General features: G+C 40.7%; 1 protein-coding gene across 1 annotated transcript; it reads left to right on the forward strand.

Moving 5' to 3' along the window:
* The first annotated feature begins 4695 nt into the window (after window positions 1-4695).
* On the forward strand, window positions 4696-86408 carry lpin1a (lipin 1a). The gene is made up of 20 exons (XM_060853505.1): window positions 4696-5222; window positions 11762-11962; window positions 13765-13860; window positions 26528-26832; window positions 30817-30894; window positions 43521-43650; window positions 45592-45901; window positions 47124-47217; window positions 47320-47507; window positions 48894-48987; window positions 50174-50243; window positions 51185-51277; window positions 62223-62290; window positions 64002-64143; window positions 68712-68860; window positions 68986-69072; window positions 72105-72257; window positions 73123-73237; window positions 78073-78176; window positions 84323-86408. The coding sequence occupies exons 2-20, from the start codon at window positions 11771-11773 to the stop codon at window positions 84474-84476; spliced, it is 2622 nt and encodes an 873-aa protein (XP_060709488.1). The 5' UTR covers window positions 4696-5222; window positions 11762-11770; the 3' UTR covers window positions 84477-86408.
* Window positions 86409-144179: the final 57771 nt, after the last annotated feature.

Below are 144179 nucleotides of genomic sequence, written 5' to 3' on the forward strand. Positions count from 1 at the left end.
CCTAGATGACTGATTTTTTTGTCTGACAAAAATCGACAACGGATCAATGAAATAACTGCAGAGGCCAGCATCCATGACCAAATCATACTTTATTTACATGTGAACAGCTCTTGATCATAGTACTGCCTCGTACCACCAGAGTCCTTTGCACTCACCCTTATGTCAGTGTCAGCCAGTCCTCCCTGACTGGACCATATTAAGCTGCCCTGATCAGGAAAAGCCTATTGAAGTCCAATGGCTGACCTTGTTACAATCATTAATGGTTTTGAGAAAGGCCTACAGATGCAACATTGTCTTCACACGTCCCAAGAGCCCCTTAGTACCCTCGTTGGTCTCCCAGCTTATACAGACTGCCACATTTTTAGTGGTGGCTGTAGTTGGTTGGCTGAGGGGTATAGCAAAGGACAGATGCAGAGTATCTGGTAACGGAGCAACTTCTTCTTGTTTTTCCTTTTCTGGAAGGAAGGCACCTCTCCCATGGTGATGCCCCTGGACAATGGTGTCCATGTTTCCCAGGTTCTTAATTCCAAAGACAAGGTGTTACCAAAAATAGCCTCCAGCTTGTTTTGTTTTTTAAAAATAGCAAATGCTGTAACGTCAACAATACTTTTCTGGGATGTTGGATCATACAGTCAAGGTGAGGAGGCCACAATGGAATGGAATAAATAGAGGTACAGCAGGAAAGGCAAAACAAAAGTGAGAACCCGGAATAGAGGATTATAACTCCCTAAGTCACTACCAGAGAAGGCACCTACAGTCACCTAAGTACCCCTCTTCAAACTTAAAACACCCAGTACAACCCATTGGTTTTGTCAATGTCAACTACAAAATTCCATGCAAGGACTGCCACAAACATTACATAGGACAAACAGGAAGAAAGTTAGCCACCAGGATACACAAACACACCAGCTAGCCACAAAAAGACACGACCCTCTCCCTCGTAGCCCTACGCACGGATGAAAAAAACCCTCATTTCAACTGGGACAACACGTCTAGCCTGGGACAAATTAAGCAAAGACATGCCAGAGAATTCCTAGAGGCCTGGCACTCCAACCACAACGCCATAAACAAGCACATAGATCTAGATACCATCTATCAACCCCTCAGAAAATGACCTCTCACAACCCCAGGAACCCCATCCAGGAGAAAGATATAAATGAAAGCAGGAGACAACTGCTTCACTTCACTTGGTCGCCTCTGATGATCTTACCTAGCCAGGTAATGAAACATCTGGATATCAAACCTACAGCTCAGTGAGCAAACCTACACCCTAAACCTCAACCTGAGCTACAAACCTTGCAAAAACCCTTCTTCATCCCCCACCACACTCCAGCCCCACCAAAACAATACTATTCTTCCTCCACCACAACGATGCTTGGCCTTAAAGTGTTGCTCAATGATGCAGTTTTTTTTTTCAAAAGATATTGAGTACTTATTCATCAATTACACTTGTCTTCTCCTTTTTTGGTATGAGACAGCACACCTTTTGCATGTCAAATCAAGTCCTCTACACCCTCTGTAAAATGATCCCATCAGCATTTTCAGTTGAAATGCAAACTCTCAAATTCATCCACAGATGTGTTAATGTTAAACATTGAATTTAATGAAAGGACTCAAGTGATTTCCACTTGAATATTAACAACATTTGAGTCAGTCATTATTGTATTGTTTTCTCATTGAAAATGTCAGGAATGTAAAAGGAATTTTGTTAAAATATGCTGAAATGTTATCTGTCCAATGTAGTAATTGGTTCCATGTTATGCTCTGCCTGAGTGTATCTGGAAGGGAAGTATGCAGTGTCCACCTTCCATAACCACTGCATGTCACAGGCTGAACTGTGTAGTATCAACACCAGCATATTACCAGCTTTTAATAAGCCTCCTCTGAAATTTAATTGTTGTTACAATAACATGGAAGTACCTCTTTGGGGGTTGTTCATTTGTTTTGTTACACTTCATAAATAAGAAAAGTTTGAGATTACCCTTACTGAGACTGGTGGTAGTCAGAGTTGGGAATAGTCATTCATGTTTTGTTAATGAATAAATTTCAATGAATTGAAGTATAAAAAACAGGAACTGTAGTACGTCAATCAGCCACGTTTCCTGCTTTCCCATCGATCTCTTTTGCTCGAAGACCTACATTAACGCCTTAAAGTCAATATTTTGGCCTCGACCACACTCTGGCAAAAAAAAAATCTATTTGACTCGCCACTCAGTGAAGAAATTTCTCTTCGTTTCTGACATAGAGCTGTGCAGCACAGGAAAAGACTCTTCAGTACAATTCGTCCATGCCGACTAAATATCCTAAACGAATAGTCCCACTGGCCAGCATTTGGCCCATTTTTTCTCTAAACCATTCCCAATCTTATACCCATCCAGATACCTTTTTTAAAATATTGTAATTGCACCACTTGCTCTGGCAGCTCATTCCATGCACTAACCTGTGTATGAAAAGGTTGCCCCTTGGTTGCCTTTTTACATTTTTTTTTCTCTCCTCTCACCTATGCCCTCTGGTTTTGGATTCCCTCCCCCCCCCCCCCCCCCCCCCCCCAATCCTTGGAAAAACCAACATTGACATCCAAAGGATCATTAACTGCTATTTCCATCACCTTCAGCAGGATGCTGCCACCAGACACCTAATGTCCTCCCTTGTCAGCAAGAACCATTCTCTCTGGGCATTCCTTGTCTGTTAGTTCTTCCCTCCCATCACCTGCCCACATTTCCAGGGAACCTTTTTTACATGCAGTCACAGAATGTGTAACACCTACTTGTTTGTTTCTTCCTCACCATCCCCACATTCATTTTTCCAAGTGAAACAACAGTGATCTACTTGCATTTCACTCAATATTTCACTCCCCATTCTGTTTATCCTATCCATACCCCTCTGATTTTATAAACCTTTTTAAGGTCATCCCTCTGCCTTCAACGTTCTGGGAAAAACTGGTCCAGTCTACTCAGCATCTCCCTATAGCTCAAATCCTCCAACCCTCCTAAATCTCTTCTGAACCCTTTCAAGTTTCACAACATCCTTTTTTAGGAGGGAGACCAGAATTGCACATAATATTCCCAAAGTGGCCTAAAATGTCACATCATGACCTCCCAACTGCTATACTCAATGCACTGATCAACAAAGGCAGGCAGCATTTGGTCTGCTTTCACTATCCTGTCTAGCTGGGACTCTATTTTCAAGGAACTATGAATCTGCACTCCAAGATCTCTGTTCAGCAACACTCCCAGGACCTTGCCATTGTCTTAGTCCTGGTCTGATTTGTTTAACCAAAATGCTAAAATTACACAACACTAAGGTATAGTCCTGACTAAGGCACAGTCCTCTGAAAGCTAGTGCTTCCAAATAAACCTGTTGGACAATAACCTGGTGTTGTGATTTTTTTTAAATTTAAAAACTGACTGCCTCAGTCCAACACGAGTACCTCCACATTAGTTTTCAAAATACAGCACCTCTCATTTATCTAAATTAAACTTTATATCTGCCACCCCTCAGTCCATTGGCCCATCTGATCACAATCCCATTGTACTTGAGGTTACTTTTTTGTGCTGAATACTACACTTTCTATTTTGGTGTCATCTGCAAAATTCCTAACTGAACCTCCTATGTTCACATCCAAATCATTTAAATGATGAAAAGTAGTGGACCCAGCACTGATCCTTGGAGCACACTGCTCACAGGCTGCAATCTGAAAAGCAGCCCTCTGCTAATCCCTCCAGTCATAAATGGCTATCTGCATATCCTTGGGCAATCACCCCAATTATGGACATTGCCTTCACCCTGGGACCATCCTTCCTGCATTTACCCTCCTCAGGACAGAACAGGAGGTATACTGCTAAGTGACCATCTAGTTTGTGGTTCATCTCCAATGATCTTCAGCACAAGCTGGAAGAATAGCATCTATCTTCTGCTTGGGGGCCCTACAGCCTTCAGGACTCGATAACCAGTTTAACAAACCTTGGGGTCTGAATACCACCTTTTTATTTTAATGCCCCCCTTTTCAACTGTTCCCCCATTTGTTTTTCCCAACCTAATGGTTTGGCTGTGCTGAAATCACTTTCACCTGTTTTCATCTCTTTTTTCCCCCCCCCCCCTCTCTCTCTCTCTTCCCGTCTGCTCACACTTTCTCCCCCACCTATCAACATAAATATTGCAGTCGCCTCGCTCGCATCAGTTTGAAGAGGTCATTGAACTCTCGGTTAACTCTGCTTTGTCTCTCAGATGTTGTCAGATCTGAGTTTCTCCAGCAATTTATGGGGGTTTTAAAAAGACAAACCAATATGTTTTGGTTCCCCACTTTCACTTCCTCTTTCTGACGGTAAATGACCTACACTTGTCTTTACTGAGTTATAACAATCCGCTTACAAGTTTCCTGCAAACTTCCCCTATTCTATCTCCTCTCCCCAATCCCTTTGTCTGAAATCTAAACTACTCCCAATCAAGCCTGTTGCTTTTGTCTTGCCAAATCGTATAGCCCCTTCTTTGAGCAAAAATAGGAAACCATTGTCAACCACTCAAAACGTTCACGTTAATATTGTCTACCAGGCAATAACGTGTTAAACACGTCGCTTACGCCCGCTCTCAGCTGATTTCAGCTTAAAAACAAACAATTGGCTGGCAAACCAATTGGGAGCTTCCTTGAAATGACTAGTAATGTCGCCTGTACGCAAATAAAACCAGCCAAAGATCGCAAGAGCGGTGTTCGTGTGTCAGATCTTGCTCTATTGGTCGAGTCAATCACCTCACGCCGTTTCTATCGCCTGACACATGAAGTGAGCCGCCTGCGGTGACTATACACACCCTGCAGTGCCCCTGCGTTTATGTGTGAGGAAGAATTTCCAAAGAAATACAAAACCCAGCCAACACTTCCTGCAATAGCAGTTGATCTGCAGCTTTTAAATCGAAGGGTTTGGTGTTTCCAACCATTACAAATGGCTAAACACTAAAAGGTGCTGCTATTTAATTCTGTGCTGCTTTTTAAACTGTACCGTTTTGAAGGAGTTCCCCAACCCCCCATTGCCTGAGATCACTTTTTTTAAAACCAACCCCTGCGATGATTAGTCAGGGGGTTTAGACCGCGGTGAGTTTGTCAGAGGAGGGATATTGTTCCATCCTGATGTCAGCAGCAGACTTCACTTTAGAGTCACAAGTACATGTCCAGCCTCCAACGCCACATCAGTGACTAGACTGTCCTGTTAACACCGACTCTCCCAGAGGTAAGACCTGGTCAATCACCTTCGTTTAACGGATTGAGATGAGTAAAGGTAGATTTGTCTTCAATTCAAGCGATTTTTTTAAAGAAGCGTTGCCGTTTTTGAAGACTTGTAGTTCCGAGCTGGGCTATGATAGATATCTGAAGCACTGCAGATATAATCTGTACTCATTGATTGTAATCTCACTTGGTAATGTGACTGGTTTGTAACACGGGTGCTTACTCGGCGAGCTTTTTTTTAAAGGAATATTTTTGGTGTGGGGGAGGAATTAACTTCTGGATTTTGAGTTTACCCAGGTTGGTTTGGGGGACGAAGCACTTTTTTTTCTTGTCTAAAGCATCTTAAATTTTTCAGTAACTTGCAAATACTCGACAGTTTTTTTTCTTTTTTCTTCTTAAGGCTAAGCCCTGATTTGAGATTTAACTTTTTAATCCTGTCCTTTCCTTCTCCTCCCTCTTCTTCTCTTTCCCCCCCCCATATTCTGGGGTCCCTGTAAAGACTGTCAGGTGCGATGTAAGTGTGTTCAACTCCGAGGGATTGCAACACAAAGGGGATGAATTGATTCACTCTCTCTTTCCTGTCCTGACAAATTTTAAACACACATACGTTTACCACTTTGGCTGGGTTTCCTCCAGAACACTTTTTTTTTAATGTTCTCTTTCCATTTTAAAAAATTCTGCTTTTGCCAGTAGTTTTGTCTTGAAGTCAGTCGAATCTGCTGGTCCCTTTTATAAATTCCATGCGGCAAAAAAAATGGTTTCGTTGTATGTTTTACGTGATGACTTGCGTGAGAACGGAAGTCCTGGTAGGAGTTACCAAGGACTCGATCCGCATCCTCCTCCTCCCCTGGTACAGTATTCCGCATAAAGCAGTTTTGTGGCAAAATTTGTTACAAATCCGGCCAGTGCTGAATTCCAGGACATTGTCACACTGCTACAGTAACACAATAACTAAATTAATGTAATAAGACAAAAATAAAATGCTGGGGTTTACAACAATGTTGCTGGAAAAGCACAGCAGGTCAGACAGCATCCGAGGGCAAAAGCCCTTCATCAGGAATGCACCCTTTCCTGATGAAGGGCTTTTGCCCGAAACGTCGACTTTCCGCTCCTCGGATGCTGCCTGATCTGTGCTTTTCTAGCAACACTAATATAAACTCTGGTTTCCAGCATCTGCAGTCCTCACTTTGCCTTAAAAATAAAATGTTGCTGGAAATCTGAAGCAAAATCCTGGAAGTGTTGAAATGCCCTGTCTCTTGGGAAAAATAAATGTCAGTTTCCTTCCCTTCCCCTTTTTTTAATAAAGGATGCAATTGTAAAATTCAGCACCATTAATCTGCTAATAGTGGGAATGGAATTAGTAAATTGTTAGTGCAGACCAGGCAGCATCCAAGGAGCAAGAGAATCGACGTTTTTGAGCAAAGCCCTTCTCATTCCTGAAGAAGGGCTTACGCCCAAAATGTCGATTCTCCTGCTCCTCTGATGCTGCCTGGCCTGCTGTGTTTTTCCAGCACTGCATTTTTAACTCTGGTATTCCAGCATCTGCAGTCCTCACTTTCTCCAACTTAGTGCACCCTGATTTTAGGCAGTCAGGTGGAACAGTAACAACATCAAAAGTAGTCTGACTTTGACCAATTCTTTGACTACTTTCCAATTTGGTGAAGATTTGAATATATATTTTGCATATTTTAATTCTATTATGGTGCAGATTAAATTTTTGTTTGTTGAGGGCGGCTCAGTGGTTAGCACTGCTGTCTCACAGCACCTGGGACCCAGGGTCGGTCTGTCTGTCCTCCCTGTGTCTGCGTGGGTTTCCTCCCACAATCCAAAGATGTGCAGGTCGGGTGAATTGGCCATGCTAAATTGTCCATAGTGTTAGGTGCATTAGTCAGAGGGAAATGGGTTTGGGTGGGTTACTCTTCAGAGGGTTGGTATGGACTTGGACTGAAGGGCTTGTTTCCACACTGTAGGGAATCTAATCAATAACTTTGGCAAATGTTACATGCAATTTCTAGGTTGGTTATGGTCAGATCAGACTAGTCAAATTAATTCAAACTCCCAACGTTTGAGTGTCATGCAGCATTTGGCTTTCTGTTGCTACTATTAATATTCTTCCTGAGTGTCAGTTTTAATTTGCATACATTTCCAGATTTTATTTTTCCCCCTCTCCCTGGCCAGATGTATTCCAACCTATTGTTAGCTTAGAACCCATGACTCCTGTAACCCAAGGTCTGAAGGCATTATACTATTTCACTATGACCTTGCATGTGAGCTTTGTTCTTGGACAGGAATTTGCTCTGTCATATTAATTGACATTCCAAATTTCGTGTTGTGGTCGACTATTAAACAACTTGTCTGTCCTGTTCCATGGCAATAATGTAATTACCATGACCTTGTTATTAACGACCTGCCTGACTGCTCTTTAACAAGCAGCCTTGTTATTGTCTGGGCTTCATGATGTGGAGGTGCCAGTGTTGGACTTGGGTGAGCAAAGTCAACTAACGCATCACCAGGTTATAGTTCATCAGGTTTATTTGAAGTCACATGCTTTTGAAGCACTACTCCTTTGTCTGATGAAGTGACTAATGAGCAGCGCACTGAAAGCTTGTGACTTCAAATAAACCTGATGAACTATGACCTGGGGTTGTGACTCCTGACATGATCTGGAATTCCAAAAGTATACCTGACCCTGATTTTGAAATGTTTCCCCAAAATACCCCTTTCTGCAACATCTGTGGAATGTCAAATCCATACTGATTTGAAATGGTTATGATCAGCCTTGGTCTGTTTTATATAATTTTTTTCAAATGCTGAACTTCAGTGCAGAAATGTCAGCACTGATTTTGCCTAACCATTAATCCCAAAAGCAGCCATTTCCCAATTAGTGCACATTACGTAATCACCAGGGACTGTGTAGAGCTCAATGGTCCTGTTCTCAGCTGACTTCCATGAGCAGGCCTGAGACTAAGAATCTTGCAGTGAGTAATTCACTTCCTGTCTCTCAAGCTAGCTCATGATCTGCAAGGCCCAAGTCAAGAGTGGAATGGGATACTCCCCACTTGCTGGGATGGGTGCAGTTCCAACAACACACACACACAAGCTGAACATCACCCATTAAAGCAGCCTGCTTGATTAGGGCATCCGGTCTACTACTGTCAACATTCACTTCCTTCACAACAAACACAATAGCAATATACCATCTATAATTAATAGCAAATATGCTATAATAACTACCTCACCAAGGCTCCTTCAACAGCACCTTTTTAACCCTCTGCTTTAACTAGGGAAGAGGATAAGGCAGAAGCAGATGCATGGCAATGTGACCACTTAAGTTTCCTTTCTTCAAAATCTTTTTTTCTTAACTTGGAACTGCATCACCATTCCTCTACAGTGACTGAGCTGGAATTCTGCAAGTCCCCACTAGCAACTCTGTAGGTGTACCTATGCCCTCGGGACTACAGCAGTTCGAGACCACTCTGTAACCATCTGCAGGACAACTGGGGATGAACAGCTAATGTTGCCTTAACCAGCATCCCCCACAAGCCTGCATTTATTACAAAAAGTAGTTCTGTTCTGATAAAGTAACTGAGCATAAAGCATAGCTTTGTAACACTAATAATTTTGAAGATTGTTAGTATCCATATTTCTACCATGTCTCTAGGAAATAGTGCTATTGTCTCTGCAATTTGAAAATTACCTCTTTTTCCATTTGGCATATATCATGTCTTGGACAGCTAGTCCGATTTTATTCAAAGATTGCTGAGATTTCAGTTTGTGTGATGACAGTAGGACCAGAAGTATGCAGTTTAATGTACCATCTTTCTTTTGTTATTGTCTGTGATCCTACTAGACAGCCCTTTAGACAAAAACTGTTATAGTAAAGTAGAGACTCTCAGTATGTAACTTTACCAACAGTCCAACCAAAATAAATTTATCAAAAATACTTTGATTTAATAGTTTTGTCATCGCAGATGAATGTGAAATGTCCATTTTTAATTTGAAAGACACCTTTTTTTCCTCTCAAATTGGCTTTCTGATGTAACTTAAAACCTGTTTCTACAGGCCCGAAGACATTTTGAATTGGGTATTTCTTTAGTAGAACAAGCCCACGATCATGAACAGTTCTCAAAAGCATTCCATTACTGAGAGGTAGTTGTAATCTGATAAACGGACCTTTCAGAGAAGGTAAAGTCAGTTGAAACATGATCAAATATTTCCACAGCAGATGAGGTTTCCAGGAAATGACCTGCTTTTGAATAGGCAAGCAATAGTGAAGTGTTCACTGTGGGAATGAAGTTTTTGAATCCAAGTAGGAGGGGAAAATAATAAAATGGGAGGCAGAGAAAATCCTAATAGAGAAATCAATCAAAACAAAACAAAATTGGTCTGCCTGACGAAATGAGTTTTTGAAATGTAGTGTGGAGGCAAGCAATCTTGTCCACAGGCTTGAAAGCCTTCATTTCTCCTTCTCAGGAAGGCCTAATGCACCTTCTGATGTTTGGGATTAAATGGGCTTTCCAGTTTTTCCAGGATAAAGGACTTACTCACTGAACTTTTGGTCACATCAGAGGCAAGTAGCTGGCTTTGTTTTTTTCACCACCTCCCAGTGACTCTACAGGATGTTAGTACAACACTCACCTGCAGTTACTGAGCAACCCTACACTGGAGGCATTGAGGACAAGGGAGATCATTAACTTTTTTTAGTGGTTGATCCCATTCTAACACCATCCCAATGCTGGGCCTTTCCCTTGGGTCCTGCAATCCCCACAATCTCCCTGCTCTCGCCTCAGTTGGAGACCACAAACAGCAGAAGCAAGAGTTTTTTGCTTGTTGCACTCTGCCATTGCAAACCCCAACTACTGTGAGGTTGTCAGTGAGATGAATGCTTGAGTGGGCATATTGGCCACTTAAGGCTTCAGAGTTGGGCAGTAGGGTTGTGTACCAGCATTAATTACCTAGATTAGTCAAAGCAGATGGTGGGGTGCCGCACCCAACCACCACCAAACTTCAGATGGGTAGCGTAGAAGATTTACCCACAACAAAATAGTTTCCTCCATAGTTGCTGCCTGAGTATTTCCAGCATTGTCTGTACTAAAACAAAGCAGGACAATGTTGCAGAAAAGGTCAAAGTGTCAGTTGTAGAAATCTTTGAAACAAAAAATGTAACTTTTGAAGGAGCTAATAGAATGGTTCTTCAGTAATAAAAAGTGATAATTTGCAGTGTCACGTTTTTTTATCAGGAATTTTGATAAAGGATGCCAACAGTAAGACTTTTTTTTCACTTCAATGTTTGCTGTATGTGGGACTGCAAGGATTAATACTGAAGGACTTCTTTTTTTTTATCCACTCTCACTACAGTAATGTCATAGACTTGTGGCAGACCAGCTTAGGGTGACTGAGGAGTAGACTTCTCGTCTTCCTTCATTCATCCCTGTTGGAACGTCTAATTAATGTGGCCACAGTCACAGGTTATTGTGTAGTATAAGGGGATCGCTTGTGGACCAAGAAGTAGTTTTCCTCTACTATGTTAGATTAAGCTGGCCCTTTTCTTCCCTACACACTGAGGCTGGTTACAGCAAACCATCCCCACAATGAGGTATAGACTCTGTTCAGACAAGCATAGAACAGTGGTTTGTCAGGACCTGAAGGGTGATTGTTTGGAAATATTAATAGTAAATACTGGTACAAGAGGAAGAAGATGCACTAAGGGTCCTGGATCACCATGTGGAGCAAACTATAAGGCTCTTGTTTGGACCTGTTCCTTCAGTGGTCTAAATTATCTTTGCTCACTTCATCACATTGTCTGTCTTTTTTTTTCTCTTTCTGCATCTGTAATGTTACATAGCAAATCCATTTCTTTATCAAACTTGAATGTAGTTCAATCAACATAGCGGTAATATCCAGAAATTTCCCATCTCCTCCAGAATCTCAACTTTCTAGTGTGACCAGCATTTTCTATTTTCATTTCTTGATACATCTACTTATTGGGGTTTAGAATTTGGTAAATATTGAATACTAACTGGGCCAAGTTGCTTTGTCGATGCTTAGTTTAATAATGCTAGATGCTATGAATGTTATAGCATTATCCAGAAAACTACTCAAATTTTTAAAAATAGCAATGTGTTTATTTCAATGTTCAATTTTTTTTGCTGTAAATATTTCTGTAGTTATCCTATTTCCATTTGGGGAAGGGGTGTGGCATGGGGGAAGTGTCTCCCTTTGAATCGCAGCAAGTTCAGGTCACTTTTTTTTAATCCTTCATGTAAAAGCTTTCCTTTCTTGACAATGAATCTTCCATGAGGGAAATGTACAAATCCCTGACCAGGTTTAGCTGCAATGAATTTTAGTTAAATGCAAGCTTTTGGGTATAATATCTTTTTATTGAACAATAAAATGTCCATTGTTTGTTTGGAATGGCAAATTTGCATTTTTTTTGTTTCCTTTTCGTCTTGGTTTTTCTCTAATCTGTTTGACATTATAATCTATTCAATGCTTATAACACTCTGCCCACAAAAACTGAATAAATATTACTTTCTTTTAAAGACTCAGACCATGAATTACGTTGGGCAACTGGCTGGGCAGGTGTTTGTCACAGTGAAAGAGCTTTACAAAGGATTGAATCCTGCAACTTTATCAGGGTGTATCGATATCATCGTAGTCCAACAGCCTGATGGAAGTCTCCAGTGCTCTCCATTTCATGTTCGCTTTGGAAAACTTGGTGTGCTCCGTTCCAGAGAAAAAGTGGTGAGTGGCAGCCTTTCTTAATTAGGACAAGCAATTTGCCTTGTACTTACAGGCATAGCAAACCAAGGTTGAAACTGAACTGTTGGGATATGGATGGCACAAGTAGATCATTGAACAGTCCTTTTTTAATTAGCTGTTGGAGTCTAGAACCCAAGATCCAACCCAGACCGATGGAATGATCTGCTTGTGGGACTAGATTGCTTTGCTTTGGAATATATGGTTGGCATGGACGGGTTGGACTGAAGGGTCTGTTTCTGTGCTGTGCATCTCTGATTCTAAGTCTAATTTGTTAATGTCCCAAATTAAACTAGCTTGTTCGCCATGCAAAATCTTTTGATGTTCAATGCCAAGAGGTGCTGAGTTTGTCGTGCCATACAAGAGCACAGGTTTTTTTTAAGATTATTAGATGGTGTGGAAACAGGCCCTTTGACCCAACAAGTCTACACTGACCTGCCAAAGCGCAACCCACCCAGACCCCAATCTCCTATATTTACCCATTTTTTTTTTTGTTAAAAATCCAGTGCAATGAAGGGTGCTGTTCTGAAGTTGTGGATCAGTTTGGCAAGAAGTCAAACAAGCAGTGACATCCTGCCCTTAATTTCTATTAACCCAAGGTGCTGTATTAGGATGTTAATTTGTTGGATCAACCAACACGTGTCTAATATTAAACCAAAGCCCAGCTCAAGATTTGCTAATTATGGTTTTGAAAGAATTTTTTTTTTCTGTCCTGAGAGAACACTAATAAAAAGGAAAACATTTTTACTTTCCAGGCTTGCTTGGAGAAACCTGAAATCCATTTGTCACTTGTTAATATTTACTGTGTAAATACTGTTGTATTGCTGTTTCTAGAAGCTGCAATGGAAGTTTAGTTGCAGTTGAGATGGAGTCGGGGATATGTACAGGATATGCAATTTTTTTTCTGTCTGCAGTTTGAAACAAACCTGAAGCTAAGAGGAAGCCAGTTTATTTTTCCCTTGAGTTGCTGTAAGCTGTGGCCTTTAATCATCAAGTCAGACTTGATAAGTTGTGAGCCAGTCGCACTGTTCTTCCTGGAAAAAGTGCAAGTAGCTGGTGACGAGAGATCAAAGAGCACAAGTCCTAGCAAATTAACCCATTGGCTTTACAAGTCTTTCCTTCCACCCATAATATCGGTTTTGGTTTGTCTGTCTCTACATCTGCACACTGGGTGGTTTCTTAAATGGGAGGGGTTAAGAGTTTGACAAATGAGTTACATCATCAGCTCATAGCTGTGGGTAAATGAACAAATAATTTTATTTGTAATAAAGTCACTTTTTTGTCAAGTCTAGAAATCTGGATGATGCTTTCTATTGGATCAAAAAGGCATGTAAACTGAGCACAGCAAAAACATAGCCGACTGGGAAAGCTCAGCAGGTCTGTCAGCGTCTGGAAAGAATTCTGTTAACATTTTTGGGTCTGGTGACCTTTTTTGATACAATCTTTAACTTTTTTGATGACTTGGGGAATAGTGGGACTTGACTAGTGAGGTGAGATATGTGTAATAATGGATATAAATCAAGAAAAGTATGTTGTATTCTTACAATGAATTGGCTGAGTATAACACTAACGAGGCAACTAGCAAATCTTGAACCAACAGAAATGTTTATCTTTTTAGACCTTGATTTCTATTGTTGGAATATAGCAACATGACCTGCATTTCAGCTCATTGTCATTCAGTACTTTGAAGTGCGAAACCCACAGATCTATCAATAGAGGGGCGGTTTAGTAAATTCATTGCAGTTACTTCACAATATGGATTTGACCTCTTATACAATTTTTTTTAGGTGGATATAGAAATCAATGGAGAGGCTGTGCAATTACAGATGAAACTTGGAGACAATGGGGAAGCATTTTTTGTTCAAGAAACAACAAATAAAAAGGTAAGTTGAAATTTTAGTTTAAGTATAGACCCTAATTAGACTTTGAAAATCAAGGTAAGCAGAAAGTGGTATACCAGTAACTAGCCAGCTTGCCCTTGTGCAATATTGATTTTATTTTAATCCATAGCTGCATTTTATGATCTACAGTGCAGATATGTTCTGTAATTTTACCGAAATGCTATTCATGTGCAAGAGTGCATGGCTCATTTCTTGCTTGTTTTTCCCCCCTACACCTCTCTTTCCCAAAGTCATGTCTACTTAATCCTGTACCTGCCTCAAGAACAATATTTCTTCATCGATCTCATGAAACTGATATTCTTGCATCCTTCTATACAACTGTTCCAAGGAGTGCCACGCTAGTTTCCCAATCTTACTTCCTATGTTGGATCCACTCTGTAAAATCAACTTTTGTATCCCCATGAGGCTCTTCTCATTTTTTTTTGTTTTGTTAACCAGAACTGGACACAGGACACCAGTTGTGACCTAATCAGGTCTGAGTCCTAAGTACTACTTTTGCTCATCTACTCAACTTCTGGTTGTGAAGTGCAAGATCCCATGTGCTTTGTTAGACATCACTGTTCCCTTCAAAGAGCTATGTTCGTGGACTCCAGCTCCCTCTATATTTGTGCATGTTCTGTTTGCTTTGTGGCTGTAGGTTTGGCTAGAGCAGTGGCTTGTTCCCTTTTGTGCCAAGTGTTAGCTTTCCAGTCAAAAACTCTCTCAAATGTCAGTTAAAATTTTAAGCTTATTTGTCTTCTGTATACCTTCACGATAAGGAAAGAAATTTTTTGTGCAGTTTTCTCCTCCACCAAACATTTTCTCCCCCCCCAAAAAAAAATTTCTCCTTTCTCTTCTATGGAAGACTCTGGTAAGCTTTTCATTAAATTTAGCATGGGGAAAGAGAAACCACTGGAGTCAGTGCTGGTTCTTTTTGAAAAGCTAATCCATTTGTCAGACTTTCAGAATTTTCTATTTCTTTCCCATCACTCACCACCATCTCTATCTCCATACTGAGTGACTAATGTTGAATTTGTATCCACCATCCTGTCGGGCAGTGCATTTTGAATGCTGGTCACTCGTTACATTAAAACTGCTTCCTTTTGTGGGGCTATTTATTACCCTAACTGATTTAAAATCCAATTGGTTGGAGCCTGTAATCCATGAATTAGCCACACAAGATCAAGGCGAGTCATTTGCTGGAATGTGTGAAGATAGTTCCTTCATCTTTCGCAAACCAAATGTCTTCAGTTCACTACTCTGAATCAGCATTGAAGCAACTGCAGCTATTTGTTCACTTTTCAAAAAGTATTGGATTTATTCATATTGCAATTTGTCTTAAAGTTTTGAATTTGTCAGTCATTTGGATTGTTTTTTTTCCCTTTGGTCTTTTTTGCAATTTTAATTATCTCTGCTCCAACCTTGAGCTGCCAACTTTCTGCTGTACATAATGTACTCTGGAAATAAAACAAGTTCACATTTCTTAGATGAGACAGTAAATGGCAGAATTAAATAGGCACAACTTGCGTTTGTACAGCATTTTTAAATTTAGAAATGCACCAAGGGACTTTGAGACGAGTCAAAAGCTTAAAACGGCTCTGTCTACCGGGAGAATTAAACAATTGAAAGCTTCTCTCAAAAGGGAACAAGCCTTGGGTTTTAAATATTAGGCAAAAGCCAAGAATTAAAAGGGCTTTTTGGGAATTGTCAGCCTTGTGGTCCTGAGGTACTTGAGGATTTTGCTGTCAGCAGGGAGATGAAATGGTGATACACCAGAAGACTGCTGTCACTAAAACAGTATGAAAAGGCTGCACAGCAGAAGTGCAGAGATCTGTGGTCAGTCAACAGCAAGATAGAGCTGAACAGCTCAATGAATTTTGCATTGCTTTTTGATCTGTGCTGTTCACTGATGCATATAGCACTCCACTTTCAAGTGGAAACTATTTTATAATCAAAAGGACCACCTGCTCGTACTAACTTTCTTTTTGTGTTGTCCCCATCTTGGACACTGGCTCTAAGCGACTCTCCTCTCAGTTGAGCAGAGAGCTCTGCCGATGTGTTGTGGGTGCATAATAACAAAGATAAAGGCTAGCATTATATCTGAGGTGGTAATTTCAACACTGTGTAGCTCCTTTCAGTTCAAAGGTTGTTTTTAATGCAGATATTTAAAATTTGCAAATAACTGCTTTTAATTTCCCAGTAGCCATATAAATTTTTCCTAAGTATTCCATTCCCTTTTGGAAGTTTTACAGTTAAATTTTCTTCCATTATCCTTTCCCACAGTAAATTCAAGATCTCAAATGATTCACTATCTAAGTTGTTTCTCCTTTTGTCTCTTGCCTTTTTAAATCTGTTTGTTTTGGTCGCCAATCAGTCTACCATTGGAATCTATTTACTCTTATCTAAAGCCTTAATTTTTGTCAGAAGTCTCACAACGCCAGGTTATAGTCCAATAGGTTTATTCAAAAGCTTGATTTCAAATAAACCTGTTGGACTATAACCTGGTGTTTCTAACTCTGTGCACCCAGTCCAACACCAGCCGCTCCACTTCATCATTTTGGCTGGCTACCAAACTCCTCAACATCTTAAAAAATAAAAAACAAATCCAGATTTTCTAGTCTGTGTAACCTGATGTCCTTTATCCCTGATACCATTCCAATTAATCTCCTCCTGTGCACAATAGTGTTTTGATAGCTCAGCTATAGTGGGGGGGGGTGCTGACCAGTGCCTTATAAAGGTTTAACATACCTTCCATGTTTACTCCATATAGTTTTTTAGTTTGTAAAATCAAGGATCCTGTTTGAATTTTTGAGCAGTTCTAACCTTATAAATATTTAAGTGCACACTCATTTGTTCCTGCTCTCTTCTAAAATTGTACTAATTTTAGATTTCTGTTGCGTGTATTCTTAGTAAAACCAATTACTAATGCATGTGTCTGTTTAGTTAAAAATTGCACAATACCAGGTTATAGGCCAACAGGTTTGTCTGGAAGCACTAGTTTTCAGAGCACTGCTCCTTCAGGTGGTTGTGGAGGTTTAAGATCATGCTTTCAACCTCCATACTCCATCAGGTGGCTCTCTGAAAGCTAGTGCTTCCAAATTGTCCTGTTGGACTATAACCTGGTGTGTGTGACTTTGTAAACCCCAGTCCAACACTGGCACCTCCTGTCTATTTAATTTTGAGTCTGGCTAGAGTTGAAAGTTGTGCAGTGATCCCAGTCTATGGTGGGATCTGAGTACAGCATATTTTCTTGCTTCGATACATTTGATCCTGATAAGTCAAGTGGGTCACCGTACTCGGGCTGATGGAAAAACTGCATGGATTACAATATGGCTGGCTGATCCTGAAAGAAATTGAGAGCATGAATAAGCTACTGATAATGGCATTGAGATTTAGCTCTTGAGGCAACTTAATTCTGGCAGTCGTGTCGTGGGTTTGAGCAGAAATGAACAATAGTGGTGAGGAATGTATGCAGTTTCATTGACTGACTAAAGGGTGGTGAAATAAGCAAATGAGCTGAGTATCTCTGGCTAATATACATTTTTGATCAGGTAATAAAGTTCAAGCTAGTCATGGATCCCACGATTATGGATCGTCTGAGAAAGTGAGGACTACAGATGCAGGAGGTCAGTAGTGTGTGGTGCTGGAAAGGCACAGCAGGTCAGGCAGCACATGAGGAACAGGAGAATAGACTATTCTCAGCTATGGATCATCTGAACATATCATTCTATCAGCCCTGTCCCTGTCCCTCAAACAGGAAGGAAAAAGCAGATGAATTTTTTTGAATTCCTTTCCTAGCGGTTATGAAGCTGTGGATCATTTAGCCTATCATTGAGAAGTGATTCTACTTGAATAAGATAAATGAGTCCACTTTAATGTGGAAATAGACCAGTTTAAGTTTAAGACAAAGTGAAGGAAGCAGCGTTTTGCCTTTATTACAAAAAAACCTTTGTACTTGCAGTTACCTCTCCAATCAAATAATGTAAGGTACTGTGACTCTGGGAGCAACTTGGTTAGTTTAGAAAACACCAGAATGCCTTAAGTACAAAGTGCAAACCAGGAAGCGTGGCTAGTGTGTGCAATCACCACTTCTGCAACAAAGATGAGCATGTGGAAAGGCAAGATGCTGTAATCTTTCAATTAAAGGCCTGGTTAACTGGCTCAGTGAGGATGCTTTGACACAGAGTATCTTACTGCAGCACTAAAGACTGTGAAGAAGCTCAATAACCTAGAGTGCTGGGGAAGTGGGGAGAAAATAGGCCACAGGTATTGAGATGGGGAGAGGGAATGGAATGGAGAGGCAACTGACATTGAAGTTACAATGTAACTTTCCAGGAGTAGAATGCCTGCCTGGTGCGGAAGGCTTTCCTCAATCCTTCAGAATCAATGATAACATTTGTCCATTCTGGAGCTGAGCCCAGAGTTGACCCTTCCCCACTTGGGGATGATGGGATGGTTGGATTTTGGCACCTGTTTGGCTGTCTGCATGTGCCTTCAACTGGTGGCCATTTGCAGATTGGTCCCTTTTTCTTTATTTTGCTGATGCTTGTTTAGTTTGGACAATCCTGGGTAAGAGATATCCCACATGGTGCGGATTATGCGCTTTTTTTTAGGACCTCTAACACCATTCCTCTACTCTCCACGCTTGTCATGATGAAGCTTGGAGTGAAAGGCCTGGTTGGATTATGTTGTCAGTGACCCACCCACTGCAGCTGATGGGCCACAGCCAGTGCCTCGATACTGGGGATGTACTGAGGGAGGGCACACATACTGCAGCAGCGATCATTCTAGTTGGTTTGCAGGATTGAGGCATTTCTGGTGATTGTTTCCCTTGGGAGGTGGAGAGTCTATTGTATTGTCCATGTCACCAATGCATACATGATGTGGAGGAGCTGGTGTTGGATTGAGGTGGACAGAGTTTAAAAATCTCACGACACCCAGCAATAGTCTAACCGGTTTATTTGGAAGCATCAGCTTTTGGAGTGCAGTTACCTGATGTAGGAATGGTGATGTGAAAGCTAGTGCTTCCAAATAAACAAGTTGGACTATAACCTGGTGTTGTGATTTTCAACTTTGGCCAATGTATACAGAAGGGCAGCTAATGCTGCCGTCTTATTGGGCATGAGCTTAGTACTGGACTTGATATCATTCCTCAGGTAGCCAAACACTTGCAGTAGTTTGCCAGGGAGAGGAGATTTCCAAGGTGTGAGAACTGATCTATAATAGTCCAACACCTCACTGAAACTTGGTCATCCTAATATCTGGATGTTTAGCCTGATAGAATGAGTTCGCTGAGCAAAAATATAAATTGCTGGCAGCATCTGTGGAGAGAAATCTGTTAACGTTGAGTCTAGTGACTCATCCGCAGAACTGATGGTAATTAGGAAAATGTTGTTTTAATGCAGAAGATAGTGGGGGAGGTGTTAAGGAGCAAATGATAGGGGATAGAGTCCAAGGAGAGAGAGAAACAGTTGGACAGACAAAGGAGTGGATGATAATGATCTGGTTAGGCAGGTGATTAGCTGTTTAATGGGGACTATTAATGGCTAACAATGGATTCTGTGTAATGGCAAGCTGTGATAATGTGGCCTGGTTTGTAGGGGTTGGGATAAGGCATGGGAGAGCTCAAGTCCTGAAGTTAAACTGTGTAGACCCTAGAGGGCTACAGTGTCTCCAAACAAGAGGTGGTGTTCTTCCAGCTTTGCAGTGTGCCAGTGAAGCACAGCACGTAAGCCTGAGACATGTTGGCCAGGGAACACTGGTACATTAGTAATTTGGGGCTGTTAATCTAGTCTGATTAGAGAGCCTTGCTGAAAGTGTCGCTGGAAAAGCGCAGCAGGTCAGGCAGTATCCAAGGAACAGGAAATTCGACGTTTCAGGCATAAGCCCTTCAGGAATGAGGAAAGTGTCCAGCAGGCCAAGATAAAAGGTAGGGAGGAGGGACTTGGGGGAGGGGCGATGGAGATGTGATAGGTGGAAGGAGGTCAAGGTGAGGGTGATAGGCTGGAGTGGGGTGGGGGCAGAGAGGTCAGGAAGAAGATTGCAGGTTAGGAGGGCGGTGCTGAGTTCGAGGGAATCATCTGAGACAAGGTGGGGGGAGGGGAAATGAGGAAACTGGAGAAATGAGTTCATCCCTTGTGGTTGGAGCGTTCCCAGGCGGAAGATGAGGCGGTCTTCCTCCAACCGTTGTGGTGTTATGTTCTGGCGATGGAGGAGTCCAAGAACCTGCGTGTCCTTGGTGGAGTGGGAGGGGGAGTTGAAGTGTTGAGCCACGGGGTGGTTAGGTTGGTTGGTCCGGGTGTCCCAGAGGTGTTCTTTGAAACGTTCTGCAAGTAGGCGGCCCGTCTCCCCAATATAGAGGAGGCCACCTCAGGTGCAGCGGATGCAATAGATGTGTGTGGAGGTGCAGGTGAATTTGTGGTGGATATGGAAGGATCCCTTGGGGCCTTGGAGAGAAGTAAGGGGGGAGGTGTGGGTGCAAGTTTTGCATTTCTTGCGGTTGCAGGGGAAGGTGCCGGGAGTGGAGGTTGGGTTGGTGGGGGGTGTGGACCTGACGAGGGAGTCACGGAGGGAGTGGTCTTTGCGGAACACTGGGAGGGGAGGGAAATGTATCCCTGGTGGTGGGGTCCATTTGGAGGTGGTGGAAATGACGGCGGATGATACGCTGTATACGGAGGTTGGTGAGAACCAGTGGGGTTCTGTCCTGGTGGTGGTTGGAGGGGCGGGGCTCAAGGGCGGAGGAGCGGGAAGTGGAGGAGATGCGGTGGAGGGCATCGTCGATCACGTCTGGGGGGAATCTGCGGTCCTTGAAGAAGGAAGCCATCTGGGCTGTACGGTATTGGAACTGGTCCTCCTGTGAGCAGATGCGGTGGAAGCGAAGGATTTGGGAATATGGGATGGCGTTTTTACAGGGGGCAGGGTGGGAGGTGTAGTCTAGGTAGCTGTGGGAGTCAGTCGGTTTATAGTAGATGTCTGTGTTGATTCGGTCGCCCGAGATAGAAATGGAAAGGTCTAGGAAGGGGAGGGAGGAGTCTGAGACGGTCCAGGTGAATTTGAGGTCGGGATGGAAGGTGTTGGTAAAGTGGATGAACTGTTCAACCTCCTCGTGGGAGCACGAGGCAGTGCCGATACAGTCATCGATGTAGCGGAGGAAAAGGTGGGGGGTGGTGCCAGTGTAGTTGCGGGAGATGGACTGTTCCACATATCCTACAAAGAGATAGGCATAGCTGGGGCCCATGTGGGTGCCCATGGCAACTCCTTTAGTTTGGAGGAAGTGGGAGGATTGAAAAGAGAAGTTGTTCAGGGTGAGGACCAGTTCAGTCAGTCGAAGAAGTGTGTCTGTGATTAGAGAGCCTTGGCTGACAAATGTGTCCGAGATACTGCTGCTCTGAAGATGCAGTCCTTGACTCAAGGACTATGTCTATAAATAAATAATGACTTGGTAATGGGACATTGTCCTCCCATGGAGGTATTTCAGAACAGCATTGCTATGATGACATAGCCTGGCTTAACACTACTTTTTCTCTCAATTTGTACTGTGCTCAAATCTGTTGGTAAGGATCATTTATTTGTCTACCATTGTACAACAGGCAGAGGATCGTGACCAATTTCTACAAGTGGCCAAACTTTGAGGATCAATCCTCCCACCTTGTTGAATTCTAAGGCTTTTGAAGTGGAGAGTGATAAAAGTCCATGTATAGACATTACTGTTGCTCTGTGCATTTTCCCTGGACTGTCTTGTTGTGACGATCATATCCACTGCCTCCGTGATGGACTGAATCTCCATTTGTGATTCTGGGAGGTGGTGATTTGAGGATTCTTGCAATAACTTATCTGTGACCCACCTGAGGGAGATTCCCCTGTGCCTCTTACTGCATTCAGTCTTGTTTCCTTTTATAAAGATGTTCATGATTTGGATCAAGCATGCTCTCTTCCTGTCAAGAGTGCTATTCTTCTATATTTTAGCATTTCACTGGGAAGAGTGTCTGTGTGACTCTTTTGGTTTTCACTTGTTGAATAATGTTTTCAATCTCTTGATGCTTACAGATCCCCCCCCCCCCCCCCATCAAGCTACCCACCATCTCAACTCCAACTGAATGCTCAAAGGCTACTTCCAGTGAGTGCTAACTGCATTCTTCTCCTCCGTAACAGGAGATTATATCTCTGTCCTCCCTTTTCTCCTCTCATCGATCTCCCTTGTGGGTTAGCCAAACACCTTTTTTGTAACTTTTTTTAGGCATCCTCTAACCCAGAAGCAGGACACTAATTGTTAGTGTCTATATCCCAGTCTTCACAGTACTAGCTAAGGCCAAAAAGTTCAGTTCTATCCTTGACCAGTGTTTCCTGGGTGCCTGAGGGAGATATTGATTCTCCTCTTAATGTTGGAGTAGGGAGGGGTGTATTGGAAAGGCATATTTGCCAAAGAAGGTTTTTGGAAACTAACTATCAAGAATATGGTCTGGTCAAAAGAAATATTCCTTTTGAGAGCCATATGGAAGACCTCATGGAAACCCGTTGTACCAAACATAGACTCCTGCCTACATGACTAATCATGAGATCTCCATGGTGTCAATATCACTCGGGCAATGAAAGGAGCTGATCGCTGTTGGACTGACCTCCAAATTTGCTTGTCCAGCTCAAATAACCTAGCCTAAACAACAATCGTAACCAGATCCCATGTAAGGAAATTCAACAGACCATAAACTCCTGAAGACGGACTGATTCAATGAGAGGTGCTGATTCTGGCACCACCTCAATGAACTGGTAACAGAATATCCACAGTGCATAGTCTGGCCATCGATCCATTATATGCAGCACCTACCAGGAGACTCAGCTGCTCCACTCCAAACAATTACAGCTGATTTTTGAGAGGTAACCACAATCTGTTAAGTGGAAGTACAGGGCTGTTTCTGGATCAGATGCAACACTGTAAGGAAAGAAAAGCAGGTCTGTAAGTCACTGAAGGCTGATTTCCAACTTTTAAAAATAAATCTCTAACCAATAGGTCAGATGGTGGGTGGGGGAAAACAACCACAAGAAATCCAGTAGCTATCTGACTTTACACAAGAAAATCTGCGTGGTCAAAGCAGTTAGTGTAAGGAACCTATCTGACCTGGGTGCAAGGAGGGGGAGACATTACGTACTATAAATAATATAATTTTGGAATGGAACCTATTGGCTTGCCATAATTCATTAGCAATTTTATTGCTTGGCTTACTTAGACTTTTAAACCTGATACTACACTGCAACCAATTGAGACCCAAAAACGTTCTCTCATTTTGAATCTATTTCCTGCACTTCATTATTTCAAATTGTAATTAACAAATGCACTTGGATACCAGCAGTATGGAACAATCTGCTTTTGAACTGGCAGGCCATGACGATTGATGATCTGGTTTTGTTTTTCTTGCAGTGCCTCCTGTCAGCAACCACGTGATTGTGTAAACAGAAGAAACCCAAACCCAATGTTATTTGGCATTGCCACCAGGAATTTAGTTTTCATTCTGTTCAACTTTTTAGTTTTTTTTTCAACAGTGAATAACTTTTGATCGGGCTTCTTGTACAATTTAGATCTTAACGGTATTTGTGGTGTAAGAGGATGTAAAGAACTGGTTAATGAGTAGTAACACTTTACAGCTCAGGATATCAAACCTACACCCTAAACCTCAACCTGAGCTACAAACCTTTAGTAACACCCTGGAATAATGTAAATGATGGAAACCAATGAAATTTGAAATTAGGAAAATAAACTTGCAGGTCTGAGGATTGAGTGGGACTGACTTGATTTACTCTTGGATGGACTGAATGGCCTTTTGTACTGCATATAAATCTTTGTTAGCTTTTTTTTTTAAAAAGCCAACCAGTAGTATTTGACCCCCTGCACTGAAATCTCAATCCAATGCTGAGAAAGAGGGGAGCGCGATCTAGAGACAGAGCACAAAATTATTCTTTTGGTTCTACTTTTAATTTGCATAATCTCATAAGGTAACTTTATTTTTACTGAAGCCAATTACGACTGCATTCAATGGAAATGTCAAGAAATTATTGGTTTGAAGGTTATCAGCAATTTGGTAATATCTCTGACCTTCCTTTGCTGCCTTATAAAAAATGTATATGTTCCACAGGAGTTGGAATCTTTTTATAATTGAGTAAAAGTATGTAGCCTGTTCCTGCAAAGACTCTTTGAGCTCTCTTGACCTTTTTTGTGACCTTTGACCTTTTTTCTACTAGCCATATTTTTGTACTCCAACTTTATACTGTGTTCTGGATTCTTTAATCCCAACACACTCTCTCCTGGACAAAGCAACCCATTTGATTTTTCATGTCATTTCATCCCTTTTAGGCAATCACTTCCTCTACTGCCATCCATCCAGCAATGGATCAAAAGGAAATGCATTAGTATTTTTGTTTTAAGCAGAGATGCTAATTTTATTTCTGATCACAACTTCCTCCTTAAAGCACCACCGTTTGCTACTGCGCATTTCAAACTTCAGGGGCTATTTATTGTGGACTTCGTTAGGGGCAATGACTGTAATTTCTTTGAATATTGTGTACCCTCTTTCAGCAGAACAATGAGACTTTGATCTCTGGCAATTAAACCAGAAGCCCGGTATCTGGTAAATTCCTGAACCGGTCACGCGATCATGTTCATCTCCCCTCCGTTTGACACTTTAGTCTCAGTGTAGTAACTTTGTATAAGCCAAATGCTAAAACATAGACCTCACAATTTTACCCCTTCTCGTAACCATTGTGCTATACTTTTTTAAAAACAAAACAAAACTCTACCTTTTTTTGGAATGAAGATAGGTTTGTCATGTGATGCGAATGCTGTCTCTGTAGCCTTTCATCTCAAGTCCTATTTGAAATAACTCATTGTTTGGAATTGTAATTAAGAGGTTACATAACGATTGCTGTGGAATCTCCCTGGGAATTCTTTGGTTCAGTAAAATGTTAAGAACTTTTTTTATAATTAATGTTTTGTCAAAGGCTGTAGAACAAACTTCATTGGTATGTGTTTTCTGCCTTTGGTTATGGGTTTGTCTTAATTTTTCTTTTACATTTTTGGATAGAAGTCCCTTTTTTATGTCTCCTCTCCACCCTGCCCCCCTGGGTGGCATGAGTTTTCCACTCTGACTCCTCTGGGCCTATCCTGAAGAGTATAGAAAGTATCAGACAGAAGAAAGTTAGCCCTTTTTTTTTGAATGAACTACATTATTAATCTCTCTTTCCATTTGTCTCAACCCTGTAAGCTTTTCTCCTCAAATAGATGCTCATTTCATTTCTTCTTTGCAAGTTGCTTTAATGTGATGACTCACTGTGCCACCTCCTAATGGTACGTTCCAGATCATAACCATTCGGTACGTTGCTAACTTTGACTGGAGTCCCTTTTTCCTTTAATTGTGGAGCAGTCATGATGCCCTGGAATCCCAAGTATTTGTTACCATGAATAGAATGTTTGCTTGATATAAAATTTCATAGTCCGTGTATTCACCTAGATTTAAAAATGTGTTGTGCACACTTGAGCTGCACCCCAGTCACCCTGTTTTTGAAGAAATCTGGAGAGAAAAATCACTGTTTTAAGTGCATTCAGATAATTATTCTAAACCTGGTATTGACATTGAAAGTTTTGAAGGAAGGTGGGGCAGTGCGTCTTAGGGGATGTAGTCTAACTGTTGTAAAATGAGATTGCCAGGGTATATTTGCTTTTTTCCTGAAGAAAAATAAAGCTTGTGTTTCTGGAGCATCACTTGTGACTACACAATCCTCTAGATCATTGGACAGTCAAAGAAGCTTTTTTTATTTGGTGTGCAATTGCTGCTTTTAATGTATTAGATGTGATGTGCCACTGGTTAGCACTGCTGCTTCACAGCACGAGAGATCCAGGTTCGATTCCACCTTCTGGGGACTGTGTGCAAACTCCCAAAAATACATTCTCCCTGTGTCTGTGGAGATATGCTCTTTGTTCCCGCAGTCCAAAGGTATGCAAGTTAGGTGGATTGTCAATGGTCAGGGATGTTGCAGGCTAGGTGGATTAACTGAGTGGGATACTCTTCAGAGCGTTGGTGTGGGTTTAATGGGCTGAATGGCCTGCTTCCACATTAGCAATTCAAATTTGCTCACAGCAAACTCCAACTGAAGGCAATTTGATAACGTTAAACTTTTTTTGTGATGTTGATTTGAGGGACAAATACTGACCAGGGCATTGAGTGCACTACCCCTGCTCTTTTTTTGAGAGGGGCTGACCAGGTCTTGAATGTTGCATATCTAAAGATTGCACCTCCTGATTTTCTGTTGCACACTCACCACCCTGAAGTATCTGCCTTGGTTAGTATGCTCAGTCTTTAAATGGAATCTGTGCTCAGAACATTCTGACTCAGCCATGAGTCCCTTTCTAAAATTTCATGATAATCTGGTGACTATTACTTGGATGCATTTCAGAAGAAGAAAAACACTTGATTAAACATGCCTCCGTATAAATGCTACCTTTGCAATACCTGAAATGAGGTTATGGGTATGGGATTGTGAACGTTTTTTCCTTTTGCCAAAGGATCCAGAGTCTCTCACTCAGTTGTGTATTAATGAATAACAAACACTTGAGTGCTCACTTCTGACTGCTATAGTGATTCACATTAGGTGCAATTGAAATTTAATGTTTGTTTTTTGTTTTCAGGCAAACGTTCCTTTACACTTGAACACTTCACCTATCCTTGGATCAGAAGGTGCTGTGCTAAAAGAAGGAGCAGGAAGACTGAGAGATTCTACTGGATCCATGCACACATCAGTACCAATTCATGTAACGCAGGCTACTCCAGAGAACCAACTGAGTAACAGCTCTGCAAAGAAAAGAAGGAAAAGGAGGCGCAAGTCGAGAGTGGATAGTGTAAAACGAGATAATAGTGATACTTCAGAGAATGAAGATATGTTTCCTATTGAAATCAGCTCTGAGGAAGAGATTGAATTCCCAGAAACTGTCAGGTGTGTACAAAAAAAAATCCAGAAATTTAAAAGTTAATTCCAAGGAAGCATGTTGCTTCAGTTGCTTGCAACTTTATTACTTTCAGAATTCACAAATGTCAAAATTTTGGCTCTTTGTTCAAGTCAAAGGGGTATGCAGAATCATGTTTTTTCTGCTGAATGCCAGTTTTGATAGACTAATTTTTTACCACTACTTTTTATCTAGTCATGTCATGTAATAGTTTGGAATGAGGAACCTGAAGTTGCAAAATTGGGTAACAACTGTTCGACTTAAAGCAACCTAGATAGAAATTGCTTAATGTTTCCATCTTTTTACAGGATCCTTATACCCAATGTTCATCTCTTCCGTTCTCTCTCTCAATTTTCTTCTTATCCAGCACATTGGATTGTATTCACATGGCTGAGGGGAGAAACAGTAGATACACTTTTTTTTTATTTGTCTTGCACACACTCTTGTCAGCCATTTTTCCAAATGCAGACTGGTGCTAGACATCTTCTGAAACTGAAGAATGGAATTGCTTGTCTAAATCGGTCTTTTAGTTTTCAAAAAAAAATGGCATTCTGTGAAACCTCCTGAGATTGCATGTGTCTCAATTTGGCTCCAGCTAACAGTGAGCCCATTGGCAGCTGTTCAGTTCACGAAATGAGTAAATGGGAAATTGTGGATCTCTGTGCTGCATGTATTACTTCAGGCCTCGGTGTCTGGGGGAGAAAACTTATAGTAGAATATACTTTTGTTTTAAAAAAAACTTTGCATTACGAGCAACTGGTGGAGAGAACAGAAGCTCTTGCTTATTGGGTAGCATTTGTTTTAATTTTAGATTGCGGGGGGGGGGGGAGAACTGAACTCCATTTAACTAGAAAAGTTTGCAGGGCTTAAGAATTGGCAGAATCTGTTATCGTTGTGGGTCAGTCAACCAGTTCACATCCATCTTGTGAAGAAAAATTGAATTGTTGTATGTTACTTCATTCACAAATTCACTTCACTATATAAACTAATGCAGGACTGGATACATGCCTGAAGCCTTTCGAGGATCGTGATTCTGCCAAATGAAAGAGATGGATACTTAACCGAGAGAACCTTTTTTTTTCAAAGAATGGAAAGCGTATTCTGTGTTGCTTGATGCTTAGTGTGGTTTAAGTGCCAAGTCATGGAATGCTATTAGCGTACATGTGTCATGAGATTATTCCACTTTTTAAAAAAAAATCCAATGTGGAATTAGATTTGTTGTGGAGGGACGCTTCTGAAAGTGAAGGAGTCACATCTGATCCCGTATGGAATTCTTCCAATTATGCCATAGCTAAAGTTGGGTTGCAACGGTTGCTTATAGGCCATTTTTAATTTGACTGCTTTTTACAATTTTCAATTGTACAAAGATGCACTTTTTTTTCTAGCTACCATCACTTTAATTGTAAATGGCACATTTAAGTTTTTTTTCACCTTTCAAAATGGTAGCATTCCACACTAGTAATTCCTATTTTTGAAGTTGACCTTTTTTGTTCTTGAAGGATTTTGGAGATGTCAGTGGTTGACCAGTACAGTAACCTACAGTCACAATGGTGTTTATCAACACTCTCTACTGGAATAACTCATACGTGAATGATTTGGACTTGACAGTACAAGGTCTAAGCTTTGAAATTTGACTATGATTAACTTGAAAATGGTAAGGTGAGAAAGGTAATAGCTTTTAAGGGAACGTGGTTAGGCTGATGCAATAAATTGATAACTGACAGAAGTTACCGTGCGGAAAAACATGAGGTCATGTGAGGAGAATACAAGGGATATAATGCTGGCATTTCCTTTTTTAAATATTATATTCAGATCTGGGGTGATTTTGTGTTCAAATCATTTTGAAGGTGGCATAGAATCCTGGGCTTTCTAATTTGAGACAGAACACAAAGGTCATGTTGTACTGACAAGTTCAACAACCTCTGACATATTGTCACTTTTCTAAAGTGCTGCAATTTGAAGGCTACAAAACTTATGGAGCTGTAGAAAAGGGGTCTAAAATGGTTTGTGATGAATAATTGGTGTCATGAGCTGATTGGAAGCGCTCAGTTGTTTTTTGAGCAGAGAATGAACTTAAAATCAACACAATTAAACTATTAAATGAATAAAGTTTTTAAAAATGAAATTTCCTTTTGGCTGAACATTTTAAAAAGTGAGTGGTAAAAGAATCAGTAATGTACACGAGTGAGTTCTTGCAGCCAATGGCTAGAGTTTGCACTGCATGATACGGGAGTTTGAAAGTATACATATTGTAATTTTCAGATTAATTGGATGAATACTTAAATGGATTTCGCCAATAAGTTTCAACTTGGACTAACTCTTTCGGGCAGCATACAGAATTGTTGGGCCGAATAGCCCCTTTATTTTTGAGTGCAGTACTTGTCAACAGCTGACACCTTTTTTTTTGCCCTGCTTATTCTGTGCAGGTCAGATGCTGCGCATTTGTGATGGTTTCATTCCTCCTGAGTGCCAGCCGCTAATTATAGCGCAAGCCAAGTTATATTTGTTGTTTACTTCAATCATTCATTGCCTACGCATTAAATGTACTGAAGGGCAGATAGCATTTGTCTAGTGTCGTCTTTCTCCTTCATATGTCACGTAATGCATGTTGAAACCTTAATTGTCTTTGTGATTTTCTCAGATCGCCAGCCTGAGACTTTTGAACAACCTAAAGTTTTAAATATGCTTTGCTACAAAGCATGAAACTTTTTAAATATTCACCCTTGTGTTTGTTAATGGCTGTGGTAGATTTATGAAAAAAGCAGAAATTTGCTAATTGGTTACATTTTGGAATGCATTTCTATATCAATATATTTGAGTGGTAGAGTTCTATTAGTTAATTGAGTGGACGTTCTGGACTGTTTTATAATCGTAAAATGTTAATGTTTGTTTTTATCCAGAACAGCAACAAGAAAACAAACACTTGACGACAGTGCCACTTAGTGGTAGATGCATGTTACTACATTGGAGCGCTCAATGAATTGGGATCATGCCCTCTGGATCCTAGATTCTCCCATAAGGGAAATTACTTTCCACATCTAGTCTGTCCCTTAAGGATTTTACCTTTTTTGTCATTCTTCTAAAGTCCAGTGAATATATGTCTGTCTGACCGACTTACCTTCTCCATACCTGGGATCAGCCTTGTGACCTTCACTTCCTGTATGCCTTTTCCTTCAATAACTGCTTGGTATTTTTTATTGCAGAAGGACTTTTGATTCTCTGCTGTAGCTTCCTGCAGTCTCTCTTTTTGAATAATCTTCACCTGCTTCCTTCCTCCTGACAAAGTGGAAATTTCTCACACTGTATATTTCACCTGCCAAGTTTTTATCCACAAGCTTAGCCTATCTGTATCCCTGGCAGACTGTTGCCATCATCCTTACTACTTGCTTTTCTAATTACTTTGTCATCTGCAAAGTTGACTATAGTACATTCACTTTCCTCATTGAAGTCATTTAATATATTGTAAATGATTGATCCTAGCACTGATTCCTTTGGCACTTCTCTAGTTACAGTTTATCATATTGAAAATGCCCCCTTATCCCAAATCTGATATCTATTAATTAGCCAGTCCTCTGTCCATTCAATCCAGTCCCCCTCACCCCATAGGGCCTGAGAGTAACCTTTTTATGTAACACCACCTGAAAATCCCAATCTATCTACTGCTTCCCCCTTTATCTATTCTATTTGTTATCAGCGGTTGAGTCGTACCATTTAATTTAGGACTGGGTTAAATTGAGCATTGAGACCTTTCCCCATCAGTATCCCCTTTTGTATGATTTTTTAAAAAAAATCCATTCATGGCCCAGGATTATTTCTGAGTTTAATTGTTGCTAACTTGTGCTCTAAATTGGGAAAATAATGGGGGCACCAAATGGTTGAAGTGGAATTCTAGGCCATGTCATTATTCTCACTGAACAATTGCAAATTGCTGTTGAAAGCTTCCCATTTCATGACTCTTGTTTTCCCTCCTGAAGGAACTCCACAAATACTTGCAGTGACAAGAATCTTCAGGTACATCCACTTTCTGACAGCGAATGTTCCTCCAGACCTGGGTATGTGGCCTTTTTTGAGTTTTGTGATATCGTTGACTCATTTGTGCATTAACGAATACCGCACTTGCTGTTCTATCTGCTTTCTCTTGGAGCTAGTGCTTGTTCTGCCAAGTGGCAAGCAATGCATTGAGCATAATGGAATTTAGGGTGTAAGGGGGTGGGCAAAGTTTGTTTTCTTGTATCTTGGGTCATTAATTCCTTTCTTCTGTATTGTGCAGCAATCTGCCAATAGTGTAGGATGTAAAATGGAAGCATCTACACAAATAACATTCTATTTTTATGCACTGTAGTAGGTGTGGGAAACATCGCTGAGGTGACAAGCATTCTAACAGTATTTAGATTCAGAAATTTTATTTTGGAGCCTCATGTTAGCATGTTGTGTAGTCAGAACTTAAAGTGCAAATTCTTAGCAATTTTAGTGTTTATTGCATGGTCAAAGTGTGAAGTTTTTTCTTTTTCACAAAAAAAATTTGCTCATGGGATGTGGTATCACTGGATAGGCTTACATTTCTTGTCCATCTTTTGGTTTGCTCTGGAGAAGGTGATGGTGACCAGTGCTGTCATGAAATTGTGTTCTTTTCAGTGAAGGGACACCCATAAACCAGTTAGGATCAGAGATCCAGGATTTTGCCCCAGTGACTATGGAGGAATGACAATATATTTTCCATGTCAGGATGGTGAGTGGCTTGGATGGAAATGTCCAGGTCATGCTCTCCTGTCCTTAGGTGGTAGCGGTCATAGAAGCTACTGAGGAGGCTTGGAGAATTTCTGCAATGTGTTTTGTACATGGCACATTATGTTGTTACTGTGAGGTGGTGGTAGATTGGCTCCCTATCAGGCAGGCTGCTTTGTCCTCTGATGCCAAGCTTCCCGAGTGCCTTTGCAGCTGAACTCATCTGGGCAAATGTCCCATCATGCTCCTGTCCTGGGCCTTTAAGTGGGCAGATTTAACACATAGGTGAGTAACCTCTCTCCTATTTCCTATCCTCTGACTTCTTTCACCTCACCATATGTGTATGGCTGGTCCAGTTTAGTCTGTCTCTGGTCAATGATAACTGTCAAGATGTTGGAAATGAGGAATTGAGCAATTATATTGCCATTGAATGTCAAGAAGCAATGTTTTAGATTCTTTTTCTTGAGAGGGTCATTGCCGAGCTCTTGCATGACTCTTTTATTTGTCAGCTCAAGCCTGGATGATGTGCTGTGTTCAGACAGGGACAGCTTCAGTGACTTGCTGAAAGCAAGTCATCCTGAAAAGGAAACCATTGTCACTGTACACCTGATCTTGTGGAGTGTAGACCCTTGAAGTTCTGATGTGTGGACATAAGGCACTATCCTGTGAACTCTTGGAATAATTGTCCTGGAGCTGAGATTGATTTCCACCAATTGCAACCTTTTGTTTATGCGCCAGGTGTGGTTCTGGACAGTAGAGTGCTCCTCACTGCATCCCAGTTCCCATTGTCTCTGGTTTTGTCTAGGGCAGTTGTTCTCCTCTGTACGGTTCTGCCTTTTTGTCCCTGTTTGAACAAATCTGAACTGTTTCTGATCAAACCCAAACCGCATGTCTGTTAGCAGGTTATTCCTGCTAATCCATAATCCCTTCTATCATTTTTGAGACTAGACCAATGGTCCGGTAATTGGCAGATGGAATTTATCCTGCATTTTGTGAGCTGGTCATAATCTGGTCAGTGTACCATGTTGTCAGATGGTTGGTTTGTGAACACCTGACTCCAGAGCATTAACCCAGCACTCCAGATTCTTCTGATGAGATTGCCACATCACTACTGCATTCTTAATCAGAGTGCAGCATTTGCAAAAAAAATTGTTAATGTTGCTTTAAATTCTGCAGAACTGAACAATGTCAAAGCTGTGAGCAAAACTTACTCATTAGTGTCAGGCAATTCATTGATCTGGTCCTGAAATGATCCGATTTTCTTCCACCAGACAATGGTGAGCCTCAAATTATCTGCCACAGAAAGAGGTTGAGGCCATTACCACTGACTGCCTTGAAAATGGCCCCCAAGAGCTGTTTCTAAAGAGACCAAAGAGTATGGGTTGATATAGGGAACATGGGATTGAATGGTGGAAGGATCTGGAGAAAGGGCTGACTTGGCCTACTATTTTCTGAAAATGAGGACTGCAGATGCTGGAGATCAGAGCTGAAAATGTGTTGCTGGAAAAGCGCAGCAGGTCAGGCAGCATCCAAGGAGCAGGAGAATTGACGTTTCGGGCATAAGCCCTTCTTCAGGAATGAGCTCATTCCTGAAGAAGGGCTCATGTCCGAAACTTCGATTCTCCTGCTGCGCTTCTCCAGCAACACATTTTTCAGCTACTATTTTCTATGGAAAATGTGAGGACTGCAGATATTGGAGCTCAGTATAAAGTTAGAAATATTGACATTTTGCTTTTCCCTAATCTGAATGATTTGTCTGTTAATTGGTAGCAAGCAAACTGTCGACTATTTGTGGCTGATATCAGTCATGTTTCATTAGAGCAAGAAATTCACATTATTCTGAATTGTTCACTATAATTGGCAGCTCTCTTGGCACAATTGTTTTGCTGAGTCACTAATAACAAATGTAGGGTTGCTGGTTATCTGAAATGAAATAGAAAACCTTGGAATTAATTGGGCAGTCAGCATTGTAATGTAAAAGGATTCTTAAGGCCTACCTCTTTAATTTGGATTTCCACCCGCTCTCCCCCACCCCACTCCTCACCCAAATACAACTAAAGGCATTTAAAAGGGGGTATCCTGCACTTTATTTTTTAATATACTTAATTCTCCATCTATCAATGTCTCAAATATTTTAATCAGTTAATTAGATTTGAAGGCAAAACACTGCAGATGCTGGAAATCTCATGTCAACAGAGAATGCTGAAGGAACTCAGTAGGTCTGGCAGCATCTGTAGAGTGAAACAGTTAAAACATTTGAGTTCAATCTGACTTCTGAACTGAAGAGTCCTACAAAACTGTGTTAACTGTTTCTCTCCACAGATGCTGCCAGACCCGCTGAGTGTTCTCAGCATCCTCTGTTAGATCGGACTTCTTGTTTTAAAAAAAAAACTTCTATTTTCAGACTGAAAACAATATATTGTTTGCTTAGCTCAGATGTGTCCTGGATATGTATTGTGACTTGTCATTGCAGTTAAGTGTCATGCATCAGTAATGTAACAGCCAGCTCCATTGCTGTCCTTGCCATTTTGTACTTTGTTCAGCTGTTTTGGCAAGAGCAGGTCAATCTCTCTAATTTAATTCTGCTTTCTTTGCTGCATTGCAAAAACTCCAGTCTGCCAGTAGAAAACAATGAACATACTTCACATCTTTTGGTTCCCGTTGCTGGAGGCTTGTCTAGCTCTTGTCCACAGCCATCGCCTCTTTTTCCATCTTTGCTCAGGTATCAGTCAGAATGCTGCTGCATTGTTTTGCTGCTTGTGATGCTGCTAACATATTAACCATTCTTGATGTTTGTTTTTAATCTCTTTTTAGTTAACATGAAGAAATGTTTTTATTCATATACTTGCTTTGAAATATAATCTGAATTTGTGTTTTTGTTTTCAAAGAATTGGGAATTATTGTAGCCTGTTTAAAAATGCTCCCAAGATCTGAGAGCAAGTTGGGAGATTTGACTTGTACATGCCAGAGTTTGAAAGTCTTAAATTATTGGATGCCATATTCTGTTTTAGGCTTATAAAGTCTCATATTTCGGGGTGGAATTAATTGCAATAGTTTCCTTCATGCGAGTGTTTTATTCATCGCTTTACTGTAGTTTTATCCTTAGTGCAGTCTGTTCACGCTTTTTGTTTTGAACCTTTTTTAGCTGCATTCGTCTTTTGGTCGGTTGGTCTGTCCTCTCTTTCTACACCTACAAAAACTGAATATTGTACCCAACATTCTGTTGGCAGAAGTAAAACTCGGCTCTTTTAAAATAAGTTCTGGGTAGTGTTACTGACTGGGGCATGTCTTATATAACCTTGTGACATTTAAATAAAATAGTTGCCTCAGAGCCTTTTAAACATCTGTACATTGTTTGTGGTCACTAAAATATATTTGTAATGCTGTTACAATACTACCTTAGTGACTTTTCTCTCAGACCTGCAGTAATGCAGTGTGATGGGTAGCCCTCGGTTTAGCTCCACTCATTGCTTTATGTTCCTGGATCTTGGCTAAAATTTGCCAAAACTAAGTCCTGCATGTATGCAGAGAGCTTCAAATTACCTGGAAGCCCACTCTTAAATATACTCTGCATGTAAGTGGAGGTGTTCCTGTACTTTGAACATTTTAAGGTTACTCTGCTTTAGTCTTTGAAGTATCTAGGCTGTGCAGTCACCGCCCTCATTAAAGTGACTTGTCACCCATCTAGTAGTTTTGTTTCATCTGGAAGCAAACCTTTCTGCAGTCCAATTAGTGATATTGCTCCCCAGATATATAATAAAGAAAAATATAGGTAATTGATATCACATTTGCACTTTGGAGAAACATTTATTAGCTGTTGAAGGTTATAAAATGAAATTGGAAGTTCCTGATCTTGTCTGTTTTTGTTAATTTTGAATCTTGGCAACAACTAACCATTACTCAGTTTTTTGTTTTTTTTTGTATCTCAAGGGCTTGCAGGATTAGTTGGAGTAAGTGACAGTGAATGAGGGATCATGTTGTAAGCAATGCAGAGTGGTAGAGCATGTGATTTATAGTAACAGGGAAGCAGATAGCAAGTGAGGGATTGCAGAGAAAATGGGCACTCTTGTTGATTGGAGTAGGGAAGGTAATCATCCTGCATTGTTGAGCCTTCCTCCAGATGGCTGAGACTGCACTGACCTGGGTGGCAACCTCAGCAGGTTGGCATGGTCTGGTTTAGTGCCACCATCATTGGTCATCAGGGAACAGAGGGTGCTACCTGTGCACCACTCCCTCCAGCAGGACACCCAGGTTCCTGCCATTGCCATGAGGTAAACATCAGCAACCACACAGGGCAGCTCTGGACTGACTGTGTGCTTTGGGTGCACAATGAAATTTTGAAAACTGGATGGACACAAGGGATGGTGGTATTCATGGATTTGTGGTAAGCTTGTCCTGGAAATGGCACATGGTAAGATTGGTCTGGAATTGGATGTGAGGGATGCTGATCGGGCAGGTTCGGGAGTTGAAGCAAGCTCGCTAAGATACAATGAAAGGTTTTAATAGAGGATGCAGTTATGTTTTGTACTTTGGGAGCTGCACAAGAACTTTATTCCAAACAGATGAATTGGAACCAGGGTGATACTGTATATTTTTCACCAGATATGTGAAAGCATATTAGTGAGAGCAGTATTTATTGCCCATCGCTGGTTGCTCTTTGGGATGGGAGGGCTATCTTTTGAAGCAATATTTTAATTTAGGATTGTATATGACTTGGAAAAATACATGGAGGTGATGGTTTCTGTACACTTGCTGTCCTTTTCTTTACTGGCTGATAAAGGTTGCAGATTTTGGAGGTGATAGTGAAACAGGTCTTAATGATTTGATTTGACTCAGGGAATCTATAAACCTTCAACACAACCAAAACTGATAATGGTCGGAATGGGTATGTGCACCAATGGATATCTGGCCACTTGGGTGAATGCAGTTACAGCAACATTTGAATGGAGTGTGTTCTGGCATTCTTGACTTGCATTTTGCTGCTTTTTTTTTAATTTTAAAAGCACTTATCGGGTGAGCCAATCGAACAGAGCACCTCTCCTCTGAGCTGTGCTACTGTGTGAGGTTGATCCAGTTGAGCTTCTGGTCAATGGTGTGGGGCTATTTGGTGAACATATCTTGGAAGAGTTTATTAGAGTTGGTTATTACCTGGCACTGTCATTTACTCCAGCCAGAATACAGTCTATTGGAAACACTCACGCCAGCAGGGATGAATCAATTCTTCAGGAATTTAAGGTAGAGCTGAATATGCTGCAGTTGTTCCTGAATAGCTTCCCTTTACTTTGTGAGCTTTAGTGTTGTACCTTTTTTTTTCCCAAATGCTGGCTTTCTGTCTGTTAGCATTTGCGACAACCTGTAGATTTTCCTGTGGCCATGCACCAATTTGATCACTTGTTAAAGTTTCTTGTTGAGGGGTTGGAAACAAGGGCCTAAAGACTTTATTGAATCAGCACAAGAATGAAATCAACTTTTAATGTATTGCCTGAGCAATTATTGTAATATCCTATCTGAAACTGGTCAAATTTATAGTTGGACTAAGGTGGTCACCTTTTTTCATGATGTTGTCATTTTACTAGGACATATGACAATGGTATAAAGCTATCTTTTATCTTGGCTTGCAGCATGACATGCTGAAGGAAATGAGCTGCAGTACACAAATCGTTTACCTTGTGCGCACCTCTGCTTCATGATTTGTCGTGTCTATAAATATAGACGCCAGGTGTGATTTAAAGGTTTTATTGAATTCTACAGTACTATGACCCATGTCTTGTCCTTTTGTTTACAGTTGTGGGAACTCTGAACCTTTCAAATAACAGCTTGAATTACTTTCAGTGTAATGTGCCACATTGCGTCACTGATGTGTTGGAAGATGTACTAGTACTGGAGGGGTCACCTTGGATGTTGGCTGAGGAGTCTAAATTTATGTATGGCCATTGCTTGAGTATTCTGTAGGACCCTCCGCCATGACATGAGACCAAAGCACATTGTGGAAACAGAAAATAAAAAGAACTGAGGACTCAGTCAATATAAAGTCAGAGTTTTGTATTGAAGTGATTCTAAATAATGAAGCAGGTTCTGTAGGCCACTGATCTCTGATCACTGGATGGATGTAGCATTGTCAAAATGGTGGCTGTGACTGGTCTGTCATCACAATGATCACATTAATTCCCTTACATGCTCCATTTGTCACCTTCCAATGTTATGCAGCACACTGATCATGTTCATTTGGAAAAGGTAGGATCATAGAATCCTGACAGTGTGGAAGCATTCCTTTCCAGCCTGTCCAGTCCACACCCATCCTATAGAGACCCACCCCATCCTTGCATTTCCCATGGCTAATCCACCTGTCCTGCACTTCCATGGACACTGGGCAATTTAGCATGGTCAATCCACTTACCCTACATACTTTTTGGACTGTGGGACGAAGCTCGTGCAGATGCTGGGAGCTTGTGCAAACTACAGTCACTCTAGGGTGGAATTGTATCTGGAGCTGTGAGGCAGCAGTACTAACCACTGAGCCACCATGTTGACATGAAGAGATATGCTTCAAAGCACAGCTTTGTTAAATTTAGCGTAGATTATAAATTGGAAAAGAATTCTGGGGAATCAAAGAATGCCACCATCTTAGTTACGTTGATGTCAAATAACTTTGGTCTTGTCACGGTTGAATTTCAGGCCTTAAATTTAACAGTAGTACATCAATCCAGAATCTTTTGTATGTTGGCCCTTTCTCAGTACAGAGATGTACATGAGCAGCAGATACTTTGACACATGTACACTTTAAATGAAGCAAAGAAACCAGGAAATTGACCCATTGTAATGTTTTAAAATTAAATCTGCATGCAAATTTCCTCAATGAATAAAACACCTGCACCCAAGTTAATATCTTCCAGGCAACATTGTGCCAATTCCTGGATTTATTTTTCTTGGTTTTTTAAAGTTTTAAAAGTATTTAATGAAAATGTAGCTACATTTTATGTATCACAAACTTGAGTTGATGGTAAAGTTTTTGCTTTATGGCTTTGCATTTGGAAGCTTCAAGCACAGACATGTTAATTATGCTGTAATAGTAGTAAAGTCTTGGATAGCAGGTCAATAACTTTATTTCCTCCATATTTGCAATGCATTATCTTAGATTATTTCATTGATTTATTAAATCAAAAACTAAAATCCATCTTGTTTAAGGGTACTTTGAAACATGACTTGCAACATTCATTTGTTTAGGTTCTTTGAGTTGAAGGCAGCATCTTGTATTTGTTGTTTATTCTAGCGTTCCTTTTCCTTTTGAGCTACTATCTTCAAACTGTGTTTTGTTTGCATCAATAACGATGCAGGTGTAAAAAGTCCAAACTAGCTGCCATTGGATGGCAAATTTGTTCAGTGCAGACAAAATGCATAGTGATTCATGTAATAAACATTTCAAGGAGTTGGTAATTAGATTTCTGGGGAGAGAAGTGCCCTTTGAAAATTCTAGGTTTGGGGTATGTCTGTCAAGTTTGGTTAAATGATCTCTTTCTGTAAGCCCATTGCCTCTGGGTGTAAAGAATATCTCCCCTGCCTTCTAATCATTCTATCAACTATGTCCCTTGCATATTGATATTTGATTTCTGAATGAAAAATCAATAATTCCTATTCAGTTTGTACAAAAACTCCCACACAATTTTCACCTCTGTCAGTTTCACCTCTACCTTTCTCTCTCTCCCAAAGAAAGTAACCCCAGCCAATTCCTACTTCTCGTGGAATCCTTGCAATATCCTTTTTTGTACTGTTCACCACGTAGTTCTGATCTTACCATTAGGGTTATGCACAGTCTTTCAGCTCCTGTCTATCTAATGTATTATGCAATTCTACTAAACTTAATGGCTCTTGCATCACTTACTCAGTGGTATGGGCATGGAATGCACTGACTGCAACAGTTGTGGATTCACCAACTTTACAGGCATTTAAGTGGTCATTGGCTAGGCCTATGGACCATGATGAAAATAGTGTAGCTTAGATGGAGTTCAGATTGGTTTTAACAGGGCAGCGCAACATTGAGGGCCGAAGGGCCTGTACTGCACTGTAATGTTCTGTTCTATCCTGTGTATAACCCCTTCCTTCATGGTTTTTTTTACTTACACTGACCTATCCTCCTTTTCCTTATGTCCTATTTGTCACCTTTTTTGTCAAACATTTCAATATTTTATTACATTTTATAAAGCTGCCTTTCTCCCAGTCCTTCGTTAATAGACAATAGGTGCAGGAGTAGGCCATTCTGCCCTTCGAGCCTGCACCACCATTCAATATGATCATGGCTAATCATCCTTAATCAGTATCCTGTTCCTGCCTTATCTCCATAACCCTTGATTCCACTCTCCTTGAGAGCTCTATCCAACTCTTTTTAATGAATCCAGAGACTGGGCCTCCACTGCCCTCTGGGTCAGAGCATTCCACACAACCACCACTCTCTGGGTGAAGAAGTTTCTCCTCGTCTTTGTCCTAAAATGGTCTACCCCGTCTTTTTAAGCTGTGTACTCTGGTTTGGCACTCGCCCATCAGCAGAAACATGTTTCCTGCCTCCAGAATGTCCAATCCTTTAATCTTATTTCTCAATCAGATCCCCTCTCCATCTTCTAAACTCAAGGGTATACAAGCCTAGTCGTTCCAGTCTTTCAGTGTAAGGTAGTCCCGCCATTCCAGGAATTGACCTCGTGAACCTACGCTGCACTCCCTCAATAGCCAGAATGTCTTTCCTCAAATTTGGAGACCAGAACTGCACACAGTACTCCAGGTGTGGTCTCACCAAGGCCCTGTACAGCTGCAGAAGAACCTCTTTGCTTCTATACTCAATCCCTCTTGTTATGAAGGCCAGCATGCTATTAGCCTTCTTCACTACCTGCTGTACCTGCATGCTTACCTTCATTGACTGGTGTACAAGAACACCCAGATCTCTTTGTACTGCCCCTTTACCTAAATTGATTCCATTTAGGTAGTAATCTGCCTTCCTGTTCTTGCCACCAAAGTGGATAACCATACATTTATCCACATTAAACTGCATCTGCCCACTCACCTAACTTGTCCAAGTCACCCTGTAATCTCCTAACATCCTCATCACATTTCACCCTGCCACCCAGCTTAGTATCATCAGCAAATTTGCTAATGTTATTACTAATACCATCTTCTATATCATTAACATATATTGTAAAAAGCTGCAGTCCCAGCACTGATCCCTGCGGTACTCCACTGGTCACTGCCTGCCATTCCGATATGGAGCCGTTTATCACTACACTTTGTTTCCTGTCAGCCAACCAACTTTCAATCCAAGTTAGTACTTTGCCCCCAATACCATGCACCCTAATTTTGCTCACTAACCTCCTGTGTGAGACTTTATCAAAAGCTTTCTGAAAGTCCAGGTACACTACATCTACTGGATCTCCCTCGTCCATCTTCAGAGTTACATCCTCAAAAAAATTCCAGAAGATTAGTCAAGCATGATTTCCTCTTCTTAAATCCATGCTGACTCTGATCTATCCTGTTACTACTATCCAGATGTGTTGTAATTTCATCCTTTATAATAGACTCCAGCATCTTTCCCACCGCTGAGGTCAGACTAACTGGTCTACAATTTCCTGCTTTCTCTCTCCCACCTTTCTTAAAGTGGTACAACATTAGCCACCTTCAATCCACAGGAACTGATCCCGAATCTATCGAACTCTGGAAAATAATCACCAACGCATCCATGATTTCTTGAGCCACCTCCTTCAGTACCCTGGGATGTAGACCATCAGGCCCCGGGGACTTATCAACCTTCAAGCCTAACAGTCTCTCCAACACCAATTCCTGGCACATATAAATTCCCTTAAGTTCAGGTCCTTCAGCCACTGTTACCTGAGGGAGATTGCTTGTGTCTTCCCCAGTGAACACTAATCTGAAGTACCAGTTCAATTCTTCTGCCATTTCTTTGTTCCCTGTAATATATTCCCCTGTTTCTGTCTTCAAGGGCCCAATTTTAGTCTTAACCACTTTTTGCCTTTCACATACCTAAAAAAATTTTTACTATCCTCCTTTATATTATTGGCCAGTTTACCTTCATACCTCACTTTCTCTGCATATTTCCTTCTTTAGTAATCCTCTGTTCTTTAAAAGCTTCCCAGTCCTCCGTTTTCCCACTTATCTTTGCCATGTTATACTTTTTCTGTTTCTTAACTTCCCTCGTCAGCCACGGCCACCCATACCTCCTAGGATTTTTCTCCCTTTTTGGAATGAACTGGTCCTCTTCTGCATTATACACAGAAATATCTGCCATTGTTCCTCCACTGTCATCCCTGCTAAGGTATTGCACCATTGAACTTTGGCCAGCTCCTCCTTCATAGCTCCATAGTTCCCCTTATTCAACAGAAATGTTGTCACTTCCGATTGTACCCTCTCCCCCTCAAATTGTAGATTTGAAGCTTATTGTATTATGGTCCCTACTTCCCAATGGCTCCTTCACTTCGAGGTCCCTGATCAATTCTGGTTCGTTGCACAATACCAGATCTGGAATTGCCTTCTCCCTGGTCAGTTCCAGCACCAGCTGTTCTTAAGAATCCATCTCTGAGGCATTCCACAAAGTCTCTGTCTTGAGGTCCAATACCATCCTGATTCTCCCAGTCTACCTGCATGTTGAAATCCCCCATAACAACTGTAGTAACATCTTTGCGACAGGCCAATTTCAGCTCCTGATTCAACTTGCATCCTACATCCAGGTTACTGTTTGGGGCCCTATAGATAACTCCCATTAAGGTCTTATTACCCTTATAATTTCTTAGCTCAACCCATATTGACTCTACATCCCCCTGATTCTAGGTCCTCCTGCACAAGGGACTGCATATCATCCCTTGCCATAAAGGCCACCCCACCCCCTCTGCCCATCAGTCTGTCCTTACAATCGCATGCTATCGTATCATCTATAAAACTTTTTTGTCAACTGCAATTCAAGTCATTGCTTTATTTTGATATATACAGTATATCAAATGATTGATTTCCTAGTAAATAAAAACTGAAAGATCGGAATGCTGTAAATAAGCAAACATTGCTGGAAAAGCCCAGCAGGTCTGGTAGCATTTGAGGAGAAATCAGAATTGATGTTTCTGGTCTGGTGACCCTTTTTCAGAACCTGAAGAATGTTAATTCTGACTTCTCATCACAGAAGCTGCCAAACCTGCTGAGCTTTTCCAGCAGCTCATGTTTTTGGATCTGCTCCTGTTGTCCTGTGAATCTCCACTATAATCAGCTTCTAGTCAAACATTTGTCCATCAACGCACCTTCCTGGCACTGAGCTAATTTTGTGACTACCCCTTTGTTTCCAAGGTAACCAAAAAAATAAACCTATTGCTTCCCAAATCCATAAAGAAGGTAAAAACCAAATTTATTTCATAGAATACTAATCCAAAATAAGCAGAGTTTCTGTCCATTTGATCTTTTGGAAGACTGTTAATTTTACTGAGTTCTGGCTGTTTTGAATATTTGCTGCTTTTTTTAAAAATGATTGAAAAGCCTTTTTTTTTTCCCTTGAGGGGTTATGTCTAGGAATGGTTATATTTCCTAACTCTGTAGACCATTTTGTATTTGACCTTTTTTGTGATGGCATTTTCATCTGAATATTAAGAACTAGCTTCTATTGTGCACTTAAATCAAGTGTAACTTTGTTTTTGAATGGAAGTAAAATTAGCCCATTGAACTGGTATATAATCGAGTGTTCATCTAGCCTATTAATAAAGCATAACCATTCAGTTTCTGATTGATACAAGGTGTAGAATAGTTTCGGGTGGGCTCCCTTTAAAAAAAAAATCAGATTTAAAACAAAAGTGAGAAGTTAAGTCCTCCATTCAGACCATGTGATTTGTTTTAGAATGGCTAACGGCAAACTGACCATCTTACACCTGCGATTTTTTTTTAATATATATGTCCATTGACTAATTTATTTATTTCACAGGGTTTCAAGATCCCGTCCTCCAACACCTAACAGTGATTCTGAATTGGTTAGCAAGCCATCTGAAAGAGGGATGAATAGAATAAACACAGAAATGCATTGGGCATGGGGAGAACTACCGCAAACCGGCAAGGTACCTAGACAATGCCATCCGGTTAGATAACGGAGTACCTTTTGTAAGCTTATTAATATTTCAAGGTTTTTGTATCGTGTAATGAAGAAAGGATGTTTTGATGTTTGTATATAGTTTAGTGTTGTCAGACATAAACCAATTCCCCATTGACATTTCTCCTTTGTTCCATGAGGCCTATTCCAGTAATGCTGTACGTTCGCACTGTCTATTCAACCTTTTTTTTATTTACTTGCTCATCCTCTATTTTTTTTCCCTCTTTCAAATGTTTAACTTGCTACCCTCTTCAGTTTATTCATGCTAAACTCTACTTGAAGAGACCTCCAATGATACACTCTAATAGACCCTTACAAATTCTGCCAACTGCACTCCTGCCACTGCCACCAAAAACTGGTTCCAAAACCACTATCTTGTTTTTAACAATGTTATCTTTTTCTATTAGAACGTTTTAGATTCCCTACAGTGAGGGAAAAGCCTGTTCAGCCCAACAAGTCCACACTGATCCTCCGAAAAGTAACACACCCAAACCCATTTCCCTCTGACTCACCTAACCTATGGGCAATTTAGCATGGCCAATTCACCTGGCCTGCACATCTTTGGACTGTGGGAGGAAACCGGAGCACCCGAAGGAAACCCTCGCAGATGTAGGATGAATGTGTAATCTCCACAGTTACCCGAGGTGGGCATTGAACCCGGGTCCCTGGCGTTGAGGCAACAGTACTAACCACTGAGCCACCGTGCTGACCAGTTTTCAGTTTGGAGTTGTACATATGAGGCCAGGATATGAATATGGTTAACAATAATGGTCTGCCAATTGAATTCAATTAACTTTTTTGTTATGTATTTAAATGAGAACAGTGAAAAGTTTACACGTCATCACTTAGGTCGCCATCTTGAGTACAAAGTTCCTCATTGCAGACTCTTCCAGGCAAGTTCCTAAGATGACAAACTAGAAAAATAAGGCAGTTAAAGGATTAATGTTACAGATAAGGATAAATTAGACAATAGAGAAATAGCTTAGAACAATAGCCCTTCCAAACTAATCCACGCTGGTACCTAGCTTCCAATCTGCATCAGACTTCATCTCTGGGCTGGGAGACTACATTACTCTAGAATCACCTTGAGGCTAAAAGGGCATGCCAAGTCAAAAGACTGCCACATATTATTGGGAGGCATGGTGGCTGAGTGATTAGCACTGCTGCCCCTCAGTGCCAGGAACCTGGGTTTGATTCCAGCCTCCAGTGACTCTCTAGCGTTTGCACATTACCCCAATGCCTATTTTAGCTTACTGGATGCTCTGGTTTCTTCTCACAATCCAAAAATACCAAGGTTAGGTGGATTGGCCAAACCAAACTGCCTGTTATGTCCAAGATGAGCAGACTAGGTGGATTAGTCATGGGAAATGCAGGGTGTTGGGGGTGGGGTTGGAAAGAGGTTCTGGGTGGGAAGCTCTTTGCAAGATCAGTTTCAACTTGATGGGTTGAAAGGCCTGCTTTCACATTGTGTAAGGGATTCTTTAACTTCTGATTTGAGACTGTTGTGCTGGGTCTAAGTGAGGCAGTGTCGTTCTGCACTGAGACTGAGTTCAGAACCCCACCAAGAAAATGGAAAAATGAAATATGAGTTTGTGGGGGGGAGAAAATTAAGGAAGAAATGGATGGAGTACATGAGCTCTGGCTGAAGCTGCCATCTTGGAAAAGCTGCATGATATTTCATTTTCTTTCTGGCTCTCATCTTTTTTCCTCATTCTTTCTCCTATTTATTCACTTTTTTTTTCCTTTTTGAAATCTAACCTAGCTTTGGGATTTGAGGCCTTTTTTTACTCAACATCCCTGTTCTTAAAATGACTTCTTTTCTATTGTTAATGAGACATGGAGCAAAAGCTGTAGCCTTTTTCTATGAATATGTATGTCCAACAGTTAATCACTTCTAATTTCTTTTCAGCTCATAACTCATCAGAAAACTGAAGAACCTAATCGGGTAAACATCACTCCATCTGGAAACACTCACTTCAGAGTGATCGAGAGTGCCCCCTATGTAAACACACACAACAATTCACCATCTCCCCCTCTTGTGAAACCTGAGCCCCTAGCAGTAAAAGAGATTGCTTCTCAGTCAATGGTCAATTTTACATGCAGTTCAGAAACCTTCGAGCCCTTGAGAGCTCCAGTTGTGACAGAAAATCAGGAGCCAGTCCATACTGGCAACCAAACGAAACAAGTCAACAAAACTGATTCCCCGTCGAAGAAGAAAGGTAAGAATGTCTGAAATGACACTGAAGCACTCTGCTGTACTTGCATTAAAACAGAACCTGTAGTTCTGTTATGCGTCATTAACATGTCATAAACTTCACCATTTTAAAGCAAAAATGATGGGACCCATACATATAGGTAAATGTTCTGTACTTTGTGTACAGAGGAACCTGGATTATCTGGCATTCGATTATCCGGACAAGATTACAAGGTCCCGATGTTTGGCTAAACTGTGCCATTCAGCATTCGATCATCCAAACAAAATACTCCCTGCCAGTTGTCGTTCAGATAATTTGTTCTGAAATCTTAGATTCACTAAGACCTGACTGTTGAGCAAGTGAGTTGCATTGGTTTAATGCTGGAGTGAGGAACTTTGCAAAACTAGGGATAAACTAAAGATGTGAATTCTTTGTCTGTTTTTAGTAACTCTGCATAAAGGATATCTTTGAACTTTAGTTCCAATACATTTTTGTAAGATACATTCCTTTTTGAGAGTGGGGATGTAAATCCTCCTCTGCAGTTCTCTTTTGTTCGAGGCAGGAGTTTGTCCCTCAGTCAACACGTTGGATAGTAAATGGAAGTTGCCAGAAATCTGAAATGTAGTAATACACTTGGCAACTATTCACAAGCCTACAAATGAACCGAGTCCAGAAAGTCAACAACTTGTGGTATGCTAAATATTTGGAGTGTATTTTCAGAAGGGCCTTGAAATAGGATATTGATTTGCAAGTCCGTTTCCTCAGATGTTTAAACACTGTTTCCAAAATTTTAAATTTTCTATCAAATTGACAAGCTTTTATCTTGACTTGTACAGTTCTTGTGGCCAAACATATCACCATTTCTGGACCTATTTTTTGTGTACGGCTTCCTGTGCTTACTGTTTTTAGTTTCCAAATGGGAAAACGTTCCTTTTATGTACTGTCTGTTTGATTGCACCCATGCATCTTACAGCTCCATGCACTCTGGTATCTGGTTAAACCTAAGGACTGAAAATGTTCTGATATGATTAATACCATGAGCTTTACCTGTATCTACTGGTTTCACTGCAGATGTCCACTTACAACTGGAATCCAAGTTCACTGAAAATGTTTGCTGAAACTGTATGGGATTGAATTGTGTGTACTGTTTCCAACCTTTGGTAATGATCAAATGGAAATGCTATTGGTGTTGAAGCCAAGATTTGTATCTTTAGATTTCCTCTTTTTTTTTTCCTCTTATTCTCAGATAAACGCAGTCGTCACCTGGGCACAGATGGCGTTTACCTGGATGATATCACGGAGATGAATCCTGAGATTGCAGCACTTTATTTTCCAAAATGGTAATTTCAATGAAACTGTGGATTTCTTTCCAGAGCTTAGTTAATGGTATAATCTAGAATGTGCCTGGTGTAACAGTAGTACTGCAATTATTTCTTCCACAGTGAAAATGGTGCAGCTAACAGGAATGAGTCTGAAAATGGAGTGCATTCAGAAAATCAGTCACCGCAAACTGTAGGCAGCTCTGGAATGGACAGTGGAGTTGACAGTTTCTCTGATACTACTGGGGACCTACCAACCATTGCTATTTCACTCTGTGGTGGGCTTAATGACTACAAAGAAATAACGAAAGGTAAACATTCCAGGAGGCCTAAATTGGTCAGAAAACCAGAAACCAAACCAGATTCACTCTAGTCCGGATCTTGCAAATGTGCCATGTATTATACCCATGTGTTCATCTAATTCCAATACCAGCAAATTGAATTTACACTGTCATAGACTAATTGTATTAGAAAAAATCTATGGTTGTGATTTAAGTTGTGACTTGATCAGTATTTAAAGCATCCAAGGCATCTCACTCCCATTTTAATTTGCTTTATATCTAATAGCTTAGAACATTAAGTATAATTGGACTTTTTCTATTTTTGTTTAGATACACTGCATTGCTCAAATTCATATAGCATGTTTTTTAACCATTACCTGTTCTTGTCAGTAAAATTTACAGTTGCATTAGGTATGAAGGTGACTCCATCAGGCAGCTTCGTTTTGCACCAAGCTCCTATAACTTTTTATGACTTTTATCTATGCTAAATCTTATAGTATCATAAAAATCTCCAGAAGCAAGTTTGTACAAATCTGATTTTTCAAAAATCAACTAAGTTGCCGCAAAAAGCATTGTTGTATGTTTCATTGGCCAGAGATTGTATTTTGCAATGTCATACTTAGCAACTTTCCTATTTGTGTAAAAAATCCATTTGTACGAGACCAGATTATAACTCTTGAAATACTGAGGACTGCAGATGCCATATTTTGAGTCAAGACGTGGTGCTAGAAAAGCACAGCATGCCGAGGAGCAGGAGAATCTGTTTTGCGCATAAGCTCTTCATCCGGAATGAGCTAATGAAGGGCTTATGCCCGAAACGCAACATTGACTCTTCCATCCTTGGATGCTGCCTGACCTCCCTGTGCTTTTCCAGTGTGATACACGCCCTCCACTCTTAAAAAGGGCTGGCATACCGGGTAAGGGCACCTTTTGAGAACAGCAATGGTCTGAAGAATATGATCTCTGTTTATAATCAGTGGCTGCTAAATACTCTTGATGCCAAAATGTGAGGGGGAACAGCAATGGTTTTGGTGCAGGCAACTTGGTTTGCCCAATCATTGCTCTGCCATGTGTATGTTTTGTGCAATGAAGGGATATTTTCTTGGGAACAAATCTCTAGTACTGGTTGTAGGAAGGATGGCATTCTGCCTAATCCATGAAAGACAATGGTAAGGTTCAGGGTAAAACTGAATGTGACCTGGGAATTTTAGACTTTTTGTTGTCATGGCTATGTACTGCCAAGTGAAGCCAGGAGACAAAATCTTTGGTGCTGAAGACCAACAGGAGAGACTTTGGAGACTTGATATTTTTGGATAGATGAATGAAGATGAGACAAATGGTCCTTTTTTTATTTTAAATTTTCTTGATCTTGTAACAAAAAATGATATACAATTTTCTGGGTTTTTTTTTTTGCAGAACAATTTTTGCAGCACTCTGTCACATACCAACAGTTTGCAGAGAATCCAGGAATGATTGATGATCCCAATCTGGTTGTGAAGATTGGAAACAAGTGAGTGCAATGGGATGCACATCTTGTTCTCTAAGTGGAGAATATGCACCAAGTGATTGCTCAGAATGTATTGGCCAAAATCTTCCAATCAGTGCTGGAATACCTATTCCCAGTGATGACTAGGCATACTTATCTGTTTACTTTTCGCTCTGAATTTTCTGGGCAATTATCTGATGGTGGGTCCTTCTAAACTTTGACAGCCTAAAAATCCTGGGAGGAAGTGGCCGAGAGAACCTGAAAAGCTCTTGAATGCACTAAAGCTTTTACATGAGTTGTGTCAATGTTGAGAATGAGACCAATGGGGGGTGGTGGTGAGATTGTTAGGGGGACTGTCCAAGCTCCCCTGGGTTTGAGGAAGGGGCTGAATAGTGGATTGGTGTGGGGCTTGGATGCTTCAGAATCGTAGAATGAAAGTTTTTTTTTAAGCTTAAAGTTAAGTCTGTGCATTAGAACTTGAGTTGTGGTGGAACATCTGGTCTTTGACCCATTGGGAGTAATGGGCTGCTTCCAATAATCTCTGGCCACCTCCTCCCTCCATTCTTTTGTATTAACTGCCTCCTTTTGATCTGACTATCTTTAACTTTATTCCTCATAGTTGACTAATCTATTCCTGTCGTGTGTTTATGCCTTCAACGAATATGAGCCAAGTATTCATTCTTATGCTACTAGCCATTGCCTGTATACCTTGGTACGCTTCCACTTCAAAATATCTTTTTCCATCACCGTTAACTTTCCATCGTACCTTTACCTTTTTTTTTGTTTCATTGACCCTATTGAGTTTCAGACTGAACTAAATCAGGGCTTCTCAAACTCTGGGTTAGGGTCTCATGTGGAGTCCCATGCTGAGACTGGTTTGTTTGTTTGTTTGCCAACTCCATGGTCACTGTGGGACTCCAACTGAGGTATATCAGCTGTGCTCCCTGTAATGGTCTTTGCCAAACCTGCTCTCCATGTCCTCCCCCTTTTTCTGATTTCAGGGAGAGGTAGTAACAATCTTCGAGCCTCGAATTGGAATTGTGTGGGTGGAGTGGAGAAGGGAGAAAAGTTTGCGAAGCACTGAATTACATTGTCTTCATATATGTGGGGAAATTTGTCAAGTTTCATTCTGCTACTTATGGAAGATCAATCAACCTGTTGGGATTCTATATTTTCTGATATGACTATAATCTTCTGACACAATCTCTAGGTATTATAACTGGCCAACAGCTGCTCCCATGCTTCTAGCTGTGCAAACATTCCAGAAACCATTGCCAAAGGTGAGTTAACATTTAACTGGCATAGAGACTAGTCATCCAATATGTAGACTTCTAAATTTAAAAAAAATGTTTTGTAACATTGATTTTATGCAATTGGAGACCTAGCCCTAATTCTTTCCATTAGGGGAAAACAATCTCCCAGTATCCCTCCAATCTTTTGTACGTTTGAACAAGATCACCACATTTCTTCAATGAGTATAGGCCCAGGCCCAACCTCTTGAATGTACTTTCACAAAATAGCCAATTCATTTCCCATGCAGGAGTCCAGTTAGAAGCAGTCCAGAGAAGGTGCACTCACATGTCATAGTAGTTGCCTTTATTGAACAACCAGTAGGGCAATCTAGACGAATGCATTCAGCTAGTTTGTAACCCTATGCACAAGTATTCAAGAATGGTTCTAACTAATTTTTGATGCATTGTCAAGGGTTGTGGAGACCTTAGTGAGGTGGTCTTAGGGGTGGGGAGTATAATTCACTTTAACAGGTATTATTATCTTGTAACAATATACAAACTTTAGTATATTTAAACACTGAATTCAGTAATAAATTAAATAAATGACTTGTTTTATTATGTATGCATTAAAATGTTCATGTCTGATTTAGAATTTCAATTCAATTTAATGTTAAATCTGAAGTGTTAACCTATATTTTATGTATTTCTAAACTATGTTTTTCTCTCTCCCTTTTTTCATTTTCCTTTTTGTGGTGATTTTGAATTTTTAAAAAATCATTCAAGTACTCATGTCTCAGTTACTTGCAGTCGCTGTTTAATGTTGCAACGTTTTGGTTTGCAAAGATTAGTTTTATGCCCACAGTATGTTGTTTTGTTGCTTCCTTTACTTGGGAAAACAGCATTTTTATGTTGGTTTCTTTTTGTATAGCATTTAGGTTCACCATTTTTTTTTGTTATTCCATTTGTTACTTTTGTACATTTTGTAATAGGTGACAGTGGAAAATCTGATTAAAGAAAAGATGCCTAAGAAAGGAGGCAGATGGTGGTTTTCATGGCGTGGAAGGAACACCAAAGTGAAAGTGGTAAGTTTTTTTTTAAATTTTTTTCTGTCCCCTACATAGTAATCATCCAAATAATAAACTGCTCAAATATAATGTTAGAGACCAAAAAAAAAACTGCAATTGCTGGAATCCAGAGTAGTCTGCCAGAAGGCTGGAAGAACACAGCAAGCCACACAACATCAGGAGGTGGAGAAGTCGCTGTTTCAAGTGTAATCCTTCAGAACTGAGGGTGGGTGTAGGGGGAACTGCAGATAAAGGGGGAGATAGGGCCATGGTGGTGAGGATAGGTGATGGGTCCAACCTAGTTTGGTGGTTGGGAGGAATGGAAGGGAGGTGGGATGGAGAGGAAGGTAACTTGAAATTGGAGAATTCAGTGTTGGGTTCTCCGGACTCTAGAGTGGCAGTCAGAAGTTGTGGTATTCCTCCAATAGGAGCTGTGGTTTGTTTTGGCAATGGAGGAGGCCAAGGATGGTCATGGTAGGAAGGGAGTGGTTAGGGGAATGGAAACGGGCGGTGACTGAGGTCCAGTTAGCACCTGCGGACCTGGTTGTGATGCTCGGTGAGCTGTTGCCTAAGTTTTTTTTTAACTAATTTTCCAAAGTAAAGAATATCATGTTAGCGTATGCAGTGTACAGTTTCATTGTCATGTATTATGGGATAAAATTTCATCAGTTGATTGGCAAATCATTCTTTAATGAGACCCCGGTCCAAAGAAGGAAATGTATCTGTAGTTAGCTGCTGACAAATCGGCCAGTTTGATTTCCTTGTTGAACTTATCTTGATGTGACCTCCTGAAATCAGCCATAGATGTACAGCACAGTAACAGACCCTTTTTGGTCCAACTCTTCCTATGCTGACCAGAGATCCTAAATTAATCTAGTCCCATTTGCCAGAACTTGGCCCATATGCCTCCTAAACCCTTTTTATTTAAAAGGCATCTGAATGGGTATATGAATATTGTAACTGTACCAGCTGCCTCCACTTCCTCTGGCCGCTCATTCCATACATGCACTATCCTGTGTGGAAAAGTTGCCCCTTTCAGTCCTTTTTTATATATATAATCATTCCCCTCTTCCCTTAAACCCATGTCCTCTAGTTTTGGAAACTCCTACTCTGGGGTGGGTGTAGGGGAAGACTTTTTAATGTTCTTCCTAATTTTATAAGGTGATTTCTGTCCTAGTCACTCATCTCTGGTCAACCTACAGTGCAATGGAACGAGTGATAGCTGACTGGCACTGCCCATTCAGTTTCACTGCAGAGCTGAGTCAAATTCCTGAGTGTAGACTCACAGAAACCAAAGGGCATTTCACCTCATGCCGTGATGATCATTTGACAGCATTTTGTGACAGTGGGCATTCGCAATTGTCCTCTGAATATATTGGGAAACCTCTTTCACTTTCACTTTCTCTGGGCTGGAAAGTGTTTGAGGTGAAGTCTCCCCTTTATCTTTTTGGGCAGGTTGTAGAATCCATGCGAGTTGGAAGAATCTGTGGTAAGAATTGGTTCAAATGGGTCAAATCTATTAACAGGCTCTGAAATGCAAGCCAAATACTGTGTATGACAAAATTCAAAACAGTCTCTGTTTCGAGTTGAATATGACTACATCACAAGTGCAGTTCTGAAAAAGTCCTACTGACTCTAAATATTTAAACTCCTTGTTTGTGCTCTCTCTGGAGATGCTGTCAGTTGAGTTTCTCCAACATTGTCTGCTTCAGGCCCTGTTGCTACATACTGTTTGCACTGATAAATCCAACATTAACAATGTGAAGGCCATATGAAAGCTCAGCTTGCATTGAGGTATTGAAGCACTTCTGAACATTTTGTTGACTTTACCTGCACCATCTTTACAAGACCACCCTGGTGTTAGCACCCCATGTGTGCACATACTTCCGTCATTGCTTCCTGCCATGCTGGGCAGCAGAGAACATGTTGGAGTAGGTGTTTATGCGATGGGCCAGTGGGAATGTGTGGGCTATTAGATAGGAAGTGTTACTCTTGAGGAATAAGGGAAGATGAGATTTGAGGCAGGAGTATATTTGAGGTGTTCAGTCTTGCAGCTTCATTTTCCCCCCACACTTGGTTAGTAGTTACTGTGGGGTACCATTTCTATCTCTCAAACTTTCAAGGTGTCATTAGGCAAGTATATAGAGTAGGCTCACAGATCCATGGGTGGCTGAATGGCCTACTCCTGTTCCGATCATCATTTTAGGGTTAAATTTTCTTTGTTCCACTGAGAATCTGTATGGTTCAGACATGGTGAATCAGCACTGGAAAATTCAGGCTTGGGTGGGAATTGCACTAGTCAGGGCATTGTGGGATTGACTTTCTCTTTCTCCTTGATCTTGTCCTTGTTGCGTGGGTATATGTTTAAGCTTTCCCACATGCCACTGCAGAAAGTGTATACTCCTGATGGATTTGTGCCTCTCCATCTGTTGAATGTCCTAACCTCCAAGTCATTCATTTTCACTTCTGGGTTTAGAGAATTGATCTTACTGACTTCTTTTTTTATTTGTCTGATTATTGCACTCGATCCATGTCGATGAGACTATCCGATCCCTCTAAGCATGTGTTTGGAGAACTGCCTGATGCTCCTGATCTTCCAAATGGAATGCAAAATCTATTTAGTTCCAACTTTGTTTTCTCACCAAGATCTTCAGTGCAGTTTTTGAAAACTGTGTGGCACCTGTTTTATTCTCCTGCAACCATAGCTTGAACTATTACAGCATGTTACAAAGCTCGTGTTCAGAGTTCTGGTTTCATGTTTTGTACTGATATGTTAAAATCAGAAGCAAGCCTTTTTGAGACTGCTCCACCATTTACTATGATCATGGCTGATCTGTTTGGAATTCATACACCCATCTAGCTCAAATATTTTTGATTTTCCATTCTAACAAACTGTCAACCTCTACATAATTCTGACATCAATTTTGACCATGTTTTGAGGCAGTGTTTCAAAGTTGTACATCATTTGTGAGGGGAAGAATCCTGCTCACTCTCTTTTTATATATAAAAAGAATAGTTAACCCCAACTTGTTGCTCCCTAATTCTCCCTCCCTCTGGAAGTATCCTTTCCAAGTCTACCATATGGAGACTGATCAGAACATTTTCCATTTCAATCCAGTTACCCTTTTGCTGTTCCCTTCCAGTAGAAACAAGCCCACATTGTACACATTTGGTCTCTGCGATTTGGGGTTACCAGTCCAAACAATGTCTACACTATCTCTGTTCAGGCAGCTTGATGTTTCAAGTTTGGATTGCATCCAGGCCAAGCGTTTTTTCTTCCGAACTGTATTGGGTGTCCATTAATGGGCTTGTCGTTTCTGCCTGGGAGACTACCTGAGCATCAAAACCAATTCGGGCATTCATTTTTTTTTCCCTGTTGAACTTACTCGATCAATACTGGCACCAATCCAGTTCCTGCAAATAGGCTGGATCAATTTGTTTGGAAAAATAAATCTGCATTGTACACCTATAGTTTATACAGCAGATCATTCACTTTTTTCACCCAGGAAGAAGAGAAAACATTTGCTGCTCAAGGTAAATCATTGGACATAATTTTCAGTTCAGGAATGATTCCATCTTTCAAGATGGATGTGACTACAGCTCTAATGATTGAAAGGATACTCCAGAAGTAATTCACAAAGAGATATATAGTCAATCTTTATCAAGGCAACAGAGTAGAGTGACATAAATAGCCTATAAAATTTCCCTTTCAGCTTCTCATTTGTTCAGTATTTGTTCTGTTAGCCTTTACTATGAAGCCGTTGACAGTCTGCACTGATTTTGCATATGAACGTACAAATTGAGCAGGAATTGCCACAAGGCCCCTCATGGTTGCTCCACTAGTTTAATAAAATAACAACAGACCTCATTAGTTCTCATCCCCTGCTAACCTCTAACCCCTAACCCCATTACTTATGAGGATTTTTAAAAAAACAAATGGCAGAACTGGATTGATTGACTGACTGTTCCAAGATTCTCCAACCCTTTTGAGAAAAGAAATTCCCCTCATCCCTCTTTTAGATTGGTGACTACTTTTTATTTTTTTAATAGTCAGCCCAGTACTAGCTCCTTTCCCAAGCTCCTCTTTGGGTGCTAACCCTAGTCCTGGTAACATCCAGGTAGTGGCAAATCATTTATTCATGATAATGAATGGATAAAGTCAAAGTAAAGATGAGAGTAATATGATGTTATGTGGCCTTAACCCTGGAGTCATGAAGTCTGCACTTCGTGTTTTTTTTAAAAAAGGTCTTTTGTGGTTTCTCAGAATTGGGGAAAGGCTTCAATTTGAGGAAGTTAATTTGTGTGTACCTTGGGAGCAGTCTGTGTGACACACTGCTGGCTGGGCCTCGGCGAGATTTTGTGTTGTGACCCTCTTTGCATAAGCAGCAGGTGGAAGAGTTCAGAAGTAGCTGAGACGATGTCGGTTTAGCTTCCTGCATGGAGTGCAGTTCCTTGACCGTTCAGAAATAAAACCAGCCCTACAGCTGCAGCAGACTCCATGTTAAATCTAATGTGAGAACTAGCATTCAGGATCAGACAAAGTTGGGAAAAGGAAAATTAATTGCAAGACTGACTGAGTTTGAAATTGAAAGGAAGCTTGCAGTAGTCATCTGAATAAAAGATCCTTTTATTGTAGTTGGGAGCTTTGAAATCTGAGCAGTGGGCTACTGTTAGCCAGTGTGTTTTGATGTATTAAGCCACTGCAGGTTGGGAGATCTCTGCTGGAGTTATAAATGAGTCCTGCTGGTCAATATTTTCATGGCTTAGCCAAAAGCTAATAAAAGTTGTTTGGTGAAATCTTGTCCCTTGGAGAATTGCTGGAACACCGAAGAAAAATTTGTGAATTCTAGGGAATGGTTGGTTACATCTTCTTTTGAGTTGACTCCAGAAAATGTGAATTAACCTTTTTTTTAAAAGGTATGGTAAGATGAGGGATAGCTTGGGGGTGTTGTAGGCAATAAAAGTAGAACTGTTTCATAATGCAAATATGTAAATTAGTGTTATGTTAATAGCTTACTTTGTTTAACCTAGATACATTTTTCAGTTAACTGCTACTTCTAAGCATTGACCATCCCAAAATGGATTGTAACATTTGAAGCTCAGCTTTCATTTCCAAATATAACAACAAATATTTCTGTTGATGAAAATTGAAGTACAGGTTTTCTGACATCTGTTTACTTTCCATTGAGCTTCTGCCTAAGTGTTTGGCATGATGAAATAATAGCTTTTTTTTCTTTTATTGTAATTTTCCACACTTAACCAAGACAATAAATAACATCGCAGAGATAGTAAGGTCTGCATGAAATGCATGTGAATAGACTGCCATCTCCAGGACTTTAAAAAAAGACCAAACACTATGAAGCCTATAGCTTTGAAGCCTGTAGCTTTAATGAAGGTTCTTTTGGGCGTAGGACTTGCTATTTGATGTAGCCATTATTCTTTGTAGATGTGTGGAAGTTTGTAGAATTGGAAATGATTTTTAAAACTTCCCTTCACTGAAAGGTTTCCTTTTTTTAAGGTCTTCAACAAAACTTAAGAACAAAGAAAATTTACAGCCTAAGAACAGGTCCTTCGGCCCTTCAAGCCTGAGCTGATTCAAAATCTGTCTAAACCTGTTGCCCAACTTCTAAGTATCTATATCCCTCTGCTCCCCACCTACTCATGCATCTGTCTAGACGCATCTTAAATGAATCTGCTGTGCCTGCCTCTACCACCTCTGCTGGCAAGGCGTTCCAAATGCCCACCCCCCTCTGTGAAGTACTTGCCACGTGTATCCCCCTTAAACTTTCCACCTCTCATCTTGAAAGCATGACCTCGTTACTGAATCCTCCACCCTGGGAAAAAGTTTCTCTATCCATCCTGTCTATACCCTTCATGACTTTATAAACCTCAATCAGGTCCCCCATCAATCTCCTTTTTTCTAATGAAAACAAAACTAGCCTACTCCACTTCTCTTCATATCTAGCACCTTCCATACCAGGCAACATCCTCATAAACCTTCTCTGCACCCTCTCCAAAGCATTCACATCCTTTTGGCAATGTGGTGACCAGAACTGTACACAGTATTCTAAGTGCGGCTGAACCAATGTCTTGTACAATTTTAACATGACTTGCCAGCTCTTATACTCAATACCCTGTCCAATGAAGGCAAACATACTATATGCCTCTTAACCACTCTATATCCATCTGTGCAGCAACCTTCTGGGTACAATATACCTGTGCTCCCAGATCTCTCTGCCCAGCAACTTTTCCCAAGGCTCTTCTGTTCATTGTGTAATTCGCTCTAGAATTGTCTTGCTTAAATACATCACCTCATTTATCTGGGTTGAAATCCATCTGCCACTTTTTTCCGTCCAACTCTCCAGTCTATGTATATCCTCCTGCATTCTCTGACAGTCCCTTATGCTTTCTGCTACTCCACCAATCTTTGTCATCTGCAAACTTGCTGATCAGACCAACAGTGCCCTCTTCTAGATCACTTATGTATATTAAAAACAACAGTGGCCCCAACACTGACCCCTGTGGAACACCACTGGTCACCTTTCTCCATTTTGAGAAACTCCCTTCAACTACTACTGTCTCCTGTTGCTCAACCAGTTCTTTATCGACCTAGCTAGAACACCCTGCACGCCATGTGACGTCACTTTCTCCATTAGTCTACCATGGGGGCCCTTATCAAATGCCTTACTAAAGTCCATGTATATGACATCAACAGCCCTTCCTTCATCTATCAACTTGGTCACTTCCTTGAAGAACTCTACGTTAGTAAGGCATGATCTCCCCTGCACAAATCCATGTTGCCTATCGCTGACAAGCCCATTCTTTTCTAAATAGATCCTATGCCTCAGTACCCTCTCCCAACAACTTTCCCACCACCGATGTCAGGTTCACTGTAGTTACCTGGAATATCCCGACTACCCTTGTTGTACAGGGGGACAGCATGAGCAACCTTCCAGTCCTCCAGCACCCCTCCTGTATTTAAGGATGCCACAAAGATATGTCATGGCCCCAGCTATTTCCCCTCTCCTCCCTCAGCAACCTGGGATAGATTCCATCTGGTCCTGGGGATTTGTCCACCTTTTATAACCTCTAGCCTACACAACACATCTTCCCTATTTATGCCTATGGGATCCAGACTAATCAAAATTCTTATCTCAAGATTCATCATGTTCCTCTCCTCAGTGAACACTGATGCAAAGTAATCATTTAAGAATCTCACCCATTCTCTCAGGTTCAACACACAGCCTTCCTTCATTATTCTTTAGTGGACCAATCCTTTAGTTACCCACTTCCTACTTATGTAACAATAAAATGCTTTGGGATTCTCCTTAAGTTTGCTTGCTAGAGCTATTTCATGACCCTTTTTTAGCTTGCTTGATTCCTCATTTAAGACTTGTCCTACTCTTCTGATATTCCTCCAGGGCCCATTCTGTTCTTAGCTGCCCAGACCTTATGTACGATTCCCTTTTCCTCTTGGCTAGTCATACGATTCCGTGAACAGTGGATGACAGAAGAATCTTGCTCTTCCTATCCTTTCCCTTCAACGGGACATGTCTATTCTGCACTATCCTTAACCTATCTTTTGAAAGCCTCCCACATCTCAAATGTGGACTTCCCTTCAACTAGCTGTGTCCAATCCACATTTCCGAGCTCCTATCTAATTTTGATATAATTAGCTTTGGCCCAGTTTAGCACTCTTCCCTTCGGACCACTCTGTTTATCTGAGTATTTTAAAACTTACAGAATTGTGGTTACTGTTCCCAACGAATTCCCCCACTGCAAATTCTACCACCTGGCCTGACTCATTCCCCAGTACCAGGTCCAATATGGCTCCTTCCCTCACCAGCTCCACCCGTAGTCCCTCACTACCCGTCCTCCTTTCAGCACAGCCGTGATATCGTCCCTGACTAGCAATGCAACTCCAACACCATCCACCCCCCCCCCCCCCCCCCCCCCACTTTTACATCCCTCCCTCTCCTGTCAGAAGCGTCTATATCCTGGAACATTTAGTTGCCAATCATGCCCTTCCCTCAACCAAGTCTCTGATTACAATAACGTTATACTCCCAGGCACCAATCAAAGCCCTAAGTTCATCTGCCTTGCACACTCTACTCCTTGCATTAAAGTAGATGCATTTCAGGCCACCAGTTCTATTGCACTCATTTGCTCTCTGCCTACTCTTCCCTTTTTATTAATGCTATCTTCACAATTCTTAGTCTCCAGTCTCCCTCAGTGCATACTTGTTTCCTCTTCTGGTTCCCAGTCCCCTGCCACATTAGTTTAGAACCTCCCCAACAGCAGGAGCAAAAGCTCCCCCAAGACATTTGGTTCCGGTCTGGTTCAGGTGCTGACCGTCCATTTTGTAATAGTCCCACCTTCCCCAAAATGGTCCCAATGTCCAACAAATCTGAACCCCACCCTCTTACACCATCTCTCAAGCCACATTTCATCCTGCCTATTTTTTTCATTTCTATGCTGGCTAGCATGTGGCACTGGCAGTAATCCTGAGATCATTACCTTTTGAGGTCCTCCTCTTTCAACTTCTCTCCTAACTCTCTGAATTCTTCTTTCAGGACCTCCTCTTGTTTCCTACTTATATCTTTGATGCCTATTATGCACCAAGACAGTTGGCTATTCACCCTCCCCTTTTAGAATACTCTACAGCTGATTGGTGCCATCCCTGACCAGAGCACCTGAGGGGCAACATACCATTCGGGAGTCCCGTTTTCGGCTACAGAACAGCCTATTTACTCTCCCCACAGTGAAATCCCCTATGACTGTGGCCTACAAGTCTTTTTCCTGCCTTTCTGAACAGCAGTGCCCACCACAGTGCCATGATCTTGACAACTGGTGAGCCATCTCCCCTAACAGTATCCAAAACGGTATATCTGCTTTGGAGGGAGATGACTGTAGGTGACACCTAAACTGCCTTCCTGCTCTCTCTCTCTCTGTCATTTGGTCACCTATTCACTGTCTCCCTCGGCAATCCTAACCTGCGGTGTGTCCAGTTCACTAAACGTGCTCTCCATGACCGCCTCAGCATCACAGATGCTCCGCTGTGAGCCCATCCGCAGCTCCAGAGCTGTCATGCGGTCAAACAGCTGCAGCTGGACACATTTGCAAGTGTAAGAGTCAGGAATGTCAGACACGTTCCTGAGCTCCCACATCAAGCAAGAGGCACATGCCACGGGTCTGAGGTCCCCTGCCATTAGAAGCTTAGTTTTATATGCGCTAACTAAAACCAGACAATGCACTTAAATATGTAAAGAAAAATAAAGAATTAAAAGCCTTACCTTAGAGATTGTGTTTCTTCTGGTTGGAGGAGGGGGATGGGAGGGAGATACTACACATGTCGTATCTCTGCCAAATGTAAATTAAGCCCTTGCCTTCCTGGCAGCCCTCACTTTTCTCTCCACCTCCTTTCCTCACCCCTCTGTCAAAAAAACCTTATTTAGAACTTTGACAAGAAGCCCATTTAATTAAAACATCTTTATGCATTTAATGATTCTACACAGAATTCTCAATTTATACTTGCCGTTCACCAGAGACCTTCCACAATCTGTTGGATTTATCTACACTGCATCTTAGCTATGGGTGTTAATTATCTTTTTTATTAATCGGCCTGTTTCAATTGTGAATCTGACATTCATTTTGCTTTAAAAAGAATTGTCATTAATGTCGTCGTCTTTTTGTAAGAACACTTGGGTTGCCATTTGAATTGCACAGCATTAAAATTTTAATAACTCATCTATTCATGATATGTCAATGAGATAAAATTGAGCTGCTTTATTGGTTACAAACACTAGATGGTGTACGTGAGCTACTGTGAGCAATAGTACAAAGGCTTTGCTCCCTTGGATGGTAAATGAGAAATGTGTAACTTTTTTCTCTCTTTTTAAAAACTTGAAATAGCAAGATGGTAGGAAATGCACCATGACAGGTCTCCGTTCCTAAGTTAGGAGACCTTTAAAATGTGAATTTAGATTTAATTTTCTTTAAACAACAATGCAAATAAAAACGTGCTACATAGACTTCTATTTAAGAAGCAGTTTCTTCTGTCTTTGATCTTGGAACACCTGCATTTTGTGTACAAAACGTTTCCTTTTTTTTGGAGTTCTCTCCTAAATCATCTTGAATTGGATTAGGAAGTGACACTAGAAGTGAGCAGTTGACAAGTCAGTCTGAGAGGAAAACCTCAGCTGTTTATTTGCGAGCAAGACCATTAGTGTGCAGTATGCACATGCAAAAGCGCCGATTAGAATCGGCATTAGGTTTCCAGACTTTGCAGTCTCGAACACAGCTGCAAAGTCTAGCAAAAAACATCTGCAAGCTTCTGAGATCGAGCATTGGCCCTAAAACTGGGGAACATGAGCCTCCGTGATCTGTATTAGAACAGGGAATACAGCCATTTTTGTCTGACTCGCACGCAATGGGAATAATAGTGATAGAAAAAGCAAGTGTAATAAATATTCCGATATATGGTATATCTTAAAGGTTCTTCCACATTGTTGTGTAATTTGAATTTACTTTGCATTAGGAAATGCATGCAAGATTTTTTCTGATGTAAAGAGGGATTAGTGATCTAATCCCCATTTTCAATTGTTCTTTGCTATAAGTGTGCTTGCCACCATAAACTGTGAATGCCTCTCTAGTTGTAAATCTGCATAATCTGAAGAAATACTTGGGAATTGTATTTTTGTCACAGAATACTCCACTTGGCATTGACCAGGATTTATGTTGTAATGTACTTGCAGAAACAACAACTTAGTGAATTCATTGTTAACTTTTTTCTTTTTAGTAAGAAATCTGTGGAATAATTCTTTTAAAACAGCTCCTAGGAAGAATGTAAAATCGATTCATGCTTTAAGATCTAATAGGGGTAAAGCAAGAAATGTACCATCCTGTAATTTCATTTTGAAGATAGCTTAGATTCGATTCATTTATCTACACTTCTATATTAAAGGAACCAGAAATTGAGCAGATTGGAAGTGGGCAGGATACAAGACCGCAATCTGCACATCCTGGGAGCAGGTAATAAGTGGTAGAAATTCTGAACTCTTGCCCTTAATTACATTGTCACCCTGCGTTTTCTATCACTGGTGGAGAACTGTAAGATGAGAGTTTCTTCCAGCTTGCAATTTATTCAAATACTGTTTATCATGTAATGCCCGGAGGAATCTTTAAATGAACATTACTGCTGTACTGTCTTAAAGGTTCTCTTTATTGCATTTTAAGTGTTGAAGCATGTTAATTCACAATACATTTTAGTTATGTCCAAGAGATTGTTATCTTTTTTTATTTGGACGAGGGAATTGGTAGTTGGTTAGTAGGAGCTCTCCAGCTCACTATTTTAAAATTGCTTTGACTGTTCCTATGCTTTCCCAGCATTGTATCTCTTAACTCCCTTTTGTGCCACAAACATGGGCTAAGAGTGGACACACAGACCAGTAATATTCAATAGGAATTTGGTCTGGATCCGAGGTTTATCATTCATTCCTCTCCAATTACTCCTTTTTTCCTTTCAAAAGGAAAAAGCGCTCTGTGCATCATGTTAATACTGTGAACTAAAACAGCAAGTTTAAAAAATTCTGCCCTACCATCTAAGGGAAAATGAACTGAACTAAGTCCCTGTTTTTACTTTTTTTTCATTCCCCACCATCCTGTTTTTAGTACCATGGATATATGGAGTCTGTATTCACTTGGGGTTCCAAACTTCGTGTCAATTTGCTCAGTGACTGCCAAAGCACCATGTAACTTTGGGGCAGCACAGTGACTCAGTGGTTAGCACTGCTGCCTCTCAGTGCCAGGCACCTGGGTTCAATTCCCACTTCTGGCACCTGTCTGTGTGGAGTTTGCACATTCTTCCCCCATGTCTGCGTGGGTTTCCTCCCACAGTCCAAAGGTGTGCAGGTTAGGGGAATTGGCCATGCTAAATTGCCCGTAGTGTTGGGGTATGTGTCTGGGTGCATTGCTCTTTGGAGGGTCGGTGTGGACTTGTCGGGCCAAAGGTCCTGTTTTCACACTGAAGGGAATCTAATCCTAATCATTTAACTCCAGGGCCAATTAAGAGCTGCCTCTCCTAATGGTCATTGATTCTATCTTTTGTCTCATGCAGTGCTTTTTCCTCTTTCTTCCCCTTTTAGCTTTGTTACCCACTGAGTGTTTGTTTGGGAAAGAGCAAATGGGAATCAACCATACTGCATTTCAAACTTACTGATGAAGGGCTTATGCTCGAAACGTCGAATTCTCTATTCCTGAGATGCTGCCTGGCCTGCTGTGCTTTGACCAGCAACACATTTGCAGCTGTGATCTCCAGCATCTGCAGACCTCATTTTTTTTGCTTACTGTTTTTAATATCCATTTAACACTTCGCATAAATGTAGGGAAAACCTTTGTCCAAATGTTGCATATGTACAGTTCAGGAATGTTTGTTCTTGAGCAGAATTGCACAATATTCCACTCTCTCAGGCATAATGGGTGCATGTTTAAAACCGGGAAGTTCGACTTTCTCATGAACAAGTCTATTCTTAGATATTTGAAATGCTTTTTAATTTTCTTTTGAATAAGAGCAGGTTGAAAATGTGAATTCTTGTTACCTGTTGGTCACTGATTTTACATATGATACCTGCACTGCCTGTTTCCTTCATATGATGATATTTGTGTTGAAACTTTTTCAGAGATTTAATGAAATGCTGTAGCTTGTCCGTTCTGACCGGTGCTTGAACTTTCTCACTTCCGGTAGGTTAAAAGATGAGTCATCATCCAGCGATGAAGATGTGAGAATGATCAACCAAAGTTGTAGTGCAGATCAGCAAGATCACCACGTGTCATCTGTGCCATATATTTCATATGTGAAATCCCTTCGACTTGGTTCTGAACAACTTGTAAGTACCAAGTGTTATTGGCTAGAATTTGGATGAGGTTTCTTGAGCTGTAATAAAACTCTGAAGGCTGCTTATCTTCTAATTATTGTCCCAGAAGTCTACCACTTTGGTTTGCAACAATGCTGTTATCAGAGGGTACATTTCAATCAAATGTTTTGCAAAATTTTAGATTTTTGTGCTTCTATATAGCATTTAATTAATATTTTATGCAAAGGGTTCAAAAAAGATTTAAACCCTCCAACCATGGCATCACCCTTTTGAGCTCCTCCTTGGAGGGTTTGGGCTGGGGTTGTTTTCCCTGGTCTGTCATAGGTTGAAGGGTGTCCTTTTTTTTTTGAGGATTAAAATCATGTGGGGCAGGGATAGGATAAATAGTTCGTTCTTCCCCCTGGGGAAGTCCAAAACTAGAATGCATTGGTTTAAGGTGAAGGGGGGAAGATTTTGAAAAGAGATCTGAGGGGCAAACTTTTTTTCCCACCAGGTCGTGTGTGTGGAATGAGCTGCCAGAGGAAGTGGTGGAAGCTCTACAATTAAACATTTTTAAAAAGCATTTGGATGGGTATGTGGAGGGATTTGGGCCAAGTGCTGGCAGATGAGGCTAGATTAATTTTTGGTATAACTGGTCAGCATGGATGAGTTGCACTGAAGAGTCAAATGTACAGACTCTGACTCTAAAGTCCAGTAACTCAAGCCCATGATGCATCCATCCTGCTCCTCCCCTGGTTGGCTGAAGTGGAGGCCATGCTGAACAATGGGCAAAGAACTTAAAAAATTATCGCTGCTTCATTTAGGCATGAGATGTGTTAATGCACTCAAACTAACAGCATTTCAATTGACATGAAGCTCTAGACTGTTACTACTATTTTATATTGACTGACTGAAATGAGTACCAATGTAGACGTACATTGCAAACTCCCTCATGGCTCATTAAAAATTGTTATAACCACTTCTGTGGTATACAGCTTTCTTGCTATTGGACAAAGTTAGTCTTCCTTTTCCTTTTTTGAGGAATCCGTCTATATGCTGTGATTCTGTTCGCCGAGCTGGGAATTTGTGTTGCAGACGTTTTGTCCCCTGTCTAGGTGACATCCTCCGTGCTTGGGAGCCTCCTGTGAAGCACTTCTGTGATCTTTCCTCCGGCATTTGCAGCGGTTTGAATCTACCGCTTCCGGTTGTCAGTTCCAGCTGTCCATTGCAGTGGTCGGTATATTGGGTCCAGGTCGAGATGCTTACTGATTGAATCTGTGGATGAGTGCCATGCCTCTAGGAATTCCCTGGCTGTTCTGTTTGGCTTGTCCTATAATTGTGGTGTTGTCCCAGTCGAATTCATGTTGCTTGTCATCTGCGTGTGTGGCTACTAAGGATGGCTGGTCATGTTGTTTTGTGGCTAGTTGGTGTTCATTGATGTGGATCATTAGCTATCTTCCTGTTTGTCCTATGTAGTATTTTGTGCAGTCCTTGCGTGGGAGTTTGTACACAACATTGGTTTTGCTCATGCTGGGTATCGGGTCCTTCATTCTGGTGAGTTGTTGTCTGAGTGTGGCTGTTGGTTTGTGCTGTTATGAGTCCTAGTGGTCGCAGTAGTCTGGCTGTCAGTTTGGAAATGCTCTTGATGTATGGTAGTGTGGCTAGTCCTTTGGGTTGCGGCATGTCCTCGTTCCGTTGTCTTTCTCTTGGGCAACTGTTGATGAAATTGTGTGGGTATCAGTTTTTGGTGAATACATTGTATAGGTTTTTTTACAGTTCTGGTGTACTGTAGTGTGTTGTGGCTCTCTTTGAATAGTGTCTTGATGCAACTTCTTTTGGGTGTTGGGGTGGTTGTTTTCGTAGTTCAGGACTTGGTCTGTGTGTGTGGCTTTCCTGTATACCTTTGTGCTGAATTCTCCATTAGGTGTTCTCTGTTCAACTGGGACAGCACTATTATAGGACAAGTCAAACAGAGAACAGCCAGGGAATTCCAAGAGGCATGGCACTCATCCACTGATTCAATCAATAAGCACATCGACCTGGTCCCAATATACCAGCCACTGCAGCGGACAGCTGGAACTGACAACCGGAAGCGGCAGATACAAACCACTATAAATGCCGGAGGAAACAACACAAGTGCTTCACAGGAGGCTCCCAAGCACTCAGGATGTCACCTAGGGAGGGGACGAAATGTCTGCAACACAAATTCCCAGCTTGGTGAACAGAACCACAACAAGTGCCTGAGCTACAAATCTTCTCTCAAACTTTATATGCTGTGACAATGCTGTTACTTTAAAAGGTTACTTGTCCTGTTTCATTTTAGAGGGATTAAGGCAGTGGTGTCAAGCGGTCTACCAGAACCATGAGAGTAAACCATATGAGGCCTTTAGGTGTTATAAGTTGGACAAAAGGATGTGGCCAGCTCTCTGGGCTTTTCTAGTTTTGTTTAGCTTCAGCAATCAGAAGACACATGGGGTCTCTAGTTGGAAGCTTCAGTGAGTGAATGAATGAATGATTCCTCGCTGCTCCTTTCTCTAAAATTCTCTTGGTGTTTCCTCCTGGATTGGAGAATTGCATGCAAGAATGTTTGGTTGAATTTTTGTTGCTTTGCTAAGTGTTTGAGATGTTAGTACAGAAGAACCTCCATTATCTGAACAACACTAGCAGGGAGTATTTTGTTCGGATAATCGAATGCTGGACAACAGTTTAGCCAAGCATCAGGACCTTGCATTCTTGTTTGGATAATCAGAGGTTCGGATAATCCAAGCCCCTCTGTGCACTGGAACAGTTACTTGATAATAGTTACTGTATCTACTGCAGTTTTTTTTAAGGTAAATCTAAATTCCTCTTGTTTGCATCTTAGTTTTTAAATTGTTTAGCTTGATATCGAGTAATTTGACAGTTGCACCATATCTGGAACTCAGTTCTTCACATCCACCACTTCAAAGAAGAAAAAGGCAGCATCTGGGCTACCTTGAAATATTTTGAGGGGGCCTGGTCTGGGCCATAACAATATCATCTGGTTCAACTGACTAATTCAGCAACCCTTTTCCATAATCCAAACAGTTTGCTCAACTGTAGATTTTTAATTTCATTTTGTCATCCTGTCTGTATCTGGAATCTGACCATCAAGATCACTGAGGTTAGGTGGAAAGAGAAATTTAGGCAGGACTCGATATTAACCATGGAAAATTTAAAAAGTCATTAAAAGAAACTACAAGATTTGGAATGCTGTGGGTAAAGGTGGTGGGGGGTTAGAAAATCGAGGCAGTGGGCTAATGGGTACAAGAGCTTGGGGAAAGATCTTAAAGGGGACAAGAAAGCTAGGTTATGAATAATGTGGAAAATTAACCTACACACTTAAGGATTGGTTGATCAATTCTTGCTAATGTAAATATTGAGAAGAGGATAGTGGTTTATTAAAAGGATAAATGGAAATTGGTGAGTATAAGGAACACAGCCATTTGGAAAAAACTGGGACTGTTTACTAAATCATTCATTAGAACAGTGGAGATTAAGTAATGTTGCTTGATGTTATTAAGGGATGGCACAGCAGAAACTGACCCTGGTTATTGTTGCACGGTTTAGCTTGAGACAGACCAAGTTACGAGATTACACCAGAGGGATTAAGGACCGAACAAGAGAAACATAGACTCTTCTAGAGCTATGGAGTTGCCAGGCCAGGACCCAATGATTGAAACAAATTTTGCCAACTTTTGTAAGAATTGGTTAGCTGGTCCTTTTTTTTTTCCCCTCCCTTCCTTCTTTTTCCACCCCCAAGGAAAGTGAATAAAGGCATTTGGCAACAGGATAGGCATGACTTTACTCTCATGAGGTTTTGGACTAACTACCAGTATCAACTGATGAGCTTAATGGCTAATTTCTGTGTTGTCTCATCCGTATGATGCTTAATATCCTTGGGGGGAAAATGTGAAGGATAAATTCTGTTGAGGAAATGCTACAGGATAAAGCTTTGTTATTGGCTTACTTTAAATACTCTGTGCGGCAATATAATTACAAGCCAGAAAGACAGACAAAGTTGTTTGTGTGCACATCATTTCAAATGTGGTGCTGCAAATCTATTATTAAGCATACTAAAGTTATGATGCATCAGACCATTCTAGGAAGCTCCAACACAGCTTCCTGTTCTGTGGTGTAAAGCCAGCTTTATTAATATTCTATAAACTTATGCTTATCAACTGAGAAAAAGTTACATTGCCTTAAACATTAAATTCTTAAAATTCTGACTTTTGTCACATTATGTTTGCCTCCATATTGAATAGCATGCTGAAAGGCACAAGAATATTTATTAGCAGCACCATTTTAGTGATCCTTTTGTTCTGCTGCAACATCTTGTCTAGAGTGACCTAGTCTTCTCTCCCAGCATCCCCACAATCAAGATTGCTAATATTGGGTGGTTGTGTTTTGTAGTGTGGGGCCCATATATGCTGAATTTAAATTGAGCCAATTGTTAATAATTATAGGTCAATGTGCATCTGAAGTGATGTTTCATTGAGAGAAAACTTTTGCCCCTTTTTTAAAAAAGGGATAGTTTTTGTATACAATGTTTGGTTAATCGAGCCATCTTTTTTGATTAACAGAAAAGCCTCCAGCTAAAGGAAGGTCCAAATGATGTTGTGTTTAGTGTCACAACACAATACCAGGGCACATGCCGTTGTGAAGGTACTATCTATCTCTGGAACTGGAATGACAAAATAGTTATTTCTGACATTGATGGAACAATTACAAGGTAGGTGGTGATTTGTTGTATTTCCAAATAGTCGTTAGTATTGCTTGAACATGAGTTTGAAGTAGAAATATTTATTTTACAAATACAGATAGGATTCTGAAGTTTGTCTATTTGCATTTGTACAGATCTGATGCCTTGGGTCACATTTTGCCTACACTTGGGAAGGACTGGACACATCAAGGAATAGCAAAACTGTATCACAAAGTTAGCCAGTAAGTATTTGTAGCTACTTTTACACAAGTTTGTAATTATTCTTTTAAATTTGTTGTGGATTTTCCAGTGTATTCCTTGTTACAAGTTCTCTCCAGGTTAGTGTAGAAAATGCCAGGAATGATTTTTGAAACATGTGAATGCTACGTAAAGCATTGCTTTTATATTAAGGACCTAGGGCACGTGGTCCTAATACAAAGCACAGATTCCAAATTTGCAGATCTCTGAGCTTGCAAGTATTTTAAACAGTGAGGAGACTTCCAGGGTGCATAAACTGATGGAATAGGTGGATACGTGATCAATAAAACTTCATGCTGAGAACCATTTTAAGTCTTGTTTTGGGGAGAAGGAACAAGGAGAGAATAATAGTTGAACAAAGGGGGTGCAGGAACAAAAAGATGGATCTCATTTATCTTGTATTCTCAAATGAAAAGTTATAATCAAAACATAGATTCATAATAGCAGTGAGTGGTTAGGACCTGGAACAGTGTCAGTGAGTGTAATGGAGGCAGGTTGAATCTTCACTTTCAAAAAGAATTTGGATCATATCTTTTGAGAGAACAATTGTATCACTGCTGGGTATTGGAATTAGCAGTTACTTTGGCAGGGAGCTGCCACAGTGTTATAATTTGCAATTGAATAAATCTTAAAGAAATAAGCCAATTCCACCACCATTGCAGCACCTAGTTCTTCAGTAGAAACAATATCTTGAATTTATGTAACTACTACTTCTGAGTTTTCCATGGATTTTGCAGCCATGAGTTATTTTGGAAGTTTTAGTCACCTGCATTGTGAGGCAAACACATTACCCACTCATGTCCCATAGTCCATTTTCCTTCAGTTGGAGAAGGATTGTCGGCTGTGACCTTGGCAAGCATCCCTTTTTTTAAATCTGACTGTGGTATCTTTTAAATCTTCTCTGAAAGTGATTGGGCCTTTGTTTCATTTAGAAAGGTTGTATTTGACCAGACAGCACTTGGTACTCTCAGAATTCTCCATTCTTTGGAATGGGATTTGTACCCAAGTCACGCACAGATGCTACCATGGGGTGAGGCTAACACTTCAGCGCATAATCTGCGGATGTGACGTTGGTTCATGAAGTTAGAAATGGGGGAAAATGGTCAATAGTCAATGTTGGAAGGTTTAGCTTTGACCGAAACTAATCCTCCCATCTGTATGATTCAAATACACGCACCACCCTCTCGATAATTGATCATACACAAGTGTAATGTTTACGGAGACAGCTCAACTTAATTCTCCAGAGCAGCCACAGGTGGTCATAATTTGTTTTTACATTCTTGAACTCTGGAAAAAGTAGTCTTCCTCCCTTCCCCCGCCCCCCCCCCCCCCCAGGAACAACAAATCTGAAAAGAGCTACTCTGCCCCTAAATGTGGAAGGGGGTGGGGAGGGGGAAGGAAGTGAAAACAAACTGAACATGTATCATACTGATATGCAGCATAGAAACAGACCCTTTTGTTCCGACTGGTCCATGCTGATCAGATATGTTAATCTAATCTAGTCCCATATGCCAGCACTTGGTCCAAATCCCTCCAAAACATTCTGTATTCACGTACCCATCCAGATACCTTTTTTTTAAAAATTGTTGCAATTGTACCAGCCTCCTTTTTCTGGCAGCTCCTTACATTCTGTGGAAAAGGTTGCCCCCTAAATATCCCCCCCCCCCCTTCTCTCTCCTTCTCCCTCTTTTTCCTTCCTTCTCGCTCTCACATGCTCTAATATGGAATACCGTGGTACTCAGGCCCCTTTGGCCTACATGTGGGAGAGGTATGGGAAGCCTTGTCTTTGGAGCCATAACCTAGCAAGTACCTGAAAGGTGGAGTGAGAGTTCTGTACTACTATTAATATGCAATGATTGGTATTACTGAAATTTAATTCCACTTCTCAAAATAGCTTTTCTATATTTGAATTTCTTCAGGTAAATAATAGCAACTGTGAAAAATAAAATGTTTTAAGTGTTTCATCTTGCCTGTCTGTATTGTTCCAAGATAGACCGTCTCCAGTCAAAACAAGAAATTAGAATCGTTTATGTGGATCTTAGGCAAGGAATAACAATTTAATTATGGTGACATTGGTCCTGTAAATATAGTGACTTTTAATTTCAGTAGATAGATCAATTTTCCTAGCCTTTACCTCCACAAGACTAAATCTTGCTTAACAAAACATAATGATATCACTGTTACATATGGAACTTTCTGGAAAGTGCACAAGTCACTTATTTTATTACACTTGTATTTTGGTGCAATTCATTATTCTTGTCAAAACATGCCAGAGGTTTTATAGATATGAAAAGGCTAAAAGCAATGCTTTAACACTAATGATATTATTACTTGTAAACACCCAAGCTATCATTGCCTTACTCCAATTTGATTTTTGCCAAAGGAATGACTGGAGTAGAGCTTTACAGTTTGGGATGCTACAATACAGTGCATAGTTACACTGGGATTTCAGGTGATGGAATTCTGAAAACAAAAAACTTAATTACATAGTGACTGTTACAGCAACCATGCATTTCAAAGTGCTTTACAATATGTTAAGCACGTTTCTGAAGTGTAGTTCCTCCTTGTAAGGTCAGAGAAACAGCGGTCAAATTGTACACAGCATGATCCCAAAAACCATGTGATAATGATCTGATGCTTTTACTTGATGTTTGTGAGACATTAAATTTGTGAAAGAACCCAGAATAACTCCCTTGATTCTCAACTGCACATACCCACCTTAATTGCGTTGCGGATCAAAATTCTATTAATACTTTGTTTCTGAAAATATCAGTTGATATAGCAATCACGGTCTTTCTTTCAGGTGAGCAACTTGGAGATTTTCACTACTGAGTATGACAAATGACTTTTGATTGGACAATCAAAGCCATTTAGAACTGCAATGTTCAGTTATTTAGTATTCTATCAGAGAAATCAGCTTCTCCGATATGTTCCTCAATAGCATGTGAATGAGTAAGAAAATGCAGTACAGGGCTGGTTACTTAGTGCTGTAAACCTCTTTTTATATTACTTACAGAAATGGGTACAAGTTCCTGTATTGCTCAGCACGTGCTATTGGGATGGCTGATATGACACGTGGATATTTGCACTGGGTTAATGAAAAGGGAACAGTGTTGCCAAAAGGCCCTTTGTTGCTGTGTCCCAGTAGTGTGTTTTCTGCATTACACAGGTAACGTTTCTCTTTAAAGTTTTCATTACTGTCTTGTTGCACACTCTGGCAGCTCATTCCATACATGCATCACCCTCTGTGTAAAGAAAGTTGCCCCTCAAATCCCTTTTTTAAAAGAAAAGAATTGTTTACCCCTCTACTTTAAACCCATGCCTTCTGGTCCTGGACTCCTCCTACTCTGAGGAAAAGACCTTGGCTGTTTGCTCTATCCAGCCCCCTCTTGATCTTAAACTTTTGTAAGGTCACCCCCTCAGCCTCCAATGCTCAAGGGGAAGGTAGCCCCAGCCTGTTCAGCCTCTCTATCGACCCAAACTCTCCAACCCTGGCAACATCCTTGTAAATCTTTTGAGTCCTTCCATGTTTCACAACCTCTTTCCTATAGCTGGGAGTCCAGAATTGAATGCAGTATTCCAAAAGTGGCCTCACTAATGTCCTGTACAGTCATTGTGATTATGTAAAATGCTGAACTCTCTTGATGACCTTATTTAACCTTCTTCCAAAATAATTTTCAAAAAGCTTGCAAGTGGATATTGCTGCTGTAGTATTTTCTGTTGTTCTTAGCAGCTTAGACTTAATAGTTTTGTCTCCTCACTTTAAAGTCCAGAAATCTGATCATTTTCAGGTACTAATAGATTTAGGTTTGCTAATCTGAAAACTGTTGTTTAGCTTTCCTAATGAGAGATGATAATTCACTAAAATTCTATTTGCTTTGAGGATGAATCTTAAAATAAGAGGCAGCTCAGTCAACATTTTGATTAAAATTTGGTTTTAATCCAACATTTTTTTAATGGTTAAGATCCCACTCCGATCCTTCAAGATTATAACTTAATTTCAAGTGTTCTCCCATTCATGATTTTTATTTCAGAGAGGTAATTGAGAAGAAGCCAGAGAAGTTTAAGATCCAGTGCCTAACGGACATCAGGAACCTCTTTCACCCGAATAAAGAGCCTTTCTATGCAGCTTTTGGAAACCGAACTAATGTAAGTCAAAACCCTCTTTCCGCTGAGTCGCGCAAACACTGAAGCATGTCAGAATGCATGGCATTAGCCAGCATACCATTCATACATATTTAAAGGTGTAATGCTTGCTTGCTTTTTTCTTTTGAAACAAAACTTAGGACTAGCATCTGATTTAACTTTTTATTGAGAAATTGAATGTGGTTTTATTTCAAAGGTGTATTAGCAAGGTTAGATCTCCCTGAATACAGGGAGAACTAGCCATTTGGATACAGAACTGGCTCAAAGGTAGAAGAGACGGTGGTGTAAAGGGTTGTTTGTCAGACTGGAGGCTTGTGACCAGTGGAGTGCCACAAGGATCAGTGCTGGGCCCTCTACTTTTTGTCATTTACATAAATGATTTGGATGAGAGCATAAGTAGTTAGTAAGCTTGCAGGTGCAGTGGGCAGTGAAGAGGGTTATCTCATAACCACAGGATCTGGGCCAGATGGGCCAATGGGCTGAGAGGTGGCAGGTGGAGTTTAATTCAGATAAATGCCAGGTGCTGCATTTTGGGAAAGCAAATCTTAGCAGAACTTGTAGACTTAATGGTAAGGTCTTAGGGTGTGTTGCTAAACAAAGAGACCTTTGGGTGCAGGTTCATAGTTCCTTGAAAGTGGAGTCGCAGGTAGATAGGATAGTGAAGAAGGCGTTTGATATGCTTTCCTTTATTGGTCATAGTATTGAGTACAGGGGTTGGAGGTCATGTTACAGCTGTACAGGACATTGGTTAGGCCACTTTTGGAATATTGTATGCAATTCTGATCTCCTTCCTAATGGAAAGATGCTGTGAAACTTGAAAGGATTCAGAGGAGATTTACAAGGATGTTGCCAGGGTTGGAGGATCTGAGCTACAGGGAGAGGCTGAACAGGCTGGGGCTGTTTTCCCTGGAGTGTGAGGCTGAGGGGTAACCTTTTATAGAGGTTTAGAAAATTGAGGGGTATGGATAGGATAAATAGTCTTTTTTCCTAGGGTCAGGGAGTCCAGAATTAGGGGGCATAGGTTTAGGGTGAGAGGGGAAAGATTTAAAAGATGAGACCTAAGGGGCAATGTTTTCCACACAGGGTGTTGTATGGAATGAGCTGCCAGAGGAAGTGGAGGAGTCTGGTACAATTGCAACATTTAAGAGGCATTTGGATGGGCATATGATTGGAAGGGTTTGGAGGGATATGGAGGCCAAGTGCTGGCAAATGGGACTAGATTAGGTTTGGATATCTGGTCAGCATGGACGGGTTGGGCTGAAGGTCTGTTTTCAAGCTGTACATCTGACTCTTATGATAGAACTTTCTCTGGAATTGCATTTGAGTTATTTTGACTTTTTAATCCCTATGCTTCTGGTTCATGATGCACAAATTTGGATGGAATTGTATAAAACAATTTTAAAAATAATTCATGGCATCTTAAGCTTGCATGCAAAAGATTAGAAGCCTTATGAAATGGGTTGTTAATGCAGTATTCTGTAAAAATGTGATAAGTTGCAATAAAAGTCATTTGAATAGTGAAACATTCAACTTGAAGTTTAATTTGTGTAAGCTTTGACCTGGAGCTATCCTCATTGTTGTCCAACTACCGTTTTTTGTTCGGGGCTTAAATAGTTTCATTACTGCTACTGACACGTGAACTAAATGCCCACCTGTAAATTGCAAGTGCTGGGATTGTAGCATGACAATTCTTGGTCTCTTTTTTTGTTCAGGTCCACTTGCCAGGTTTCATATTCCCTGTTTCTGTTTTCTAGACTTCTATTACCTAATTGTAATGAAGGAATATCTTTCTAGTTTTGCATGCTACTTTTGTGCTCATGTTCTTTTTAGGCTGGATTCATGCTTCATTTTTATATTAAAGACACACGCAATTGGATTTGGAAGTATCTGTAGATAGAGATTGAAGATTTCACTTCTGGGAGTGCTTGCTTGTGTTTTAGTCTCAACACAATCCTATTTCTAGCTCTTTTATTTTCCTTTTGTTCCTTTTCCAATGTTTTGGAAGTGGATTCTGTGACTTGTGTATAAATATTTTGCTTCCATCCAGGTAGTTTGACATGTTTTAAAATACAAAACCTATTCTATTGAGATTGTGCTCTTTTTGTTTGTTATTAAATTAAAACTATTTAGTTAGCTCTTTTCACAGCTCCCTTTTTGTAAATTTGAAAACTGATTTGTTAACCACATAAAATTAGCCACTTTACAGCAATTGAAAGCATTATTTAGAGAATCCTGTCACCACCCCCCCCCCCCCCCCCCCCCCCCCCCCCCCCCAAAATTAGTTTGGTTTTTTAAGTACTTGGAAAGTAAGTGTTTGGGAAAAATTGTTGCCTATAATGAGCATAGTTTGCCCATGTTTTCTTTTGTTGCATACTTAAGGCACAGGCAACTTTGGCAGAGTATGTTCAGTGTGTGATGTGCCAGGCAGTTCTGACTGCTTCTAATTACTTGACTTGTTTCTGTTAGCCTTGGCTTACTCTCCAAGAACAAATGTCTGAGAGCTCCAGTAAAGAGCTGGTATTATAAAATGTTGGGAGCATTTTTGACCTATCCTTTCTACCTAGGGAAAGGATCTTTTTTGAGAACCTGCACCTTCCTTGGATTGGCATGTAAGGCTATTCAGACCTCTGAGTCTGCTACACCATTTGATAAACTTGCACTCTCCTTGCCTATTAAGAATCTATCTACCTCTACCTGGAAAAATAGTCAGGCTGGGTGTAAGCGTAAGGGGTCAGAGTGAGGTGACAAATGGTGGTATTTGTCTCAGAATCAGTAGAAGGCTGGTGAGACTGATCTTAGACTGAGTGAGATACTCTATCTTATGCTTTTGACCAACTACAGTGAATCACTAGTTGAAAGTGAGCTTCCATTTTAAAGGGGACTTCTGCTTATTTAACACCTTTTTGATGGCCCAACTCACTTAATATTCTGCCTAATTTACCAAGCATATCAAACAGGCAGAAACCAGAGCAAGTGGCAACTTCAGCTGACTGCTTTCTCAAAGTGACCTTCATGTTGGGTAGCAGACACCACCATTTCAGGACATAGAATATTGCCAGATGCTCCGATGGACTTTTGGCATCTGATGTGTCAACCTTCAAGAATCCTCATAGCACATCCCCGATCCATTTGAAACTTTTTAATGCTGCACTGGCAACTCTCATCGTAAAGTTGCAGCAAGGACACGTGTGCTCAGGGATTGCACCCAGCTGATGGACTGGACAAGGCAATCTCTCTGGGCTCCTCTGTTTGCTTGCTATCACAGCATTCCCTCTGAACCAGCCTGATTGCTCTTAGCATTGTTGCCTTGCATTTTCGCTCTTTGCTTCCTTAGCCAGCAGCACAAAAGTCCTTTTTGTACCTTGCTGTGATGTTTTAGTGCAGAGACAAAAATAGGAAAGGTGTTGGCAGTCCTCAATCAAGTCAAAGGAGATCCAAGTGACAGGAGGAAGCACTGAGCACCGCAAGTCAAGAATAGCCTCAGATAGCATCCTCTGGCTTGGATGCAGTCAGACTCTGGAACAGGCAAGGTCACTAACTGTTTTCCCACAATGCTCCTCCAGATGGCTGAGACCCCACTGACCTGGTGGGCATGGTCTAGTGTCAGACCTCCAGTGCTGTTGCTGAGTAGAGTGCCAATTCTCTGTGCACCCCTCTTCTTCAGCCTTCTGCAAGCATGACCTCCAGGCCCCCTACCTGGAAAGTGGGGCATCGCTAACTTTCTTTCCTTTTGTCTATCACCCCCACCCTGTGCTTGTCCACATGCACACAGGCTTTTAATGATGGTGGGAACAGCAAGGGATGTTGGTGAAATCCAGCATATCCATTTAAATATCAAGTTGTTCTGGGGAAGTCATGTGGTTAAATGGTGACTGAATCAGATGTGATAGGTTCCTTACCAATAGGGTGGGTAGTTAGAGTGGTGTTTCTTATGATAAGAAACTTGTTGGGCCTTGTGGTGGTAATCTTTCCAAACAACACTCGCTTCACTAAAAACATGTCGAATGCCACCTGTCTTTCCATGTCTTGAGGAATAGTTCTGAAGACTGAGGAATTGCTCAGGTAATCCCCTTCCCTTGAAACTGTCTCGTAGCTCTAGATCCTTCGAGAGGAAAGTCTTTCATCATGCACCCTGTCAAGACCATCTCCAGTGTCATCAAATTTGTTCTGAAGAAATTGTTTAAACACCTGGTGAACAGGGTTTTAAAAGTTTTTAGTGAAATGTGCAATTTCTTTAGAGCTGGTATAAATGTCTTTTCTTAGTATTCATGCACCTTAGTCCATTAAGTAATGCCACAGTTTTATTATGACTAGGTAATTATCTTCATCCATTTGGTATTATCTGCTGTAGTGTGGTAGCTGATGCATTAATAATTTGCATCTTTGTGCTGTGTATGTAAGATCCTTGTGTTACATGGAGACACTGGGTCTCACTGCACTGAAAAATTTCACTTTTTTATTAGTGCCTGGTATTTACACATTACAATTGCAGGAATTTGTGTCTGGGTTCAAGCGAAGCAGTTTGAATGTAATGGGGCATGCTTCCCTTAACATGAGGACAGAGCTTAGTAGGATGGACTGAGCTTTGCACCAGGAGGTCAAGTGCCATGATATAGTGATGACGTGGAGCATGTCCATAAAGTGAGACATAGCAGCAATAACTGCCTCTTCCTCAACCCTATCTGGCCAAGCGGTTTTCTGCATTAATCAATTTGTAAATGTCAAACCTCTCATCCACCACTAGAGAACTGGATGACAAAGGAAGAAGTGACAAGTTACAGAAATGATAGGAGTTCATAAACTGGTCATACAATTTTTTTTTTTCTTTTTCCCAATAGGATGTTTTCTCCTACAAACAAGTCGGTGTTCCAATAAATAGGATTTTTACTGTCAATCCTAAAGGTGAACTAATACAGGAGCATGCAAAGACCAATGTATCATCGTGAGTAAACATTAATTGTTTAAATTTTGTTGAACGTGAATGGTTTTGTTGTAAACTGTTTAACAGAATTTGTGTATCCCTCTTAGGGTGTTGCAATTTGTGTATTGATCATATCTTCAGGGCTTCTACCTATCTCAATGGCTTCACCTAGGCAGCAATCTTTTTTTTTCCTTGTCTGTCTAATCTCTTACTGTGTTTTACTACATCTCCCCCAAACACATCATCCTCAGTCACTTAATTTTGACTGTCTTTTGCCACACTCTCTAACCTATTTTTCTTTTCCTGCTGTCTTCCATCTGCTGAAACTCATTGTTACCTGTTGTATTTTACATTCCATACTCTCTCGCATCACAGGCTGCTTATCTCAGTCAAACCCTTCCACTTCCTCTTGATATACATTGCTGTCTCTGCTTTTTGCATCAACCACTCCATTTCTGAAGTCTGTCAGAAAATAAAGCTGAGCTCAGCATCTCATTTTAAAAATACTTCATTCTGAATTATTGCCTCTTTTTATTACCGTTAGATTATTTAGTGTGGAAACAGGCCCTTCGGTCCAACAAGTTCACACCGACCCGCCGAAGCACAACCCACCTAGACCCATTCACCTAACCTGCCCACTTTTGGGATTGTGGGAGGAAACCCACGCAGACACGGGGAGAATATGCAAACTCCACACAGTCACCTGAGGTGGGAATTGAACCCAGGTCTCTGGCGCTGTGAGACAGCAGTGCTAACCACTGTGCCACCGTGCCTTCTAATTCTTTCAGACTATTACATCAGAGCAAATGCTGACAGATTGAATCCTCGTTCTCCATTTAAATTACATCGCTGGACTGTTCATTTTGTTTCACATTAGAGTATCACACCCTCAACCCCTCAATCATTGCTGCCTGCCTCCACACCACCTTCCAAACCCATGACCATTTCCATCTGGAAGGATGTGGGCAGCAGATACATGGGTGTACCACTCCCCATCCTGACTTGGAAATATGTTGCCATTCCTTCACTGCTATGGAGTCAAAATCCTTTAATTCCCTCCTCGTGCTTTGTGGATCCACACACAGCAGGTAGACTGCAGCAGTTCAGGACTGCTGACTGCTGCCACTTCAAGGCCAACTTGGGATGGGTAATAAATGCTGGCCAGTCAGTGATGCTCGCGTCCTATGAATGAATTTTTAAGAAAATCTCACTGGGCAGCAAAGTATCAAGCGAGGCTAGTTTTAAAAAGCCCATCTCACTGCTGTGGCACATTGTCCCAGTTGAGCTATGGCATTCTCTGCTTCCCAACCCTGATAGCTAATCTCCCCACACAGTCCCGTTGCTATCTCCCTGCCATCTCATCATACATTGGTCCATGATGCATCTGGGCTTTCATGTTTGGTACGGTTTTTAATATAAAAACCTGTAAAAGGTCAGGTGGCTGGTTTGTAAGGCAGAGCGATTCCAACTGTGTGGAATTGATTTCCTGCACTGGCTGAAGTTCCCACAAAGGTTCCTCAACCACTTCCTCAGACAGGTGGTATTGCGTCTCTCTCAACATTCCCAATCCTCACTTAATGTTTTCCTTTGAATGCCCATACACTCCTGTAATTGCACTCTAGCATCCTGGTACATCCAAAAGTTTAGAATCTTACTAGTCCAGTAACACATTGCTAACTGAGCTAAAGCTCTGATCTGTTGTGCACTACTTTTTAAAAATGAATTCAATGTTCTTGTCCTTTTCCCTTTTATAAAAATTCATTTAGTGCCCTAACTCTCTCCTTTTTCTCACCTTATGCCACTAATCTCCCATGTTATCATCAAACCCTGCAATGTTTCCTTTTTATTTCATTCAAACCTGCAAATGCCCATCTACTTTCCCAAATATTCCTTCTCACTTGGCACTGCCAATCTTGCCACAACTTTTTCTGTATTCTTTCCTCTCCTGTTAAATTTTTTTCTTGCCACTTAAGCATGGAAATCCTGAGTCTGCTGCTCTCTCAGCACTCATTAGCAAACTCCAAAACAATTCAATCCTCATGATAGGAAAATCTATACGATGTATTTTGAATTGTGGCACTCCAAGTGATCAGAATTGCATAGCAGAAAGATTTGGTTTTTAAGTTGACAATTCTGAACTTTTTTTCCTCCTGTGACTCTGGTAATTTCTACTTTTTTGATGGGAAAATAGTTATTGGAACCCTACATTGTAACATTCTCTAATACTCCTGAAACTATTAAAATACTAGGCGAAAGTGAGGACTGAACACTGGAGGTTAGGGAGTGTGGTGCTGGAAAAGCACAGCAGGTCAGGCAGCATCTGAGGAGCAGGAAAATCACCCTTTTAGGATGAAGGGTTTTTTCCCGACCCCGTCAACTTTCTTCCTCCTTCAGATGCTGCCTGACCTGCCAGGCTTTTCCAGCACCCCACACTCCACTATTAAAGTACTAATCACTAAATATAAACACTACCTCCTTCCTAACAATCTCCACAGATTAAATTATGCACTTTGAAATGAATGATATTGGTCTCCCAATAGGATTCTCAGTATTTGAAAAACTTCAAATAAATTTGACTTTATAATCTGAGTTCAATATTAGAGTGTTCAATTCACTTGGTTTGTTTGCTGTTTGTATAGTTTCAATATTTAAATGTAATCTGGTGTAACTGTTGCATGAATACATCCAAGTCAGATGGTTCAGCATTTGATACAGGGTCTGGTACAATGTCAGGCCTTCAAATCTAAGACTTTGATTTCCTCCTTTTACCCATACAATTGATGAGTATTTATCTGGTAAGGGTACCAAGGGATGTTGAGGAAGGGCATGGTAAACAATAGCTAAGGTACAGTTAAGCTATTATCTTTCAGAAGAATCTGCAGAGGCTGAATGGACTAATCCCACTCTGATGTAATCCTATGGTCTTTCTTGATTTTTGCCTCCAAGCAATGTAAAATAATAAAATTTAAAAGGTAAATAGTTAAAAGTGTATCTTTTGATACTAACGTCAAAAAAAACTCCTCCCAGTACATGAAAGCTCAAATCTGATTATGAAGGCCCAATCACTTTGCAGATTTGACTGTACTAATGTTAAATTATTCTCTGGGTGAGTTTTATTGCAGCTTTTAGCTATCTTTTGGTTCTCAGCAAAAGGAAATCTAACAGCAAAGTAAATATCAGAGCTGGACTTATTGTACCCTGCTAAATACACCTCTACTTTTTGACAGGAAAAAAATACAGCAGATGTTGTTCCATTTGCTTACTTACAAGCAAAGCTTAAATGTAGTTAGATGCTGACGAAATTGCACTGAGGTGAAATAGGACCAGATAAATTGAATACTAACAATAACATACTTGTGACAAGCAAGGGCCATGGTTGCACGCTCAAAATTGAAATCTGAAGTTGCGCACTGTTGTACCTCACTGTCTCAGCTATGTCATTTTGACCATGAATGTGAATTTTTACTTTAGTTATTGCTTCTTAACAGTCTGATCTATTCCCATTCCTATTAGATCTTTCCTGCCAGTCAGGTACATGATGGTTAATCATCTCTCAACGCTACTTTCCTGCACCATCTCCATATTTCTTAATGTTCATCTCCAAAAATCTATTGATTTCTTTCTCTTTATTTTGCTCAATAGTTAAAATTTTCTAGTCTGTAACAGAGGATTCCAAATATTTACTCTACTCAAAGTGCCTGTTTTCCTCATCTCCATCTTTACAACCTATCCCATATTCTGAGAATTGACTCACTTGGTTCTAGATTCACTGGCGAGGACAACAACCTTTTTTTTAATATACAAGTATCTTTTGTAAGCTTCAATTAGGTCACACTCCCTTCAAAGCTCTAGTGATTACGAACATGTTACTTCAGTCTTTCCCCGTTCTATGATCCTGCTATCCCAGGGATTGGTCTGGTAAAGCTCTGTTGTGCACTCTAAGGAGTCCAAACTGCACATGTTATTCCAGATGTGGTCTCCAAGATTCTACACCAGAGTAGGAGGGCATCTGTACTTGGTACTTACTTTGACCCTCAGGATGAGAGGATTTTGCATTTACCTTTTTTTCTAATTGCTTGTTGCAACTAACTTAGTGAATCGTGAACAAGGATAGTCTGGTCGCTTTTATTTTTTTTAATATATCAATCAATGAGTAATGTGTCCCATTCCCATTTTTATTCCATTTGATATGTTAGCCCTTTCACTGGTTTGTCTAAGCCCCTTTTTATAGTGCCCTTGCATCTTTCTCTCAACTTCCATTCCTCCTAATTTTATGGCATCAGTAAATTTGGAAATATACTATTCATCCTCCATATTCCAACCATTTTTATAGTTTGTGAACAGCTGTGGACCCAGCACTGGTAGTTATTTGTGTGGAACCTCAATCTGCCATGCTGAGCGTGATCCTTTTTTTTTTCTGTTCTCCATTTTGTCTCTGAACCAATTCTCAAGTCATGTATGTTTTAATTTTGTTTAGAACATCTTGTGTGGGACCTTTACCAAAACTTTCCTAAAAAAATGCAACTACGTTGCATCAACTGGTCCTTTTTTGTAATGCTTAAAATACTATCTCCAATTTGACTTTGTAAATATGATTTCCCTTTTCATAAATCCATGTTGACTGTGCACAATTTTAACATCCCACCCAAACTATCTACATGTTGATCATTTGATCTAAAATCCTCTCTTCCAAAGCGTACTACCCACTTTGTTTTTTTACCCCATAGCCTTTTCAAATGTAGAATATTTTTGGATATTCCCTTCCCAGTCTTGGTCATCTTGGGGCCATGTTTCTCTGGCAATTATTTCACAATCCTTTACCTCCCTTGTACTGTCAGATCATTTTAACCATTTTGGAATGCTCCATGTATTTAGATCTTTTTAACAATACACTCCATTCTATTTTGGTTTCTGCCTTTGGCACTTCTTGATATCTGTTGCTTGCTAGCATCTGACAAATGTTTTTTGTTTAAGGTTAGTATGTCAGTCAGTGCTGCTTGAGAAGGGAGAAAGAGCAGTTATATGGCCTGTAGATTAGTATGGGAGATTCATTTACTATTTAATGGTTGATTTCATTTTTGTAAGTGAAGCAATAAAGGACAGAAGAATGTGCTATTGGGATTGGATGTGTTGGGGAAAGAGATGAAGGTGACTTGGAAGAAGGTTCTGTTGTACATCTGAGTGTCTGTTGGGCCAAATATCTTGTTTTTAATGCTGTTCATATTTTGTAAAGGGAACATTAGGAATGATAGTGATATTTTATAAATGTAATATTCTGAATATACACTAGTGCTAAAAAATGTTTTGTTCAAGCTTTTCATCTTGTATTCATCTAGACAAGGGGAAACCAGCATTTGTTCTACTTGAGGATAATGTTACTTTGTCAAGTGGACTCTGATAAAGACATTGCCATAGAGAATACATCTATTGAAATGATTATGCATTGGCAGTTGGTTATTCCATTTTGTAGCTTAATCTTCCTGGTGTTAGCTCCTTTCATCCAGTCCCTCCCTCTGTCCGGATCTGACGTCTGGTATTCATTAGATTGCTCCTATCAAATTTCTTAAAATGCTGAAGTGAAAACCTTTTGCCAAAAATTCAAATCCTCAACAGTAGTACTGAGCTGTTGTCATTTTAATAAATACCTGTTTTCCTGTAACTAGTGTCAAGCTTAGCCTTTTTTGAGTTAAAGTAAACTTTTTTTGATTGTAACAAGCATTTAATTCTGGATTCTGACACACTAACCCCTCAATATTAGCCAATCTGGTGTTATCCTGAGAATCAAATACTGGTGTAGACGTGATTCAGAACCCACTGATAGTGTGTGAATGCAATGCTATCTTCAGCTTAAAACCCCATTCTTCCCAACAGAACATTTGGAAGCAGATTTGTCCAAAATCCTGGAGCTTCTGAGATTAAATGTAGAAATGAAAATGGATCGCAGAACAGATGAGATATAACTGTCCATGATATTTGATTTCCCTTTTTAATACTGCCCAGAAGAGGTGCAAACTATACAGGTCAAAGTACAGTCTTGGTGAACCACAAACTACATAGACTTCTGGGGCATGTGGGGTGAGACAAAGTGGTAACATTTTGCTTAAACAGTCTGTGTTTGAGAGTGCATTCAGTCTCTAATACAAAATCCATTCTGTTTCTTTTTCCAGTTACGTAAGGCTGAGTGAAATAGTTGACCATGTGTTCCCTCTGCTAAAGAGAGAGCATTCCTCTGACTTCCCTTGCTCTGATACCTACAGCCAATTCACATTCTGGAGAGAACAGCTGCCAACTGTGGAAAACCTCAAAGCTCCCCAGGATTAAACTCTGCACGTTGTGAAATGTTTTTTGTTCATTAAGTGCTCGCAGCTTTGCTCATGTTGAGATAAGCTGAAAGTAATGTAATAGAAAAGCTGCTATCCCTTCATTGAACTTTTTTTACTTTATGAACTGTCCTTCTGTAAGGATATTATTACATGTTAAGAATGAAGTTACTTGATAGAGGTATGTTAAACACCAGGTTTCATGAGGAGAAATAACTTTTTTTATTGTCAATATTTTGTGTAACGTGTTCCAAGTTGACGCCACAGTTGATCTTTTTTAAAAGATTACCATCCACTCTTAACTCCTTTTTGTGGTCTTCAAAAATATTCACCAAGTTTTCTTCAACAGACGTAGAATTATTATTTATACTATGCACTTTTGATTAATTTACGTTCACATTTTTAGATGAGTTTTTCATGCCCCAGTAAACACTGCAGCTTCTAAGGCTGATCTAGCTTAAATTATTGATCTCACCAGCTGCTGTCCACCCACCACTCCCACACGCTTCCACCCTTTTTTTTTTCTCTTTCATGAAAGTGATGTCTTCTGGGCTGCATTTGTGACTGCCAGCTGTTAACTGGACGCAGACACATCATCCCTGTGTTTGTACCTCAGCTGGCTAGAAGTGATTGACCAAGTAAACCTCGATGCTTTGCTTTGCTTTGCTTTTGCATAACTAAAGGTCACCGCAATCTATTGACATGTACCTGGTTTTGCCCACCAAGCTATTGTGGGACTATGGATGAAATATCAAAACTGTAAAACAATATTTAGGTTGAGGCATTTCTCTCAGGACAGTTTTTATGTATTTTAATTTGAGTCAAATTATTGTGTTGACTTTAATTTTCTGAAAAATGGATAGCAAATTACTTGTTGCTGTTATAAACTTTTTAAAATTCTTTGCTCGGACTTTTTTTTAATACCTAGTTGGAATACTGGGGTCAAAATTGTTAAAGTGAAATACTGCAGTTACTGGAAATCCTGAAGTAAAAGCAGGAAATGTTGCAATTATTTAGTAGGTCAGGCTAGAGTCCAGGGAGGAACAGGCTTAACATGTCAGATTGAGTTCTGATTTAAAATTCATCTATCTGAAATATTATTTCTTTCCCTCCCTCCAGCACACCCCCCTCAGATGCTGCCAGAGTTGCTGAGAATTTAGAGCACTTTTTTTCATTTTCACAGCCCTGTTAGCCTTTTTCATGTAAGATTGCAGATGCAATTGGATTGCAGGCTGCAATTCAATATTGTTGCCTTGCAACTGTCAATAGCAGTCTCTACTCTCTGCCATGTGCTACATTTGGTTGGAGGGTGAACGGAATGGACTTTCTCTAACCATCTGGGTTCAGTACATTATCCAACAATCAAAGGGTGTTTTTTTTTCTGGAAATGGCTTCAACTAGGTGCAAAAATGTTTTAAGATCTTTTTTGAAGAAAGGATAATCTTGTACATTTTTGAGGTCATTGTCTAATGAGTGAGCCTGTTATCACTTTTTTGTGATAACAGTTCCACAAAAAAAGCCCTTTTTTAATTCCAGGATATTGCTAACTGATCTGATTGAGGCAGGGATATGTAGAATGAATGAATTTCAAGATATCCTCTGGAAAGCACAATAACCATGCATCCATAGTGGAATCCATAGTATTTTATCTTTTTATTCTTCTGATACAATGGTCACAAAGTTAGAAAGTGCCATTCTTGTGATGGATTGTAATTTGTGCCTGATTCTTATCAGTAGTAACTAAACTAGGGGAAAATCAGGCCCAGAGTGTAATATAAAGAGTATTTTCTTTCTATGAAAGATAAGTAATTGAAGCTGTTTTCAAATCTGTTATGTATGGTTATTACAACATTCTTGATGAATTGCAATGTTACTGTAAGGAAAATGCTACATCATGCAAATAAATTACTCCATAAAAGCAGAATTGTTAAAATTTGAAGGCTCAATCTTCTACTTTATTGGTCAAGTGAGATTTTTCTTTTTTGCTCTGGACAGTGGCAATTCCTTCAATCTAATCAAACCCACTAACTTAACTACCAAGCAGCCCCTCTGTCTGATCCCAGACTCCTCTTAGTACATGCAGTTTCCAGAATGACTTGCCACGATGGATATCCTGGAATCCACTTTATTTCATGGGACCCTTACAATGTGGAAGCAGGCCATTGGCCCAACAAGTCCATACCAACTCTTGAAGAGCATCCCACCCAGACTTATGACCCTGCTCTATCCCTGGGACCATGCATTTTTCACGGCTAATCACCTAACCTATACCTCCCTGGATAATTTTAGCCTGGCCAATCCACCTAACCTGTACATCTTTTGGACTGTGGGAGGAAACCAGAACAACTGGGGGAAACACACACTGATACATGCCAATGTGCAGACTGCACACAAACGGTCACCCAAGGGTGAGAATTGAACCTGGATCCCTGGTGCTGAGAGGCTGTGTGTGTGTGCTTTTTTTTTTCCCCCACCCAGACAAGAAAGAATTAAAAACCAAGGATTGGGAATCTTCAGAAGACCCTAAATTAAGTTGTTGGAACGAGAAATATTTGTTGCCTATGAGGAATGTCACTGTCCTCTTAGCCACAATTCAACTTAATGCTCTGGGATATAGGTTAAAATTCTCACTGCAACAGCTTGTGAAACTTTTTCTAATAAACTTGCGAATTTTAAGAATTCGCACCCAGTCCAACATTGGTATCTCCAAATCAAAGTTTATTAATCTTGGTGATGGTGACCATGAAATCATCAGACTGTCCTTAAAAATGCAGCAGGTTCATGAATTCTGTCACAGTTAGAGATGCTATCCTTAGTTGACTCCATCCAGGAGTCCTCATGCACACCCAGTAATTGACTCTTTACTGTCCTCTGTCCTGGTCCCTCGAGTTACTTGACTACACCAAAATGCTACAAGTCAACAACTTCAAGCGTACTTCCATTGGTTAGACCTCAGTGGTTGGAGGTTGGCTTTCCATCAGCTGCTCCAGGGAAATTGGGCTGAGCCAGAAAGGCTGACATTGTGGAACACAAGTCCAGCTGGCAAAAGAATAGACAAAATAACTAAATCCAATAATTGGATACTAGTTCTCTGTAGGAAACGATATGCTTAAGATTTGATAACTTTTCAAGCTTATTTGTAGTTGGGTTGACTTAATGTTGAAAATGCCTACAGCATTGAACCAGACCATTAGGCCTGTTATAGCTGGCTCTCTAGTTAGGTAAACTGCTTCTTCATTCATTTTTACTCCTTTCCCCTTTTTTGTTTTGGACACTTGGGTATGTACTCCCAATGCTTAAAATGGCTGCTGGAATGTGCGGAATGCTCCCTGCCTTTAGAGTCTGTTATCAATATCTGTATGGAAACAGGATGTCTACCTGGTAATGGTCATGGGGGTCTGTATACAGTGGTGGGTAGGTCTGTAACTAACTGTGCAGAGACAGGGAAGCTAACAGTCCCACAAAAATGAATTAGTAGATGAAACTGTTGATTACAAAGTGTGTAGAATTAGTCGTAAGACCGGTCGCCACCTTGTTAAGCGAACAACATTTTTGGCTGGGATATAGAGGTTTTAAAAACTAATCTCTCCCAACTACACCAGTGTTGTAAGTCTTCATTATTGATTTTCAACTTTGCTGGAAATAAATTAGACCTGGGTTTCCTGCTGTTCAAGTTTCTTACCGAGTTTGCAAGGCAGGTGGCTTCTCTTCACTGTACCAGAGTATATGGGTAGCACCATCTTTTTGACAGGCAGCTGCTGTTGATGTAGCACTGTCTCTGCATGTGTGTACTCCTAATTGCATTGCTCAGAAGCTCAGCCTTTCAGATAAAGGTCAACTGCCTTTTTTTTTGAAAGACTCAATTGATCCTGCCTCCTCCACCTATAGGCAGTGTGTTTCCGGCCTTAACCACTTATTGAAACATTTTCATGCCATTGTCGCTTTTGCAAATTATTTTAAATGCATGCTTTCCATCAATCGGAACAGTTTAGAGGTATTTGACTTTATCCATGCTTCCTCCTGATGATTTTTATTTTAAAGATCTTCATCAAATCTCTCCACCTCAACTCTCCAAACAACTGAAGTTCCTCATCCCTGGAACCATTCTTGTGAATCATTACTGCATTCAGGCTCCTTGCTATCCTCCTGTTGTTTCACAGGGAAATGTAGATAAACCCTAAATCCCTCCATAATTTACTGAAGAAAGGACAGGGTAAAAGTACCAATTAAAAAAGAACACTAACACAGCCACTACCTGTTTATTATTTTTTTTCCCTTTTACTATTTCCCCCACACTACCACCTAACTGCAGTAATGCTTATATTTTCCCCACCACTGTGTGTGTAAGACAAGAGGTGCACAAATCTTTATTCAATTTCCACCACCAGGAAGAAAGGAAACACCTGAGTAGCCAGTGACAAGCAGTGCCCTTCTCAAAGGGCAAACCACTCCTGTTTATATGTCAGCTGGGGCTCTCTGCTTGGACCAGATTGACAGCCCCAATTCAGGGAACTCATTCTGTGATCTCCACATGGTTGACCTCATTACGATTGCTACACCGACGGTGTGTATCAGTACATACACACTCCGACAAAAGGCGATGCCACAGAAGAGGAATCTATGTTCTCTCCAAAGTTAATTTCCCCATTCTCTATTAGGTTTTACTTTCACCAGGTTTGAAACGATCCTCTTTATTCATCACCAAAAAAATATCAATTGCTATCTTGTAAACGTTAATGTGGAGAGATTTGGGAAAAGCCTCGCTAGGATATCGAGGCAGATAATTTTGAACAGGCCAAGACCTGGTGGATGCAAGGGCTACAGTTTGACGATATAGTTTGGGATATTTAGGACTGAGGCGAGGACAAATTTGTTCACCTAGAGTGTACAGAGTCTGGGATTCTTTGCCAACGAATATGGTTAAGGACAAAATGATATATGTGGAAGGAGTTAGATATAGCATAAGAGGTACAGTTAGTAAGTTTGCAGATGACACCAAAATTAGAGGTGTTTTCCCTAGAGCGTCGGCGGCGGAGGGGTGACCTTGTAGAGGTTTAGAAAATTGAGGGGCATGGGTAGGATAAATAGTCTTTTCCCTGGGGTCGGGGAGTCCAGAAGTAGAGGGCTTAGGTTTAGGATGAGGGGGGGAAAGATATAAAAGGGACCTAAAGGGTCAACTTTTTCAGAGGGTGGTACGTTTATGGAATGAGCTGCCAGAGGAAGTTATGGAGGCTGGTACTACTGCAATATTTAAAAGGCATCTGGATGGGTATATGAATAGGAAGGGTTTGGAGGGATACGGACCAGGTGCTGGCAGATGGGACTAGATTGGGTTGGGATATGTGGTCGACATAGGTTGAACTGAAGGGTCTTTTTCCATGTTATACATCTCTATGACTCTATATAGCTCTTGGGCTAAAGGGATCAAAGAGCTTTGGGAAGGGGAGTGGTGGAAGGAAGAGGGAACTATGTTAGACAATCAGCTGTGATGGTATAGAATGATTGAAGAGCCAAATGGTGTTGTGCTCTTACTTTCTACGTCCACCAAACAGAGCAAGATTGAGAGGCCGAATGGCCTATTCTTTTTTTTCAAATGTTCTGTTTTCTGCAAATTTTGAATTTGTGCTCAGTACACACATGACTGGGTCATTAATCCTAAATTAGGAACAACAGGGGCCCTAACACCAATTTGAGCCATTGTGCCATAGCCGTTCCTGTGATCCTGAAAGTAACTGCTCATTAGTACTTTGTTTCTTGTCACATAGCCAATTTTGTATCCTTGTTGCCACTGTCCTGCATATTTCTAACTTTGTTCACTGGTCTGTTGTAGGGCACTTATTACCCTCTGTGACTCTTGAACGAACATGGAGGTAATGCTATTAAGCATGATTTGCCTCTGATGACCTCAACTGGCTTTCCTTAACAAACATCTGTCAAAATAATTTCTAAAAGCATCCCTACAGATGAGGGTAAACTGATTGGCCTATTGTTGCTTTTTTTTGAACAAGAGTGAGATTTGCACTCCTCTTGTTCTTGGTCATCTGAGAACGATTGGAAAATGATGGCCGCCACCACCTTTCCGATCTCCATTCTCCCTTGTCTCCGATGCTTGGATGCATGTTAGTTCCCATACCTCATCAACCTTGAAGATAGAGTCTCTTCAAACCTGCTTGTCATGAATGTAGAGATATTTTACCATTATTCCCTTTCTTGTCAAAGAGATGTATAGCATGGAAACAGAGCCTTTGGTCAAATTTGTCCATGCTGACCAGATATCTGAAATAAATCTAGCCCCGTTTCCCAGTACCTGGCCCTTAACCCTCTTCAATTCTTCCTATTCCTATACCCATCCAGCTGCCTTTTAAATGCTGTAATTGTACCTGCCTCCTCCACTTCCTCTGGTAGCACACTCCATATATGCATCACCCACTGAGTGAAAAAGTTGCCCCTTAGATCCCTTTTAAATCTTACCCTGTCACCTTGAAACCTATGCTCTCTAGGTTTGGATTCCCCTACCCTGGGGAAAAGACCTTGTCACTCAATCAATTTTGTATCCATATTGCTACTGTTCCTTTTATTCCATGAGCTCTAACGTTACTCGCAAGTTAATTGTGTGGATTGAAGCAGAAAGCTCCCTGCTGCTTGAAGTTGTATCTAATGCAAAGGAAGATAATTGTGATTGTTGGGGGGGACAATAAATTTAGCCCCAGGGATCGCAGCAGTTGTTGTTTATCAAAGTGTAGTTGTCCCCAAACTCCTCCTACTGTTTTGAAATGAGCTTCCCTCCATCATAAATCAAGCATGGAACATTCCTTAAGATTTCACCATATTACATTTAGTAGATAACTCCTCCAGTAGTGAAGCAGTTTGTGATAACATGCAGTGAATCTGGAGCAAAAGTCAGACTTGGGCTGAAATGTGGCATTCAGTATTCATACCACACTAGTGCCAGGCAATGACCATTCCCAATAACACAATCTGTCTATTCTTGACATTCAATAGTATCTAGCTAAACTCCCTCCCATCGTCATTCCTGGTGATAACATTGACGAGAACCTGAACTGTAGAGACTGGGCATTCTGTGTTGAGTGACCCAGCTCCAACTCCTCAAAATCAGGCCAACATCTGCAAGGCATTAGGCAGAAATATTATGGGTACTCCCCACTTGCCTGGGTGTGTGCATCTCCAGAAAAACTCAAGAAGCTCTCCATCATTCAGGATTAAACAACCTGATTAGTACCAACATTCACAATCACACAGTGGCAGCATGTCTACCATTTAGATTAGATTACTTAGAGTGTAAAAGCAGGTCCTTCAACCCAACAAATCTACACCGACCCTCTGAAGAGGAGCTCACTCCCCTACATTTACCCCTTCACCTAACACTACAGGCAATTTAGCATAGCTAATTCACCTAACCTGCACATTTTTGGACTGTGGGGAGGAAACCGGAGCAAACCCACACAGACATGGCGAGAATGTGCAAACTCCACACAGACAGTTGCCTGAGGTGGGAATTGAACTATGAGGCAGCAGTGCTAACCACCAACAAGATACACTGCACTAACTTAGCAAGGCTCCTTTGATAGCACCTCCGAAACTTGGTATCACTGCTCCCTAAAAGGACAAGGACAGAAGATGCATGGGAGCACCACCACCAGCAGGTTCCCCTCCATTGTCTCTCGCCATCCTGACTTGGAACTATATAGCCATTCCTTTACTGTGTCTGGAGGAGAATGGCAGAACTCCCTCCCTGACACTGTTTTGTGCACATTCACCACATGCACAGCAGAGGTTCAGGTAGATATCTTACCATCATCCACTCGGAGATTATCAATAAATGTATGGATTCCCTATATTCCATGAATAAATACAAAAGAATACTTTCTATCCTCAAAAGTCACTTGTAAGAAGCTACATTGGAAAAGTAAAGGGTTAAGAAATTAACTCCCCTCCAAACTAGCTAAATTCCACTATTGACAGCATAATGAGGATAATCTAATTCTTGACAGTTTGTGGCAAGTGATTTATCTACCACACATTGACATATTATGGGAGAAGCCAATTGCATACATTACTTCCAATGTTCAAGTGCTCTAAATCATGCATAGACCTGAATATTGACCATCTGAATGAATAAACCCATGATATGAAGGTGCTGGTATTAGACTAGGGTGGACAGTCAGAAGTCACATGACACCAGGCTATAGTCTGAAAGGTTTATTTGAAATCACATGCTTTTGGAGCACTGCTCCTTCATCAGGCGCAGTTCATCCTTTGACAGTTTCAGTCCAGAAGACAATGTTTGACATAACAGTATTAATTATTTAAATAAAATAATTGTCATACAATATTATCTTACTTGAGTACCTGTGCAGATGTACAATTGGAGGACTTACTTTCTGAATAGACAATATCTATATTCAACAAATATAAGCATTTCATATTAAGCTGACAAAGCATCTGACTCTTTTCATAAAATTGAATGTATTTTGTTTTATGTGGTGTTATATTAAACATAATGAAGCCAATATTGCATTCTTACTTTGCAGTAGCTGTGCTATATGATGAATAATTCAAATTCAATTCTAGCTCACTCAGAATAATAAATATTTAAAGACCAAAGGTATTATGAATGAACTCTTACTTTTCATTAATATAATACTTGGTAAAATTCCAACAATCTATTTTAAACATTTATCAATAAATGGTTGTTGGCCATTAACTGCCAGATTGTGGAATTTATATTTAGAATAAACTAATATGAATAGTTTTTAAAATAATTACATCAAAGACTTTTATTTTAATAAGCGCAGGGGTTGATTCTGAAATGAGACCTGATACGAATCATTAACTAGCTTAATTTTACAGTAATATGAACATTCCGAAAACCTTTCAGTTTTGAATTCACCTGTTTCAAAGCAGCATAATAATCCAAAATGAAAAGCAGTGCGACATGCCCACACCAATAATCAGTGAACCTGACTCGGACGACATGGCATTGAATGATCATACTCCCACTCAAATATTTCTAATTTCTTTAATAATGATGGGACTTGACTGCCTTCTAACATTTTGTACAAAGACCAGCTGACTGAGAATGATGCTGACCTAACATATCCAGAGAAAACTGATAGGTATCTCCTGTTCTGTACTCTGCTGGATTTTATCCTCCATTGAACCTCCAACTTGACTGTATCACTGCTTTCACTTCCTCAATTTATATCTGTATGGTATCAAAGAATTTCAGAGGATTGGTACAAATGTTGGGATTGGCACAGACCATAACTAATAAATGCATCAATAATATCAAAGTGAGCAATTTGGAATTTGTTCAATTATTGTCTTACAGCCTTTTTTTAAAAAAAGCTTTTTTGAATAACTTAGATGAGGGGGTTGAAGCGAAAATTGAAAGTACTGGAGAAACTCAGTAAGCCTTGGGCCTTGTCACATATGGTGCAGACCAGAGATTTGGGCTAGCTCGTCGCTGCACCTCACCAGTTGGGGGGGGGGGGGGGGGGGGGCGGTGGGGGTGAGGGGTGGAAATGTCCTTCAGAGCACTGAATAAGTCCAGATGGGACCAGCGATGTCGACCAGGTTACCTGTCTCTGAGCCAGGATTTGCCTTACCAAAGAAGGAGACAACAGCCAAACAAACAGAGACGTATCTGCGGAAGCCCGGGTGACTACACTGGAAAAGTCTCCTGCCACAAGGAGATGAGGAATCACAAACATTTTGAGAGACTGCTCACGCCAGTGTAAACCATAGAAGAACCATTTTCTTTTTTCTTTATTTTTGTAAATATTCCTGATGATATGTGTATATGTTAGCCACAATGCTTGTATAATAGTTATAATTGTTGGATTTAAATATATTGGTAAAGGGAGTGTGGAAATAAAGCGGAGGTATGTAATATAAGTACTTGTGTGGTGTTGCCTCTTTAAGAGTGCCGGTCAGGTGACCAGGAGGCAGAAGTTGAGGGGCAGTCTAGGACTGACTGTGGAGCTGAGAAGATGTACAATAAAATGATCCCTGTTCAAGTTCACCTCCATCTACCCAGTGTTCCATGTATGGTTCTAGTGAATCACAACAGACAGGCTCAGTATCACGTTTTGTTTTGCAGTGGTGATGTAAAGAACCAAAAATACTTTGTGATGCTAAAGGCACTATATAAATCACAGAGTTGTTACAGTGCAGAAGATGTCCATTCAACCCATTGTGTCTGTGCTGGATTTCCAAATGAGCATTATGACATAATGCCATCCCCCTTGACTTTTCCCCTTTACCTTTACACATTGTTTCAAGTGTTCTCTTGCATGCCTACGTTGGGGAGACAGACCATCAACTTGTGGAGTGTTTCAGGGAACATCTCTGGAACACACGCACCAAACAACCCTACTGCCCTGTGGCTGACCACTTCAAGTCTCCTCCCATTCCCCCAAGGACATGAAGGTCATGGGCCGCCTCCACCACCAAATCCAATCCACCTGATGACTGGAGGAAGAATACTTCATCTTCTGCTCAGGTCCCCCCAAACATTAACATTGATTTCACCAGTTTCCTTATCTCTCCTGCCCTCACCTCATCCCAGATCCAACCCTCCAATTTGCCACCGCCCCCTTGACCTGTTGTACCTGTCCATCTTCCTTCCCACCTATCCGTTCCCCCTCCACACCGATCTATCACAAACCCCCCTCAACTGCATCCATTTATCGCCTTCCTAGCTACCTCCCCCCAGCCCCACCCTCCCCCTCGTACTTATCTTTCAGCTCCCTTCCACCCCATGTTCCTGATGAAAGGCTTATGCCTGAAATGTTGACTTTGCTGCTCCTCTAATGCTGTCTGGCCTGCTGTGCTTTTCCAGTGCCACACCTTTCGATTTGAACCTACCTCCAGGCAACGCAGAATGCCCGAACCACTCATTGTGTGAAAAAATCTTTTTCTCAAATCACAGTTGCTACTTCTGCAAGTAAGTTTAAATATATGCCCTCTTGTCGTCAATCCTTTTACAAGTGGAAACAGTTTCTCCTTATTTAGTCAATCCACACCTCACATGATTTTGAAGTCTTCTATCAGGTCTCTTCTTAGCTTCCAATTTCCAAGGAGAACAGTCCTAATCTCTCCAATTCATCGTTATGACTGAAGTTTCCTTGACCTGGAACTGTTTTTGTAAACTTTTTCTGCACTCTCTCTAATGCACTTACATCTTTCCTGTAGTTTTCACTCAGAACTGCACACAATACTCCAGCTGAAATCTTCACAAGTGTCTTTATAAATTTAGCATAACCTCCTTGTTCTTATACTCTATGCGCCCCAAGATATGATAAGTTTAATTAATTTCTTTCTCCATCTGTCCTGTTAATGATCAATGCACATATAGATCCAGGTCTTTGTTTCTGTAACTCCTTAAGAATTGTACTCCTTATCTTATGTTGTCCATTCTTGCATTTTCTACAGATATATATTATTTCACTTTTCTCTGTTTTGAACTTCATCTGTCTGCCAACACCCCCAACTGTCATTGTTCTTTTGGAATTCTACACTGTCCTCCTTTCACAATAAAAATGAAATGGATGACAGTGCATCAGGGTTGGAAACAGTTGGCAATACGATAGTTCGTTCTCTATCATTTGACTTAGAGGTGCTGGTGTTGGACTGGGGTGGACAAAGTTAAAAATCAACTAGGCAAAAGTGAGGACTGGAGATCAGAGTCAAGTGTGTGATGCTGGAAAAGCACAGCAGGTCATGCAGCATCCGAGGAGCAGACGAGTCGGCATTTCAGGCAAAAACCCTTCATTGGGAAGCTTCCATACAAACCTGTTGCACTATATAACCTGGTGTTGTGTGATTTTTAACTGCATCATTTGAAGTCAAACTGTATTTTGCATTTAAGATTCTGCTTGGAGTTCCTCTATATTTGCAATTGTAAATATGTACAAATTTTCAGCCTCCATTTGAAACTTCTCTACACACTCCTACAATTACCTACTCCAAATACTTCAGCAAATGCCACAGAATACCATGCGTTTTATGTAGAGGGTATCTTCAAGTCCATTTTAATTTGGAGATTACGAAAAAGGTGCATGTTAATTTGCACATTCTTTTGCAAAATAGTCAAGAGAACAAAATCAAGATGCATGAAATGCTACTGTTTTGGTTAGATATCTGTTTGATGTGGTATCTCGCATTAAAATCAGGCAGACACAGGCAGAAACAAACTAATGATTTTTGTTTTGGTCAGATTCTTATAATCTTTAATATCAATTGTTCAAACAATGAAGCCACATTTTGTGTTCTATTAATGATCTGGCATGTCAGGAAATAGGAAACTCAAAGAGGCAAGATTAGCTACTAATGTCAAGAAAATGGGTGCAAGTAGATCTCTCACTGCTCTGTGGCAAGATTTTCTTCCTGCTGTTCAACAGGTGTGGCCGAACCACATTATTTTTCTCAATGTCATGAATGTCATTTTACAAACTCGCCATATTTTCCCAGCTGATTCATCAATGCCTATGATAGTCAAGGCTGGAAAGTCCAGACCCATTGCTCAGAATGCAGTTTAAAACATTTTACATTTTGTCAGAAGTTCTTTTGTATCCCAATTTAGACTAGGGAATTTTGAAGACATTCTGACAATATGCTTCTGATATTCTCTATCTTGTTATTGATCCAGCACAGAGCTGATCAATTACCCTCCTGGAGCAAGTTACATTTACTTCTTCATATGGATTTGTTTGCCGACAAGCCAGTTGTGCTCTTGAGATTCACTGATGCTGTAGTGAGCAAAAATATCAAAGGTTGCCTCATGCACTCTAGCACAATTTTATTGGATTGACAATGTTTTTTGCCTGTAGATTAACTTGCTCATGGACTGTTCAAGCATAAGCCTCATCAACATGATATTTTCCACTGTTGTTTAACTGATACTGGCCTAATAATCAATCACTCATCAGGAATTGATTAACTCTGAGGGCGAGTCTATTTCAAATAGTAAAGCACATTATAAGTTGTGACGCAGACATCACAGCAAACCAACCGATTTCTATGGTTTGTGCAGCTTGCAAACACAGAACAGATTAATAGGAAGATAGGTTCACAGTATTGCATACAAATAGCTCATGGATTCCTTAAAGGTGAACTCTCTTAATGGCTAGGTGCACATAGAACTCTTGTAAATAACTAACTTTGTTGCAATAAAATATAAAGAGCAGTGAGAAACTGAGGTAACATACTAAATTGCAAGTGATGATCAAAAGATCACTAGGAGATACAGGATTAATATTTTAGCGTTGAAAATGTGTTGCTGGTTAAAGCGCAGCAGGTCAGGCAGCATCCAAGGAACAGGAAATTCGACGTTTCCTGATGAAGGGCTTGTGCCCGAAACGTCGAATTTCCTGTTCCTTGGATGCTGCCTGACCTGCTGCGTTTTAACCAGCAACACATTTTCAGCTCTGATCTCCAGCATCTGCAGACCTCACATTTTACTCTAATATTTTAGCACCTTACAGTGTGGAATCAGGCCATTCAGTTCATACCAACCCTCCGAAGAGTATTCCAACCAGATCCAGAGCCCTACCTATAACCCTGCATTTCCCGTGGCTAAACCACCCAACCTATACCTCTTTGGATTGTGGGAGGGAACCCCTGCCGACATGGGGAGAACATGCAAACTCCGCACAGACAATTGCCCAAGACTTGAATCAAACCTAGATCTCTGGTGCTGTGAAGCAGTAAATGCTCATCACTGAGTCAAAATGCCACCTCATGCTTTAGCTCCTGAAACCTGAGATGTAAGGAAGAATATTTGAGAAAACCATGCAAAATGAAAAAATGTTTTTGATCTACAACAATGCAAACAAACAAAAATGAAGATATCTGGGTAGGTATTTTAATAGTATATGTTGTTTATAAATGGGCCATGTGGAGATATTTCTTCATGTACTGAGGCTCTGTTTCTTAAATATCTTTTTAGCATTGGCTGCAATGTTTTTGAACACATATACCCAAAGATTAATTCATAGCTGTCACAGACTGGTTGCAATTCATTAAAGAAAATGCCTATTTCTAACACAGCAAAGGGTAAATGTTCAGTGCAAAGATGCTTCTTAGAACTAATTTCTAGATCAGAAAGACGTAAGTTTCTGTCATAATTGAGAAAGAGTCAATCTTCCTTTGAGAAGCAGCCATCCTCTGCCAGTCTGAAATATTAATGCAGGGGCACTGGAAAAGCACAGCAGATCAGGCAGGAGAGTTGGTATTTTGGGCATAAGCCCATCATCATTTCTATTGAAGCACTTATACCCGAAACATCGACTCTCCTGCTCCTCGGGTGTTGCCTGACCTGCTGTGCTTTTCCAGCACCACCCTTTTCGACTCTGACTCTCCAGCGTCTATAGTCCTCACTTTCTTCTAACATTAATGCAACCATGCATTTAGTTTAATCCATTTCTGTGGCATTCTGTTTGATTTCTATGACATATGTACATTATATCTATTACTTTACCCAGCATTGTACATGATTTTTGAAGCCAACAGGACATAGACAGATCCGTGTTTTAAAAAAAGTAAATTAAACAAACTTAAATGACAGGGCACTTCCTAATTATAAATGTAGTTCTAGCATGACTCTTTGCTGCACTGAAGGGAATATTGTCCTATTGATGTGACAGCTTCCTTTTGGAGATCTTGGCTGTCTTGCATGTTTGCATATGGAAGTACCTTTATGAAAGAGTTATAGGCATTATCCTGTCTGAAAGCACAGATGCTGGCAAATGTTATATTTCTAATGTAACTGACTTTATATCTGCAGGCTTCAAAATCTTTAAAGGTTAATAAACTCTGCTCACCCACAACAGATAGTAACTGACTGAAGACCAGCATCTGACATTTTGAAATTCACTGCACATATGAGAATGCCCACTTTAACTGGATCATGGGGGTTTCCATGACTTGAAAGGTTTGAAGTAGCTAAGCAACATTGCAGAACTGATATAGTAAATTCTTCTGTTTGAACATATGAAAGGAAAATTTCTGCAATTCTTCCTGCTGCACTTAAGGAGTACTCTCAAGTTCCTGGGCAGCTCGCAATCTTACTTTATTCCTGAATTTTATGTTTTAAATTGCTGGTTAAAATCACCTTGAAGGCTGAGGCCTGTACTCATTCCCTCTTTCTGGGACAATGTGTAGTCAACTAGAAAACTGGATATTTCAGCCACTTTTATGATATTATTAGAGTGGGAGTCAGCTAAAATCGTCAGCTTCTGAAATTCTTATTTGAAAACACAGCAATGAGAAAGGACAAAGAGACATTAATAAACATACATTACTCCCATTTAAAATTCCAGGTTTTTGTGGCAAATCAGTTACATCGTACCCCCAATTAATATCAATTAATTAATTAACGTTAGGTTTGGACAAGGCACCAGAACTCCTGTCGATTTATATTTAGTGACATGTATGGCTATTGTAGGAATGTGATAATGTTGTCTTGCTGAAATTTTTCACTGTTTTAAATGTCTTACTGTAAATCATCTATCAGCAGAATTGTGCAAGGAGGGAGCAGAAAAATTCATTGCTTGCTTTCATCTATGAACATTTCCATCATTAAAATAACAGACAGTTGATTGTGTGATAATATTCAGAAGAGAATCACCTATTTTATTTCTCACCTGCTTTCTGCTTGACAAAATACATCCTGAGGCCTAATTATCTAGCCTTCTGCTGTATTTGTCCTATGAATTATTCAACATGTCCGCAGTAGCTACATTTCTAATTTAGTCTTTGCTATTTTAAACTTGATTGCCACTTTATCAATATTGGCAGTGAATGTATTTTATAAACAATTGAGCACCAATTTTGCCAGATTTCAACAATGAAATATAAATGCAAAAAGAAGTGTAGCATTATCAGACTGTTCCTGGTCTTACAAGTGCTCTACCACATAAATGATCAAATAGATTGCTTGGATACAGTCACATTGCTGTTTGTGGGAGCTTGCTGTGGGCAAATTGGTGGTTGCTTTTCTGACATTACACCAAGAGGCTATGCTGTAAGGTGAAATAATGCCGCAGAGGCCGTTATCCCGTCACCAAATCATCCTTTATTTACATGTGCATTGTACATTACACCGATGCAGCTAGCTCAGAGTCAGCTTCTGAAGTGAACAGAACCCCTGACACCCCTGTTTATATCTGTCAGCAAGGGCTCCATGAATGGAGCGAGTTAACAGCCTCAATCAGGGAAGTCATATTCTATGAGGTCATATTCTATGAGGTCCACCTGGCTAACCTTGTTCCAGTCACTCCACAAGGGATTTCATTGGCTGCAACATCATGAATAGTGTTGTACAAATGCAATTCTTTCTTTTTTCATCTTTTCCCACTTGTAGCCTTTAATATAATAGACATCTTTCACTCTTCTGACTGTGAACTAATGTACAACTCCCCTCTCTCCTGGATGTTTGGTTGCAGATGCCCACACTGTGAAATTCCTTCTCAATATGTCTTCCTATTCTCTCCTGCCCAACAATTGACTCTCCAATGCCCATCTCTGACCATGTCACCTTCCCCAACACTTCTTAGCTTAACTAAGTATCCACTTCTACTCCTATGAATTGTTTGGTATTGAAGTTGCAAATTGTCTAATTTTCAGAATCAATTTTCACCCAAATTTATGAAAGAAATCATATTAACTCAGCCAATGCATGCTTTCTATATAATCATATTCAACATAATCACAAACAGAAAAGTCAAAACTGAATCAGCATAACAATTTTGGGTGGCACGATGGCACAGTGGTTAGCACTGCTGCCTCACAGCGCCAGAGACCTGGGTTCATTTCCCGCCTCAGGTGACTGACTGTGTGGAGTTTGCACGTTCTCCCCGTGTCTGCGTGGGTTTCCTCCGGGTGCTCTGGTTTCCTCCCACAGTCCAAAGATGTGCGGGTCAGGTGAATTGGCCATGTTAGATTGCCCGTAGTGTTAGGTAAGGGGTAAATGTAGGGGTATGGGTGGGTGGCGCTTCGGCAGGTTGGTGTGGGCTTGTTGGGCCGAAGGGCCTGTTTCTACACTGGAAGTAATCTAATCTAATCTAAACTTGGATGGAATAAATAAGATATATTAAATAAGTGATGAATGGTTGTAACTAGTGTGATGTTCAAAGGAATTGACAAACATCATTGACTGTGTCCCTTGTGTCTCCACCTGCTCCATGGAACTTTATTAACTGTCTGTATGTAACATTGACAAATGAAGGGGTGGCCTATTTGTTATTAGTGAAGGAAGATAAAGTGCATTTTATGCCATACAGAGAAAGCCATTGTGTACATTATACCACAAACACAGCATGCTGAAGTAACCAGGTATAATCCTAATATTTGGATAACAATTGGATTTAATTGGGATTCACTTCAAAACCAAAAGGGTTAATTATTAGGCGGCCATGTTATGAGCAACATTTTCACCTTTGTCAGAGATATAAAATGTTACTGAGATTAATAGGTGTCCAGTGAGAAATATATTGGAAGCACAAAGATTAACAAGCCTGGGTTATAAGTCAAAAGCTAGCTTGATCTATTCTTGAACATCTATCCACACAAAGTTCCCTAACAAGTCATAGTACAAGGAATGTTTTAGCAATACATCATTTTTATATTTGCTTGAATTAATTGCGATGAATTACTTTAATTCTAAGAATAAATTTGACATACCTGTGCTCCATCATTGGCAGAAAACCTGCACTGTAGAAACCCCAAATTTCTGACATGTTCACCATTGGGTGAATCTCCATATCAAGCGTAGATGCTTGTAAAATATATTTAAATATTTTTAATTTCAAAAATATACTTTATTCATAACAATATCTTTATTATATACAGAATCATAAACACAATTCGATTCTGTTCAATAGCATATTAAGGAAATAAACAAACTTTGGAGTTTTGCTCTATCCAAATTAACCAAAGGGATCCCTTACTTGTACAAGACTATGACTAAAAAGTGAGGTCTGCAGATGCTGGAGATCAGAGCTGAAAATGTGTTGCTGGTTAAAGCGCAGCAGGTCAGGCAGCATCCAAGGAGCAAGAAATTCGTCAGGAATTAACCAAAGCCCTTCTAACTTCTACATCTGCAATCAATGTAAGGACAGAATTTATTTGAATGTTCTCTTGAGCTCCTGCTATAGCTGCCTCAGAATATTGGCAGAAACATCCAGCAAACTGGAGCAAGTGGATGAAGTCCTGCACATTATTGCCTTCAGGTAAAACTCCAAAGTTTGTTTATTTCCTTAATATGCTATTGTACAAGACTATATTTACATGTATGTGAGGCATGAGGAGGGTCTGATAACTGAACAGGCTGCCATTTAACTTCAGCAAAAGGACTTCAGGTAGTGGTCTTTCCCCACTGCGTCTAAAGTATATTTTTAAATACATTACTTAAAAAATTAAGTGTTTGTGGTGAGGGCTTTTTGGTTCCTTTTGACTTCTGGTAGTGCATGATGTGAAATCACTTTAAGAGACTGTGCAAATGATCATCCAATCAGGTTGTAAATCAGTACATTGCAGCTCCACCTCCTCCCTTCCATCCCTCCGACTGAACCTTACTCCCAGCTACCAACTGGATTCATCCCTGCCAGCGACCAACCAGGCTATATCTACTACCTGTGTTCACCTATCACTACCTCACCACTCCGTTGCAATCCTCACCCCAACCCCATCTTTATCTGTAGCTCCTGTAGCCCAACATCCAGTCTTGAAGAAGGGTTACACCCGAAACATGGACTTCTCCACCTCCTGATGCTGCCTGCCTTGCTGTCCACTTCCAGCCTCCTCCATGTCTACCGCACGTTACCAGTCAGTGGGGTACGTGAGTGGTCACTGGTGTAATGGTGAGACCTGGGTGAAAGTGAGGGCTGCAGATGTTGGAGATTTAAGTTGAGAGTGTGGTATTGGAAAAGCACAGAACATCAGGAAGCATTTGAGGAACTTGAGAATTGATGTTTTGGGCAAAAGCCCTTCATTGGGAAAGTGGTGAGACCTGTAATCTACGCCAGTCTGTGGAGCAAGACAAATTGGAGACTTTGTACAATAAAATCTACTTGTAGTTTCCCATCCTGCATCGGATCTTGATGAGTTTGCATGATGGGTCTCCGAGGTGTAGTAGAATAACCAATAATTCAGCAGGGCTTTTCCAAACTCTGATCCATCCTCTCCCCCTGTCCCCGTTCCAACACTCTCACAGCAATCCCCACTTTCTCTCACACCCCCCCCAACCTTCTTACCCCCCCACTGCCTACAGTTCCCATCCTTTCCCACCTCCCCACCTCACACATGCACACAACACCCCTTCCACCCCCTGAGCACCCATGTTACCTGAAGGCAATAATGTGCAGGACTTCTGAGCTGGTAGGTAAATATCCACTTGCTCCAGTTTGCTGGATGTTTCTGCCAATATTCTGAGGCAGCTATAGCAGGAGCTCAAGAGAACATTCAAAGAAATTCTGTCCTTACATTGATTGCAGATGTAGAAGTTACGAGGTTTATGAGAGGCACTCCAGGTAGCAAGCAATGACTCTAATGTCTATGTCTCACTCACTTTCTGCTTGACTGTAAAATCATCCACACAAAGTGGCATTTAATTCATGGATATAATTTTATATTAAATTCAACTGAAACTTATTAAGGAGTATAATGATTTGACAAAAATGAAAACACTCCTTCTGTTTTGTCTGGCGTATGTATCCTTTTTTAATGGTAGTGAACCTTAAAATATATTTCTGCCACTGTACTGAATCCTCCTATGGATGGATATGAAATACTTCTCTGGATTAAAGCTCCAGAATATTTTGATCCAGAATTAGTTGCCTCACAACTTCTTTTTGAAGAAGAAAGGGCTTTTGAAATGATAATTATATGATCAGCTTCCCAGACAAGTGTATTGTTTGCCACTGGTGTGACAGTAATCTTAGTCTGGGGTTGGATGAGTTTGCTGCCAGATGCAAATAGCTCTTTGTTCCCATAACTGCTAAACAATCTGAGATCCATTGTACAATGTGGTTAAGTATTAGCGTCATTGTCAAAAGCAGGATACCATTGTTGCTTTGATGCTTAAAGCAATTAAGCAATCAAATAATCTTCAAAGGGAAAACAGAATCATATTTTTATTTTGCAAGCTCTTTTTAGATTTTTTAAGCAAACTGATTTTCTTTTAACCCACCAGCAACTGAACAGTCAATTATGCTCATTGACCCCATTGTACCTTTCAGAACACACATGCAGACACGTGCAAAAGACTTTCATCAAATTTAGTTCAATTAAAATAAATAAGCTGCCATATTTCTTAAACAACTGATCACACATAAAATTTCTTTTGGATCTTCTTGTTTTATACTTACTTGTAGTTAACCAGTGTGAGTTAGAGTCATAGAGTCATAGAGATGTACAGCACAGAAACAGACCCTTGGGTCCTAGTTGTCCATGCTGACCAGATGTCCTAGATTAATCTCGTCCCATTTGCCAGCATTTGGCTCATATCCCTTTAAACCCTTCCTATTCATGCCCCATCTCAATGCCTTTTAAATGCTGCAATTGTACCAGCCTTCACCACTTCCTCGGGCAACTCATTCTATACATGCACCACCCTCTGTGCGAAAAAATTGCCCCTTTTAAGACTTTCCTCTCTCAATTTAAATCTACACCTTCTGGTTTTGGACTCCTCTACCTTGGGTAAAAGACCTTGTCTATTTATCCTATCCATGCCCTTGATGAGTTTATGAACCTCTATAAGGTCACTCCTTAGCCTCCGACGCTCCTACCCTATTCAACTTCTCCCTATAGCTCAAACCCTCCAACCAGAATAACATCTTTCTAAATTTTTTTCCAAACTTTAGAGGTGATCTTTGTGTTAGGCATGTTCTATGCTGTTATTGCAAACCTTTTCATCCTTTTGCTACCACTGTATGGGGTGCCTGTGTTCCAAAGTGCAACTGCAACTGGATAATTTTCATTGCAATTAATGGAGCCACTCTGTCAGGCTTGCAAGCCATCTCTGTAATCAACATCAGTAGACAGGTTCATGATATGAAGGGAGATCCAAAATACCTGAATTAGATTGAAAGAAAAACGTGAATTTCAAACTTAAGAAATAGGGCTACCATTCCCATCCACAGTTAATAAGTTATTTCCAACACAGTAATTATATATATAGTCACCCCTGAGTATTCAAACATATCTGTGTGGTAATGCAATTTAGAAGTGATCCAGCTGAATGTCGATAATGGGTACCAATTTAGCAAACAAAAGTAAAACTTATTCACTTGATTTTCATTAACATAATTTGGAGGTGCCAGTGTTGGACTGGGGTGCACAAAGTTAAAAATCACACAACACCAGGTTATAGTCCAACAGGTTTAATTGGAAGCACACTAGCTTTTGGAGCAACGCTCCTTCATTGGGTGATTATGGAGGGCTCGATCGTAACACAGAATTTATGCAGGAGCATCGCTCCGAAAGCTAGTGTGCTTCCAATTAAACCTGTTGGACTATAACCTGCTGTTGTGTGATTTTTAACTCCATTAACGTATGTCACATAGTTATGGCAGTGTAGAAAATAGCATGGAAGAAGAGAGGGGAAAGATATAGAAGGGGCCTAAGGAGCAACGTTTTCACGCACAGTGTGGTGTGTTATGGAATGAGCTGCCAGAGGAAGTGATGGAGGTTGCTACAATTGCAACATTCAAAAAGCATCTGGATAGGTATATGAATAGGCAAGTTTTAGAGGAATATGGGCCAAGTGCTGGCAAATGGGACTAAATTAGGTTAGGATATCTGGTCGGCATGGACAAGTTGGACCGAAGGGGTCTGTTTCCGTGCTGTACACCTCTATGACTCTCTGACCCTAAGGCTTTTCAAGAATTAGGACAGGGTGGGTGTCGATTGTTCAATTGCTTGTTATCTGTGGGAGGAATGGGCTCCAGTGGCTGAATGGACCTTTCTGTTTGAGGAAATCTTTTACTCTTATACTTTTAATCTCCTCTAAAAGCTCTTGCACTAAGATTTTGTCAATAGCACGCCATTTCACTACTCACCACTTCCGCTTTCCCTCTTTTTGTCTGTTCCCACGCGAGTATAAATAAAATTCAAAGCATCAGCTGTGTGGAAGCGAGACTCTTTCAGTTTAATGACTAGGAAAGCTTTTCTTTGGTTAAAGCAGCTGTCAGCTGACAAAGCTAATCTTCAGAGGCCTATTAAAGGGTCTCTTGGTGAAACAGGGAGGATCTGCATCACCACGGCAACTTTCCTGCCCAACTCCATTGCCATCAACGTAAAACCCGAGTGCACAAAAGCAGCCTGGGTCCTCTTCAAAATTAAACGACACTTGTAGTTATTAGTCATTACATTGATTACACCTCCTTATTGTGTGTATCATTGCTATTTGTTCAGATTAGTTTAATCAGAGTTAATTAAACTGACATGCCTCAAATGACACACTTTGATGGAAATTTCCTTTATACTTGAAAAAACATTGTGTTTTTGTGTTCACTCGTCATTGAATGTTCATATTTGTTTCTAGAGTTATCCTAATCATAATGAGGGATGTGATTGAAATTGCCACAACAATTGTCCCACGCTTCTATGCATCATAAAAGACATTCTTCAAGAGCAAACTCAGAGGGGTTTTGAAATTTTGTAGGTGAACCCCTGAGACAATAAGGATTCTACTAGTCAATGTCTTAATATGAGGAGTACTGGTACTCACCTTTGTAAAGATTAAATGATGAAAACCTTACACACAACGGCGCAAAACTGATTCACGTACACTACCTTTAAATTAATGCAAGCCAGCTGCCTTGAGATTTTAGACTGCCAATGACATCATTTTTTTGAAAAAGGGTCACTGGACCCGACAATTAACTCTCATTTCATTTCATGGCTGCTGCCAGAGCTGCTGAGTTTTTTTCCAGCAATTTCTGTTTTTGTTTTTGTTTTTTGTTTTCTTCCCTTGATTGATTGATCTTGATTTATCCCCACCACCCCCAAAAAAACAGGCCATTCCCACTTCACTTCCCCATACTTCTAACTCTATCCTTGGTCATCCTCTGGATCCCTCTTTCAATTTTCTACATCCTGACACGTTTCACAGTGCCCCCTCATGCATTATTTCCAGTTCTGATCCCTCTTTAAGGGCCCCTGCTCCCTTACCTTGTGGCATAAGGTTTAATGACAAAGGTGAATGACCTTACACGCAACGACGCAAAACTAACTCATACGCACATTACCTTTAAATGCATACAAGCCATTGTCAAGAGATTTTAGGGTGCCATTGACATTATCTGAAGATAAGACTTTATTACAAGTTTTTCACATCGAAGTTGTACAAATCTATGACTAGGATGAAACTATTACAGGCATAAGCCCTTCATCAGGCTTATGCCCGAAACGTCGAATCTCCTGTTCCTTGGATGCTGCCTGACCTGCTGCGCTTTTCCAGCAACACATTTTCAGCTCTGATCTCCAGCATCTGCAGACCTCACTTTCTCCTTGAAACTATTACAGGCCAATGTCATAGACAATATGCTACAAAAGTGCCACGGACCTATTTTTCACCTGCATGTCACATTTCTTGCTCCAGAAAATTCCCACTTCCACTTAGAAAAGTGTTAGCTGAATTTTAATTAATTTATTAAATTCTAACTTATTGTTAAACATATTGAGATCTAAAAGTAACTTTATATTTGTTGAATGTCGTATTTTTCCATTAGGTTTAGAAGTTCTGCATTATTGTTTACATTTTTACAAAATGTTGGTTAATAATATTAATGATAGGAGAGCTCAGTGGAAGCTAAGGAGTGGCAAAAGGATGTACAGTCTGGTCAGGAGTTGGTTAATAAGAACGCAGCAGATCTCTTTAAAGAATTTACCTGCATGGGTAAGATTTACTCATGTGTACCAGGAGGAGTAGGTAAATAAATTGATATTTTAAAAGATACAAGAGAAAGTTAATCTTTGCTGGTGAGAGAAGAAGAGATATGTACTTTATAAGGGGTATTGCCAGAAAAGGTGGTAATATGTGGAATTCATGGTGGGAACAGCACTGTTCCATTGTTTAATGTGAGATTGGAGAGTGCATTGAAAAATGGTGAAATGGTGCTAGGAGTAGTAGAGAAAGTTCCTGTTCGAGAGATACAGATTGTCCTCGGGAATGATTTGGTTGGATCACAGGTGGGAATGACGTCTACTGTAGCTGAAAAGCCAGTGGAAAATCAAGCAACTGAGATGTTACAGGGAGTATCCCCTGGGACTTTTCCTGACTGTGGGGTACGAAGGTTGAAACTGCTGGAGAAATGAAAGATTAAAGGTAAAGAAGTTGAAGTTCAATTATCAGAAACAATGTTTGATCAACTGGTTGAGAAATAAAATAAGAACAGGTGGAAACAGGTGGAGTTTTTTTAGTTCAGAGAGATGAGTTTAATTACAACAGCAAGATGACAAAATAAAGCAGTTGAATCAAAAAGTGTACACAAAAGAAGAATCTGTGTATTTCTCAGAATGTTACTATCTTAAAAATAAAGTTTTGGCAAGGAAATGGAAACAATTACGTATTCAGGCAGATGAAAAACGGGCAGATGTCCTTCATTGCATTACTGGTGGATTATAGAAAGGAAGTATTGTAGGTAGCACATGAACTACCAGCAGGAGGTCATTTGGAGGTAAGGAAAACTCAAGCCAAAATACAAAAAGATTTTTATTGGCCTGCACTGCATAGAGATATGCTTGAATTTTGCCAGACATGTCATATGTGTAAAGTAATAGGATAACACTAGATAGTGATAAAGACAACCCCATTAATATCTATTCCAGCATTTGAGGAGCCTTTTAGAAGAGTCTTAATTGATTGCATAGGACCACTCCATTAAACAAAAAGTGGGAATCAATATTTGTTAACCATAATGGATGTGTCTACGAGATTTCCAGACACCATTCCATGATTAGTATCATGGCTAAAAGGATTGTAGAAGAGTTACTCAATGTGTTTAATAGAAATGGACTACTCACCAAGATACAATCAGATCAAGGGTCAAATTTTACATCAAAATTATTTAAGGAAGTTATGGGTAGCTTAGGAATAAAGCAATTTAAATCAACTGCATATCATCCAGAATCGCAAGAAGCATTAGAATGGTGGCATCAAACTTTAAAGACCATGTTGAGGGCTTATAGTCAAGACTATCCAGAGGATTGGGATAAAGGAATTCTGTTTGCACTTTTTGCAGTTAGGGATTCACCTAATGAATCAACTAAATTAATTCCATTTGAATTAGTTTTCATTCATGAGGTAAGAAGACACTAGAATTAATTAAGGAAAAGTTGGCATGTCAGTATTCAGGAAGCACATATTTGGGCTACATGTCAAATTTTAGGGAACAATTAAATAGAATGTCTGAGTTGGATAGATAGCATTTGTAAGTTGCACAGCATGTGATGAAGCAGGAAGCAGACAAGAAATAAAAAATTTGTAATTTGGCTAGAGGTGATAAAGTGATAGTATTACTACCAGTGGTAGGTAAACCTTTAAAAGGAAGGTTTATTGGGCATTATCAAAACAAAAGGAAATTGAGTGAAGTGAATTATTTGTTAAGAACAACAGATAGAAGGAAAACTCAGAGTGTATCACGTGAATATACTCAAATAGTATTTTGACAGAGAAGGAAAACAAAAGGAGAATGGGATACTTATTACAACTTGGAGTGAAGAACCAAATCCAGATATATTTGAATTTGATATTCCTCAAATTAAATTGGATTATGAAGAAGATCTCAAAAATTGGGAACGATAATTGAGTTACCTTCCAGAGGAAAATCAGAATTACCTGCAAGAGTTATCACAATCATATGGAAAAGTATGTGGGAATAAACTGAGAAGTTCTAACATGATTATGCATGATGTTGATATAGGAAATAATTTTCCAATTAAGCAACGTCCTTATAGACTTAACCCTCTAAAATTGGCACAAGTTCAAAAAGAGATTGAAAGTATGCTCCAAGACAATGTAATTGAAATGAGTTGCAGTGAATGGAGCTCAATGCATTAGATTAGATTACATTACTTACAGTGTGGAAACAGGCCCTTTGGCCCAACAAGTCCACACCGACCCACCGAAGCGCAACCCACCCATACCCCTAACCTAACACTACGGGCAATTTAGCATGGCCAATTCACCTGATCCACACATCTTTGGACTGTGGGAGGAAACCGGAGCACCCGGAGGAAACCCACGCAGACACGGGGAGAACATGCAAACTCCACACAGTCAGTCGCCTGAGTCGGGAATTGAACCCAGGTCTCTGGTGCTGTGAGGCAGCAGTGCTAACCACTGCGCCACCATGCTGCCCTGTGATGGTGCCAAAACCAGATGGTACCCAATGTTTAAGAATTGTAGGAAGAATATTACCAAGCTGGAGTGGATTCAGAAAAGTTTTACCAGGATGTTGCCAGGAATGAAAAGTTTGAGAAATAGGGAGCAGCTGGATAGCCTGGGTTTTTGTCACTTCAGCAAAGGAGGTTGAGGTGACCATACAGAGGTTTTTAAAATCATGAGAGGTACGAATAAGTTGAATGGCTGGCGTCTTTTCCCAAAGGTGGGGAATTTCAAGATAAGAGTCATATGTTTAAAGGGAGAAGAGAAAGAATTTTAAAAGACATGAGGGCAACCATTGTTCACAGAGAGTAGTTCCTGTGCAGAATCAGCTTCCAGAGGAAGTGGAGGGGTGGGTACATTTATAATGTTTAAAAGACATTTGGGTAAATTTATAAATAAAAACGTGCTTGGAGAGATATGAGCTAAGCACAGCAAGTGGGGCTAGTTTAGTTTGGAATTATGGTTGGCTTGGACTGGTTGGACCAAAACATCTGTATCCCTGCCGTATGACTCTCGAACTCTGTAACTCTTTGTTGATTACTGCAGAGTCAATGCAGTTACGAAATGCAATTCATAACTTATTTTACGGACAGAAAACTGTGTTGAGAAGGTGGGACAAGCAACTTATATTTTGAAGCTGGACTTACTCACAGGGAATACCGGTAGGTACCTTTATCCAACAGATTGAAGGAAATTTTGGCTTTCGTGACACCGAATGGACTTTACCAATTTAAAGGTATGCCATTTGATATGAAAAATACAGCAGCTACATTTCAAAGACTGACCAATAATGTCATTTTGGGATTACCCAATTGTGCGGTTACATAGACGGTCTGGTGATTTTTGGTAACACATGGAAGGAGCATGGAGCATCTATCGGAATTGCGCGAGTGATTTCACAAGGTGGGCTTGGTAATAAACCTGGCTAATAGAGAGTTTGCAAAAGCCCAACTCACGTTCCTACGCCATATCATTGGACATGGACAGATGGCCTCAGGATGTGAAAACAAAGATTATAAGGGAGTTTTTCACACCATTGATGAAAAGGGAAGTACTACAATTTCTGGACCTGACTTTTTGAAGAAGCGCAGAACATTTTAGTTGGTAGAGGAATATCAGAAAGCATTTGACAGCCTGCAAGCTGCCCCACTGTTAGCCACGCCTAATTACGAAAAACAATTCAAAGTGGCTATCGATGTGAGTGACGTGGGTGTTGGTGCTATACTTGTAAATATTTTTACTCTTGTAAAAAGGCAATGAAAAAATAGAAAGATCTACTGAGTATTTTTCCAGGAAGTTGAATATTTGGCAACAGAAATATTCTACAATTGAGAAGGAGACCTTGAGTTTGCTCTTGGCTTTGCAATATTTCAGCATTTATGTGCAGACAGTGTATCTGAGACAATTTATGTACTGATCATAGCCCCTTAACATTTCTAGAAAAATTTAAAGATAAAAATACCAGACTGTTCAGATGGAGTTTATTGTTATAGCCATTCGATTTGAATATTCTACACGTGGCAGGACAAGAGAACATAATCGGCAACGTTTTTTTTAGATTACTTTTTTTAGATTAGATTAGATTACTTACAGTGTGGAAACAGGCCTTCGGCCCAACAAGTCCACATCGACCCGCCGAAGCGCAACCCACCCATACCCCTACATATACCCCTTACCTAACACTATGGGCAATTTAGCATGGCCAATTCACCTGACCCGCACATCTTTGGACTGTGGGAGGAAACCGGAGCACCCGGAGGAAACCCACGCAGACACGGGGAGAACGTGCAAACTCCACACAGTCAGTCGCCTGAGGCGGGAATTGAACCCAGGTCCCTGGCGCTGTGAGGCAGCAGTGCTAACCACTGTGCCACCGTGCCGCCCACAGTCGTTTTGTTACGACTGTGATGAAGATATTCAGTGGTGAAAGAAATGGATTGAAATAGACTGTAGTAGTGAATGTTTGCATGCTTAGAGTCAATGTAATGCATGTATATTGTGGTTGACTTAAAGTTTTAAGACTAAAGGTTTTTAAATATGAAATCATTTTTATATATTGATCATTCATTTTTGTTTCGGGTGAAGGTTTGGCGATACTATGGGTGTAAGAGTATTGGTTCATTTTTTATGAGGTTTTGAGCCTGAGAGATTGAGTTGTCTTGTCCAAGCTCATAAGGTAAACAGCTTGTGAGACCTTGGGCTACCTTTTAAAAAGTTGGGACAATAGAAGCAGCATGAATGGACAGAGTCAGGCTCCCACTCAGCCACGGTTTGAATTGAACCGAATTTATTATACTGAGGCACAGTGAAAAGCTTTGTCTGGAGTTTGCACATTCTCCCCGTGTCTGCGTGGGTTTCCTTCGGGTGCTCCGGTTTCCTCCCACAGTCCAAAAATGTGCAGGTTAGGTGAATTGGCCGTGCTAAATTGCCCATAGTAAGGTGAAGGGGTCAATGTAGGGGAATGGGTCTGGGTGGGTGTGCTTTGGCGGGTCGGTGTGGACTTGTTGGGCCGAAGGGCCTGTTTCCACATTGTAAGTAATCTAATCTAATAATCAAACAGGCAGGTCACAGAGGTAAGTAAATAATAGGTAAACAGCGGCAAAAACAAAAACACAGGTACAGGTGAATGTTAAGAGTTTGTGAGTCCATTCAGGATTCTAACAACAGTAGGATAGAAACTGTTGCGAAACCAACTGATGCATGTGTTCAGGCTTCTGTACCTTCTCCCTGATGGTAGAGGTTGTAGAAAACATTGCCAGGGTGGGATGGATCTTTGAGAATGCTGGCGGTCTTTCCTTGACAGCAGGCCTGGTAGATGGATTCTAAAGATGGGAGGTTGGTCTTTGTGATTGTCCAGGCTGAGTTCACCACTCTCTGTAACCCTCTCTGATCTTGAATGGTACGGTTGCCACAACCAGTAGTGATACATCCAGACAGAATGTTCTTGATGGCACACCTATAAAAGTTGGCAAGGGTGTTCGCCGTCATGCCAAATTTCTTCAGCTGCCTGAGGAAGAAGAGACATTGTTGAGCCTTTGTAACCAGTGCATTCACATGAAGAGTCCAAGAAAACTTGCTGTGGATGACCACTCCCAGGAGCTTGACGTTCTTCACTCATTCCACCTCTGTGCTGTTAATATTTGGGGGTGGGATGGGGGGGGTGGTGGTGGGTGCAAGCAGTTGCTGGGGTTTTGAAGCTGGATTTTAAAGCTGTTATTCCATTTCCTGTTACAACTAAAAGCTGGAGTTCTCCCTGCTGCTAGAATTGCATGTGAGACAATCTGTTTTACTGTATTTGCCCTTGCCAAGGATGTGTTTGTGGAATGTTACTCTATTGGAATAGTTGCTGTTTAGTAATGAAATAAACTATTATACTGTTAGGCTTTCCTAAAAGAGTTAAGTTTTTTCCAATTCTTCTTTTGTTTCTATTTCAACAATTGGGAAAGAATAAAATGTGTTTTGCTTAAAGCTGAGTAGGGTAACCAATTGAATTACAACTGGATCATAACGACCCAGATGGCCTCCTTCGTCAAAGACTGCAATTGCCCCCCCCCACCCCCCGACGTGATCGATGATGCCCTCCACTGCAACTCCTCTACTTCCCGCTCCTCCGCCCTTGAGCCCTGCCCCTCCAATCACCACCAGGACAGGACCCCACTGGTCCTCACCTACCACCCCACCAACCTCCATATACATCATATCATCCATCGTCATTTCCGTCACCTCCAAACGGACCCCACCACCAGGGATATATTTCCCTCCCCTCCCCTATCAGCGTTCCAAAAAAACCACTCCCTCCGTGACTCCCTCGTCAAGTCCACACCCCCCACAAACCCAACCTCCACTCCCGGCACCTTCCCCTGCAACCGCAAGAAATGCAAAACTTGCGCCCACACCTCCCCCCTTACTTCCCTCCAAGGCCCCAAGGGATCCTTCCATATCCACCACAAATTCGCCTGCACTTCCACACACAGCATTTACTGCATCCGCTGCACCTGATGTGGCCTCCTCTATATTGGGGAGACAGGCCGCCTACTTGCGGAACATTTCAGGGAACACCTCTGGGACACCTGGACCAACCAACCCAACCACCCCGTGGCTCAACACTTCAACTCCCCCTCCCACTCCACCGAGGACATGCAGGTCCTTGGACTCCTTGGACCGTAGGAACACAATGGCTGGAGGACGAAAGCCACATCTTCCACCTAGGAACCCTCCAACCATAAGGGATGAACTCAGATTTCTCCAGTTTCCTCATTTCCCCTCCCCCCACCTTGTCTCAGTCCCAACCCTCGAACTCAGCACCACCTTCCTAACCTGCAATCTTCTTCCTGACCTCTCCGGCCCATCCCATCCCCACTCCAGCCTATCACCCTCACCTTGACCTCCTTCCACCTATCGCATTTCCAACGCCCCTCCCCCAAGTCCCTCCTCCCTACCTTTTATCTTCGCCTGCTTGGCACACTCTCCTCATTCCTGAAGAAGGGCTTATGCCCGAAAGGTCGATTCTCCTGTTCCTTGGATGCTGCCTGACCTGCTGCGCTTTTCCAGCAACACATTTTCAGCACCTGGAACATAACACCTTACACTCACCTTTAAATAAGATCAAAGTTAGGATCTATGATATCTTCTTGTTTTATTTGAAGGGGGTTTGGTCTGGTCCATAAAATGTGAATAGTCCCTTCTGGCAACTTACTCTAGACAAGGGCATTAAACTGCTGACTATGTTTATGATACCATCTGGAAGTTAGTTTTTTTAACTGCCTGCCCTTTGGCATCACAGCTGTACCTGAGATATTCCAGTGAATAATGTCCAACATGTTGAAAGAAATTGAATGTTTCATGTATTAAAGATTAACATGCTCATCTATGGGCTCAGTAAAGCCCAACATGAAGGCAGAGTAAAGAGAGTCATAGGATCATAGAATTCCTACAGTGTGGAAAGAGGGCATTTGGCCCATGAATTCCTGATGAAGGACTCCTGCAGAAGCATTGATTTTCCTGCTCCTTGGATGATGCTGCCTGACCTGCTGTGCTTTTCCAGCACCACTCTAACAGTGACTCTGATATCCAGCATCTGCAGTCCACACTTTTGCCTATTTGGCCCATTAAGTCTGCACTAACTCTCAGAACAGCATTCCACCCAGACCCAGCTCCCCATGTTTTGCCCATAACTCCACGTTTACCCTGGATAATCCACCTAGCCTGCACATCCCTAGACACTATAGGCAATGCAGCATGGCCAATCCATCTAACCTGTACATTATTGGACAATATTGAGAAAGTTAAGGATGCTCCCATTCTCAAAGCCAATGATTTGGGCCATGTTAATCAGGCAACTGGGATCCCAGCAGGCATGCAGAAGATGGAAGCCATACCATGCAGGAATGTTGCTGCAACAGCTCAAGGGAATGGTCTACCAGGTGGGGAAATACATCTAACTCTTATCCAGAGTTAATGAATCTCTCTGGCAATTTTTGAAGCAAGATCAGGTATGGAGTTGGTTTGAGCCAAAGGCGTGTTCATTTTGTTCAATGTCCTTGTATATTATGATACTCGCCTCCTTCTGTCCTTACTGTGACAGCTGCATCATCCACAAGTCTAGGAACAATTTTCTTTCAGATCTAACATAATGGCAGTCAGGTTGCTACACTTTCAGAGGTCCTACTGACACAGGGTGGAGATATGCTGCCACTTGCAGTGACTTGGAATTCGCTGAACACATCTTAGATCTACTGGATAAAACTAAAACTGACCACAAGCCATTGATAACCTTAACTTTTGATTCTTGCTCCCAAAGAGGATGATGTCACACTTTCTATTATTACCAAGTTTTTGCCCATTCAGTCTATATATATCCTTTTGCAGATTCCTTTTGTCCTTATCACAATACTTCCTCCCATTTATTTTTATGTCCTCACCAAATTTGGTTTTGGCACACTTTGCCCTTCCTCCAAGTTATTAATATGCATTGTACATAACAGAGGCTCCAGGACTGATCCCTCTATTAGTTAACTTTATCCAATCTAAAAAAGACCCATTAATTTCAACTCTATATTTTCTGAGTACTGAATATCAACTCAGCTTGTTATATCGTCAAAGAATTTTAACAAAAATCTCAAACATAATTTGCCTTTCGCAAAATCATGTTGCCTCTGTTTGACTGCATTTTGAACATTTTCTAAGTGTTCTGCTTTTTTATCCTCCCCTTTACTAATGAACACTAATGTTTTAACAGATGTTATGCTAACTGGCTTATAGTTTCCTGATTTCTGCCTTTTGAAGAGGCAGGCAACTAACTGTCTAATATTGACTGTTCATCCCAGTGGGACATCTGGAAATAGCTCTGGTGGGTTCCCACCAGCATTTTGGCCAATGGGTGGGACCACTACGACTGTCATTATGTTCAATTTCCAAATGCTGAGCTCTCCTCCTTTACCCAACATTGTCACCCTTCACAAGTAAAAGGGTTTTGCACTTAAAAAGCAAAACTCCAATAAGCAAACAGCCCGGTGAATTCTGCAAAGGCCACAGTCACTCTCTGCCTTCTCAATGTAGGGCACTAAACATCAGCCATGCTGAAATGCTTCCTTCTTTCACCCAAGAATGGCTTTTTCCTTTCCCCTTTGGTTCATGCAAAATGACATTTTCTTTTCCCATTCTTTCTTTCTTCTCAATTTGCAATGGCTCCCTTCATCCAACGGCCCATGCAATTCAACTTAGCACCACCCACAGCTCCCATTTATACTTGGACTCTTCTTCCTCCTTGTTGGAATCATATCATAGGAAACCTACAGTGTGGAAACTGGCCATTCGGCCCATCAAATTCACAATGACCTTCCAAAAAGCAAACTACCCAAACCCATCACCTTACCCTTTCCCTGTAACCCTGCATTTCCCATGGCTAACCCACCTAACCCACACACTAAAGGGCAATTTAGCATGGCCAATCTGCGTAGCTTGCACATCTTTGAACTGTGAGAGGAAATCGGAACATTGGGAGGAAACCAGAGGTGGGGAGAATGTGCAAACTCCACACAGTTAAAAATCGCTCAACACCAGGTTATGATCCAACAGTTTTATTCAGAAGCACTAGCTTTCGGAGGAGCTCTGAAAGCTAGTGTTTCTAGATAAACCTATTGGACTCTAACCTGACATTGTGTGATTTTTAATTGTGTCCACCCCAGTTAATTACCGGCTCCTCCACATCAAAATGCCACACAGACAGTCGCCCGAGGGTGGAATCAAACCCAGGTTCCTGGCTCTGTGAGGCAGCAGCGCTAATCACTGAGTCACCTTTCTTTAGTTCATGTTGACGTTCTCCTTCTCTCCTCACTTCATGTTGTCTGCCTGTTCCTCCAAGTTCACAGTGATAGTGATTTCTTCACTCCCCGAGCTGAAGCTGGGATTCTCTTACCCTTCTGCTTAGCAACTCCTGTAGGCTGTCTCTTCTTCTGACCCCTCTTCATCTCAGTGTCATTTCTGACTCTCACTCCCTGGGTGTTGGTATAATGATTGAATGCCGCTGCAAAGAAAGGCTGGGAATTCAAGAGATTTCAGGCTCACAGCATGTAAAAACATTCAATCCATTTTGACCAATAACACAAAATGGGATGGATGCCAGGAGCCACATTTGTCTAAGTGTAAGCACCGCCCTTGAAATGATGATTGTCCAAGTCACTCATGACCTCTTGGCTTAGACCTATTTCCATTCTTCAGATCTGTAGAGCCGAAATGTTAATTCTGCTTTCTCTCCACAGATGCTGAGTTTCTCCAGCAGCTTTCTGTTTTGTTACCTTCTTCAAATGTGCCAAGAATATTACATAAAGTGTTACTCTCACACACAAAAAGAGCTACTGTTTGGCTTACATTATTCAATTTGCTTGTGATGATTAGTTTAATTGCTATGTCAGTCCTTTGTGTTATTGGCATTATGGTCCATATTAATATTCAACAGAATGCAATGATTACATTACAATTACCTCAGGTTAGATAATTCTCCTTACAATAATTAATCAAAGATAAGGAAATCTCTGATATAATTGTGAGGGCCCAGCTCCCTTTTAATGGACCTTTTGTTTTGCTATTCTGAAATTGAAACTTGTACCATAAACATACCTGCTTGTTAATGATTTTCGTAGCTCTATTGGAAATCATTGAACATGTTCCCAGTGCCCGCACTGCGGAGGCATTGTTAATAATGAGGACATTCTCTTCCTTTGATTAAGGCCCTAAATTGGTTGTTCCAGTTCTTCAAGCAATCTAGCAAGTCTGATCCATTATTTGAACTATTGGCACTTCCTCTGTTGTGTGAAGATTGTGTGCACAGTTCACAGACAATATGCCAACATTCTATTTTTCATCAGTATTCCATCCTTCATTCATATTGCAGCAAATTCCCAAGCCTGTATCAGTTGACCTCTCCACTGACAGCAATCTATTTTTGATACAGGAAATCCATTTTGTCTAACATTATTTTTAATGAGTTCTGCAACTGTATGGCTTCTTCCTGTGACTCATCCTGTGTTTCCCAGACCGGAGACTGTGGTTTTGTTTCAAATTTAAATCTAACTTCTCTGTTCCTGAATGTGCTGGCATCTTTAAAGGATAAAAAGCCCAATTTCATTTGTTTTTATTTAGATACTCAGGATATGGTATTACATTAAAAAATGGTGGAATGAAAATAAATTACAGTTATGGTTGACGTTACTTAATGGGAGTAAGATTGATAATGACATTTATTTACAGAGGTAATTTTGGCAAATCTTAGTTTTCAGTATGCTTAACTCAGTGCTTTTCCTCATGGATATAATCTAATAGAAGGGATTCCAACTTTTTCAAGGACCTCAGTTAGAAGCTTTTTCTTGCACTTAATAAGGAACTGTTCCCTTTAATGAGTCACCACATCAATCTTTTTAGTCTCCACATTAATTTCTATCTTGCAACTAAGCTCTCAAATGTTACATTCCTTACACATTTACTGCAGATTGCTGTGTTTATTCACTGAGTTGTAATAGATTTATAGGTCATGCTCTTCCAAGTTAAATAAATGCTGTTACATTAAAATAGTTAAGACTGAGTGAATGTCCTCCTTCAAAAAGAGTTAACGAAATAGGGTTGGAAATGTGCTGGAGGTTACAGCAATGACCTTCGGAAATTAAATATTCCACAGGACATTATGATTGTTTTTTTCTCTCAGGAACAGTGTTGTTTGTGGAGACCAGGTAAGGCACAGCTGGTAAGTGATGTGAGGAGCATTGAATATATTTAGACTACTGTGTAATAAGCTTTGCAAATTAGAGATCACCTTTCTGGAACTGCCAGATGATTGAATGGATAAAAGTATGAATAATGAATATGCTGAGTTGCACATTGTCTATAAAGGGAGATGAGTCGCGTGATCTAGGGTCAAACAAGACTATTTCATTGCCAAATGTTCTTCTCTGTCTTCCATGTTGCAACACTTCATCCCACATCCATGAGGATTCCTGCTAGAGTAAAGTTTCTTTAGATTAGATCCCCTACAGTGTGAAAACAGGCCCTTCGGCCCAACCAGTCCACACCGACCCTCCGAAGAGTAACCCACCCAGACCCATTTTTCTCTCACGAATGCACCTAACACAATGGGCAATTCACCTATCCTGCACATCTTTGGACTGTGGGAGTAAACCAGAGCATCTGGGGGAAACCCACGCAGACACGGGGAGAATGTGCAAACTCCACATAGACAGTCACCCGAGGCTGGAATCGAACCTAGGACCCTGGTGCTGTGAGGCAGTAGTGCTAACCACTGAGCCACTGTGCTGCCCTTTACTGAACAATCAGGAAACTGATCAATTTGCTTTGCCTCCAGTCCAGAAGCAAAACCATCCAATGTCATTGAACTGCTGTATGAAGATGATGTTTGTGTGTATTCACACTCAGAAACTGAGCTCAAAACCATTGTCACTGCATTCATGGAGGTACACGAGACAGTGGGTCATAGTCTGAACATCTGGAAGACAAAGGTCATGTTTCAGCCTGCTCCTGCTGTATAATGCTGCTGTCAGGTCATCTAGACACATGATGAGTCACTGTACAATGTAGATCAATTGTCTGACATTGGGAGACTCCTCTCAACCAACGCAGACAATAGACAATAGGTGCAGGAATAGGCCATTCGGCCCTTTGAGCCACCACCACTATTTATTATGATCATGGCTGATCATCCACAATCAGTATCCTGTTCCTGCCTTATCCCCATAACCCTTGATTCCACTATCTTCAAGAGCTCTAGCCATCTCTTTCTTGAAAGTATCCAGAGACTTGGCCTCCACTGCCTTCTGGGGCAGAACATTCCATCTATCCACCACTCTCTGGGTGAAGAAGTTTCTCCTCAACACTGTTCTAAATGGCCTATCCCTTATTTTTAATCTGTGTCCTCTGGTTCTGGACTCACCCATCAGTGGAAACATGCTTCCTGCCTCCAGAATGTCCAATCCTTTAATAATCTTTAATCAGATCCTCAATGATGAAACTCAACAATGCTTCCTTTGCTCATCTGAGTCTCCAAGGGATTGCTCAAGAAGGAGACAGAGATCTTTTTCTTGTCATGGTCTCAGGCAACAAAGATAGCCTACTTCTCTTTTGAAAGCCAAGTAATGAAAGGGATGCTATTGTTTAATATATGAATGTGCAGACAGGGTTAGACCCAGGCACAGGCTGCTTTGAAACGTCTCATGCCACCGTACTTGCTTCTGAGGAGATATGACATTGCAGCAGGTATCACAGACTGAAGACCGGTGTAGTGGTAGCAATCTTTAAAAACAAGTGCTGTTTTTATATTACTGGCTCCTTATCTGAGCTGAACTCGTGGCTTCAATATTGGCTTCAGTCACACAATATCTTGTAATGGATTGTCCAGCTGCTGCTGTTATTGTTCTGCCCGAGATTTTGTTGTTGGGTGGTTGTGATGTACTTGTTTAGAGAGTGTGAGTGGGAGTATCTGTAGCATTGAAGCTCTGAGATCTGCTGTAGGTAACTTTATAAAAGTTAGCAAAGGCCAGCAGAGAAAGTTCTTCTTTCACTTTATCAGCGATTTAACCTCAGTCCATAGCCAGCTCAAGGAATGTTATGTATTATAAAACGTTCCAACTAAAGAATTTCTTCACCTCCTTCATGATTTTGAATGAGTTGACACTTCTGGCAGGGTCTACTCTGCGTTCTGTCCAAATATTTTGTACCTCAGGAGTATCACTTGGTCTAAGCTATAATCCTTTGTGCTTCTCTAATTCTGACTTTTTGAGCATCTCCACATTCAATCACTCCACCGTTAGTGGCCATACCTTGAAGTGACTGGAATAGCTTCCAGGCACTACTGAAAACCTAACGTTCTGACCAAGCTTTTTTCCTAATACAGGGCTTGATGTCAATTAAAAAAAAATGATAATCTTATGAAGTGCCTTGTTGTGGTTTATGACTATATAAATGCAAACTGTTGTTGATCTTTCTCCCATTTACCCTCTGCCATTTTGCTTCAGTTTTTCAATTGCACACCAGCCTTTTAAACTTGGGTTAACACGTCATACATGTTCTTGCTGACTAAATAGAAACCGTGAGCTCCCATTGACAGTTTAAAAATAACAACTTAACATTAATTTTAACTAATCATGTAACGACCTCAATATGAAACAGCATTGTTCATATCTGGTGCCAAGACTTCAGGGTCCAGTGTATCTTTAAAAATATGTGGTTTTTAAAATTTTATTACTGATTTATAATCAGTTAAATTAAGAGTTGAAGTTACTGATTAATATCCAAATATTGCATTTGTTACAAGTAACTCTTGTAACACAAATCACTATAGTTTGCAATTAGAACTCTATTTTATTTCTATGAAGTGTTTTTTGTTGCAAATTGATGCCAGTTTTTTTCTAGTATCCATACTCAAAATCATACAAGTCTGTAAGCAACAAGTATCTAAAATATAGTAGAAATTCCCAAGGGATTTCAGGGCTGCAGTCCTTTTATGGGTCTCAAAATTAACCACGCCAATCTTGCTCATGCAGCTTATGATGTCATCTAATCTTGCAATGGTTTGTAATTGTTCCCAGGTATCTATTATTCTGCATGTAATGAAAGCCTCACAGAGAACCCACCACATATATAAGTATTTATTTCAAAATGGGTAGCTTGATTTGGTTTGTCTGAAAGCCACAACAGCCTTTTGCAAGTAATTGCTTTCCACTGCTTGGCTCAACAGTTCCAATGACTAGCAATCAATTCTACTGCAGGCATGCTCAGTGTCCATTCTAAAACATTCATGAAATATTGTATAAAATGCAGTCAAACTGCTTATGACTCCCCACTCATTTATTAGATTTTTGGGGTGTGGCATACTGTTAAGATCATTGCATTGCGTCCCTACTTTATTGTAATTCGCTAATCAGGAAAATACAAAACAGGAAAATATTCACAACCAGAAAATTCCTGTTTAACTATCTACTATAAATAGCCTATAGTTAAATTTGCACCATATTTTCAAATTAAGAATAGAATTGTGTATTTACATTAAACATGAAAGATACATCCTTATGTCCTTGGTATGTTCTTGTCAGTCTGTAAACAAAGTTTTAAGTAGCAATCCTAGTGTTTCCAGCATACACTCAATTCGAAAGCACAAGCTGTTATTGTTTTAATAGAGACCTGAGGGGACAGTGATACAGTCTAGACAGCAATATCCTTTTAGCTAAATACCAAAGGGTAAGTGAGGTAGCACTGAGATTGGGTTTATCTGAGGCTCATATTTCATAGGTGTTTGTTAAAACCCTTATTTTTACTAACCAGAAGCAGGCATTAACTAAACTAGACCAGGCATTACTAAATTAAAATCAAGCATCATTTATCTGGGTTTCCTCAAATTTGTGTCCTCATCTGCTAAGATATTTGGTGAATTAATAAAATTAATTAAGAATACATGCTTCTCCCACTTTCTCCTGTTCAAGTTCTTCCATCTCAATTTCTGAGCTGGGTGGTACAGAAACAAAATTGCCAATGGCCACTCCAGCATATTGGTTTTCCACATTTTCCTTCAACTGTGTTGGTATCTTTGACTTTATTAGTCAGTCAATCCATCTACCCTTGTTCGTCTTGAAGGCAGAGTTCCTTGCATTGCACAAGGTGGTTCCACTACAATTTTTTATAAATAAAGTCGTATATTTTTTCAATTGCATATTTTCCTATGCTAAATTATTGCCTTCATGTGTCCTAGGCCCATCCTATTACCTTTGCTAACCATCATTTCGATGCTAGCTCTTGATGACATCATTAAAAGGTAGCTCTTACATGGACAAGTCGACTAACAATGGGTCCGGAGATGTGGCTGTCCAATACAGCATCTCACACAAAATCCTGGGAAGACTGAAATTTGACAAGATGGGTGCGTCAGTTGCTCTTGCTGGTTGTCAATACAGGCTCAATCTACTGGCAAACAATTTTGGAGTTCTACTTTAACCTTTGTAGAGTCTATTTTCCCCCACTGTCTCTCCTCAGCAGCCCGCCTTCACAGTGCCTTACCTTGGTGGCAATGTTACATGATACTGCAAGCAAGTGAACAAATGATCACATGTGATGGATATTTTGCAATATGCAGGGAGGTGTCAGCACGAGTGATCAAACAGGACAAGGAGTCATATCTCTCTGTCTACTGAAGCTAGGAGCATGATCACAGGAACAATTTTCATTGCTGCTTTTCACCATTGAAATGCTACATTAGGACATTTGTTTAGTGTTGTTACAATGAGATCTGTCTCATCTCCTCACTCACTGTTGTCTTGTAGCTCGCCAGTAATTTATCAACATGAGCATCTGCTGATGCCCTTTGGGGATTGCAGAACAGACACAGGCGTCCTAATGTTTTAATTAGTAGCAACATTTATTTAACGCTAATGTGTGTTACCATGCAGATCCCTTTCCGACTCATTAAGCCTCGTGTTATACTTCAACTTTGCTGAGACTGATATCGACAAAACTCATTCGTAGAGTGTTATTTGTTGGGCCTTTCTGGAATTGTGACTCCAGGTCACTACTGTGTGTGCAACGAGTTACAATTGGCAGATTGGACATTTGTAAATTAAGAAAATTGCTCACATTCAGAATGTCATAAAACATACGTTGGTTTGTCAATGCATTGGAATTTTGCTCTACATTACGTAAACTCTGCATGGCAACTACACTGAGGGGTATCTCACACCACAGACAACAGTTTGCAATGACACAGACGTGATATATAACAGCTTCCTAATTTTATGTGCCCAATACATAAACATTCTCCCTGTGTCTGTGTGGGTTTCTGCCAGATGCTCTGGCTTCCTCCCGCAGTTGAAAGATGTACAGGGGTTAGGTGGATTGGCCATGCTGGATTGTCTGTAGTGTCCGAAGATGTGCAGGCTAAGTGGATTAGTCATGATAAATGTGAAGTTATGGGGATTGGATAGGGTGCTTGGTCTGGATTTTCAGTTGGTTGGGCTCAGACACAATAGGCAAAATAGCCTCTTTCTGCACTGTAGGGATTCTACGATAAAGAGTTTATGTAGAACAGTGACATTCATAAAGGTATCTTTATTTCAAAGGTAGGATGTAAAGGAATGGATGAGTTACATTTTCTGTGTGTCTGCTACAGTGCTTTTGCAGTCCTCATGCTTTTTCTCAAATTGCTGGGTTATAAAATCCTTCCACCTGCTCTCCTTTCGGGGGATGCAGCAGGGGCCAATGGATCAGATCGACCAAAGGAGATCTGAAAGTCTCCGCTTTAGCCACCAGTAACCCATTGGTGCAAGAAATCAATGTCAGCCTTACATCCAGGAGATGAGGATGTTTCCTTGAGGCTTTTGTATTGCTATTGGAATGTACACAATATGCAAACCTATGCATCTTGTTTGTGAGAAGACATGTTCTCATGAGAGATCCTAGTCTGCTGCTACACTGAATGATATACTGTACAGTGTAAACTGCACCAATTCCCCTTGCCACAGCATAAAGACGGATTTTACAACTGTTTGTCTGCTGTCACCCAGTGTCTCGATTGTTATATTCTGAACATTATCATGGAAAGGAGTAGCTCTGCTACGGTACACAGGATGGCAATGATTGCACTTGAGACCTCAATCTGTTGACAGTCTTCCATGATTGGGCAGTCCACTTTGCCTAAAGTGCCTCTGAAATGTTTGACGTTTGTGGCCACGATATTATAAGATGGTCAGTGCTCACCGCTGTAATGGGATAATTTTGACAACAGATTCTGGAGACAGCATCAGCACAGTCATACACAAAAGCCAGGATGTCACTGTCTAAATTATTTTATTCCTCCATTTTGAGTTTACTTCACCGAAAGACTTGGCATTCAAATACATGAAGAGCCTGACGTTAGATACTTACCCAGTGAACACACTAATAAGAGTGATGGTTAGTCATTCAAGTGCAACGGCATAATAAACATTTTCTTCGGCACCGACAACATACTTTTACAAGTATGGAGTTTCATTCTTTCAGATTTAATTTTAATAAAAAATATCTTCCTATCTCTTTTAAATGTCTCTCTATAAATGCATCCTTTCATTTGTTACAATTAAAGAGGTCACATTACCCTTTTCTTTTAAATCTCTTTTGCAACAAAATCTTTAATTTTCTTCTTTTTTTGGCATGTAGCCATTATGCTTTAACTAAAAAAATGCAAAGAATTTCAGATACTGGAAATCAGAAACAACATCAGAAATTGCTGGAAAAACTCAGCAGGTCTGGCAGCATCTATGGAGAGAAAGGTTTCAGGTCCAGTGACCCTTCTTCAGATCATTGTGTACAATTCTGGTCTCCTTTCTATCAGAAAGATGTTCCGAAACTTGAAAGAGCTCAGAAAAGATTTACAAGGATGTTGCCAAGGGTGGAGGATTCGAGGTACAGGGAGAGGCTGGGGTTGTTTTCCCTGGAGCGTCAGAGACTGAGGGGTGACCTTATAGAGATTTATGAAATCATAAGGGGTAAGGGTTTTTCCCGGGGGTGGGGAATCCAGAACGAGAGGGCAGAGATTCAGGGTAAGAAGGGAAAAATTTAAAACAGACCAAAAGGGCAACGTTTTCACACAGAGGGTGGTACAGGTACGGAATGAGCTGCCAGAGGAAGTGGTGGAGGCTGGTACAGTTACATTTAAAAGGCATCTGGGTGGGTATATGAATAGAGGGATATGGGTCAAATGCTGGCAAATGGGACTAGATTAATTTAGGGTATCAGGTTAGCATGGACAAGTTGGACCGAAGGGTCTGTTTCTGTGCTGGACATCTCTATGACTCTATGATTGTAGCTAGGGAAAGGTTGGTCTATGTGCTGAAGGTGAGAAGGGGGAAAGGAGTAAACAATAAATGAAGATGGAGCCCAGAGAAAGAGAACAACATTCAGGCGGACAAAGGAATGGGTAAAGGTCAGCCAGGCAGAATTAATAGCTGCTCATGTGGACCATTAGTAACCGTTAATGGATTGGTTGTCATAGTAGCCTATGTGATAACAAGGCCTGATGACTGGGGGTTGAGGACAGGACATGGAAGAAGGTGCTCAGGCCTTAAAATTATTGAAAGAAACACAAGGAACCGTGGATATTGGAAAACAGGAACAAAACAGAAATTGTTGGAAAAACTCAGCAGTTCTGGCACCGTCTGTGGAGAGAAAGCAGAGTTCACGTTTCAGTTTAGAAAGTCAGAGATTGATTTTCTCTCTATGGTTTAGGGGAAAGCCCATACCTTGAAGAAAGCTCTTGGATTTCAGTTTTGCAAAAGTCTTGGCTGAAGTTGGAAGTCAAAACAGTTGGTCCTGAGAAAGGGCTGTTGTTTTAGGACTGACAAGAGATAAATTATCTCAGTATAAGGAATTTTAAGTGATGATGAGACTTAATTCTACATTGTGACGCTGACAATTCCTCTGAAGGGAGGAAGCACAATCAGTTAATGGAGAGAGGCTCCAAGACATTTCTATGGAGGCCAAAAGAGCATCTCTCCTCCTTCAGGTTCCTCATTGAGGTATGCTTAAAAGAAGATTGAGGTCATAAAATCTGCCTATTCCTTGGGAGCCTCCAATGGTCCTTCATAATGACCTGGTTCCTCCTACACCATTTGGAACAGCAAGGAATTATTAAAACTTGTACATGATAATATCCATCAAGCTTTCTGACCAATTTGGGGATGGTTTCTCCAATAGATACCAGGCCCCTTTTTAGGTCTAATGGCTGTTTCGGCTGACAGAAAGTATGGGACAGGGCCTTACCTACAAAATGGTATTGTTTTGTGGCTGGTGATTTCCTCCAAGATGTCTCCACTTCACTGGCGTAGCTTCAAACAGGCGACCATGGTGAGAAACCTCCCGTTTGTGTCAAGAGATTTAACATCACCCAAGTTTTACAAGTGTTACAGTTAAGCCACTGCAGAAATCTGAGGTGAATTTGGATTCAACAGATTTGTACATTAACACCAAACAGGTGAAAGATTGATCCTGGTTGAAAATGGGATTGGGTGGGGGAAAGGATTGCAGTGAGAAGGCTACACATAGAGAAATGTATCACTGTTAATGGACCTAAAAATAAGAATATTAATACACCAAAAACCAAAGTAGACATGATGGTATAAATATAATCTTGGGTAATGGTTGTAAAACAAACATGTTGAATCAGCTGCCCATTATATACCCACCCTTTATATTTATATGATCTGACATCACTCAACTTACACTAACACCTAAAGTTAAATTTATCTACACGTGTGCATCTGGACACGTTCTCTCTCTGTGCTTTCACAGAAATTATTTTTAACCAGTAGATATCATTTGTCTTGGATTGACATCAATAACCAATATATTTAGTACTATGATTCAATAATATTATTTACTGTTGAACTTGGTGATTTATAGATGTTTTGTGCACTAGTTAGAAATTGAAAGTGACATGGACCAGTTCTCATGTAGGTTATGCGTTATTCTTAGGCCTTTGAATCCTATTATACTGTATTCAGAATGGTTTAAAATCAAGATTCGAGTGAGTGGCCTTTGGAACAAAGACATGTTGGAGCAGGAGTAGGCCGTTCAGCTCTTCAAACTTGCTACGCTGTTCTAGATCACCACTGATCATTTACTTCAATGCCATTTTCCATCAGCACGTCCATGTCCCTAGATGCCACAAGAATCTAGAACTCTATTAGTCTCTGTCTACAACTTAATCAATGGCCAAGAAAGAAAGAACGGTGAAAGACAGTTTCGAAGATTCTCCACTCTCTGGGTGGAGATGTTCCTCCTCATTCTCACTGCTAAATGCTTTGCCTTTCATTCTGAGATTTGTTGCCCGATTGTAGACCACGCAGCGAGGGGCTATATCCTTTCTGCATCCATTCAATCAACTCTTTTACAATCTTAAAACTTTCTATGAGATTACCTCCCATTCCTCCAACTCCTCGATCTCCTCAATGTCTCTTCAAAGGACAGTTGTGAGCATATCAGGAGTCAGTCTGGTGAATTCCCACTCCTCTATGGCAAGGTAAGGGAACCAGAACTGCTCACTAGGTGTGCAGGGTTGGCGGATTGGCCACGGGTAATAGGGATAGGGTGGGATGCTCATTGGAGGTTTGGTGTGGACTTAATGGGCCAAATGGCCTCTGTCTGCATTGTAAAGGATAAAGAGAAAACTGTAAATAACAGAAATAGGTAAAAAGTGGTCATTTCTGAAGGAAGAAGAGGACTTGATGTGATCAACTATTGCACCTTGTTTCTCACATAATGATTTTGTAGTCGACAAAACTCTCTGTTCTCAGTTTTTAAGAGTTTTTGCTCAAAATGTCAGTCATGTTGTCAGTCAATGTTCCTTCTGCCATCCCATTGTTGAAAAACAGACTATTGTTACCAAAAGCAATGTGAATGTTAATGAGTTAGAGTTAATGGGCCATTTATTAAGACTCTTGCCTATAACAATTTAGGATAATAGGTTTGTTTTCACATGAGAGGAATTGAGTAGGAATGTAATGGGTGAAACTGTTTCACTGTGCAAAGCACAGTACTGTACAGCAGAAATCCACTTGTGGGATAATGGTAACCAATTAACCTGGCAGTTCTACTCTGAAAAGGAAAAGAGTTGTAGATTGTGACTCCTAAACTCACGGACAGCCAAATAAAAAATTGCCACATGTTTGGCCTAAGTTCAAAACTCTGGAGTAGCCATTGGCTCATGCTAGAGTCATATTTCAGCTAGTGCCATTGAAGTAAAGTCTCTTGCACATTCTCTCCTGGCTGTAGCTCTCCACTAGCTCCCTCCCAATCTGTAGTCCTCTCCTTCTCTCAGTGAGGTTCCACTCAAACCCCACAGCTCCTCCTGGCCCAGAATGACCTGTGTCTTCACTGCTCACTCTGCTCTTCCCATATTACAGATGGTCTTTTCCTGCACCTTCTCTGTAACTACAACACAGTATACTGCATTCTGTTCTATCACCCTGATATACCCATGTAGTATGATTTGTCTGGATAGCAAACAAAACAATACTTTTCACTGTATCTTGTATGTGACAACAATATTTCAAATCAAATCAAAAGCAATTTCCCCAACTCTTAAAACTCCTACTTTCTTCTTCCTCTTTCGCTCCATCTTTAATCTACACCTTACCATTCAGTTCCAACACAGGAAGACGGAGGGTCTGTGACTTGACTTGAGCAGGGCTGAAGCTGTTGTATTCCCATCCTGTGGGATGTACACGCAAATTCAACAGGATAACTCTTATTTCTCTCCTGAAGAGACAGGACCATATTTTGGTGAAAGGATAAGCAAATTATAAGAGATATCTTGAAGGATCAAAAGTGACAGTGAGAGAGAAAGAGGGGAGAAAGTGTGACACTTAGGATGAAGGATATATAGAAAGAGTAAGATAGTCAGGGAGTGAGACATATACAGAAAAAAAAAGGACACGTGACAATCCTACAGAATGATTTAGAAGTTATAATTTAAGAAAGGGAAGATGGAGAAAAATAGAGAGAGAAAATGTGAAGAAGAGTGTGACTAAAAGTGAAATTAGAGGCAATGAGAGGATGAGGCAGACAAAGAGAAAATGGTTCGAAAATGATCAAGAAGTCAGAGAGAAGGAGACTGAGGAATTAATGGGGAAGGTGAAGGCTACAATTATAACTTTTAATGTCAGATGAAAATGGCAATAGTGAATTGGCTTGCTTATTTTACACATACTCCACAGAAAAGCAAGGTGGGCAATATGTTGAATCTCATTCATTTATTCATAAAAGTGAATGCTTCCCTACGTTGTGGAAAGGCAAAATATACTTGTAGAAAAAGCAAGACACTTGTTTCTGTGAGTGTATGAGCATTATTGTTTCAGTAATAACTGCATTGCTGCGAAATCAGCCTGAGTAAACTTAGTGGTTTGAAATGGATTGGCAGATCATTGAGCATTCCTGAAGCGTTTATAAAACGATAGAATCCCCAAGTTTTAGAATGTTTACATAGTCACCGAATCTACACACAATGATAGAAATTGACTTCTTTTGTGTGAGTATACTTTCAACATGTTCAGCAATTTCAAAATGGTTTCACTAAAGTAAAACACAGATTCCATGCATCATTTCCAACTGCTGTAGACCCAAATTCTCTGTGGTCAAGTACAAAGGAGCTACTTTTATTTGTATCCTCTAGTACTCAGCACTTCCTCTTTCCTCCTTTGGGGCAATATAATTTCCTTGTGGCCTGTTTCTACAATGTTGTGCCAATAGATTTTAACTTGGCCCCTTTATTTCCTTGCCATCTGGAATTCATACCAACGATTGATTGAGTGTTCATTTGTTCGACATTCAACAGATGTTACCAAACTACATCAGCTCCCTTCTCCTAATTACTGTACAGATGTAGGTAGAATACCCTTCCTTCCACCTCCTGAATTCTCCATCACATCATCTCATTTCATGCCCAAAATGTATACTTTCTTTATCTTGTGTCGCTACTTTATAAAAATTGTGATATACAGTGTGCTTTGCACTGATGGAAAATGCAGAAACCAAGCCTAACTTAAGCCTTGACTTGATCACACACAATTCTGTCTTCCCCATATTGACCTACTTTCTAAGTGATGATTGCATCAGAGAAATGGAGTCATTTTCAGCTGGTTATCTAATAATTTTACTGCTGGGTAAATTACTACTTCTACTCTTTCATGGTTGTTAATGGTTTGAAAAGGAATTCAGGAAACAATCAACATGAAGGAACAAAGTTGTTTTGAACTGGAATAAATTTAGGTGCCTCAGACTTAAAGTAAAAGGTTTATAAATGTAATAATGATGGATCCCTTAACAACTACTTTCTCTCACTCTGCATTGTTCCTCTTCTCTGCACTCACCTCCACTTTTCTAAGTCCAAGGGAAGTTAATGTAAGCACATATGGTGCGTGACAGTTAATCATTCACTCTCAGAAATAGCTGTACAATGTTAAACACTACGGGATCCTGCTCTTGTCTGCCAAATCTGCTCACTATTCCACAACAACTAGCTTCTTTACTCCACTACAGTCAGTCTTCCTGTTTGCTGCACTGTCATTTATATGAATTTTCAGGGAATGTAAGGACTTTCTGTCACTCAGATTGAGACCATTCAGTCAGCTACCTCAGCTGCTACCATCTCCTGCACCAACCCAACTGACCAACTATCATCTAAAGCTCTGCCTGCTCTAGCTCTGAACTCATATCACTCTCCAATTTCCCTCTATCTCTCCTGATGCACTCTCCAAGTTCCTCTTGTTCATACAATCCACCTCCTGCTCCCTCAACACTGTTTCCACTCAACCATTGAGCATATTTCCCCTCCTGATGCCCATGTTAGCTGACATTGTTAAAGTTTATCTCCCTTCAGGTGATATTTCTCTCTCCTTCAAATCTTCATCATTTCTTTCCTCAAAAAGAAAACTTTTGACTCCAATATCTTTGAAAACTCTTTCCCCATTTCCAAACAGCCTTTCTTTTCCAATGTCCTTGAATGTGTTTTTGTCTCCAAAATCCTTGCCCTCTTCCCAAAAAATCCATTTCTGAAGTATTGCAGCTGGGTAACTATACCCATGACAATGCTGAAACAGCCCTCATCATCGTTGTAAATGGCATCCTAAGTAACTGGGACAAAGTTAAGCTGTCCATCTTCACTCTTTGTGAGTGACCTGCAGCCTTTGATATGGTTGATCACAGTATCATCCTCCAGCGCCTTTCAACCCTCTTTATCTGTCTAATTGCTGCCAGTGAATCACTTACAATGGACTTTCCTTTTGCTCATGCACTGTTACCTCTGGCATTCCCAAAGGATCTATCCTTAGCCTTATTTTATTTCTCGTTTACATCTCCTTGAGGAAATCATCCAGGTGTACAGTGCTAGTTTTCACATGTAATGATATCCAACACTGCCTCTCCATCACATCCCTCTCAATTCTTCCATTGCTGCAAAATCATCAGACTGCTTATCCATCATCCAATATCAGATAAGCTCAAATTTCTTCCATTTAATTATTAGAAGGACAGAAGCCATTGAGTTTGGTTCTATATCCAATCTGATCCAGGGAGATGTTTCCCAGCCTCCAGTGATGATTCCTGGCGTCCGGCAATGACTCCCAGCATGATGTGGTGAACCCCTGGCCTGGCACAGTGGCCTCCTCCCATAGGGGCCTCCCAGCGTGCTGTGGTGACCTTCTGGCCTGGTGCAGTGACCTCCTGGTCTGGCACAGTGGCCTCCTCCCATAGGAGCCTCCCGGCATGCTGTGGTGACCTCCTGGCATGGCACAGTGGCCTCCTGCCATAGGGGCCTTCTGGTGTGATGTGGTGTGGTGACCTTCCGGCCTGATGCAGTGACCTCCCAGCCTGGCACAGTGGCCTCCCGATATGGTATGGTGACCTCCCAGCCTTGTCAGGTGATCTCCTCCCATAAAGACCTCCTGGCATGGTGTGTTGACCTCCCGGCCTCCTGGAGTGGCCTCCAGGTATGGTGTGTCACCAGCGTGGTGTGGAACCAGGGCTTGGTGAAGACTGGAAACTATGTGCCAGTATGGTGTGTTATACTGAACCTTTTATTTCTGTAATGCTGGACATTTTATTTATGTATTGTCTAAGATCTTGTAACAATAGAAGTTGTGCCTAGGTACGTTTGTATCTAAGTCAGCGCTGTAATTGGTGACGTATAAATTTTTCACAATATTCATTGAGTATATGTGACAATAAAGGCTACTCTATTCTATTCTTCCTAGACACTGTCTGTTTTTACACTGGAATGTTTTCAACCTAGTGTCACATTTGATCCTGAGATGATTTGCCAACCCGATATTTGTGCTATTCCCAAATCTGTGAGCTCCTGACCATCCCTGCCACAACTTACCTGCTGCCAAAATTGTTTGTGGCATTTTTACCTCTAGACTTGACAATTGTAATGCACTCTGGGCTGGTTTCTTGCATTCTACCCTCTGTGATTGAGAGAGTATCCAAAATGCTGCAGTCTGCGTGTCTCAATCTGTGACAAAACTCTTTGCCTATCGCCCTTCCACTTACTGGTCTATGTTGGCTCCTGGTCAAATGATATGTTTATTTAGAGTCATAGAGTCATTGAGATATGAAGTATGAAATTGACCCTTCGATCCAACTCGTCCATGCAGACCAAATATCCTAAGTTGATCTAGTCCCATTTTCCAGCACTTGGCTCACATCCCTCTAAACCCTTCCTATTCATATACTTATTCAGATGACTTCGAAATGTTGTAATTGTATCAGCCCTGACCACTTTCTCTGGCAGCTCGTTCATACAAGCAATGCCCTCTGCATGCAAAAGTTGCCCCTTACCTCCCTTTTACATCATTCCCATCTCATCTCAAACCTATGCCCTCTAGTTTTGAGGAGTCCCCCACCCCAGGAAAAGGTATTCATCCTATCCATGTCCCTCATGACTTTATAAATGTCTATAAGGTCACCCCTCAGCCTCCAACACTCCAGGGAAAACAGCCCCAGCCTAATCAACTTCTCCCTATAGCTCAAACCCTCCAACCCTGACAACATTCTTATAAATCTTTTCTAAACCCTTTCAAGTTTTCTTTTCACTCTTGTTCTCAAATCATTCCATAGCCTCACCTTTCCTAATCTCTATAATCTCCTCCAGCTCCACAATTTCTAGAGATAGTTGTGCTCATCTAATTCGGACCTCTTGAGCATCCAGGGGTTTTAATTGCTGCCTGTACCTAACACGAGTTCTATAATTCCTTCCCTACATATCTCTGCTTCTCTACCTCTTTCTCCACTCTTAAGACACTCCTTAAAGACCACCTCTTTGGACAAACATTGTGTCATCTGACCCATTAGCTGGATTGCTGATTTACGATGCAGTTGGATGCCAGCAGTATGAGTTCAATTCCTGCGCCAAGTGAGGGTCCTATGTTCTCACCCTTTCTCCTTGCCTGAAACATACTGATCTTTAGGTTAAGCCACTACTGGTCATTTCTCCCTAATGAGCGATTAGTCCACTCGGACTATGGTGACTTTATCTCAAGTTGCCCTTTGTCAAATTTTATTTAATAATATTCCTGTGAAGCACCTTGATATGTTTTACTTTATAACAGCATTATTTAAATAGGTTAGTGTTGTCACAGTTAAGTATAGATTAAGGTGATGAGTAAGGTTTCTGTTGGAACAATATATAGATTGCTATAGTCAGAATGTTATACAACAGCATTGATTACTCATCCTCATAGTAGCATACAAGTCTCAAAAGAATCTCATTGATACCTTTGGTCCATAACACCTATGCGGGCTGTTTGAAAGAGCTCACACCAACATCTCCACTTCTTCTTCTGCAAGTTCCTCATTCTCAAGTACCTGCCTAACAGCTTTTACAAATTATTTATGGAATCAGCTTCCAAAACCTTTTCAGAAAATAGGTTCTCAATGAGAGAAAGCTCTCCTCCAGCTCCTTTGCCAATGTTTTTGAAGCGCACAGAGGGTGGGGCATGTGTGGAATGAGCTGCCAGAGGAAGTGGTCTGGTACAATTGCAGCATTTAAAAGGCATCTGGATGGATACATGAATAGAAAAAGTTTAGAGGGATATGGACTAAGTGCAGGCAAATGGGACTAGATTAGGTCAGGATATCTGGTCAGCATGGAGGAGTTGGACTCGTTTCCGAAGGGTCTGTTTCCATGCTGTATGTCCCTATGACTCTATTATCTTTGACTGTTAACCCATCAGCAGAGGCAACAGTTTTGATCTAGCTATTCTTGCAAAACTTTTCATCATCTTGAAAGCCTCCCAATCTCTTCTGTTCCAAGGAGAGTGATCTCATCTTTTCCAATTTCTTCATGAAGTCCCTCAATACCAGTCACATCATGGCAAACCACTTCGGTTTCTTTTCTAAGACATTTATATTTTTCCTTCAGGCTAGAATTCAGAATTATTCACAGTACTTCAGCTAACCAGTAGCTTATAAACTTCTTTCATGATCTAGTTGCTTTTGTATTCTATTCCTCTTAGTTATAAAGTCAAGTAGCTCATTTTACTCCACTTATCAACTTGCTGTGCTGCCTATAAACCCACATATTTATATGTGTACACCAAAATTCCTGTTCATCTCCCCTTCTGTACATAAAGGTGTATAATTTCTAGTGCTCTGCCTTTCTGTATTAGTCCTTCCAAAGTGCACTTCTTCACTTTGAAGACCATTTGCCAAGATTCTACCCATTTCACCATCTTATCTCTGTCAGCCTAAGGTGTACAGCTATCGTCATCACCATTTACCTTTTCCAAAGTTTTGTATCACTTGCAATCATTATTATGCCACTTCATAGTCTAGACTCCATGTTATTTATAAAAATGGATAAGGGCAATCTGACGCACAATTAACAATTAGGTAATCCTCTATCTAATCTGAAAAACAACCATCCACTGTTACTCTTTGCTTCCTGTCAGGAGTGCATTTCATATTCACATCCCACTCCCCCTTAATTAGTTCCATGGGATTCTATTTTCTAAATATTTTAGAATTTTTTTTCTAACTTAACCTTCTGTTTTTCACTGTCAGCTGCCTTCCAAAGATAAATACATACATTTGTTATATGAAGTTGATCAATCTTTTTCTCTTCCCACATCAAATAATTCATTAAAATTAATCAGATATAATCAATCTTTAACAAATTCACGTTGATTCTCATTTATTTGCCTATGTCTTTCCAATTTACAGTTTATTTCTCCCCCCACAACAATGGCTTCCAATAACTCTTGCACCAGCAAAATTAGACTAGTTTACTGACAGTTTTCTTCTTTATCCATTCCATCTTTTTGAATGGTGCTATAATATTAGCAATAATTATTCAGTCAGTAGCACTCTTTATTCTGAACCACAGGATTCTAAGTCAATAACTACTCCAGAGTTTGGCAACATAAAAATCAAAGTTGACACTCCAGTGCAGTTACGGAGGGAGCACTATGCTGTCAGAAGTGCTGTCTTTTGGATGAGAAATTAAACTGAAGCTCCATCTATCTGTTCAGGTGCATGTATAAAATCGAATGGCAGGTTTTGAAGAACTACTGGGGAGTTATCTCCAGTATCTTGGCTGGGATCTATCACAGTCGAAGAGTGTGGTGTGGAAAAGCACAGCATCCAAGGAGCAGGAGAATCAATGTTTTCAGCATAAGCTGATGATGACTGGTATCTATTACACCAACACAAGTTATCTGGTCTTTATTGTCCCTTTTTCTGTTGGTCATTATTAGATTATTAATTGCATTTATAATATTAAAAATGTTGGCAAAATGTGGTTGTTAATTTATGATTTGACACGACTGAAGGAGCAGAAACATTGTAAACTTCAGTCATGCATCAAGTTGAAGGACTATGACCAATGCTTTCGTTATTTTTAACTTTGCTTCAGTATAAAACTTGGACTGTATGAATTCCCAGCTTTCAGTAATGTTAATCCTTGGTTAGGACATTGGTTAGGCCACTGTTGGAATACTGCAGGCAATTCTGGTCTCCTTCCTATCGGAAAGATGTTATGAAACTTGACAGGGTTCAGAAAAGATGTACAAGGATGTTGCCAGGGTTGGAGGATTTGAGCTTTAGGGAGAGGCTGAACAGGCTGTGGCTGTTTTCCCTGGAGGCTGAGGTGTGACTTTATAGAGGTTTACAAAATTATGAGGGGCATGGATAGAATAAATAGACAAAGTCTTTTCCCTGGGGTGGAGGAGTCCAGAACTAAAGGGCATAGGTTCAGGGTGAGAGGGGAAAGATATAAAAGAGACCTAAGCGGCAACATTTTCATGCAGAGGGTGGTATGTGTATGGAATGAGCTGCCAGAGGATGTGGTTGAGGCTGGTTCAATTGCAACATTTACAAGGCATTTGGATGGGTGTATGAATAGGAAGGGTTTGGAGGGATATGGGCCAGGTCCTGACAGGTGGGACTAGATTGGGTTGGGATGTCTGGTTGGCATGGACAGGTTGGACCGTGGGTTTGTTTCCATGCTATACATTTCTATGACTCTGACTTTGAATGAAACTTTTCTATTTATTATGAACATGATCACAAACCCTGTTTAAAAATATCTCCATGGGATATGGACATTGCTGGCTAGGACAACAAATATTGTCCATCTCTAATTGCCCTTTCCGTTCTCTAAATGCACACACACACACACACACACACACGTTTTCAAAATGTATTAAAAAGTAATATATCGAATAAAATAAATGACCAAAAAAGATTAATTTTAAATCCTCAACTGATGAAGAGTTTTTCTAGTCTTAAATTTGATCACTATCAAATTCATCTTTTGTTGCATAATCTCCGTTTACAGCAACATTTCACAAACCTGTTTTTTTTTAAATAGTCAATTAAGCTTCTTAACTTTGATTAGTCATTTTTTTCCCCCTCATACAAGTTTCTTGTAACAAAGACATAGAATGCAGGTCATGCAGCATCTGTGGAGAGCAATCTGAGTTTATTTTTCGGGTCTAGTGACCCTTTTTCAGTTTTTCCTAATGTCTCTAAGTCACCTAAATCTATATTGCCTATTGTTAATTGTCATAATTATGGCATTCTGTTTGAGATATTAGTTTAAAACATAAAATAGTTGAAATAAATTGATTTTGTCATTGTAGTCCAGTTTAGAAATCTTATTAACACCACCTGCAGTAGCTTTTTTGGCAGCTGCAGTGTAATTCACATCAAACTCACAGCTGATTTAAAAATTTCCAATTCCTGCTCAGTTTAAAATCGACATTAAAAAAGTCATGAAACTTTGAGGGAGACAGCATTCACTTTTGATAAATATTACATTGAGGTTTCATTATTTTCAGGCTTTCTGGTTTATTAGCCACCTGTAAATCATTATTCTGTTAATTGTTATTTTCCAATTTGATTCATTTATCCCTAATTTCTTTTTACTGACTGTAGCTTTAGAAATAATAAATAGAGATGTACATGGAAATCTAAATATTTTCAGTACACATTGGTGATGATGGACCTTGCCTAGTGCACTTTCAAAAAATTATGCTCAAAATGATGATAACTCCACCAAGACTGCATCCATCCCATCCTGTATTTAATTATACTTTCTCTGATGCTTACAATCATAAGCCTCCTCCTCCATTAAGCTGCATACAGCTGTTCGTAAAACACCCTCTTATACTGGGTTCAGTGCGATGCAATCTTACGAGTTTGGCCAAATTCATTGGGCTTTAGTGAATTCCTTTTGGAACAGTAAAGTAGTAACAGGTAGTTTTGTGTAAAAGGTCAAATGAAAAACTTGAAGGACAAAGTTGAGAATAGATTCTGATTCTGTTGGCCTGCTGTCTCCACCTATATAACTATTCATCTCTCTTTGATGCTAGGTATTCCACTCCATCTGGAAATTCTTCACTTTGATGTACAGCTCCTCACATCAATAGAACATGCAAAGAAATATACTAAGAAGTATCAGTGAGCGATGTTACAGACTAGAAAAGTTCAATCAGTTGAAATAATGCATCCAACAGTGTATTTATACTACAAGTTTTGTATTGGTATGCAGTGGCTTTGGGCTTTACAACATCACTACAATCATGGGCTGAGGGGAATGCAGTTCATTTCATGATTGATGGATCCACCTAATTGGAGGAACGGCTGCATATCAGTCCCCTGGTGGTTGTAAAACCTCTTTGTGGATACGAGTTTGAATTCCACTATAGTAGATAGTGAAATTTGAATTCGCTTAAAAACAAGAACTAGAGTTAAAGCTAGCCAAATTGTGACTGTGTTGATTATCGTAAAGATTCACCTGATTCACTAATGTCTGTTAGGGAAGGAAATTCTCCATCCTTACCAGATCTGGCCTACTTGAGACTCCAAACCCACAGCAATATGGTTCTCTCTTAACTGCCCTCTGAAATGACCTTGCGAAGCACTCAGTTCAAGGTCAGTTAAAGTGAGCATTAAATGCTGGCCTTATCAGTAACTTTCTGTGAATGAGTCGATATAATTAAGTCGGATGCTGGAAAGGATCTCTGAGTGAAGCTTTCCTGCTGGCAGCAGGATGTCAATTATGTCATTAATGAGCTAACTGACGTCCATCTTTTTCAAAGGGAACTGGCATGCAGTGGTAGATCAGTGATTGATTATGAGTGGCACAGTTTTCCTGCACCTCCTGATGGACAGCAGGCAAACCCTCTAGCCTTTGGAGATGTCCATATCGGAACCCCGTGTTCAGTTGGGGCAACTGGCAACATAAACATGATAAATGGCCATCTGAAAGCCATTCCTCTGCCCTTGACTCTGAAATTCCCATTCCCTCCACTCTAGGAAGCCCACCTCACAATTGTTCACTTAGCCCCAGGGGTCGCACAATGATTTGAAGGAGCTATCACTCTCTATGGCATGGCAGGCAATAGAGAGCTGCTGACCTCTTAATTCTTGGAAGGAATTTTTATCCCCAGCAACCAAAGACCCATAGAAGGCTTGATGTTGGCCTAGTATTTAATTTACTCGAGCCTCCCCTCAGCTGTGGCACATGTTTCTTGCTGATGGACTGGATTGATTTCAGTTCCATTAAATCCCACCTTCGGACTCTACGTAAGTAGTGAAGGTCAAGTTATCTCTGAAGCAGAGCAAAGTGAGATACTTTCCTCAAGGTGTCCACTCCATTGCGCTCTAGTATCATTTAGCTATAGTATAGATGCACGCTGACTCCATATTTAGCTGGTAACACTTCAGTTAGAAAAGGCTTCTTTCCTTGGGGCTCTCTTGCTAAGCAAACTGTGCTGTGCATCAGAAATTTTATGCTTTTGCCAAGTTCCTGGATCACCCAAATTTCTGTTTTAATGTAAAATAGAATCCCTACAGTTGGAAGCAGGCCATTTGGTCCACTGAGTCCACACTGACCTTCTGGAGAGCACACCACCCAGACTCATACCCCTACCATATCCCTGTAACCCTGCATTTCCCATGGCTAATCCACCTAGCCTGCAAATCCTTGGATACTATGGGCAATTTGGCATGGCCAATCTACTTAACCTGCATATCTTTGGACTGTGGGAAGAAACTGGAACACCTGGAGGAAACCCACACAGACACGGGGAGAATGTGCAAACTCTAGACAAACAATTGCCCGGGGCTGGAATCGAATTTGGGTCCCTGCCACTGTGAAGCAGTAGTGCTAACCACTGAGCCACTGTGCTACCATGTAAATGGCTAAGAGGCAGCTTAGGGAATGGGGGCACCTGGCTGGAAGTTTGGCAGTCAGAGGATCCTTGAGGAGTGGGGAGAAGTATATGAAATAAATGCCCTAGCTCAGTTTTGGACAATTGCAAGGATTTGGGGTCAGGTTCCATGCTTTGTCAACATGGGACTTACAGCATATGCCAATAGTTTATGCACCAAACATTGCACATACTAAGTTAATGGCCATGTGTGGAATACAAAGGGACTCAGTCCTAAAGGGTGAAGGAGGAGTACAGTCTGACAGAGGATGCCACCACAGTCAGTAAAAGGTGTTGGCTAATTACTGGATTAGTGGTGCTGGAAGAGCACAGCAGTTCAGGCAGCATTCAAGAAGCAGCAAAATTGATGTTTTGGGCAAAAACCCTTCATCAGGAATAAAGGCAGAGAGCCTGAAGTGTGGAGAGTTAAGCTACAGGAGTGTGGGAGTGGGGAGAAAGTAGCATAGAGTACAATAGGTGAATGGGGGAGGGGATGAAGGTGATAGGTCAGGGAGGAGAGGGTGGAGTGGATAGGTGGAAAAGGAGATAGGCAGATAGGACAAGTCTGGACAATTTATGGGGACAATGCTGAGTTGGAAGTCTGGAACTAGGGTGAGGTGGGGGAAATGAGGAAACTGATGAAGTCCACATTGATGCCCTGGGGTTGAAGTGTTCCGAAGCGGAAAATGAGGCGTTCTTCCTCCAGGCGTCTGATGGTGAGGGAGCAGCGGTGAAGGAGGCCCAGGACCTCCATGTCCTCGGCAGAGTGGGGGGGAATTGCAATGTTGGGCCTCGGGGTGCTGTGGTTGATCGGTGCGGGTGTCCCGGAGATGTTACCCTCCAGGGGATTGGCCATGGTCAGTCAATCACTTGTTCTGACCAGAGACCAGGAACCTGTGTAAATGCAGTCCAGAGCTTGGGCCTTAATCAGTTCTGCAGGTCAACTGCATGTCGTCCAGAGATTACAGTGAGGTTAGTCAGGATGCTCTGGGGGTCTTGCAGTATATTTCAGAGAGAATGTGTTTTAATATGCTGACATGCTGTCCCCTTTCACAACAGGAGCTAGTAAAGGATTTATTCATGGACATCAACCAATTGGAGGATTGACAGTAACAGATATCAGGATGTTTTACTGCAGATTTTTTACTGCAGGTTAGATTCCCTACAGTGTGGAAACAGGCCCTTCGGCCCAACCAATCCACACCGACCCTCCGAAGAGCAACCTGAGTAATCTGATACTGAAGATGAGGTGATACAAGAGCAATGCCAGAGAGTGCCTGCTAGAAACTCACTCCCAGGATAAATGAGCTGAATTTGGACTTCATTTAATTGTTTAATATTGTCATATGGCAAGCAGTCCCTGTTTATTGTAAAGGATATGTAGACCTAATTCTTTCTGCAGTTCTTGATCTTTTATATTATTTAATAAATATCTCATTGTCCATGTTATTGTAAGTTTGCCTTAAGGGAAGGAAATTGTCTGGCCTAAATATGATTCCAGACCCACAGCAATGTGGTTGACTCTCAACTACCCTCTGAAATGACCTTTTAAAGTCAATCAATGCAAGGAAAACTAAAAATGGGCAACAATTGCTGGCCTTGGCAGTGATCCCCATTTTCCGTACAAGAGTTGTTAATGGGGGTTCACATTGACCACTGCAGCATTGGATTTGGTTGACTGCATGCAACTGCAGCACAGCGGGTCAGTAGCTAGCACTGCAGCCTCACAGCGCCAGGCCCCTGGATTTGATTCCACTCCAGGTTACTGTCTGCGTGGAGTTTGCGCATTCTCCCCATGTCTGCGTGGGTTTCCTCTGGGCACTCTGGTTTCCTCCCATAGTCCACAGATGTGCAGGTTAGGTGGATTGGCCATGGGATACAGGGGGCACAAGGGGCTGGCACTTGTCCTGAGAACAAGCTTCTAGGGGACCTGTTTATCATCCTTGTGGATGCCCACTGATTCCAGCATGCCTCCCCTGAGAGGAAGGAACACTGGGAGTGAGGTCAATTTCCCTCATCACCCCCGCTCACCCCCTCATCTTTCCATTGAAGGAGAGCAGCCATGCATACCCATCCAGCAGACACTGAGTGGCCTGTCACCAACCTGTCCAAGGAGACACACATATGCCGAGGCCATCATGGTATTGAAAATATTGGTGAATCCCTTCACCCTCCGATCGGGTTTACTGAGAGCCCCTGACAAACCATTTTGATGTTCCTCTGCATTTTGACAAGGTCATTAATGACCATCTTCTGCTTGGGGCTTAGCAGGCACCTAGTCTCCAGCAGTCTACAGGGTGCCAGAGACTTGGCAGGTCCCTCCCTCAACCAGCTGCAGAAGTGTGCCAATGTTGTGCTCACTAGATGGTGTTCCCAATCTAATCTAGATACTCACTGAGGTGAACGTCTCCAAGTTGGACACACCCTTTTCTCCACCTCCCTGTCCACCAACACCTTCAGGTCTCTGTCCATAATGGCGTGGGGGGGGGTGGGGGTGGGGGTGGGGGTGGTGGGGGGTTGGGGAAGCTTTCCATTCTCTCTGGGCCATGTGTTCAGT

The sequence above is a fragment of the Hemiscyllium ocellatum genome, chromosome 3 (genome assembly GCF_020745735.1).
Source record: "Hemiscyllium ocellatum isolate sHemOce1 chromosome 3, sHemOce1.pat.X.cur, whole genome shotgun sequence".
In the NCBI taxonomy this organism is placed as follows: Eukaryota; Metazoa; Chordata; class Chondrichthyes; order Orectolobiformes; family Hemiscylliidae; genus Hemiscyllium; species Hemiscyllium ocellatum.

Bases quoted from the DNA above. Each gene is read 5' to 3' on its own strand.
- lpin1a (XM_060853505.1), top strand. From the start codon at position 11,771: ATGAATTACGTTGGGCAACTGGCTGGGCAGGTGTTTGTCACAGTGAAA. The intron at 45,902-47,123 runs GTAAGAATGTCT...TCTTATTCTCAG, and splicing joins TTCCCCGTCGAAGAAGAAAG to ATAAACGCAGTCGTCACCTG. The intron at 47,508-48,893 runs GTAAACATTCCA...TTTTTTTTGCAG, and splicing joins CTACAAAGAAATAACGAAAG to AACAATTTTTGCAGCACTCT.